At 37.0% G+C, this 142,345-nt stretch overlaps 11 protein-coding genes, 1 long non-coding RNA gene and 1 pseudogene across 26 annotated transcripts; 7 read left to right on the top strand and 6 right to left on the bottom strand.

The window, feature by feature from the left end:
• Positions 1-742: 742 nt before the first annotated feature.
• Positions 743-11,900, top strand: LOC104599196 (phosphoserine phosphatase, chloroplastic). 7 transcript variants are annotated; one of them, XM_010261635.3, is made up of 11 exons: positions 2,301-3,086; positions 3,208-4,015; positions 4,127-4,332; positions 7,202-7,414; positions 7,765-7,995; positions 8,250-8,382; positions 8,482-8,589; positions 9,196-9,289; positions 10,078-10,227; positions 10,312-10,365; positions 11,514-11,900. In XM_010261635.3, the coding sequence occupies exons 5-11, from the start codon at positions 7,773-7,775 to the stop codon at positions 11,637-11,639; spliced, it is 888 nt and encodes a 295-aa protein (XP_010259937.1). In that variant the 5' UTR covers positions 2,301-3,086; positions 3,208-4,015; positions 4,127-4,332; positions 7,202-7,414; positions 7,765-7,772; the 3' UTR covers positions 11,640-11,900. The 7 variants fall into 7 exon arrangements, 2 of the variants coding, with proteins under 2 accessions (XP_010259968.1, XP_010259937.1); XR_016084010.1 differs by lacking the exons at positions 7,202-7,414; positions 7,765-7,995; positions 8,250-8,382; ... (3 more) ...; positions 10,312-10,365; positions 11,514-11,900 and adding exons at positions 5,078-5,265; positions 5,348-5,587; positions 5,677-5,882; positions 5,989-6,316 and having other exon boundaries at positions 744-3,366; positions 3,733-4,015; XR_002022823.2 differs by lacking the exons at positions 7,202-7,414; positions 7,765-7,995; positions 8,250-8,382; ... (3 more) ...; positions 10,312-10,365; positions 11,514-11,900 and adding exons at positions 4,951-5,265; positions 5,348-5,587; positions 5,677-5,882; positions 5,989-6,316 and having other exon boundaries at positions 745-3,366; positions 3,733-4,015.
• A 4,272-nt stretch (positions 11,901-16,172) lies between these two features.
• On the top strand, positions 16,173-23,264 carry LOC104599225 (uncharacterized). Its single transcript, XM_010261675.3, has 3 exons — positions 16,173-17,744; positions 18,877-19,295; positions 22,226-23,264. Exons 1-3 carry the CDS (start codon positions 16,808-16,810, stop codon positions 23,024-23,026), a joined length of 2,157 nt encoding a protein of 718 aa, XP_010259977.1. The 5' UTR covers positions 16,173-16,807; the 3' UTR covers positions 23,027-23,264.
• Positions 23,265-26,536: 3,272 nt separating this feature from the next.
• On the bottom strand, positions 26,537-30,863 carry GR-RBP5 (glycine-rich RNA-binding protein 5). Its single transcript, XM_010261688.2, has 5 exons — positions 30,727-30,863; positions 29,317-29,461; positions 29,163-29,231; positions 28,182-28,288; positions 26,537-27,449 (listed from the first exon to the last, which is right to left on the bottom strand). Exons 2-5 carry the CDS (start codon positions 29,450-29,452, stop codon positions 26,916-26,918), a joined length of 846 nt encoding a protein of 281 aa, XP_010259990.1. The 5' UTR covers positions 29,453-29,461; positions 30,727-30,863; the 3' UTR covers positions 26,537-26,915.
• A 6,337-nt stretch (positions 30,864-37,200) lies between these two features.
• PS2 (Presenilin-2) lies at positions 37,201-50,132 on the top strand. 3 transcript variants are annotated; one of them, XM_088901024.1, is made up of 2 exons: positions 37,201-38,526; positions 39,428-40,684. In XM_088901024.1, the coding sequence occupies exons 1-2, from the start codon at positions 37,287-37,289 to the stop codon at positions 39,568-39,570; spliced, it is 1,383 nt and encodes a 460-aa protein (XP_088757150.1). In that variant the 5' UTR covers positions 37,201-37,286; the 3' UTR covers positions 39,571-40,684. The 3 variants fall into 3 exon arrangements, with proteins under 3 accessions (XP_088757150.1, XP_088757151.1, XP_010260002.1); XM_088901025.1 differs by lacking the exon at positions 39,428-40,684 and adding an exon at positions 49,919-50,132 and having other exon boundaries at positions 37,202-38,526; XM_010261700.3 differs by lacking the exon at positions 39,428-40,684 and having other exon boundaries at positions 37,203-38,684.
• A 103-nt stretch (positions 50,133-50,235) lies between these two features.
• MGT3 (magnesium transporter 3) lies at positions 50,236-59,769 on the bottom strand. Of its 2 annotated transcripts, XM_088901026.1 has the most exons (8): positions 59,421-59,677; positions 59,237-59,330; positions 57,871-58,521; positions 56,435-56,505; positions 51,300-51,428; positions 50,862-51,206; positions 50,600-50,647; positions 50,236-50,526 (listed from the first exon to the last, which is right to left on the bottom strand). In XM_088901026.1, exons 3-8 carry the CDS (start codon positions 58,310-58,312, stop codon positions 50,296-50,298), a joined length of 1,266 nt encoding a protein of 421 aa, XP_088757152.1. In that variant the 5' UTR covers positions 58,313-58,521; positions 59,237-59,330; positions 59,421-59,677; the 3' UTR covers positions 50,236-50,295. The 2 variants fall into 2 exon arrangements, with proteins under 2 accessions (XP_088757152.1, XP_010260014.1); XM_010261712.3 differs by having other exon boundaries at positions 59,237-59,769.
• Positions 59,770-69,462: 9,693 nt separating this feature from the next.
• Positions 69,463-72,862, bottom strand: LOC104599261 (exocyst complex component EXO70E2-like). Of its 2 annotated transcripts, none has more exons than XM_088900803.1 (2): positions 72,723-72,862; positions 69,463-71,644 (listed from the first exon to the last, which is right to left on the bottom strand). In XM_088900803.1, the coding sequence occupies exon 2, from the start codon at positions 71,559-71,561 to the stop codon at positions 69,696-69,698; it is 1,866 nt and encodes a 621-aa protein (XP_088756929.1). In that variant the 5' UTR covers positions 71,562-71,644; positions 72,723-72,862; the 3' UTR covers positions 69,463-69,695. The 2 variants fall into 2 exon arrangements, with proteins under 2 accessions (XP_088756929.1, XP_010260034.1); XM_010261732.3 differs by having other exon boundaries at positions 69,463-71,684.
• A 5,675-nt stretch (positions 72,863-78,537) lies between these two features.
• LOC104599271 (serine carboxypeptidase-like 25) lies at positions 78,538-84,079 on the bottom strand. 2 transcript variants are annotated; one of them, XM_010261742.3, is made up of 8 exons: positions 83,730-84,079; positions 82,524-82,727; positions 81,972-82,147; positions 80,345-80,626; positions 79,993-80,123; positions 79,421-79,516; positions 79,222-79,327; positions 78,538-78,890 (listed from the first exon to the last, which is right to left on the bottom strand). In XM_010261742.3, exons 1-8 carry the CDS (start codon positions 83,977-83,979, stop codon positions 78,747-78,749), a joined length of 1,389 nt encoding a protein of 462 aa, XP_010260044.1. In that variant the 5' UTR covers positions 83,980-84,079; the 3' UTR covers positions 78,538-78,746. The 2 variants fall into 2 exon arrangements, with proteins under 2 accessions (XP_010260044.1, XP_010260054.1); XM_010261752.3 differs by having other exon boundaries at positions 78,753-79,073.
• An 8,673-nt stretch (positions 84,080-92,752) lies between these two features.
• On the top strand, positions 92,753-93,444 carry LOC148800989 (uncharacterized). Its single transcript, XR_016083808.1, has 3 exons — positions 92,753-92,904; positions 93,000-93,103; positions 93,281-93,444. It is a non-coding gene; the product is annotated as an uncharacterized LOC148800989 (long non-coding RNA).
• A 3,264-nt stretch (positions 93,445-96,708) lies between these two features.
• On the top strand, positions 96,709-99,581 carry LOC104599293 (uncharacterized). Of its 2 annotated transcripts, none has more exons than XM_010261777.3 (4): positions 96,709-97,030; positions 97,158-97,236; positions 97,988-98,841; positions 99,283-99,581. In XM_010261777.3, exons 3-4 carry the CDS (start codon positions 98,051-98,053, stop codon positions 99,431-99,433), a joined length of 942 nt encoding a protein of 313 aa, XP_010260079.2. In that variant the 5' UTR covers positions 96,709-97,030; positions 97,158-97,236; positions 97,988-98,050; the 3' UTR covers positions 99,434-99,581. The 2 variants fall into 2 exon arrangements, with proteins under 2 accessions (XP_010260079.2, XP_010260066.1); XM_010261764.3 differs by having other exon boundaries at positions 96,723-97,030; positions 97,158-97,231.
• Positions 99,582-103,272: 3,691 nt separating this feature from the next.
• LOC104599301 (replication protein A 70 kDa DNA-binding subunit B-like) lies at positions 103,273-108,410 on the top strand (annotated as a pseudogene). Its single transcript, XR_016083529.1, has 12 exons — positions 103,273-103,995; positions 104,653-104,799; positions 104,897-105,052; positions 105,199-105,376; positions 105,479-105,749; positions 105,841-105,943; positions 106,024-106,148; positions 106,233-106,311; positions 106,390-106,540; positions 106,839-107,032; positions 107,117-107,237; positions 107,742-108,410. The product of XR_016083529.1 is annotated as a replication protein A 70 kDa DNA-binding subunit B-like (transcript).
• A 3,243-nt stretch (positions 108,411-111,653) lies between these two features.
• On the top strand, positions 111,654-115,717 carry LOC104603136 (LRR receptor-like serine/threonine-protein kinase RPK2). The gene has a single exon (XM_088899968.1). The coding sequence runs from the start codon at positions 111,936-111,938 to the stop codon at positions 115,365-115,367; it is 3,432 nt and encodes a 1,143-aa protein (XP_088756094.1). The 5' UTR covers positions 111,654-111,935; the 3' UTR covers positions 115,368-115,717.
• Positions 115,718-121,491: 5,774 nt separating this feature from the next.
• Positions 121,492-130,373, bottom strand: LOC104599310 (glycerophosphodiester phosphodiesterase GDPD6-like). The gene is made up of 8 exons (XM_010261797.3): positions 130,001-130,373; positions 129,060-129,244; positions 128,394-128,577; positions 127,997-128,071; positions 125,920-126,029; positions 125,518-125,736; positions 123,807-123,962; positions 121,492-121,935 (listed from the first exon to the last, which is right to left on the bottom strand). The coding sequence occupies exons 1-8, from the start codon at positions 130,083-130,085 to the stop codon at positions 121,699-121,701; spliced, it is 1,251 nt and encodes a 416-aa protein (XP_010260099.1). The 5' UTR covers positions 130,086-130,373; the 3' UTR covers positions 121,492-121,698.
• A 5,940-nt stretch (positions 130,374-136,313) lies between these two features.
• LOC104599319 (ninja-family protein AFP3-like) lies at positions 136,314-139,943 on the bottom strand. Of its 2 annotated transcripts, XM_088899969.1 has the most exons (3): positions 138,633-139,908; positions 137,155-137,299; positions 136,314-137,030 (listed from the first exon to the last, which is right to left on the bottom strand). In XM_088899969.1, the coding sequence occupies exons 1-3, from the start codon at positions 139,465-139,467 to the stop codon at positions 137,012-137,014; spliced, it is 999 nt and encodes a 332-aa protein (XP_088756095.1). In that variant the 5' UTR covers positions 139,468-139,908; the 3' UTR covers positions 136,314-137,011. The 2 variants fall into 2 exon arrangements, with proteins under 2 accessions (XP_088756095.1, XP_010260112.1); XM_010261810.3 differs by lacking the exon at positions 137,155-137,299 and having other exon boundaries at positions 138,633-139,943.
• Positions 139,944-142,345: the final 2,402 nt, after the last annotated feature.

Below are 142,345 nucleotides of genomic sequence, written 5' to 3' on the forward strand. Positions count from 1 at the left end.
TTTATTTAAATTTAATTTTATGTATCAAATTCGTATAAATAATATATATATATATTAAAACAAAGTGGTCAAGAAATTCTCTTTTTTTTTTTATTTCATGTCATTTTTTGAAACAACCAATGAGATGCACTTTTCCAATAATCAAAATAATATTTTCTCCTAAAATTTCTCCTAAATTATCTGTAATTCATATTTATCCTCTCCCCTGTTTTTTATTTATATTTATCCAAAGAAAGTTTAACTCAATTTAGCATATTATTTCAGTATTTAAATAACTAAATATTTAAAAAAACAAAATATTTAACAATACCAGATTTTAAATAGTTAAAATAAAGAAATTATGTAATAAAAAAATTTAAAAAGTATAAAAATAATTATAGCATAATATTGAAATTAATAATAATTTAATATTTTTACATAAAATTATAAATAATTAATTTCACTTATATCAAGTAATAATTCAAGAAAATAACTTTCAAAAAAATTAATATTTATTAATAATAATTTTAAACTCTTAATCTATATTTATTATATAATTATATATACTAAAATTAATATTTATTGTTTTTTGTGATAAGTGTACTTTCAATGATTATGTATAATTTTTTTGTTTTGTTATTTAACATAAAATTTTTAATAATTATTGGAGATTAAATTACTATTATTGAAATTTCTAAAGTTAATTTATTATACTTGTTGTATTTTTGTTATAAGTTGTTATTGATTAATATTTATTAGAGATTAAACTATTATTTAAGAGTATATTATTTATTGACTAAGTTAATATATTTTTAGTACTTATTGTATTTTTGTAATTGTTGTAATTATTGTTTCAATAATTATTTATTTTTGCTATAAATTTTCAATAATTATTAGAGATTAAACTATTGTTATTTATTAGAGATGAGACTATTAATTTAGATGAAATTATGAGTATTCATGAGTTGGTTTGGTTCGGTCGTAGGCTATTTGGCCAACTAAATTGACCTTGTCAGGTTAGTGATTTGGTCAGTTGAAACCGACTAACCTTTTGTGAAAACCAACCCATTTAAGTTGTATTGATTTGGGTTGATTTTTTGGTTTGGTTAGTTGGTTCAAAAGATTTAAACTTAAAAAATTAAATTAAATTTTAAAATCTATAGTGTATTTATTAAAAATAAATTTAAAAATTAAATTTATGATATAAAACATTTTAGACTAAGAAATATGAGAAATTTTCCACTTTTTTATATTAAAAATTATATTTAAAATATAAAATATTAATATATATCCATGGTTAGGTCATTTGATTTTGGTCAATTTATAAATGGCCAAAGTGAAATTGATCCTATTTGGTTGAATTGGAAAATTTTTGAACCAAAGCCAACCTAAAATACTAAAAATCCAATAAACTCGGGTTGAGTTAATCGGGTTGGTTGGTTTCATGAATAATCCTAATTGAAATTAATTATTGTTATTTTTGTATTATAAAAATTTTATTAAAAGTAGTATATAAAATATGAATAATTATTAATTATTTACAAAGTTGAAAATATAAAACAATTGATCACTCTTATATGTTTCTATTAGGGTCATTTAGTAGAATGCACCTTCGGGGATGACAATTTTCCCCATCCTCGACGGAGACCCGACTTTCCCGACCTAATGGGGTTGAGGATATGGATTGTTTTGGCGGGGACCCGACTTCCCCGACCCCGATTATATCTATCTATCTATCTATATATTAAATGTTATTTATATTAAATATACTATTATATTTTTATATTATATATATATATATATATATATATATATATATCAAAACATTATTTATAATTAAAAATTTTTATTTACTTTGAATAAATTTAATTAAAAAAATACCATTATTTGAAAACATTTTGGGGATTTGGGTCCCCATCGAGGATCGGGGATGGGGTTAATTTCAGAATCACACACCTTATAGTTTTACATATTTACTTAAACCACCTTATCGTTTTTATTTTACTAAAACATCCCATATATTTTACAAAATTGAGCGTTTGTTTTGCTATTAGACTCGTGATTTTTTATTCTAAAAATATAACACATTTTTTTTGTATAAAAAACAAAATTGACCAAATATAACTATTAGATTGGTTGCCCGTGTCTTATTAAGGACAAAAATGGTATTTTTATTTTTATTTCTTTTGATTAAATTTATTTAAATGAACATTATGGTCAACACTGTCATTTTCCACTATCATCTAATGGAATATTGATCAAATAAGTTGCAAATTATAAGTGGTGTTTTAGTAAGATGCTAACTATAGGGTATATTTTAGTAAATACATGAAATTATGAGGGATATTTTAGTAAATGACCCTTTCTATTCAGACTGTCACCTAAAAAACGGAAGAAACTTGTTAATTGACCTAAGGCGGCGGTCTGAATAGATCTAAGTCAGCGGTCCAAACTGCCACCTAAAAATGGAAGAAACACGTTAACTGACCTAAGGCGGCGGTTTGAACAGATCTAAGTCGACGGTTTAGATTGCCACTGAAAAAACAGAAGAAACGTGTTAACGTACCTAAGGCGGATGTCTAAACAGATCTAAGCCAGCGGTCTAGACTGCCACCTTTATTAACTTTGAGTCGAACGGTTCTGATATACCGCCGCTTTAGGGAACGATCGAACTGCATTAGATCGGCCTTCAAGGGTGGCGGTCTTTTATGTCTAAGCCGGCGGTCTTGAGCTAAGCCGATAGAGGTTTAGGGGCGGATTGAAGACCGCCACTTTAGATAAAAGCCGGTGGTCATTAGGCGTATTGGGTTTGTTACAATGGATAGTAACTACGCACAAATCTCTCTAAATAGTTGGGATTAGGCTCCATTGGAATGAGACACTTGTCCATGATTGTTGAGACATTTTCTCAACCAATCAAGGTTTTCTCTCCCCTATCTGATAAATCTCTCTCAATGTTTTTAATCTTTAATCTGTTATCTATTTTCTTACATGCACAGACAAAGCTTTCCTAGGTTTTTCTTTCTCTTCTTCGATGGCCGCTCCACCTGCTAGGGCCCGAACCGATTACAATTACTTGATAAAGCTTCTCCTGATCGGCGACAGCGGTAAGAGATTTGCTCTTTACGTTCGTCCCTTCCCAATTCGACATGCCAGATTGATGCCCAGATGCAGCAGAGAACTGCTCGCATATCTACTTTATTCTCAAATTGCAATATTTTTGAGCAGGTTGTAGCTTATTTAATGGTTACATCAGTAGTTGCAGTGGTGGGGATACTTTACTTGGCTTACAATGGCGACAGAGATGTGAGTTGGAGTGAAGTCTGTACCTTTTATGGAAAGTTTTGTAGTAGAGCAAAAGTGGCTTTGGTTCTCCATGCTTATCAGGTCCTCCTGTGCTTCCTTGGCTTAACTCTGATTTCAGCATACATTGGTCCTCTTGTGCTTCCTTGGCTTAACTCTGATTTCAGCTTACAGAGTTTTCAGCCAGTATCGTCCTCCTTGTGTTACTTCCAAAGAAGCAGAACAACAGAATGATTAAAATGGCCATGCTGATGCATGTCACTGCTTGGGATTACTTCCTAAAATTAACTAACAAATGTTCTCTCATTTTGCATCTTAGTCTGCAAATTCTAAACCTGTTGTCTGTTTGAGTTTGTTTGTTGTGGCTTTCTTTTTTCTGTTTCTTCATGCCTGGACAAGTAAGTCGGAAACTCCATTTCCTTCTTCTCTCATGATTCAAGTAATTTGCAGCAATACTGCATAGCCACAATATCTCGGATGGTCGGTGTGTGGAATGCTGATATCATACAACATTTTACAGAAACAGCATCAGGGTCAACTACAATCAGGAGTTTTGATCAGGAATCGAGATTCATGGAAACAAATCTCGAGCTAATTAATGCTTATCAGCAACCCAATCTCTATCATATTGGTGCAATGTCGTGGCCATGCTTCCGCTTGGATATATTGTCATTAGTGATGTTTGCTTTCGCTTTGGTTCTTTTGATCACCTTACCAGGAGTAACTAATCCAAGTAAGTTCATTACATTTTTTTTCTTCAAAAAAATATTCCTTAAGTTTTCATTACTTACCAGTGGCTACTGCTTAGAGTTTCCTCTCCCCCCTCCATTTCTTCTTCTTCCAGGGTTAGCAGTGATGTATGGACGTACTTTGAACATGCTACAAGAAGATGTCATATTTACCCTAAGCAACCTTGAGAATAAAATTGTATATGTAGAGAGAATACTTCAATACGCATGCATTCCCCATGAACCTCCTCCCATAATAGAAGCAAATAGACCTGATCCTAACTGGCCATCCTGTGGAGAAGTTGAGATTCAGAATTTACAGGTGAGGTCAAGTCTCAATAATGGCATTTTATTTTGAATGAATGAAAAATACATAGTCCAATAGTAACTCAGTAAATCTGTGTAATTATCCATTACCAGAAAAAAGAAACAATAATTAACATACACATGGACCTAGAAATAAGAATGCGATGCATGTCCAGGAGTCTGACTTGGGAAGAAAAAACGGACTTGTAGACTTGCCTATAGAAAAGTATAAAATCTTTAAGTAGTTCATATCTTTTTGTATTTCAATGTTACATATGTATAGAAAATGGGTTTAAATTTTATATTTGTGTTTTAATAATGTTTCATAAGAAAATTGGCATCCATTTTGTACATTAGCTATTTATTTATATCAAATAAGGGAGGACAGAAAGGAAAATGTTACACAGAAATGTCCTCCAACAACCCATGGAGTGTTAGAATCATACATAACTCTGACATGGATGCTTCATCAATTTAGGAGAGTCCAGGCGACATTAACATTAATCCATGTTCCAAACTTTCAATGTTTGTAATAGATGTCTATATGTTTGTAGAACACAACTTTCATTTTCTTCCAGCAAAATAGAAATGCTGTAGTTTCTCAATATTTTTTAACAACCCCAAGTGGATTCAGGTTCGCTATGCCCCACACTTGGCCCATGTTTTGTGTGGTATTACATGCACCTTCAATGGTGGAGCAAAGATTGGGATTGTTGGGAGAACAGCTGTGGTCAAATTCTAATCGATGGTATTGACATTAGAACTATAGGGCTGCAGGATCCGAGGTCCAGATTAAGTATCATTCCACAAGACCCCACTATGTTCAAGACCCTGCGAAGCAACCTTGATCCACTTGTTGAGTACACAGATCAACAAATATGGGAGGCTCTAGACAAGTGTCAACTGGGAGAAGAAATTAGGAAGAAAGAGGAAAAGCTTGATTCAGAAGGTTCGAATTTGCACATGTGCTCATTAGAGAAGCATAGCATATTCCTGGGTTAACTTTTGTGGTTAATGGGATTTTTTTACAGTAGTTGAGAATGGTGAAAATTGGAGCCTTGGTCAGCGGCAGCTGGTCTGCTTAGGACGGGCTTTACTAAAAAAGAGTAAAATTCTTGTGCATGACAAAGCAACAACTTCATTAGATACAGCAACTGATAGCCTGATCCAGAGAACAATAAGAGATCAATTTTCAGGGTTAACAATCATCAGTGTAGCTCATCGAATAGATTCTGTCCTTGATAGTGACATGATCTTGCTACTTGATCAAGGTTGGTTGGCATGGATAAATTGGTATTTTTCTGCTGGGTAGTTACTCTTCAAAAACTTGTTTCCCATTTTTTTTTTCTATTTTTGTCAGGTCTTATTGTGGAGTATGACCACCCAAGAAAATTGTTAGAAAACAAATCTTCAGCATTCACAAAACTTGTAGCAGAGTATACCTTAAGGTCAATCTAGGAAGGAATATTATGAAATAGGCTTATCTCAAACAAGATAGGTAATTGGGTTGATAAGGAAGACCTGTTAGAGTTGATAGTCTGCAGGAGAGGTCATCTCTTTATGTCTGTGAGTAATGTGCAACATTTTAACCATTTATGATAAAGTCTTTTAATTTAGTAAATCATAACCAGAAATGGGTGGTATCTAACTTTTGATGCTCTTCCATTGGCAGGTCCCTCTGAATGGCATATCTTAAGGCATGGCCAGTGTCAAATGTTACAATCATGGATCATTAAACACTAGTCATTACTTGCTACTTGGAACTGGTGTCATCCAAGTCAATGGTCTCATGTAACCAATCTGATTTGTAGGGAACAAGTGCAAATTTACAAGGATTTTAGGGTCAAATGTGATGCTAGCAAGTTAGGAGTGTTTTTAGTAAGTAGACGTTATATGATAGTTAGTTTGGGAGTTTAATCAATGTAAAATGGTTGTGTATTTGCAGATGATTAACTATTTAGCAGTTTTAATGACAAGCACATAGAGAACATTCACAGTTCACACTCTGATAAATGATAATTTTATCATTCACAGTCCTTGTGTTCCTTTCGAAGAAGCAAAACAACAGAATGATTAAAATGATCATGTTGATGGGCATGTCACTGCTTGGGATTACTTCCTGTTTTTATGTAAGTGTTCTGAGAGAGAATTATAGAGAGGTGGTTACAGCTTTGATGTTCTCTGTTATAAATTAAATAGAATTTATGAATATATATGGAGAACTTGAAGTTGTAGTTCCTTCATGGTGACGGACTGAACACGCTTGCCTGGTAGCTATTCCTTCTGGTGCCCATGGTGGAATATGTTTGCAGACTGATTTGTACAATAATTGGTAGGATGATGGAGATGAATCTCTGATTACTGGAAAATGGCACACAACTACAGCTTCTATTGTTCTTTTTTTTCTCCCACTTAGCGCCCCTCGCTAGTAAGAAAGAAAGAAAAAGAGACGTGTTTGTATTTTGGTTGTCTATGTCGCCTAGTGATAAATTGAATGAAATTATTAAAATACAATATATAAGCGTATGTACTTACGTCATTACACCAAATCAGTAAGCCGGTTGAACCTTCCTTGGTCGAGCCTTTTCAAAATTTTAATAAATGTTCAACCCAAACCCACCCAAATTGAACCCTCCCCGGAAGGCTAAACCACTGAAACTCTTGAAGTTCAACTGAAGGTGGGAAGGCCGAACTCATCTTAGGTATGTCTAATTCTGATAGAATTAAAATGGCCTATTCTGATTTCAACCCTTTTGTTGGGTATTACCGGAATATGACTTGGTGATTTCCCTCTATATATATATATATATATATATATTTTTTTTTTTTTTCTTTTGAGCGAATGATACCAAACGCACCCTAAGTATGTTATTTGAATCACTCAGGTTCGGGTTCGACCACCCCGAGTTATGGTACGAAGCTGCCACTGCGATCGTCCTTGTTTGTGTCGGTTCAGGACAAATTTTATTTCTTCATTTGCAGACATCTCTCACCAAACCCAACCCGGATTTTTCTCGACTGAGACTGGAGGAGAGCGGAGATCTAATCAGAAAAGCGAAGAGACCCCAAAGAGGAGGGAAACAAACTTTATTTTCAAGGTAATGTTTTTGGAATGATTGTTTTCAGAGATGTTTCATTTTCTGGTTTGTTTGGCTCGGATCCGATCCATACTCGTTTACTTGATCGGGGTTGGAATCCTGCTTGTGAAGTTCTTTGATTTTAATCTTGTAAAGTTGTACTGAGCTTTTATTTTTTCAACTGTTCTTTTTAAATTTCTAAGTAGTTTCTTAAAATCTTTTAACTCTTATTGGTTGCAGACGAAAGTGTGCTTATAATTCTAAGAATTACTCGTTTGTAGTCCTGCAAGAGAATTTCTAATGTTAATTTTCGGGTTTTTTTTTTTTTTTGCTAATTTGGTTCATTTATATATTTGAGGGACAAAAAGCAGGTAACTTGATGGAAGGATTGATAAGTTCACGCATCACTCCCATTCGCCCTCGTTTTAGTCGCCAACAATCTCCTCTTTGTTCTGTGAACTCTCTGCGTATATCTCAAAGTGTGTATAAGAACCCTATTGGGATGGCCAACCAATCCACAAAGTTCACCTTGATTGCCGCTTCAATTCAGCAGCCCTTAGAGTCCTCTTCTGCTCGCTTCAGCAACACCGTCCCTTCTAAAGGTCGTATTGGAAAACTTTTCAAGTGATTCATTCTTTATTGGTTGGGTGTATTTCCGTGTTTGTGAACTCGGATTTGGAGCTGTAAAAGGGTCTATTGATTGTTGGATTCAAATCAGCTAATCAATGACAACTTCATTAAGGTGGAGTTTGGTGTTGATACTGAGAGACCCAATGAATTGAGTAGATGTATTTAGAATGTCGTTCTAAATAATGATCCTTGATTCTCTATCGTTGTGGATTCTGGTTTCTTGCAGAGGTTCTTGAGATATGGAAAAGTGCTGATGCAGTATGCTTTGATGTGGATAGTACTGTCTGCCTGGATGAGGGTATTGATGAGCTCGCGGAATTTTGTGGAGCTGGAAAGGCTGTTGCAGAGTGGACTGCCAGGTTTCATGTCCTCCTTGCTGTTCCATCTAAAAAAAAAATTTGGATGGATTGGTAATGAAAAATGTTTACAGTTGTTTCCTTTTTGTTCGGACTTTCCAGGGCAATGAGTGGCTCTGTTCCCTTTGAGGATGCTCTTGCTGCTAGACTCTCTCTGTTTAACCCTTCTCTGTCTCAAGTCCAGGATTTCCTTGAGAAGAAGCCATCCAGGTATGCGAGCTCCTTACTTTGTCTTGCTTTCAATATCATGGGTATTTATTGCCTTATTTTATATTATCCTATCCTAGAAGATGTGGTTTTGTGATTTTAGGTTCTTCTTCTTCTTCATTTGTTGATGGAGAGGATTTCTGTTTATCCTTGTATGATTTTTCTTTTCGTTAATGTTGTCCATATCGTTAGTAGTAGTAAGGGACTACAACCTGTCGGCTTCTTTCATGTGTTTGCTTGAGATGGGCAACCCCTAATAATTTTTCTTGTAGACATTCAGCCCTTTCTCCTCCATCTGTCTAGCCAATCCTAATTCTTGATTTGTGGCTTAGTGGAGCTCTGATTTGATGCTTGTTAAATTTCCTTATTCCAAAAAATTTGTTTTTCTTTTTATTTAATATTGTGTTTTTGTTTGCATTGAAGTGATAAATTATATAATATCTAGGGGATTACAACCAATGTTTTGCTCTATAGACATATATGTCTTTGTCTTTCTTTTTTACATTGCTTTTCTGTCTGCTTTCTTTGGTGACTTGTCTGGTTTTTATTCCTTCCATATCATGTTATTTTAGTCAATGTAATTTGGCATTGGTTTATTGTAATTTGTAGGATTTCTCCAGGAATAGACAAGTTGATTAAGTATCTGAAGGCTCATAACGCTGATGTGTACCTGATCTCTGGAGGGTTTCGCCAAATGATCCAAGTATGCTCTTGCACTTTAAAATGAGGCTCATATTTTTATCATATCAGTATCAATGTTAAAGCATGGTGGTTGCTAAGTATGTGTAAAAGAGTGTATTATCCTCTTCAAGATGTGGGAAGAGGAGTGAAACTCTACTGGCTTATCTCTTTTGTGGCACGTGGTCATAGAATAAGTTCCCTATTTTAAAGTGATTATTGTAAGATAGACTCTGGGAAAACCACCATGGAATCAATTAAAAAGGGCCATTGCCCAATGTTGATCCTGGCTATCCAAGCTTGGGAGGGATGGACTTGATACAGACCTAACCTCTGGTAATTTTTGCACAAAGTGTGCATTTTCTTAATTGAGTTAATTCTCATGTTTAAAGTTGAGGAATCTCATTATTATCTTGGAGAGGTTCATCAAATAGTAGCTTGGATATGGCTGCATAGTTTTTCTTTTTAATGTATCTTTAATTGCTAAACCTATCACTTTTGTCTTGCGAGTCTCACAAATTTTAGATGCTTTAATTTCTATAGCTTATTTTGATGATTAATTTTATTTTATTTTCTTTCTACTGATTAAAAAACAATTTGATTTTGTTTTTGGCTAATGCTTTTATAACCGCTGTATCTTTTTATGACTTACCTTGAGAGCTAGTCCTGGTTTCCAATATTTTGTGTTCATTGAAACCTGCACACAAGTTCCATACCCCTTTATTTGGTCTGAAAACATTACTTACATTTCGATGTGTGGGAAACACATTTTCTTGTAATAATTAATAACTAGAACATTTTTTTTCTTTGAAGCCTGTTGCATCAATTCTTGGGATTCCATGTGAAAACATTTTCGCCAATCAGCTTCTCTTTGGAAGTTCTGGTGAGTTCCTTGGGTTCGACAGGAATGAGTTTACTTCAAGGAGTGGTGGAAAGGCCACTGCAGTTCAACATGTAAGAAAGGTCAGTCTTGGATATCTGCAGAGACATTTTCAGTTTAGTTCTCTTAGCAGCTTTTGTATTTTACTGATTATGTTGAGCTTTTAGGCCCATGGATACAAGTGCTTAGTCATGATTGGGGATGGTGCAACTGATCTTGAGGTAAGGATATATCTACCAACACCATCGTCTTCACAACTGCTTGGGAGTTGGGATGGTTACATGATTCCTATTATACCAATGAAATTTATCTAGTGCTCTTCCTATCAAAACGGTCTGTTGCCATGCATGGTGTGATTTGATGACATGTTGCACACATTTGATCATACTAATCCATGAATGTTTGATTCCTAACTTGATGGAACCATTACTGAAAATCAGTCTGGTTGATCTACAATTCTGAGATTGACTCTTTCATGAACTTATACCTGGTTTCATGATGATATAGGAAAAGTATTGAGCCATGGTGAAAAATAGCTAGGAAGCACTAACCAACACTGTTTGTCTGTTTCCAGGTGGGCCTTTTGGCACAATGTGCTTGACATTGGCCTAAATCATGTTATACATATTCCCTGAAATATTTGCAGATCAGAAATAGTAATTTGCTAAATGCTAATCATGTTAACATATTCAACAAGTCTACCCTTAGATCAAACAAAAAATTACTGCATTGTGAACAATAGAAGTCAAACCAAGCTGCGAATTAGATAATCATTGTTTGGAATAACCTTGATATCGATTTGGAAAGTTTTCATGGTGGACCCGACACCCATATTTTTCCTTTCTTAGCCTGTTCCAAAACAAGGTTCTTACCCCATAATGAATAATGCTCGTCTTATAATCACCTATGAAGTGAAAGAGTCTTTAACTTGTTTAGTTACGTAGCTAGAGATGGTCATTGGAATCACAGAATCATGTTGGTCAAGAGAAAAGAACATAATGGAATCATGGTCCTGTAGACCAGTAGATGTATATTTGTATGGGAAATGTTCTCCTTAGTCGACCTAAATATATTAATTCTACAGGCTATGTTGAAAACATGTTTTTTATTCTCATTTATCTAGAATCTAATATGTCCGGTTTTAGATGCTAAGAAGTGCAAAAATAATAATAACCATCAAAAAATGCAAAAGTTATAATGATTAAATATGCGATTCATGGACTAATTGGAACTATTTTGTTGAATCATTAGCCAAAATTCTTTTGAAGTTATAATTGCATTGTATAGTTTTATTTTACATCTTTTCATTTGACTGAAAGAAACTTTTGGATCCAATGTGATGTACCTCTTTCTACATTGCGATACACAGGCTCGTAAACCAGGAGGTGCCGATCTGTTTATCTGCTATGCAGGCGTTCAACTTAGAGAAGCTGTTGCTGCAAAAGCCGATTGGCTAGTTTTTAATTTCCAAGATCTGATAAATTCCTTGGAATAGAATGATGCCCTCTTAGTAGTGTTTCTTGATTCCCTTGTTTTTGTTTATTAATTCCATTGGGTTGCATGGTTCATCAACCCTTCCCAGTTTAGCCCATCATCCTAGCTAGGATGAAAATATGGTACTTGTGATTCTTTTTTCTTCATGAACCAAAAAGAAAGGAAGGAGAAGCAAAAAGGGGAAATCCCAATTTGAGAAATGATTGTGTTGGCTATGTGTAGTAAAATGAATCCTCATTGAAAATTTCGTTTTCTTCTTTCAGTTTTCATGCTTGTTTCTCTATACTTGATTATGTTATTGGAAATTCTTCCATCTCAATGCCAATCAAAGAAAAAAGATGCTTAAGAAGAAGAATGCCATTTCATCCCAAATTCCCCCAGCCACTCCTATTTTCATCCTTTTATCTCCCTTGGACGAATTAAACACAATGAAAATTTAAGAAGACATGGCATGAGAGCCGCAATAGGTTTGTTTCAAGAAAACAGAGGGCAGAGTATCGGGCCCATCATCCTCCAAAGTCGAAAGCTTTATACCCAGCCCAGTGGCCCTCTCAATTCAGTGAATATGGCCATGGGGTTTCACCTGACACTGACAATACTGGCTGGAAAAAATAATTAAAAGATTTGTTGCTAATCAATGTATATTGTCTGTCAAAGCAGGGGTTAACCTGACCATCTATCTGTTCACTTTCTGAGGTCATATTATTATTAGCTTATATCACCTCTCTTACTGACATTGGATCCATAAAGCTCTCGGCATTTGACAACTCAAACCTGTTGTTCGAGTAAAGGAATCGCTGGGACATGAAAGTCTATGACGCCTTCAGAATCACACCAGATTACTGGGGGTCCGGGGCATATTGTCTTGCAGTGTAGAGTGTAGACAGTGGCCCAACCAAGGCTTCTTGAGAGAGAGAGACCCAGGGGAGCCATGGCCCTGAAATCCCCACTTATATTACACTCTTCCCTCTCTCCCCACCCCAATGGGTCTGTCATGTCAGAGGCCTCTCCTTTCTCCCCTACCATTTGTCTATTTTGCATTTTTTTTTTTGAATTTTTATTTTTAAAATTGAACAAAATAATTCAAGTAGCCAATTAGTCTTTATCGCTTTTATTTCTCCTCGTTAATTCACCATTAACTCTCTCCTTTTTCTTTAACTCCTTTGATTATCTCTCCTCATTGGTCATTCCATTAACTCTCTCTCCTCCAATAAATTACTCCACTAATTCTTTGCTTAAATTTGACGACTCTTTTTCTTTTTTCTTTTTTAGTTTTTATTATTATTTTATTCTCTCTCCTCTCATTAATATAATAAACCAAAAGCAAATTGCTTAGAGGTGATCATTTCGGTCCCGCCTTGGCTTGGGCCCATATCAGGCCTCTAAATGTCAGGGCCAAGCATGGGCCTAATACTTCAAGGATAGCATGGGCCTAGCCCAACCCATAAACAAATAACAAATAATTAGTTATCATAAATAGTTAAATTACCTAAAAGTAATGGGATAGAGAATATCATTTATTTCTATTGGTGTGTTCCACTATTAGCATATTGTATTCCAAAGAGAGAATTTTATTCTCATCCAAATTCAATTTATTTATTACATAGTCAAATTCTATTTAGTGGTTGATTGTTTGAAAATTATAATTTGAAACCTAATAACTGAAGTTACTAAAAATATTAAATTTTAACAAGTTTTTATCTAGCAACTATTAAAAACTAAAAAATTAATGTTTCATAAATTAAAAGTTAAAATACATTTGAATTATATTTGAACATAACTAATATTTATGGGATAATTAAAATAAAGTATAAAAAATATTAAAAGTAATAAAACAACCCATTTGCATCCATATAAAATTAATTAAAATAATAAAACCTATAATGGCCCGATTAGAAATGTCATACAACTCCTACTTACGGATGATTATTTTGTTACTCGGCTCAACACGGTTAGACCTACAAATTTCTGAGCTCCAATAATTGTTCTCTTCTAAGGTAGGTCTAACTTAGATTTGCACCAAGACCACACATAATGTGGGCAGTAGGGTTGTAAATGGATTAAATTAAAATCGGATCCAGTTGCATCCGCATTTGCATCCAATTATTATGTTGGATTTCAAATCGAATTAAGATTTAATCCATGATCATCTTATTATGTTTAAAATGACCAAAAACTAAAAAAAGGTTTTAAAAACTAATTATTTAAAGTATATATGTATAATAAATTATATAAATATAATTTATTAAATTTATCAATTATAAATTTTATATAATTATACATATATACATAAAACAATAATCATTTATTGAACTCAAATTTTAATCAAATTAGATGGGGTTAAGTCTGCATCCACATCCGATTATTAATTGGATGCAAGTTCTAACTTCCAAATCTGGGATAATCATATTTGGAGTGGAATCGGGTATGACACTTTCAGAGTCCATTGATAGCCCTAGCGAGTAGGGTCCAAGCTAAGAAATCCCTATGGCCTATGCTAAACTTGGAAGTTGCATATATGTTAAATATTATTATATAATATTTAGATAGCAAAAAATTATATTAATATATTGATAGAAATTTTTATAATATATTAACATTAAATAAAATTTTAATTTATATAAAAATCATAGTTTTATAATTTACATGGGCAAACATGTCCTTGTCCCTAGCTCAAACAAATATTGTTATGCTTGGGGTATGGGCCGGGCTGGGTCAGACAACCTTAAAAACTATTAATACACTATCAAAATCTAGCTAAGATCTTATTATTATTATTATTATTTGCTCATTGGGCTACACAATGGGGGTAGCCCATCCCCCATAGTTCCTTTGGCTTCAATATTAATACTTTTTATATAAAAAATAGTTAAATGCCCAAAAATAATGTATGCAAGGGTTATACTTGGTCTAGTTCAGTCCAATTATTCACATTGCTCTTTGCACTTGGGTGGGATGAATCAGGTTGAGGATCAACCCAAGCCCAACCGAAGTCTTAAACCTCAAGCTCTGGATTAGATTAATTTAATTATGATAATTTTTTTTTTCTTTTTGTAAAATTATGATTACAATTTAAATATCGACTAATATTTACAAAAAAAAATTGTAACATTTAATCATTAATAAAGTAATAAATAAAATAGAGCACTATCAAATAATATGGAAAATAATTAATAGTAATTTATTACTTATTAAAAATTGTTAATATAATAAACCACATTAATAAACTACTAAATTATTTTTTAATAAAATACTAAAATTAAAATTAATTATTTAAACAACATTACATTCTCTTCTTGTAATAATTATCAATTCATGTTATTTCACTTTTATTGTAATAATTATCAATTTCTATTCTCTCACTTTCCTTGACAAGTCACTGCTAGTGATCCATAAAACACACTAAGCGCTGTTGGCCCATTGAAGTTACTAAATGCTCTTCTTGCTCAAATCCAACATGCAACTTTGACCATTGAGCCAGGTGGATCTTTACATGCATATGCACATGGTTACCTGCTAAATCTTATCAATGAAATTAAATGATTTAAAGAAAACCAACTATTCTACTCTCTGGATGCTTTGAAAAACAAATCAAACAGAAAGTTCTCTCTCACACGCCACGTTGAGAAATTGACCATGTCATTCTCAGACATCATGTGTTTTATTATGTACAAAATCTCTCTTCTCTCTCTCAAATTTGAAAATAAGCTTTTTATGAATATCATTTTCAAATTTCAATGGCCTAAATCCAACTACTACCGAGTACTGGCTTACAAATAAAAAAAAAACAACTACCACGTAACTAATCCCTCAACAAATGAATCCAGCTTGCTCAATGAAATGGAGCACCTCAGTGGGCCATGATCAAATATATCAGGGTACTAGATGATTAATTGTTGCAGAGCTAACCCTTGCAATTTGCAAGAATCAGATGGAAACAAAGAAATCTCATGCATCAAAATGATCGGAAATGGGTCCTTGTCCAGTGAGGTAGGCAGTGACTACTACCAGGTTTGATAGGGTTTATATTGATCAAATTAATTTATTAATTATACTTGAAGAAATTGAAGAATGACATAACAACCACCATTTGTTCTAAACTTCTTATAAACCCATGATTTCAATTTGGAATGTTCATGTGGGACCCTTTATGGTTAACACGTGGTAAATTGGTGGCGAAGAAGCCCCAAAGACCAGGTACTGAGCACTGTTTTTTCTCTTGTTGCTTTCAAGGGCATAAAAATCAAATGGGACCAAAACAGAAGCAGGGCCGTAAAGCCCCTATCAGATTGTCGTTGTAATTCCTCGTTCAGGAACATAGGAATGTAGGCATGTAGCCCCCAGAAGACCCTTTTTCAGAAATTAAAAAAAAAGAAAGAAAGAAAGAAAGAAAAATCCAGACCCTTTGAAATCCAGCAAGTAGACAACAAAGCCCAACAATACAGATCAGCAAGATATGAAAGAAAATGTGGAATGGAACTTTTTTTCTTTTTCTTCTGTAAAAATTTATAACCTCATTTTAGCTTTTCAATGTAGATAACAGAACAATGGGTGATGTTCCTCTGAGGTTCTCAATCTACAATCTATTGTCTTCTAGTGTCTTGGCGGTTTGGTCTCCCTCACAGCTTGGAACCAGACATGTTAAGGCGGGAGAAGTGTGCTGTTGTTATTTTTTCTTTTCTTAGCTTAGCTTTTAATCTAAGCTTCTCTCTTGAAGATTTTTTTTTAGGGAAATGGGTTTTGCAGCCTGGAACTTTTGAATGCATTTTCCTATTGGTTCTGTGAAATTTTTTTACCTTTTATGGGTTTTCCTGGTTTTTCTGGGCCTTAGTCTCTAATCTGGTTTCTTTTCCTGAATGTGTTGCCTTAATTTTTAGTTAGCATCTTATTCTCTTTACTCTTTTGAAGGGATTCTGATTATTTTCCATACTGTCATCTTTACTGTAACTACATAGAAATTTATAGACTGTTCTGCTCCCGGAGTTTTGAGTTCCGGAAAACTTTATTTTTTTTTCTTTAAATTTTGAGTTCAGGCATTGTTTGTTCTTGTGGTTTTATGGGCTCTTTTCTTTCTGGATTATTTATATTGCAAATTGGAGCACAGCGGAAGTTCAACGAACTTGAGTGGTGATTTTTTTTTTTTTTTTTTTTTAATTTGGGAGGGTGAAAATGGATTTATGGGTTGTTGCAGCAGCTGCTGGTGCTGGATATCTAGCCAAGTATTGGCAGAGCCTGACGAAGGACAGAGAAGGGCTATCCCAATTGCTTGCAGGAGACTCCCTGCATGAGAAATTTCAATCCCAGCCATTGCTGCAACAGCTGCGTGACCGGACCAATAACTTATACAGATTGGACCAGAGACAATCAAGTGAAGACATTTCTAATGGTAAGGAAGAGTTTTCATCGAATTCGGATTGGAGGTTTCCAGAAACATCCCGGTTAGGCGGTGCTTCGGCAACAGAAATGGCGTCAACCGGTGGATTCTATGAGGCAGCCAATTTCGGGGGGTATGATGGCTACAATTTGCTTTCTTTATCAAGTTTACCTCTGGGGATCTCTAACATGCATCATCAGAAGAATGAGGATGGATTCAAGGGAAAGAGTGAGATTGGTGATAAATCCGACAGTTTTTTATCTTCTGAACTTTCTACAGCAGATGTGAATTTCGGTTCTAGATACAGTAGAAGTAGAAGACTTAGAAGCAAATGGTCTTTTGGGTATTCTATTAAACCTCTAAGTTCTTTAGAAAGCTGCCTTATAGCTCAGTTGTACAAGGAGCACATTGAAAGGGAAGAATGTACCTTTAGACGTCCATCACGACGTAAATCAACCGTCAGGCCACTTGTTGTGACTGATGGAAGCCGAATAATTAGCAGAGCAAGTGGTGAGTATTACAGCATGCGACCTGAAAGTGAAGCAAATAAGGTGCATGAGAAGGGTGGAGTGTACTCCGAAAAAGAGAAGAATGTATTAGGGGTGCCTTCACTTCCAGAAATTGGTTCGGTGGAGCTTCCAAAGAAAGATAAACAGAAAAGGGGAAAGGATTGGATTGGAAGATATGGCAGTTCCAATTTGAAGATCTCTCCAAGGAGCTTCCATTCAGATGGTAATACTTTTTTCTTGTGTTCTTCATATACTTTCCTGGTGTACTATTTTTTTCTTCTTTTCTTTTCTTTTTTTTTTTCAGAACCGACTTGTGATCTGGTTTTAAAATTTGCAATTATGCAATCTGCTGATCTTGCAATTATAATTATATAATGGGTGCCTGTTCTCAGATGTATATTTCAAGAATTAACCTTTAAATTTCAGAACTAAATTTTGTCTGACTGTCAACTTGAAAGCCCTGAACTTTTTGTTCTTCTGATTCCAGCATCTTTTACTTTGCAAATTGCAAGAGTTTACATTTCTGAGAAAAATGAAACCAGCTTTTGGATAAAGGACATTCTTTTCTCATCAATAAGATTTCTAGGTTATTTCTATAGGTTGTCAATTTACACTCTTGTTCTTTATTTATTTATTTATTTTGACCACACAAAGGGACCTATCCTACATTTGGAGATCTAAAGGGGCATTTTTTTGTTTCAAATAAAAAAACATACATGTATTTAAGAAATTTGGTTTTGTTTTTATCATCCTTTGTGCTTGGGGTGGTAGTTCTCTGAATCTGAGATCTATAAGATCCCACATCAATGTATTTGAGATGAATATGTTTTTAGTCCATTTAACAAATGTCAACAATGCTTGGTGTTAGTTGGTTGTGCCTCTGGTGTTGGGCAAATTTTATAGCTTTTTGTTTGAGAAGTTACCAAAAAAAAAACAAGAGAAAATTGCTGATTACTGTCAACAATAATTACAGCTCAAGAGAAAATATGTAGCTGCTTTCAATCTATATTGCATATAGAATGAGTTAAATGAAGAATAGAAAAAAGAAAGAAAAGGAAAAGAAATCCATATTGCAGCTATTAATGTTTAAGTTTATCCTTCTGGCAAGACAAATTTTGTTACTTGTTACATTGACTCAAATTAGTAATATCTATATAATTAAATAATCTAAAATTTTCAATTACCCTCTATATACTTATCGGGTGAGGTCTTCCTTGATTGGAAGTTCTGAGTTTCCATGTTCTACTTCCTATATATTAACTATGCTGCTTCTTCTTTTTATTCTATCTTTATCATGTTTTAGTATTTGCTATCACTCTACTTATCAAAAAAATATTTGCTATCATTCTCAACAGGGTCACCCAATGGAATGCTTCCCTTTTGTATTGGAATCACTATTGGTGTGATGTCTACTATCATTGCAAATAAAAGGGAAGTGGACAAATTAAAGGACTTGTTGAAACAGACTGAAAACTTGGTTCAAGATCTACAGGAAGAGCTTGAGATGAAGGACTTGCTAACTGTGAAGGAGCTAACTAGTGATGGTTATGAATCTCAGGAAACTAAGGACATTTGTTTTCATTACCAGGCTCCAGCTTCACCTCCGGAACACAAGCTAGATGAATATGTTGGATGTGATACTATAGAATCACATCATCAGAAATTTGATGAGAATTTGGACTCAATGAGCAAAATTGAAGCAGAGCTTGAAGCTGAACTAGAGAGACTTGAACTTAACATGAACGCATCTAGTTTACAGAGAAGTTTTGAGGAGGTATGCTTTGATTTTGAGCCTAGACACTCTTCTTCATAATAGCCTTTATAGTCACTGCTTAATACCCAGACGCCATGATGGCTATGCTTTTCTATTATTACCTTTCTCCATAACGTATAACTTGGATACATTTTAGGTTTTAATCCCTGTGTGGGGAGGGGGGGGGATTAACATTTGTTTTTGCTTTTGAATTCCCAAAATGAACCATGCTGCCAAGTGCTCTTTTTCTTTTGATGAATATGCTGTCAAATGCTTTTTATCCAATAGGTAACGGAGTTAAGAGGATTAATTGACTCAGGACTTATCTGTGTAGCAGTCCAACGAATACATCTCACCGTGGGTTGAAAAACTCATAAGATTCAATATTTCTGGATCAATTCTATAGTGGAAAGCTTAATGTCAAATTAGGATGTCAATTCCCTATCTTACTCCGCAATGATAAACTTTCTGCTCATAAATATTGGATAAAGATGGGAAGCAGATGTTCCATCTAGAATGAAGTAAAATTCGTACAATCATCCAGTTATGACTTGAAAGGATGGAAAAGCAGTCAGAAGCATGTAGGTATTACAATAAATCCCCGTAAAAATCTGAAAGCGTATCCCAGGATTGTTGAACTCCAATATAACCTAATCCTCAACCCTAGCTTCAGAAAAACTATTAGCCAATGAATTTTCCCATTTTCAGGCAGGTTTAAATGAGATGTTCAGTGTAGAGCCAAAGGAATCAGGTTATTATGATGACTTTAGTTTTTGAAATTTATGGATTGGGAGAGAGCAGAATTTTTGAAATTTCCAGAATTCTGACACTTCATTCTGGTTGGTGGGGGGCTGTCCAAGGTTAAGGGACAGACTGAAAGAGGTTGAGAGAAAAAAAAAAAAAAAAGAAGACATAGGGTAAATAAAAAGTAAAACCTTTATGGAGTCAATATCTTTTTCCTGAAGTGTTATCTGGAATGTCAAGATGTCGTTGAATTTCCAGAAAATGTGTTAGTTCCTGAGAAAAAAAAATAAAAACATTTCCAGAAGCTGCTTTTTTTTTTGGGGGTGGGTGGGGGTAGGGGGGTGAAACAGCAGCTGAAACTTAAGGCCAAATTGAAACCTTTCCTGATCAAGTTTCCTCTCTTTTGGATTGTCATGGAGCCTTTAATTCTTCTTCTAAGATTACCTTTTGTGTAAAGGGATCATGAGAGACTTCAATGGAATCAATACATATATTTTGTTTACTGAATTGAAAGTTGTGGATGGCTCCATGATTCATTTTCAGGAAGATCATCAGAGACTGAGACGCCTCAACAGAACTTAGCAAGCTTTTGATAGACTACTGTATTTCTACTTAAGTAGGGAGACCTTTGACTTTTACTCATTGCAAGGTGAACTGGTGGACAGTGGTTTGGAATCCCTTATTTGAAACACCACTGTTGAGTAGGGATATCAAGTGTTGTCTCTCTCTTTCTAATGCTTAAGGCCTTAATGTTGCCTTGAGCCCATCAAATAGAACTTTTCATGGGTCAGGCTTGAGCCTGAAGCCTGACCTGTGAACTGGTCCATCAAATATGGCTGCATTTGGAAGACTGGTACCTTCCCAAGATTGAGGCCTTTATGTGGTTGGTTTTCCTTGATAAGGTGATGCAGGCATGGAGCAAAAAAAAAAAAAAAAAAAAAAAAACTATGGAAGAAGGAATCAAGTTTCTTCATAATTTTGCACCAGCGGCAATCTTGTAATTTTGGGTGATTTGATGCTGGTATTTTTTTATTTTTCAGAGTTACTTTGTAGTTTGTTAGTATCCAAGACATCGGTTTAATCATCTTAAAAGATTAAAATAGTTCATTTTGTTATAGAGATTTTATAATTTGGAAAACTTGAAGCATCTATTTCGAGTTTTGACTTAAAGTTGTCTTTCAAAAGAAGAATCAATCTAGATGATAAAACTTGGAATTTCTAACCTTTTGTTACTTGATCAAGCTTTTCTAACTCCTAAAAACCCTAAATTGTTCTGAAAAAAAAAAAAAAAAACTGGAACTAATTCCAACAGAATATTTAGTTACTTGCTAAACATGAGTTCTTTGGGCTAGATCATGGTCTTGCTCTAAAACCTATTTGGATGCAAGTATTTTGACAATACCAACTGTTGGAATTGTAAAAAGCATTCACGAAGAAATATTCAACTGAGGCAATGAAGGCTCCTATATATGCATTGTAGCAACTTGTACTTACAAATGAGAGTGAGGGATGTAGGCATCAGTTTCCTGAATCACTATTATTATGCTATGCTTTTTTTATTTCTTTTTCTTTTCTGTTGTTTCCATTTTCAGTGACAATTGAGAGCATGTACTTAATGCAAACAAAATTCCTCATCAATCTGGGTTATTCCATCAATTTAGAGAATGTATCCATAAATCACAACATCAATATTTCAAACCATATAACTCAAAGAAATCATTAATGGAGAATATATTCTACAAAAATGTATTTGATGTATTCTTGTTGATGGGGAAGTAGTTAGGCTGTGGCCACATATGTGCTACAATGGCAATTACAATGGGAAGCAAGGATACGAAGCAGAGCGAATCTGGTAAGATTGCTTCAGTTCATATTGTTCTCTGCAAATCAGGAACATGAAGTTGGAACTACTAGTAATCGTGGATTTGGGTTGAGCTGGAATTAAAGGATCAATCGACAATTCTCCTGAAATCTGGCATTTTTGAAATTCAGAAATTAATTTGGCATTTGGATTCATCTAAGTGGCAAGATGGAACTCATAGATTGTGACTAATCAATCAGGATCACTAGGGAAATAATTCCAAATGTTGCCTTTCTTCTCACTCCATTATTATTCTGTATTATATAAATTTGAAACTGGTTCCTGCGTCCATCTTTAATAAGATGCATGTTTAGCAGGTATAATAGTTTTGATTATCTGATTGCAGCTTGATCCAGACTTTGTTGGAGGAATTATTCACGGAGAACTGAAAGCAGAATTGGTCAATGGAGGAGCTAGGGACCAAGTTGACTCGGACAGAGATGTGAGTGGCACCTCCACTCAAACCCAGACCGCAAACTATGCTGTCTCACCTCGAGAGCTGAGCTTGCGTCTTCATGAAGTCATTCAAGAAAGGCTGGAGGAACGTATCATGGAGCTTGGGACAGCACTACAACAAAGCCAAAAGCGGGTCCATGTTATGGAATCAGAACAGATTAACTGGAGGAGGGAATTCAACAGTGAAATAGGATCTTCATCTGCCCTAGAAAGCCCAGCCATGGTAGAGGAACATGCTAATATTGCCCGACCATTGGTTCTAAACCTATCTGGTGAAGCACTTGATGCATACAATGAAGCATATGAAGAGTTAATGAGAATAGACGAGCCAGAAGAGAGCATATCGTCCTTAGAGCATAAAAGTAACAAGGTTGAGCAAGAGGGATTATATCCATTTGGTCAGAGTCCTTATTGGTGCCCTAATGGATGTGGAGAATATGAGTCCATCTCTGACTATAAGGTCATCGAAGAAAGCCAGTCATGGAGTTCTGTTCGTCATAAGGTCAGGACATGGGAAGAGCTGATCTCAAGGAGTCAAGGATCAAATGAGGCTTGTGAGAGTGAAAATGAAGAAGATGATGAAATGGAAAAGCTTTTGATAAAGCAGATAGTAGAAAAAGCTAGGCAAGGTTCTTCTGTAGTTCTAAATGCTCAAAAAATGCTATTCTCAATGGATGAAAACCATCAATAGAATGGAAAAGAAGTTTTGTATTGTATAGAGCAAAAGAAAAAAGGAAATCTTATGACTTATCTCCTTTGCACTGCAGTTAGCACCTTTTCCTCCCCATTTTTTACCCCTGAATCAATTTTTGTTTACCAATCCAGGGCATCCATATATGTTCAATCCCCCTCCCCTAAAATTGCCCAGGAAAAAAAGAGCTTACCATGGTGATGGAAAGTTTCAATTTTAAATTAAATTTGCTGAAAAAGGGAGTTGATTTGGCCAAATCCCAGTGGGTGCTGAATTAGGTTGAGAAATCCATATGAATGTGCTGCATATGATATTCTGATAATGTTCAATACCTATTGATGGTTGATCGCAATAGGAAACTATGGTACAACTGATTCATACAAATTGGATATAGGCTTGAATTATTCTATTAGAATGCTTTATTACTAGTCCAGAGTACACATTTTATTTTATTATATTTTATTTCTGTTTTAAGTGCCTGAAGAAACTATACTTCTGTATGTTTGAAAAGTTAGATCATGAAGGTAGAATTTGCAGTTTTGAACACATATAGAATTTCTAGGTTCATTGACTTATTTAAATAGAGCTTAATATAACGTCATTAAGTTAATATCACAAATCATGGTAACATTTTGGGGTCTTTGAAAATAAGCAATTGAATCAGATTTTAGGAATAGCCCAAACCGTAAGGTTGAGCATTCCCATCACTCTGCTTACAAAAATTTACCTTAATCCAAGAGAGAGAAATAGGCCATGGTATATCTAATTTACCTGCTTCATCTTGTATATATATTGAGAAATAAAAACATGACAAATATTCATACTAGTTGAATCTTCCCTCTATCATCATATATGCTACTCTAGAAACAAAAAGTGAAGAACCGTATGGTGATTCCCTTGCTCTCATCCTTGCCTCAAGAGTTGCTCCATACTGTTAAGAGAAAGGCTGATGATAGCCTGTCAACCTGCCATACCACGTGTACTAGTGTCTTCTAAATGATAATTTCTTGACTAATAACTATGATCTTCTGGTTCACCAAAGCAGAATGCGCACTAATCTCTAACAATATGGCTAGGTTGCCTCTTTTTTTTTTCTATTTTCAGTCAAAGCGGTATGACCCAAACCCAGTACTATGTTGGCAGGCAGTTGTCAAGATCAACACCAACGAGATGAAGTATGAAACAATGAAGGACAGAGACTCAAAGAGGTAATACTTATCTTCTCATGTGTTTGAGAGAAATTTCTTAAGATCATCTTTTCTTCTGTTCATTCACTTCAAAAGCATTTAAACATTTTCTTCATCTGGGATCCAACGGGGTTTACTGGCAGATAAAACGAAGCTATTATCTCCTATCTTTTCATGCCCCACCACAATAAGAAGGAAGAGAGGATGAAGGTGAACGAAAAGGGTGAAATACAAGAATTTCAATGAAATGAAGTTGGAATGTTGAAAAATAGTCGATATTGCCACGAAGGATGGAAGAGTGGGCATTAAGAATTTAAATGTCTAGACTCCATGAGATGCTGGGAGTTGTTCATTTCATATTCCAATTCATAAGAAATCGGATTTGGTGCTCACAAAATTGTGCTCACACCGTTCTCACATCTCTTTTCAGCCATGGAGAATATCTCTCCATGAATAAAAACATACAAGTATAGAGATATTCCTAATGCACGGTTGAAAAGGGTTGTGAGAAAGGTGTGAACACAATTTTGTGGACTGAATCCACTCTTCTTTCATAAAACCCTAGTATTCAAACTTTGACATAATAATGGAAAAAAATGTTTTGATAAATGCTTCTTGAAAGGGATGTGAGAACGGTGCTCACATCCCTTTTTAGCCATTCATTGAGAACATCTCCCCATGAATAAAAACATGCAAGTATAGAGATATTCCCAATGCACGGCTGAAATGGACTGAGAGAACAGTGTGAATACAATTTTGTGGACTAAATCCACTCTTCTTTCATAAAACCCTAGTATTCAAACTTTGAAATAATAACAGAAAAAAAGAATTGATAAATGCTTCTTGAAAACTAATACGCCAATCACCAGGTGGCCTTCATTCCATAACAGCAGTCAAATGTCATCATGGATTATTCAAAACCTATTGTAAAAGGGAACCCAATAGCCAAGACCCTAGCCTTTTACCAGTGTTCTTTTATTTCCTAGGTAAATGTGTATAATGACCGATTTATTCAAAACAGTGATATCATTGAAGGGCAATACCATCTCATAATCTCGTCAAATATTAACGAAAGTATTACTTCTAAGGGTGTCAATGGACCAGTTTTGGATTAGACCCCATCCAGTCCAAAATCAATTTGGATGGATTGAGCGGACCAATAAGATATATTGGATTGGACCAAACTGGTCCAAAATATTTATTAGATGGATTGGACCTGGTCCATTCGTAACAAATTTATATTGGATTGGGTTGGGCTAAGCCAATATCTGGTCCATTGATATAAGATAAGAATATATGTGTCAAACTGTCAATAGACCAACTTTGGGTTGAAACCAATCTAAATCAAAATGAATTTGAACAGATTGGACGGTCCAGACATTGAATTAGATCGATCCAAATTGGTCCAAAATTTCATTGGACTGGACTGGACCTGATCCATTAATAATGGGCATGCATTGGACTGGATCGGATTGGACCAAATCCAATCCAATTGACACCCCTAATTACTTCCCCATGGAAATGGTTTATCCAATTCTAAGGAAAGTATTATTTCCCCATGGAAATGAGTCATTCAGTAATCTTTATTTTTTGCAGGGCCCACCGACACCAGAAAATGAATATTGGTTTGTTTTCTGGGGTGGAGTGCAGTCTATTTATCCCTATTTATTACTTTCTATAGAACCTTTACCTAACAACTTACCTGCCCCTCCTTCCTGAAAACATAAAGAACTAGGCCATTATGAAAATGGGTCCCCAAGTTGTGTTGAGACCATAAGAGATGGAAGCAGACCCCCTACAGAGGGTCTTAGAACTTTGGCATTTTAGAGGGCAAATCTTTAACTACCTGCTGCCATGAATTACTCGTTTGAAGCACCTCAAAAAACAGGTTCAGACAGGCGTCAACATACGATAGCATTATACCATATGTCAACAGACTTGAGCAAGATGCATTTTATTCACATTAATATTTTTGAAAACTTTCAACCGTTGTGAACGTATTCCACCGGATCCCGACTCGGAAAGAATTCACATCTTGTATTGGGGATGTTCCCAATTCTCGCTGAGACCTGAGATGATGTTCCTAATTCACGCTGAGATGTGCACTCACTAGGAAAATCTACCCCAATCACAATGGTAGAGAGATCCTCAGAGGTTGATTCCAGAAAAGGCAATCTCTTATCAGACTACCGGGCGCAAAGTCCCCTCTAGCTGGAGGTCTCCGTCCTTGACAAACTCACGGGGAAAATATACGGATTTGCCTCGTCTTTCCATTGGTCCAACCCATTCCAACGTGGAGAGGGAAACTGGGATAAAACTCTGATTAAGAACAATGATGAACCAACAATAAATTGCAAATCCCATTGTGAGAGTACAATTGTACAAACTGACCTGGGACCCTTCAAAGAACCAGGTACAAAAAAGGGCATCAATTAAAACGTGAATCAAAATTCTTCTTCCCTCTGCTCTGAATGCTCTCTGATGGGGTAAAACCCTACATCTAGGACAATAACAAGTTAATTATTTAACAGCTTCAGATTGTAAACAGTTGTGTTCATATACCAAGAAAAAAAAAAGTAAACCGGATGAAAGAAAAAACAGGTCAAACTATGACAAATATCCAACCAGGGACCAATTCTCTCTGAAGCAGTAGCGCCATAGGCCATAGGCCATTGGCTTGTCTCTTAAAAGGATGTATGATATCAGGCCTCCTTCTTGTTGGCATAGTCGGCAGGCTCATCATCATCGTCCCTAAAATTTTCATCATCCTGGCCATATCCAGCACCCATGCCGCCTTGGGTTTGGGTACCATTATATTGATCACCACCATCGTACGATGTACCAGCACTGCCACCATATCCTCCGCCACTTGCAAAGCTGTTCTCACCCCCCGCACCACTACCAACATAATCACCGCCTCCGCTACCACCAGCAACACCGTAATTGCCACTGCTGCTAACACCACCACTTCCACCATACCCGCCACTACTGCCTCCACTTGAGAAATTGTCACCACCATACCCACCACCGCCATAGCCACCACTGCCACCACCTCCATAGCCACCACCACCATAGCCACCTCCACCGTAGCCACCGCCACCACTGCCACCACCTCCATAGCCACCACCACCATAGCCACCACCGCCATAGCCACCTCCACCATAGCCGCCACCACTGCGGAATCCTCCAGACCTATCAGTTGCATAATTTACTTTGACCCTTCGACCATGAAGATCCTGGCAGAAAGGGCAATCATCAATCATAAAATTTCCATTCCTAGCACTGATTAATCAACTCCAAGCATTCCTTCAAAAGGAAAAGTATTGTAATATCAACACATGGCAACCTCATAACTGATTGACTGATTGTGCACAACAAAGACCTTCACAATCTGATCTAGAAAATGCATTGTTGGGTATAATTAATTTTATCTTTCCCCCAAAGGGCCCAAACCAAGGAAAAAAGCAGCGCATTTTTTATCATCAAAGCAGTACAAATTATGTAACAAGGGCACCCTAATAACACTGTCAAATACACCTAGCATGAACCTGAATCAGCATTTCAACTTGGAAAAGAAATCCTATAATTTACATGTATTAGGAATGGTTACGTTGAATATGGGATAAGAAAACAAATAACAATTTAATAGAGTGATGATCCAGCAGGAACAGTACAGAGTTAACAGTAAAAGCCCTACCATTTTTCATCACTACTTGGCTCAGAAATTTGGAAAGTAACAAATTTGTTAAATGCCTCAATGTTTTAAACAATAAACAAACATCTTAGGGCCTGCATATCATAGTCAACATAACCACTACTATTGGATAATTTAAAATATATCACCAACACAAAATATACAGGCACACCAGAATTGCTCAATTATTTATTTCCATACCATGTCTAATCATGAGGTACATGATCAATGTGCCAGTACAAGACAAGATGATAAAACCACTCAATAGTAGTACCTGTCCATCCAAAGCCTGAATAGCACTGGAAGCCTCCTCGCTAGATGTGTAAGTAACAAATCCAAAGCCTCTGGATCTACCAGTCTCACGATCCACAATCACTCTTGCTGCAAAGAATATTATGCTTATCAAGAACATAACAAATATGATGAAATCATTTTATTCATAAATAAAACTATAAAAGGAAGACAACCTTGAACAACATTTACATGCTCAATCAAAAAGCAACCATTCATTCCCCTCTGCCATGAGCATATTTAGACATGTAGGCAAATCAAATTCAGCTCATGATTTATTCATATTTCAATAATTGTATCACGCTTAATTAGACTCTAATATCTTCTATGTAATTTCATTCTGTTACTTAGATATGCATTTGTCAGTTTCAAACAGAATTGATGCATGTATTTATTAGAAAGAGTTTCATGCTGCCAAAATATATGCAAGCTTAACACATTGCAAGCCAAAGAGGGGGAAGGTTCAGCATATGTTCACCATACAAGTTTCAAGGGGGATAAGCACAACAATAGAGGTCCTGAAACTGACTCATATCATCAAAAGATATGCCAGAATGAAGTTGGCATTTCAATAGCAACATCTTTACTCTTTCAATTTTCAAATTAAGGACCCTCTTTACCTTAAAAGTTAGTTCATATGGGTAGTGTCATACATAATGCTTAAATATAAACGTAATTCAAATTCATGCAACCATGTCATGCAGAGACATGATTTTACCTCTGATAACGGTAGACAGGAATGTTTAGCATACATTACATATAGGCTACATATTTCAGGCTTTACAGCCTCTGGCAACCCTATTGGCCCATGGTACAACAGGTTTCTACTCTGTTTTACCCAAGGGGACCAGCCCTTCCAGTCCTCCTAGGATAACAGTCAATTTAATACTGGTTCTAGTAGAGCTTTGTCAGTCCAGGCAACAGGACTGAAAAGAAGGGAGCAAAAAGTTAAAACATCATGTACCTTCAATGACCTCCCCATATGCAGCAAAAGCTTCCCTGAGACTCTGGTCATCTGTGCTGTATGAGATACCTGCACCATCAAATTTTAGAGCATCATAACACAGTAACCATGGAAATAAGCTATGAGTACATCCAGGGAGTATGAAAGAACGAACCTCCAACAAAAAGTTTTGAAGATGACATGCATCTTATGGCTTGGAATATAGATGGATTAGATGCTGACAATTCTGAATTAACTTGTTTTCCTATTGTCTGTTTAAGTAGACTTCCAACTTTACTAAGGAAAGCCATTGTTGGAACCTATAAGAAAAACACAAGCAAAGAACATTTGCTAGATTTCTTTTATAGACAGATGGAAATGGCATTGACACAAAGAAGTGAAAGAACTTGTACAACCTAGCAATAATCATTACAAAGTCAATTATTGGAAATAAAATACAAAGAGAAGAATCAAGCAGTGTTCCATGGAATATGGACAAGCGACTTGAAATAAGACATGTATCAAGGAGTCTGAATCAAAAAGATGATATAAAATGGAGCCAGGCACATGTATAGGAAAAGTATATATTATTAATTAAAATAGTCTATAGGTTTTGAATTCTAATGCTGTCAACGGTCAACCCATGGAAAATGTTCTAAAATCTTATCTTGGTAATGTTCTAAATAAAGAATGGCAATCATCATGTATGTTATCTGTTTGAGAAATCGTAATTTTAACATGGAAATATTCCTCAAAAATCGCAATGCTGGAATCTGATAGATATCCAACATTGACACTTCATCCATCTAGATAGTTCATGCAGGACCAACACAAGATTCTACATATTCAACCGTTCACTCATGAAACTCCCCAAAAGCAACTATCTTAAATGGCATCTATATCACCATAACAATACTAAATTCTGAGATACAGCACAATATGTAAACATAGCAAGTGCCTGGACCCCAGAGTAAAGCAGTTCAAGTTTACACAAAATAATAACTCTAAACCCTAAAGAATCAAGGACTAACTATGTCCAGAAAATAATAGTAAAACAGGCGGTTAAGAAAGGGGGGAAATTAAAGAACGAAAGAAAGATAATAGCAACACTTCCAAGTTGCCGGATGTAATCAAATGCACACTGGAAGCAGCTTGAAAAGAAAATTGCAGAACAACAGTGCTCAACAAGCTTTACACATACACATCCACTAACAATCTTGATCGACAAGTAGTTTCTCTCCACAGTTAGATAAATAGAACAAACTACGGGTTGAAAGTAACGAATAAGCTTATCTAACCTACACTAATATCATGGTAAACACCACCCTGACAGCCATATTTAAAAAATAAAAATAGAAAATCATAAACATAATAACTCGGAGAAACTGCAGCTGAATGAAACCCTAGATTAGTAATAAGCATACATATAGAGTAGTGATGATTAATAGATGCGGAATCTACACAGAAAAATTAAAAGAAGTTACTGAAACTTCAATCCGTGGAAAATTGGAAAAGAACAAAAAATAATCTCAACAAACATAGGACTTCTAAGGAGCTCGAAGTGAAAGTGAGAAGGAGAGCTCACCTTCGAGAGGTTCGTCGAGTTCTGATGTCTCCCCTCTCTGGCTACTGCTGCTACTTCTTCCCTAAAACCCTTGGGTTTGATCGAGGAGAGTTTACGAAATGTCAGGATGGGTTTATTTATTGGAATTTAAATAAATCTGGTCCGTTCGAATTATATTATAGTAAAACCAGACCGTTCGATGGAACCCGTAACATCGATGTGATCATTATTTAGAGGAGTCCTCGGTATCGCTCCTGTGATTTTTGTTTTTTCAGGGGCCGGCCAATTTTTTTCATTTTACTATTTTTAGTTTTCACACACTCCCCGTTGCCAGTGACATCACAATTCACATATATATTGGTCATAACGCAAAAAAAAGACATACATACATGATACATCCCCTGGGTTGTGTTTGGTTTATTATAAAAAATAAGATCGAAATGGAAAATTATAAATTCCTCAATTATTTGAGTTTCACTCAGGGCCCGTTTGGCAAGTCCTTTTGAGAAGATCTTTTCATAGTTCTGACAGCCAATAGATGCACTGAGCTTTTGACATAAGATTTGAGTAGCCTGAAGATCATTTGGCAGACGTGCATCGTTTCGAGTCTTTTCGTGCGAGATTAAAACGTGAAAGACACAGGGAAGTTTCATTTGGAGTTTCCCGACATCAGCCCAAAATGGGTTTCGTGCGTCTTTTCGGCGTTGCATCTTTTGGCGGCTAAACCTTCCGCATGCCAAATGGGAATAGACCGACTTTCGATCTTCCCGACTTGTAAACAGCCGAAAGGCCATGCCAAACGGTGCCTCAAATTTCTTTTTATCTCTTTGTCGGGTAAGGTAAGATAGACAAACAAGGCCTTGATGGGTGTGAATGGATAAAGTTGGGGTTGGAATCAAAATCAGTTTGAATAGATTGAAAGGACCAATAAAACATATCGAATTGGACCATACTAGACTTAATGGTTGAAAGTATTTATTGGATTGGATTGAACCTGGTCCATATGTATTAGAATCTTATTCGATTTGGGTTTGATTAAACCAACATCCAATCCATGCATAAGATAAGAGCTCAATGGACCAAGTTTGAGTTGAACCCAATTTAAAAACTAGGGATAAGTAGATTGTACTCCACCTCAGAATTTTGAATTCTATTACAGGCCTATAACAATTCAAAATTTCAAGCACCTCCATCCTAAACACCAATTCTCACCCATAGCATAACACCTACCCCAATTGTACGGTGGAGCTAAGAATTATGGGGGTGGACTGAATAATAAGAAACCCCTTTAAATTAAAACCAATATAAACAATTTGAACGACCTAGACATTAAATTGGATTAGACAGGTCAAAATACTCATTGGATAGCATCAAATTTGACCGATATCTAGGCGATTGACAACCTTATCGGTGGTGTGAGGTTGGTAATTTCTCCAACTAGAATTTATAATGAGTATATTTATATGTGATTTTGCTTTAAAATTTAAGACCACTGCATTGAGGAGTTGGGATTTTTTTTCAATAAAACATATTCCAACACTCTATTAACATAATCTGACATCACACACCTCACCATTAGGCTGGGACCCACCATAAAAATTGGACCTGCCATGTATGAGATGTGTGGTGTTTGATCATGTTGGTAGGGGTTGAAATGCATTTTATTGGCAAAAGATCCGGACTTCACATTGAGGCATTGAGCATTTAATGAATTTGGTTTTGCTTGAAAAGGGGGTAAAGGAGGTAGAGATGATTTGACACTGTGGTTGTGTTTATTTTAGGTGTAAATTCAATTTTACAGGGATTCAGTAATGGATCGAAGTTGGAAACGGTTGTTTTTGAGTATTTACACCAAACATGTTTGTTTGTGAAGGTGTAAATTTTGGTTGGAAAATTTTGTTTGTTTTTGAAATACACATGGTGTAAATTTCCAACCATACACCAATCATTTTCTAAATGCATTTAGCAACAGTCCTATATGATGCACAACAATCTTGATCCAACGGTTCCCACTATAGTATATCGTGTCCAAATATAGTCGTCTGAATAGGTTTTAGCCTATAGCCTTGTAGTCTGTAGTCTGTAGTCTGTAGCTTGTAGCAGATGCATCGTTGCTCACCATTTGTCATTTGACGTAGCCTATAGCCTGTAGACTTTGGCTATTTCCTCCACGAAAAAAATATCAAAGAAAATGGCTGCCAAGGCGGAGGCGTCTAAGAGGCCAATCGGGCAGCAACCAGCAAGCAGGAGGCGTGGCTCACCCACGGTGCATTTTACCCTTTCTCTCTGAAAATCATGGCTGCCAAGGGATTTGTTTTAGTGGTTTCGTCACTTACTTCACCTTGTATTGCTAAACAGAAGCCCAAAGCTTCCGCCGTCAATGTGGCCAAGGTCGCCACCACCCAAGTGAGAGAGATATTTGAGAGCGGTGTCGTCGACGAGAGAAAAACCACGAGCATATACATTAGAGTGAAAGGAGTTTTCCTTCAATGGTAGAAACACAGGTAAGTTTTTATATCCATAATTTTAATGTATTTTTTTACATGTAAAAGTATTTCAAAATAGAGTTTTACACCGATTTACAATGTATATATACACTATCCAAACATTTAAAAAATCGAACCGATATATAAAATTTACCCCGGTTCGATTTTACACCTCAAACAAAGATGGCCTATATTTTCTTTGAACTTCAATTAATACTGATTCCACTTACCATTACATGATCTAGAGTTATATGCATCCTTTTTTATGAATTAATTCAATTAAATTAAGCATATGTAATTTGATATGAGCACTCATGTGTGTTCTGCTTTCCATCACTTGGAATGTGACGATATAAACAAAGTGTCAAATGTTTAAAGGCATGAACCCATGTTTTTTTATTCCCCTAAAACTTCATATCAAGCTTCTATAAACAAATAAGGTTTGATTTTTATATCTATTAAAAAAATGTTTGGCTTTAGTAGGATGAAGAAGAGAAAGCATTGGCATATAGGGTTCTTCGTTGTCAATGGTTTGTATTCCTTCTTCAAATATATAACAAATTTTATTAAACATGGTTTTAGTTTGCGTTTTACAAGGGACAAGGATGGCATTCTTATTTTTGTTTTTTGTAGAAATTAAATTTGTTTGAAGGGATATCAAGGTCAAAACTGTTTCCCATTCCAAATAGATACTTATCACACTTTGTCAATATAAAAACATTCAAATCAACCATTTAAGCACTCAAATAGTATTCATAAGTCCCACTTACACAAAATATTAAAATAGGCTCCACTCATACATTCATTGACACATTTACTAAACACACTGTTTGGTCATATATCATAATCATCTATTCATAAGAAGCAACTTCTCAACATATTAAAGTAGGCCCCACTTATGTACTCTAACACATTTACTTACACAATACCTGGTCAACAGTCTTGTATCTAGGGGTGGATTCGAGCCAAGCCGAATACTTGGCTATTCGAGCTTGGCTCGCTGAAATTGTGTTAGGCTCAAGCTTGAGCTTGACTCAATTCAAAGCTTGCAAGTTCCAGTTCAGTTTAAATCGAGCTTGATTGCAAACCAATTTTTTTTTCTAAAAATTAAAAATTATACATATAAAATTATTCTTTTATTTTACATACAAAAAATAATAATTATAAAAATTATTTACTATTGTATATAAAATATTATTATATATATAATAAAAATGATTTATTATATATTTATATGTATATGTATGTATGTATATATATAATAAAAGATTATTTATTTATTATATTAGGCTCGACTAGACTTGCAAGCCTCACGAGCCAAGTTTCACTGGGCTCGAGCTCGGCTCGATTAACAAACAAGCTTATATATCAGGCTCGAGCTCGACTCAAATAGCTTGTAAGAAACTCGACTCGTGGCCACCCCTACTTATATCTCATGATCATTTATTCCTAAGAACCAACCTTTTAGTATATCTGCACATATTGTACCTAGGTCTAAATAGAGAAGCTACAACATATATCAAAATAGAAGCTTTTTTTTCCTGCAAATCTAAGGAGTGGTTCATAATGCCACACCACAGATTGGAACAACATGTTTCCTAGGTTGGATCGGAATCCCACCCGAGTGTTACTTCCAAACTCATTTTCCATGACTTGTTCCCATAACATTGGTTCATTCCTATTGCCTTCAATACTGAAACAACTTCTCTATCTCCTAAAGCAATCCATTCTCACAAAAACTTGCCAATATTGTTTTGCATTTGCACTTGCCTTCTAACATGTTAAGCACTTCCAAAACTTCCTCAACCAGAAATTATCATTCACCATTGTAAGAAAACCTGACTTTTGTGTTGTAAGCATTGGATCCTTTGTGCATTATTATCATTCTTCACCAATTCATCAAGCCTTACTACTGTATAGTTAGAACCCAACCCAACTACTACAAGTGAAGCACTGTCTATTGTTTATCAGAAAATGGAGAGAGGCCACAACCCATTCAACTATCAAATCCTAACAAGAAAACCACAAAAAGAAGAAACCTATTGCAAGTTTGTGATGGACATGTTGAATTGTCTCCAGAACAAGTACTCAAGGTTGGATTGTACCTAAGATACTAGATGATGAGTGCTTAGGCTGCGTTTGTAAACGATGCAAATGGAGTGTAAATTTCAGTTTAGGGTAAATTTGTACTATGGTTTACTTTTGCCTGTGTTTGGCAATATTACATTTATGCATTGACAAATGACAAACCAATGCATACTGCATTTATAATAAAATGTAAAAATACATCAATAAAAAAGAAGTAAATTTGCATTCAAGTCTGTTTGGTAAGAAGGTAAATTTGTTAGTACAAAACTAACCCAACTTTGCAATCTATATGAACCGTTTTACACTACATATTTGCACCATTTTCAGTGCAGCCTTAATTGCTGTAACAGGTTCACCGGTTTGCTATGAAAAAAAAAAAAAAGTAGAGCAAGAAGAAGAAGAAAAAGACTGTAAAGAGGAAGAGAGAAATGCGCCCATATTGAGGGTTTCAATGCTCCAAGCCTCCAACAATGTGAGAGTTTGAGAAAAAAGGCCCATATTGAAAATTTTCTCACTGTGCAAGTTTTGGAACACGAACAACTTGATGTGAGAGGCCCAATAAGACACACAGCTTTGTTTCAAGCTTCCCCATTTTGGGTGTTTTTGAGCTTTCTCAGGCTTTTTTGGGCACTCAACATATGGTCTTAGGGCTTTCACATGCCAAATGGGAAAAGCTCAAAGCTTGGGTTTTTAGGCTTTTATAAATAAAAAAATTCACAAAAAAAAGACTTGCCAAACATTACTTTAAGTTGAATTTAAATGGGTATTGTGGGGACTTTCAGGGGGGAGGGGGTTGCCCTGGCTTGCATTGGAATGATTAGGAAATGACAAAAAACATAAACAACCTATAGACCCCCGATTTGCCTTAGGCAGCTACATCAATAACTCTTTCTTCTTATACCATTAACCTTCAAGCAGTCCCCAATGGGGGTAGCCCATGTTGTTGATTTCAAGAGTGTTTGATACTATTATGACAATTGTCATGCATTGAATTTTGGTAAATAACTTCCTTTTTTTTTTACATATTTTAAATTATTAATTGGTGCCACAAGGTATGGATTTACATAAACCCCAAAAAAAAATGGTGAAAATTGTTTTCACCAAAAGTTGCTCCAAAGAATGACATTCAATATTGATTGAAATAGTTTGAAAATGCTAGAAAGTAGTCATCAGTTCAATGATATATCATTATTTTTTCAAATAAATTTTGAAATGTTATTTGGTTAAATTGTTCATCAAATCAAACATTTTTTTAGGATTGTGTTAGAATCGATTACACCGTTAATCATTTTTTAGGTTAAGTTTGGAAAAAGTTTTGCAATCTATATATTTGTATTTGTATTCATCCAAACTGAATCTTAGGTAAAAAAAAGTAATGATTATCAAAGTAAAGTTATATTTTTTGACACTTTTATACTCTAAAAAGAGAGTATTACTATACCTATTTTTGGATACAAATTTGTACTCATTTGATAATTAATATTTTGACCAAAATTGAGGTATTGGAGCAGTTAATGGTGGGCCCACACCTTTACATCAATTTCAAACAAACAGAATGAATGCAAAAACTGTTTAAAATGTGAATTATATTTACATTCATAAACCGAAAAATAGGTAAATATATAGTGTACATATTGGCGTTTGCATCGCAAACAAACGCATCCTTTGAGTGTTAAAAAACGTTAAAAATGTTTATCAAAATAATTTATTTTTTCAAATTTCAAAAAAAGAAATCGTACAAAAAACTGCTTCGAAAAATGGGAACTCGAAAGTTGACAGGTTGTATTGTATCGTATTCGTATTAGCTGTGTCGTGCAGGGGACGGTTGACAGGTTACTTGTATTGTATCGTATTCGTATTAGCTGTGTCGTGCAGGGGACGGCGAGAAATTATTAGATCAAACTAAATCAACCCTTCATATATTCTCAGCTCTCTAACTCAGAAAAACAGAGCCCCAACTGACAATCATTCATCACGCACGACGGCCGCACCTCCATCAACCAAAACATGGACCGAAATCCAAAGCCCACCAGCATCCTTGAATCTCTGGGCGAAGAAATTATCAGAATCGTCGCTCCAGTTTCCATTTGCATGTTGTTAGTAGTCCTTCTGGTCACTGTCCTCGATGCCAACTCTTCTTCTGATTCGTCCTCCTTGACAACAATAGCCACCATAGCCTACAACGAGGACACCTCGGATTCGATATGGGATAAACTCAAAGGTGCCCTCTTGAATTCTCTGGTATTTGTAGCCGTTGTCACCGTGGTTACATTCGTTTTGGTCCTACTTTTCTACCTTAGATGCACAAGGTTTCTCAAACTGTACATGGGTTTCTCTGCTTTTGTTGTTTTGGGCTTTATGGGAGGTGAAATTGCACTCTTCTTGATCAGGGATTTCAGTTTCCCTATCGATTGTATCACGTTTCTGCTGGTTTTGTTCAATTTCACTGTTGTTGGGGTGATGGCTGTGTTCATGTCCAAGATGGCAATTTTGGTCACACAAGGGTACTTGGTGGTTATTGCGATATTGGTTGCTTACTGGTTTACACTTTTGCCTGAATGGACCACTTGGGTACTATTGGTTGCCATGGCTCTGTACGATCTTGCTGCGGTTCTGTTGCCTGGTGGGCCTCTGAGGCTCTTGGTCGAGCTTGCAATGTCGAGAGACGAGGACATCCCTGCTTTGGTCTATGAGGCCAGGCCTGTCACTAATCATGACTCAAGCCCGAGGCCGGTCATGGTAGAGAGGAGGGTGTGGAAAGAAAGGATGAGTCTTGCTTCTGGTATGGGTGTGAGTTCAACTTCCGGGTCCAATTCTGATTTCAACACAAATTCGGTTTTTGATTCAAATTCAATGTCTGCGACCCTTTCATCTGCTACCAATGGCCAAAACGAGACGAGGTTGGTTATTACCGGAGACCACCTACTCTCAGAAGGAGCTTCTCAGCTATCGGCACCTTTGATTAGTCGGCCGTTACAAAGAACCAATTCTACAAGAGTTGGGCAGGAAGAGGTTTCAACCGAAAATTTTCACCTTGAAGGAATTGGGTTAGGTTCATCTGGTGCTATCAAACTGGGGCTGGGCGATTTTATCTTTTACAGTGTTTTAGTTGGTAGAGCAGCAATGTATGATTTCATGACAGTTTATGCTTGTTATCTGGCTATCATAGCTGGTCTAGGTATCACTCTAATGCTTCTAGCGTTTCATCAGAAAGCCTTGCCAGCTCTTCCTGTATCAGTATTATTAGGTGTGCTGTTTTATTTCTTGACACGGTTCTTGTTAGAAGTTTTTGTTGTACAATGTTCACTCCATCTCTTGATGTTCTAGAATGGAAACATATTTTCATTTTCTGTATGGAAATTCTTTTGCTTGCTAAATGATGTTCACAGACAGATATTTGTACCGTATTTACTTTTGGTTCATCATTTTCTTATTTATTTCATCTATTGCATCCCATGTTTGTCCTTGATCTTGTTATCCATTTGACTTGCCATGAAAACTAAAAGGGTTTTCTTAGCTTCTTTCTTCTGTCTCTGGAAACATTTTATTGAGTCCGTGATTGCAATGCCTAAGTCACAACCATGTAATTTTCCATAAGATTCTTTACCGAATAAAGTGTCATACAACTGAGACCATTGAAGAATGAAAATGCGGAAAGTGGAGCTAAAAATAAGACATAACCAAATGATTTAGAGGTAGTTGTGATAGAGTGAAAGAGAACTATCTGCTGAGGAGAATGAAATGGGAGTAAAGGAGGTTGTTAGATCTCTCTTAGTAGCACCTGAACTTGAAGAGTCGAGAAACTGTATCGATAAAAAAAGGAGTCAAGAAACTGCTTCTGCAGGCTTCAATTTTGATAGCTTGTCTGCCAATGTTTGGGAAGCACAAGTCTTACAGGTCTCTGGCTTGACTTCCTCAAACCTAAGATCTCCAGAAGCCTGCTTGTTGAAACAGTACTCTTCTATTCACAACTATATCCTTTCATTGTTATTGAATTTCATAATGGCTTTGAACTTATTGCTTCTCTTTTATGTCTTCTATGCCCATGAAATATTTTCAAGAGCATCTCTCTTTGGAATAACTTCCATTTTCAGCAAGAACCGTCAAAGGGGGATTCTGAGATGGAGTTGGTGTGCTCCCTGGTTCAGGTACTTCAAAAGGTCTTCTTAGAACCGTCAAAGGGGGATTCCTGAATTTGGACCCTTTCCTCTTCTGGCTCTTTCAGTTGTGCCTCCTTTTTCAATGCCCTGGCCCAATCTTGTCTTACTCCTGCTATTCCCTTCCCTTCTAAAGAAGTGTGGGGAAGACCGTTCCCACCTAGGGTCGGAGCACTCTGTTGGGAAATAGCTTTGGAAAGAATTAATACTTGTGGTCATCTTCAAAAAAAGAAGCCTTTTTGGTGCTTGTCCCCACACTGGTGTACCCTTTGTAAAGCCAATGGTGAGTCTTGCTCTCATTTACTTATATCCTGCCTTTTTATTTCATCTATTTGGGTGTGGTTTCTCTCTTTATTTGGTTGCAGGTGGACTCCCCCACGAAGCCTCTTTACCTATTCAGTTGGTAGCTGGATCAAAAAGAGGGGAAAAATGTTGTGGAGGTGCACCAGGGCAGCAGTTTGTTGGACGATTTTGGAGGAAAGGAGCCAAAGGATATTTGCTGAAAAAGAAAGAAGCTGGGACACAATTATAGAAGTGATTTCTGTGAGGGTAGCACAATGGGTAAAAACAATGAACCTATTTGAGGATACTCCAATAGAGACCATTGTGAACAATTGGCAGGAAATAGCAGTTTCGGCTCCTAGCAGAATCAATGCCCATCCGCTGTGGCTCCCCCCGATGGAAGGTTTTATCAAACTCAACTTTGTCCAGGGCCATCGGGGGTTAGTGGTGTTTTTAGAACAGAGGCAGGTTCAGTTATAGCCCATTTTTCAGGGCCAATTGGAGTTGGAGATTCATTGAGAGCAGAAATTCTGGCCCTCTTGGAGGGGGTAAAAAGGGCTAAGGAGTTGAATATAAATAGGTTGATTATCGAAGGAGACTCGCAAGTGGTAACTGGCTGGATAGAGAAGGCAAATGATGAGTTATGGGCATATATTAATGAACGAAGGCATTTCAAGTGGCTAACCCAAGGAATGGATGTGCGTGTTCGGTGGGTTAAAAGATGTGTTAATTCATATGCAGATGCTTTGGCCAACCAGGGGGTGGGAAGAAGTCATTTGTTTTGGGCTACACTGTAAATTTCCTTTTGGGGGTGTGGTGAGAGGGTTTACCTCCCCCCACCATTGTATTTAAAATTTCTTTCTTAATTAATGAAAGTTTTCTGTTACTGATAAAAAAATTACAAACTGATTAGGTGTTAAGGCAACACCTAGAATCAGTTCAAACAACAGCGAAAATAAAAACAAATGATTGAGGCTTATTTTGTAGCATGAAATAAAATTCAATGATTGAGGCAATCATATTAACTAATGATTGAGGCTTATATTGTAGCATGAAATAAAATTCTATAGGTTAGCCAATAAAAGAAAAATATATGATCAGATTTCCCTCCTTTTACATCAGTAATGGGCAAAGCTTATAGTTGACAAGAAAGGAGTGGGAGTTCGTTATGTACTTTGCCGGTGGAAACACAGAGCAGTACCCATTGGCCAGTTAAAGGAAATTTAACCTGGCTCAGGTTGGAGATGATCTCAATTTCCTCATTTTGCTTGCTACTTAGTTTTATAATGTTAAAACAGACTTAGATGCCTTGATTTGGTACGTTTAGAAAGCTTAGTTGGTTATCTATCCAACTGGCCCAGAATCATTGTCTTGGACATGATTGAGAAAGTTACAGTTAATACAAGCACGAATGAGTTTTTTTCACAGAAATTCCTATTTTTGGTTTGTTGAATTGTTATCAGTTCTTTGTTATACATTGTTTTTAGTCCTTTAATAATAATTGATTATTGAAGTATTTTATATAGTATTGATAGAAATTATAGTTTCTCTCAAAGCTTATGCATCTTGTGTGGTATATGACTCCAGGGTCAATCTTGATTTTCTTCTATTTTTGTTGGATTGGATAGAACAGTCTAGGGCTGACAAATTCTCATCTAAATTATTCCAAGCTCAATCTTGATGATAGAGTCCTCTATGTATCCCTTTACTTTGTTTTATATTCTATTAGCCTTCTACTATTTTTTCTCTTTTAGTACTGGACTAGACTCAACTTATCTTTCTTTTTTCTTTTTCCTTAGAAATGATAACTTTTTCATTAAAGAAAAAGACTGAGTTGTACGTGAGAGGATACAGGAAAACAGGACTATGTAGCAAAAAAATGGTAGAGCCCTTTCAACAATTGGGTAAACTATTTGTACTATACAATAGATTCCTCCCCAATCCAGGTTTCACTAGGGAATGGCCTTTTGGTTCAAATCTCTTGGAATCCATCTGTAGTAGCAGCCTAGGTAAGCACAAATCTCACTAATCTCAAGAAGGAAATGGGCCAACCTCCAAGGCCCAGATCTTGGCTTATTAACCCAACCAATCATGTTCCTTTTATCACCCTCTACCAGCAAGGGAACAGCTTGGATTTCTTTGGCAAATCTAAGTCTAGCAAGGGGGGCCTTGACTTCTGCTTCAGAGGTATCCATCACCTCAACTTAAGTTATCTTTTCTGGTTGTTCTTATAATTTCCTTAGTTCTCCACTTTCTAGCAGTTAAACTCTAGTTCGTTATTCTTCTATTTCTAAATCTTAGAATAATTTGTTTCTTTTACTCTTATTGCTTGTGGATGGTAGTAGGCAGCATTATGATGCAGCAGCACCTTTTTCACCTAAAGACAAGAAGGTTCACTTGTTAAGAATCTCTCTCTCTCTCTCTCTCACACACACACACACATTTTAAATTGACATAGTAAGAAAAAAGGTACTGAAAAATGAAATAGGATGGGGTTTCCAAAGCATGAGAGTGCAAATGTCTCCTCTTCTCCTTTAATTTTTTAATTTTTTAATTTTTATAGAACCTTCCTCATGAAATGGCCTTCAAACCAGCAACCTTTTTTTTGAACTGTAAGATAAGGTAATTTCATTAATATCCAGAAGCAAAATTCAAGAATACCCCTGTACAAAGAGAATGAAGAATCTGTACTAGGGGAAGACCAAGTATATCCAATTACATCAAACCCCGAAAACCAAAAAACTATAAATTCCTTGCAGAGAGAAAATCTTGATAAAAAAAAAGAATTTGTGTGTCTATTTTTGAATAGAGAGTGATTTTCCAACCAAGAGAACACCATTCAGCCCAAAATCTGTCTCCCTTCAAAATCTGAACCTTGAGAGGTTCATACACTGGATTCAGCCCCAACAAGAATGCAAACATCCACTGCTATGAAACTAACTTCGTTTACGCTTTTGCATCCTCATCATCATCATTTTCCACTCAATTGTCTGGTAGTGATCTAACTCCTTCCACATTAAAGTGAGGGCTGAATAATAAGCAGATAAGCAATGGTCCTCCCTGTTTACAGGTAGAGGATTCAGCCTATAATTGATAAATCTTTTCATAGTGTATGTGATCTGAATAGGTTGATTTAGCCTGTTCCCATATTTCATTTGCTGTATCAGCCCACAGTTCTTCCTCACTTCTGGTTCTATAGCCACAAGGAGCTAGGACATCACCATACTGTTCTCTTGATCCCACCTGTCATGTTCAGCAGTCCTTGTCTTAGATAGATTCCTTGACCTTCCCATTGATATAACCAGCTCTTCCCCTGGCTGTAACATACAGATTTATTCCCTTAGACCATTCCAGACAATTAAATCCATTCAACGGGGTAATAGGTATAGGGAAATTCATGCTGTCAGCCCCAACAATAGATGTTCCCTGAGGATGTAATTCCAGATGATGCAGAATGGGGTAATAGGTATAGGGAAATTCATGCTGCCAGCCCCAACAATAGATGTTCCCTGAGGATGTAATTCCAGATGATGCAGAATGGGGTAATAGGTATAGGGAAATTCATGCTGTCAGCCCCAACAATAGATGTTCCCTAAGGATGTAATTCTAGATGATGCAGAATCGTCAGTTGCCATTCACTCAAGCACCCATGACCTAACCACCAAAAATACTATCTGAACTCAATAGATAGAACCCAGCACCTCAGTCCAGCACACACGAAGAAAGAAATAAGGGACCAAGCTCTAGTCAAACAATAGGAACTGCTGAAACCCTTCTCACACACTGGTTACACAACCAAAAAACAATTTTTACTCATCACCAACACTGCACAGTCTGCTCACAGAATATACCTGTTGTGCACAGGATCACACAATCCACTCCAGCCACAAGAGAAAGGCACATAACCCCAAAAAAGACTGTTTACAGCATTCGGCTACTATCAATTACTTCCCTTGGCATTACAGCCAAGAACAAAGGGGAAGAGAGATGTATGATTGCTGGTTTGTTCAGTCTGAAGGAAAAGACTCGTTCCACAGTTCAGAAAGAAGATTTGAAGAGAGAAGTTGATCTGAGATCTTCTATCACCCAAGAAGGTGCTCCGATACCATATTCTGCACCAAAGAATTAGTAAGGAGAAGAAAGGAGAAAAGAGGAGAGGAGAACCGGAGAGAAAGAAGGTAGGTTTAGAGGCAAAAATCTGGGCTGGTGTTGCCCCTTGTATTATTTATACTCAAGTGACATAAAGAAATAGGAAATTACAAGAGTGCCCTTGTGGCACATGCTATCATAAAAAACATATGAGAACTCAGCAAGTCCAAAAAAATTCCAATTTACATGGTCATAAGCTTTCTCCATATCCATTTTACACAACAAACCAGCTTGACCACTTCTTTTCCTTGACTCTATTACTTCATTAGCAATAAGGACTCCATCACAATCAGTCCTCTCCCGATGAATGCTCCTTGGGACTTAGCAATCAGATTAGGTATCGCTTTTGCCATTTTATTAGCCAATAATTTAGAAATTTTACATCTTTTTCTAGGAGGAAACCATGAGCAAGTGGAAATCAGACCTTGAGTGGCCAATCTTAATAATCCTATTCAGCTAATCTGATTGGAAAAATGCCTGTTTGCAATGTGTACAGTATAGTTAATCTCAATTTTACCATGGTGATTGGTAGTCATGACAATGACGGTCGTAGTGATGGAGATGGGGAGAAAAGGATGTTGTCATGGTTTGATTCGATTGAGAGGCATGAGCTTGAGGGAATCATTTGGCATTGAGAGAATGTGCAAGTGGGGCTTCATTATAAAAAGGTTTTCTTAGCAGGAGTTGAAGAAGATGTAGGTGTTGGTATCTGTGTTTTCCAAGGTAAAACGGTGCAGGAATATTAGCTGATCATGGAAAATTGGAAATATAAATAATGAATATGAAACGAGGGTTATGCTATGGATGGTTAATGGAGCTGTGGTTGATTGAAGCACTGGTTGGAGGGGGATGGTAGCTTAGTTTGAATGTGGTCAAAGCTGCTTCTAGCAGACAAGATGTGCTATTGAAGAACATAAATGGGGGTAAATGGAAAATAATAATGGATGCACAGAATTTTCAGGACAAGTTTGTAGTTTTTATCTACAGAGGAGGTAATGAGGAAGGGAGAGGAGAGCAGAGGCCCATCATATTTCAAGGTGGGAAGTGCAGGCTTTGGCAGGAAAGATGGGAAGAGAGTTACAAAAATAGGATCTCAAAACAGCCAAAGGAGAACTTGAAATAGCCAGAGATGAATCTCTCTGAACGCACCCAGCTTTGGTACCTGCTATGCTAGGTAATTTATCCAGCTCCAGTAAGACCTTGAAATATCCAGAGATGGATAGATCACTCTTTTGTGTAGGGTAGCTGTGATTCTGTGCAAAACTCAACAAAGCCCTATTTCTTATGCCTTATTTTTTTTTTTAATTTTCTTTTAGAAGATACAAAAAAAGAAAGAGTGGCATGCCTCTTAACTCTGGGACTAAACCAGTAAAAAGTTGATGCTGTTGACAGTAGATTAGGTTTTCCTACTGAAAATAAAAAAGAAAAGGCCAATAAAAGATACAGATAAGTAGAAATGGATGAAAATATAGAGCCAGATAACTTGAAATGAATTCAAACAGATATAGAAATGCTAGTATATGAGTTTATACAACTCTTAATTTTCTTTGCCCAACAAACAAGGTGAGACGCTGTTGGTGTGAAAATTTTAATAAATTCTCATGCAACATAATTCACTCAATCAAGTGATTGAGTTTTTATTATTTTGGGTAAGGCCCATTCAGGGAATCATATGGAATCCCCTTAATTACATCTCCACAAGAAAGTAGGATATTTAAAAAGAACGCATAGAACAAAAGAAAAGAACAATAGGATATTTAAAAAGAACTTTTCGTTTGCTTTTCTTTTACATCAAGTGTACAAGAATGAGAAGAAAGAAAAAGAAAATACAATTGAGAAACTATACAGCAATACATTTCTCTTTTCTTTTTAATACAAAGAAAATTTCCTTCTCACTCCTTTCTTCATAATAAGTTGTAGTCAATCAGATGAAATTCTGATTGTAGACAGTCTTAATCCTTGGAATTTTGCATACAAAAAGGGAACCATAGTCAATCAAATTGAATATTTGATTGTAGACGATTTTCATCCCTCTACTCTTCATTTTCATTTGAAGGGAACCATAATCAGCCTTTGAGATTTAGACTGTAGATGGTTTACTCCCTAACTTTGTCTTGAAAGAGGGACCATAATCAACCAAGTAGAAGCACCTGGTTGTAGATGGTTTATTCCCCCCTACTCTTCATTTTCATTTGAAGGGAGCCATAATCAGTCTTCGAGATTTAGACTGTAGATGGTTTAATCCCTAATATTGTCTTGAAAGAGGGACCATGATCAACCAAGTAGGGGCACCTGGTTATAGATGGTTTATTTCCCTCTATTTTCTTTCTCAAAATTGAAAATAAAAGAGAGAGGAAGAAGAATACACAGCAGAAGACATAAATAGGAAGTATTCACAGAGATGACTTTCTTTTTTCTACCTGTATTATAGAGGCTTTTCCTTCCTTTCCCTCCTTTGAGCACTTCTCTTTTCTTCTCTCCTTATCTTTGCTTTTCTTAAGAATCTCTTGTGAAAATTTTCTTCGAAGAGTCTCTCCGTGTGTATGTGTTTCTATCTTTCCCTTAAGGAGCTTAAATAGGGAGTGGGGTAGTTATGTAACTACCTCCTCCTCCTAGGTGGACACCTGTCCCTCCCACTTAAAGAGAGGGAACTCCCCACTTGAAGAGAGAACTCCTCACTTAAAGAGGGGGAACTCCCATACGGGATACTTTTCTATAGTTTTAATGATTTGGCTAGCAGATTAGCCAACCCACTTATTTAAGTTCTAATTTATTTAAATATTATTTGGATTAAAAAAATGCCTTCAACAAACACATCAAAAGAAATGCCCAACTGTCTTTTAGTATCTTTTCATGGTTCTGACCAAGGTTCAAAATATCGATACACCCCATGACCCTAATTTGCTGGAACGGGTGTGTTGATACTTTGACCCTGCATTTTTTTTTAGTTTTTGTTTTTTTTTTCCCAAAATTTGAGAGGGAGGCCATTTTTTATATTATTTAATTATTAAAGCAAAGGTTTTCTTAAAATGCCTTAAAATAGGTGTTTTGGTCCTTACAAAGGTACGATACGATACACTTGATATGTAGCATATTGTATTGAAATTTTGAACCTTGGTTCGATCATGTCTGAAGGGTGAAAAATGTAATAGTTTCATAAACTTGTTATTTACCATCATTTCTTTCGGATCGTATGTACAAATGTTCTCTATTTAATAAATAAATAACAGCCATGGATTTTTAAGTATAGTGTTGAAGATACTAATATAATGTTCTCTATTTAATAAATAGCAGATTAGCCAACCCACTTAGCTTTAGTTGTTGGTTGGGATGGACTATAGCAGTAATTGTCAACTGTGGTAAGTAAAACTCAGGGACCTGCATTGGATCATAATTCATACATCCTTTGATTCGTTGTTACTTCATGCTGAGTTGCTGACATGAATCTTAGCAACATTTACCAATGATATTTGCAGTCCATACTCAACATCATTACCTCTTTGTTCTGTTTGGAGAGACTAATCCCTTTTCCCTGCTTGTTCCCTTTTTCATTTCTTATAAAAGCATCCTTTGTTGCTTTACTAAATTGATTAAAAAAAGAATTTCCTGGACATGAAAAGATTGATAATTGAAATGGTCAAACTATTATCATATTTTATCTGGAACCTCACCTGGAAATAAAGTGTCCTGGGACTGGAATCTATACCGCCATTTTAACCGACCATAACTCCATTGACAGTTTCCATGAAAAATGTACATTATTGAAGAATGCAAAGGAACCTATGAAGCTGGTAGTGCTCTGTTCTCTGATATGATTATTAAGTAATACCTATGAGGATGAGTCAAATGCTTGTATTGGGAAGCAGAAAACGAATCATGAAATTGTAAATTTAAATTCTACCTGTGAAAATACGATTCCTTCTGAGTGGATTTATTTCATTATCAAATAATTATGTACCTTATTTCTTTGTTTTTTCCCTTCTATTCTCTATGCATCTCCCAATTTATTTAATCTGTTTCATTTGTGTGGCTCATTCTCAAGCAATTCCTAATGTTATCCATTACATTCAATATTTTCAATCTTGCTCAGGCTTTAGTACAAATACTGAAAATAAATATCCCTCCCCATTAACTTCCATGTATTTGAAAAGTTACTTGTATCATTTAGTGAAAAAATGAAACTTCATCATATTGGATTGAATATCTTCAACACTTTTCAAGTATTACTAGAACTTTTATACATTCTTGATCTTGAATTCAACTACCACATGCTAGATTTCCAATTTTGGCGAAGATATTAGAGAGGTGTGGGGTCCTGCATTTGGAAACCAAATGAAAAAAATAGAGAAATAATAGTTGAAGTTTTGAACTCTTAACCCCATCTCGTTATGTCACACTTAACCTCATTTTGTTTGTTGATAACATTATATCAATGGAAGAAATTAATGGACTAAATGTAAAATTAGATTTGTGGTTGAATACCTTCAAAATAAGAGGTTTTAAAATGAGTAGGACCCGAGAAGAATATCTGCAATGTAGATTTAGTAATAAAAAATGCAAATCAGGGCACACTCAAGGATCATAGACTAAGTATATGTTTGGTTCCGTGGGCGTTTATAGGTGGGGTGTTTATTGCTTTAAACGTTATTTGAAAATTACCATTTTAAATGTTTATTGCTTTTGTTGTTTGGTTGGATGTTTCATGAGCATTTCTGGTAACACCCTATAAAGTTACTTTCTACCTCAAATTAACACCCCATAAAGTTACTTTTCATCTTAGTTTAACATCTTATAAAGTATACTACATAAGTATTTCATTTCAACAAATGCTGGAGTGTTGAAGTTTTTCCTAATGCCTCATACACCAATCCAAGCATTTATGTTTTTCAACATTTATGTGATAAATGTTAAAATCAAACAATGGTTTCATGCAAAATAAACACCAATGCCTATGTGGCACTGATGTGGTGGTGTTTTTTCAATAAGCATCCACAGAACCAAACATAGCCTAAGTGAGGTTCAATGTGACATCTTCTATTACCTTGGTTTGATTAACTATGATAGGGGAGAGATCAAGTAAGATGTCACTTATAAAATCACAGCAAGAAAAACAATACCACCCATAGTGTTGAGCAATCAAGAGATGTATGACCAAACAGAATGGTAGAATAGAATAGAATGAACAAGGCTTAAATGATGATGATGATTAGATAAGTAACATTTTCATTTTATGCAAGGCACTTGAAGCTAAGGGTGCAAGCTGGGATGCCCAAATTGAAGAACTTCAACTACACCAGTCTTCGCTTAGGGTCCAGGCCTATTCAAAATATAGCAAATGCTTAACCCAGCCCACCCGAAGTCTCGTATTTTTCAAAGGCTTCCTAGCAGTATCATGTACTAACATACTTGTCAGGAAGGAAATCATGCAGCGGATTGGCTAGCAAACAAGGGTCATCAGAAAAGGTTTTAATTTTATTTCTTTGTTATACTTGGCAAGGAGGTCTCTCCCTCGCTTGTCTTAGTTTCCTTGTAATCTCCCAAATTATCAAAAAAAAAAAAGTGGAAGTTTAAGAAAAATATAGTTCATCTATCAAAATGTTGATTGATTTTGTTTTGTAAGAAAATTGGGACGTTGGTAATGGATGTCAAAGTGGAGTCTCATAATTTGGTTTCAAATAGGGCCTACTTCATTTCCTTCTTATATTTTTTTAATAGGGAATTCAATTTGTACTTTAAGAGGTTCCTACTGAAAGAATTTATAAAGATGATCAACCATATCACCCAAATAGAATTACATGTAAGCTCAAAGTTTTTTGTTTCTCCATTCTTGATGCCTATCCAATTTTTTTTACCATGCCTTGTACGCAAAGCATAATAACCATTTCAAGGAATGAATTCATTTTTGGTTTTATATTACTTGAGTGAGTAGTTTAATAAGGATTTTAATTCGTTGTGGAACTTAAGAGCATAATTGCTAATAAGTTCACTGAAATGTTTAAAAATTGCGTAAGAAAAGATATTTATCTCCACTGTCACTTTCATTGCGAACAGGTAGTAGCAGAAAAATGAACCTGGGAAATGTTTTTGCCTGAGTGAGCAGCTAAATAGCATTTTCTAAGAAAATCATTGATCGTGAGTTCTTACGAGCTTGGATGGCAGAAACATTAATTAACCATGCCAGTTGAATCACCATGGTGACAGGATTTCCTGAGGCAGGTAGAGGTAGCATGCCCAAGTTGAATCCAACAGTTCATATCAGAAACTGTAGGTGTTGAGTGGAATGGACACTTGACATGAGGATGACCTCATTGTATCATTGTAACACTTCATTAGTGAAATCCATCATGCAGAAATGTCAGCAAGAAAATATGAGATTGCACTGAAGAATCTTGTTATTTATTTTCATGTGGTATATTGGTTCTACACTTTCATAAAGGAAATACTCTCTTGTGCTTGAAATACAACAAGAAAGAAAAGTATATAATCCCAGTGGCAACTCCAGTTAAAATCAGGACCCAATTGAAGGCAGATGGATAATCAAAAATTGTAGGTTTAAAGTTCATTCCAAATATTCCTGTGACAACTGCAAAAATTGTAGTCACAAAGGTAGCTGCTGTGAGAAGCAACTCGAATTGTATCAGCTGGTTCTGAACATTGCCCTGTTTAACATGGGAAGTAGATTAGTTTTCTTTGATGCCATTGTAGCTCTTCTTTAAAGGGGATTGTCCTTACCAGTTTAATGTTGATGAAGTCTTCAGTGTCATCAACGTATTCTTTGAGCTATAACACAAGAAAAAGGAAAAAAATTAATTATATTTTGCTATCATCAATAGTGAAATCCTAGTATCCCTATTGATTTGTTCAAGAAATACGGTTTTGAGGCATATTTTCATGCAATAGTTACTGAAAGAGGCATATTAACAACTGTAAGAGCTATCTAACAAGGAAAAAGGTGGAGTTATATTACATTATAAAGTGGAGCACTGTCTCTTACCGATAAAAGTTTATTCAGGGTATTGTCTATAACAACGAAATATGCTTCAAGCAGCATTTCAAGCTCTACAATACTTTCTCCATTATTAGATGAACCCAATAAGCTTCCATGTTTGCTTGAGCTTAAGATACTGCTCAGAGCTCTCTCCAGTCTATGAGCCCCACTGGATGAGTCAACAGGTGAAACTGGTGCAGATTTTGACATCATCCCAGCGCCAACTAAGACGTTATTCTGGAAATATTGCTCAGATGAGGAGTAAGCCTCCATTCTCTCTTTTTTCTCTGTCAGATACATCTCAGCCATGTCCCCATCATCATCCATGAGTTGTTCAATTTCATCACGGACCTGGAAAGCCACTCTAAAAGCTAAAATATCAAAAGGCAAATTGTAGTTGAAAAACATGATACTGGGAGGTTATGTTGGATTTGGTTACTGCACCTTCTGAACTCGACGAGTCAATGCAAGGAGATGGCCTTTGAGTCTACGAACACGTTCAAGATTTAGAGTGCTAACAGATGATACCAGTTCATCTAGAACTGGATATACCTCCATTTCCAATTCTCTTACCTGTTACACAATCAAAGTGATGGAGGTACATACAATTAAGGGCTGCAGGGAAGTTCATGGTCTTTGATTTATGTAAAATCAAACGCAAGTTCCAGTTCAGTTACAATGGCTCAAGAAAAAAGACATTTCAATGCAAACATATAACTAGGAAAAAAACAAAGGTTCAGAGAGACTAAACTAGGACGACTGATTATTTCATAGGATTTGGAAAAACACAACAAGAATATGTGCATTAAAACTATGTAGTTATTATATTAAATACAATGACTAAAACTGAGCAAGCTAATAAGCAATATTTGAATCAACAAGGGAAGTCAAAATGAGTTTCACATGCATTGCACTTTTTCTTTTAATAAAAGGAATACTTATCAAAATAAATAAAAAGAATCTACTGCCATAAAATCGGGTTATTGCTTGGTTCAATGGTAAAAGCTTGGGCTGACAAGCATGAAAACGTGTGTTTGAGTCTGAGATTGGTTGCTTTGTGCAAAAATGGCAACAGTAGGTCCATGACCAGTCTTCCCAAAATGAGTGTCACATACAATGCACGTTTTTTTAATAAAAGGAATCTAATTATCAAAAAAAAGAAAAAGAATCTACTGCCATAAAAGAGGGTTATTGCTTAATGCAATGGTGAAACCGTATAACTTGGGCTGACAAGCATGAAAATGTGGATAGCGAGGGCCAAAAATGCCAACAGTTAAGTCCATGTCCAGTAGTCCACCCCCTCCCAAGAACCTGGATAGAGAGGGCTAACATTGGGTAATGGTCCTTTTAGTCTATTGCTATACAATGTCCATAATAGTGCAACATGAATCCCTAGTTTCAGAAGCAAGTATTTCTACTCACAGCTGTCGCTTAAACAAAGTTGAGCAATTTTTTTTTGATAAATGAGAATAACTTTATTAATTCAAATAACGAAAATACAATCAGCCTAGGAGGAGGCACGAGATGTTACCTCCCCCGAGGACTGAATCATATGCACATAAACATGCCCAAGCCTGAAACACAAATTACAAAGTAGCCCAAAACAGATCTCCCCTTGACACCTCTTGCTTGGCCAGAGAATCAGCCATTGCATTTGCTGATCTGCTGACCCACTAAAACTTGACAGTCATATTTCTTGTCATCCATTTAACTTTCTTTAACAGATCCCTGTAGCCCCAACAAGCTGTATCTGGGCTATTCAGCCAGCCCACTACTACCTTGGAATCAAGGTTCAAAGTATTGATACGATACAAGTTTCGGTCATATCGTATCGGTACTTAGAAACGGCCGAAACTTTTTTTTTTGTCTTTTTTTTCACATTTTGGTTTTTTGGGAAGCTTTTAGCATGCTTTTTATTATTAAAAAAAATTGGGGTCCGAAACACCTGGAAACAAGCGTTTCGGACCGTATCTTTTTCAAAAGATACGATACAATACGCCCCGTATCGGGCGTATCGTATCGATACTTTGAACCATGCTTGGAATCCCCTTCTACTAACAAATTGTTCACTCCAAATTGACTAGCCATCTATATACCTTGTACCGCTGCTAGTAACTCTGCCCTTACAGAATCACCTTCACCCACTGGTCCTGAAAATAGAGACAACATATTGCTGTCTTTGTCTCTCAGAATCCCACCAATTCCGAATGGCCCTGGGTTACCTTGGCAGCTGCCATCAAAATTCAATTTTACCACTCCATCCGGTGGGGGTTCCCATTCAACTTGTGATTTGTTCTTGGTGGAGACTGTAGAAGCCACTACTGCCTAGTTTCTCCTTAAGTCATCAAAGGAGAAATCTGCCAACAAATGTGAAGATTTTAACCATGAGATTGTCCTTGTCAATATGCATTCCTTGATTTCAGCAAGACTTCTTTCCTTTTCTTGAAATATTATAGCATTTCTCTCCTCCCATAAAATCCACAAGGTAGCAGCTTTGATACATTTCCACATTAGCTTCCCTCTTTTTTGTCAATCTCCCAAAAGCAGCCGAAGTGAACAGCAGCTTTACTTCAGAGGGCAAGTTCCACCTGCACCCAAATAGGGAAACAACCCAGTTCCAAATATTGGCAGCAAAGGAGCACAGTATCAACAAATGGTTACAGTCCTCACCCTTCACTTTACACATAAAGCACCAATTTGGGGACATCACATAAAAGGTTTCTTCTTTTGCAAGTTTTCCATAGTATTGATCTTACCATAATAGGCTTCCCAACAGAACACTGCTATTTTGGGGGGTATTGGCCTTGACCAAACCTCTTTAATAGGGAAGACCTGAAAGGAGGGGTTAGAGCAAAGGGTTTTAAAGAAAGATGCACAAGTGAAGGAGCCAACAGGGGTTAGGGCCTAGATTCTTTTATCCGGGTTAGTGGGGTCCAAACACACCGAATCTAGAAGCAACAATAGCTCTAAAACACAAAGAAATTCTTCATCCCTTAACCCTCTTCGAAACCCAAAATCCCAGTTTAAAGTCAAAGGGCAAACCGGGGGGAGAAGGAACCATGAAATGGGTTTCTTTTTAAAGAGGGAGATGGAATAGAGAGAAGGGAAACGGTCTTTTAGGAGTTGAGTGCTCACCCAAGTATCTTCCCGAAAAAGAATGGAGTTTCAATGCCAGAGATAGCCTTCCAAGGTGTTGTGAGCAAAGCCCTTCGGGATACCCCCGCATCCCAACCTGATTCAGAACAACCATTGATACTTTTCACTACTTCATGCCACAACCTCTCCCTCTCCAGGGGCCACCTCCAAAGCCACTTACCTAAAAGAGCCTCATTCTTACTCACCACATTCCCTAAGCCTAGGCCTCCTTTTTTGCTCTGACTCACCACCTCCCACCTAATCAAGTGATCTTTTTTCTCTTCTCCAGGTTCCCATAAGAAATCCCTCATTAGTGTTTCCAACCTCTTTGCCTCCCTTTTAGGAATTCTAAAGACTAACAACAAGTATAAAGGCAAGTTGGCTAAAGTTGACTCTACCTCCCACAAAAATATAGTTTTTCTTCCAAGCTACCAATCTTTTTTCGAATTTTTTCTGCCATCGGGTTCCAACATCTACTTTCCTTTGGATTTGCACCTAATAGAAGTCCTAGGTAGGATAGAGGCCACTGAGAGCAAGTGAATTATTAAAGAACACTGTTCAAATGAACTCCCACAACACAACTCTTCTCAAAATTTACCTTCAAATTTGAGACCCTCTCAAAGTGAATTATTAAATCCTTCAGATTCCTTACCTCCATCAAATCACAACCTTCACAAAAGATCATTATGTCATCTCCAAATTGGAGATGGGTTACTAAAACTCTATCTCTACCTATTCTCTACCTTCTTAGAGATCCGGCTCTATCCGCTTCTGAGAGGAGTCTACTAAAAGCATCGGCGACTAAAGTGAAAAGGAAATGTGACATGAGATCACCTTGTCTCAGATCCCTACTAGTTGGGAAAAAATCAATAACTACCCCGTTGACTATGATGGAATAATGGCAATTGGAAGAAAGGCAATCGTTTATCCATTTGCACCATTTATCCCCAAACCCATACTTCCTAAGCACGAGTGATAAGAATCCCCAATCCACTAAGTCATAGGCCTTTTCAAGATCTAGTTTATAAGCATAACCTTGACGCCCCAATCTCTTCATCTCCTCCACACATTCATTTGCTATTAGAATTTGATCTACAATTTGTCTCCCTTGAACAAAAGCTCATTGCACTTGGCTGATAAGACAAGGAAGTACCTTTTTTATCCTCAAAGATAAGACCTTAGCCACAATCTTGTGACTAGTCACCAAATTGATAGGTCTAAAGTCCTTTGGATGCTTGGCCTCTTTCTTCATGGAAAAAACGGCTTTTCTAATTTCTTTCTCCTCAAAATTCCTTTCCAGCTAGCTTCTACTCTCTTTTGGAAGCCTCTGCCAGATCACACCGTCCAACTCCACACTAGGTCTTAGGGGTCTCCTCAAAATGGATTTGAAATGGTCAACAAAACAATTGGCTATCCTCTCTTGGGTATCAAAGACTATTCCATCCACTTCCAGTTTGGACACTAGGTTTTTCCTTCTCCTTCCATTGGCTAGGTCATGAAAAAATTTAGTGTTCTCATCTCCTTCCTTAATCCACTTACATCTAGATTTCTGTCTCCAAGAAATTTCTTCTCTTAAAATGACTTCGTCTAACTCTCTTTTCAGATTCCATCTCCGATCTCTATCTCATCTCCTTGTGCTGCTGGTTTGTTTAGAATTGAATACAAGAAAAGGAAAAAAAAAAAGAAAAAAGAAAAGAATCGGTAGGTAATTGCACTGGTTTTTCATTTCTTTCTTTAACCATGTGTATCTTCTTAAAGGAAAAAATTGTCATCCTCTGATGAGTTATAATCATAAAGGAATTATATCAGGGTCCTTAAAGAACTCAACAAAACCTTATCTCAATCATATAGGTTAAGATACATGGATCTTGTTTCTGATTTCACTTTATCAAGGTCCACATCCTCTGTCAAATCATGAATCCTCAGATCCTTTTCACTACCTCAACTCATGTCCCTTTCAGTGTTGCTTTTGCTGAGCAATTCTGCAGGATCTCCATCCACAGGCCAATCAAAATATGGCTACACTACCCATGTTTTGGAGAATCTTATAATTCATATCATAAAGCATGAAAACATGAGTAGAGCGGATGTGTCTTGATCAGATTTCTGCAGTGAAAGAGAACTTATTTATTGTCTTCTTCTAGCTTCTAGCCTTCTAAATCAATCAACTTGCATCAGATCTCTCCTTATTGGTGCAGTAAATGGTCTTCTATGCACATGCCCAAACCCTCTACTTACCCTCTTTTTTATCACCTAACTGATTGAATTCTATGCTCTGAAAAACATGTCTCTCATTTTGGATCAATGAGCTCTTTTAAGTTGATAACAAGTACCTCAGCAGTTAAGTATTTTTTAGGAAAAAATGGTACAAAATATGCCCAAAGAAAATATCTGCTACTAAACACCACAATAGGTGACTGGGGCTATGACTGTTGCATATATACCTGAGCATCAAGAGACATGCATGTTAATTCCAAAGCTAGCTCCAGTGCCCTGAATTCGAAAGGCAGATCATCTGAATCGAATCAACACAATATGTAAGCTTCTCAAACATTGTCCATTTATAATAAGAATGAGCTACAAAAACTATAATGTTCAAACTAATGAGAGCAATCACTTTCATATACCACAAAATCACAAAAGATGGAAATAACTAAGTTTTCTTAATGTCCAAATTCAAATAAAATTTCCAAAATTTAACCAAGTAAAAGGTGGTCACAAGTCATAAGGTGACATTAAAAACGAGATTAGGTCTGTATTCCTTAAAATGAGTTACAGATAATTTCTAGGATGACTACTATTTTAGAAAGTCGAAAGATCTTCAGTACTAAGTGAAATGTAAAAACTTAGTAGTAAATAAGATGTTAGTCTAGATTCTACAAAGAAGGTTACAACCAGCATAAATGCAAGCTATAGAAAACCGTGTAAGATAACTCAACCAAGGAATTCAGGAGACTGTAACCTGTATAGGAAAAATAACAGGATAGAGCTCAAGGACAAGCCCAAGACCATCAGATACTCTTGAATCTTGACCTACATTGTCTATTGGAAAGTTTCCCTGCCTTGCACAAAATAAATCTATAAGCCATTGGATGCAAGAGCTGAGTGCTTTCATGGAAATTGATTTTTCTTTGGGAAGAAAGAAAGAGCACACTCTTTGGCAGATGATTCTGGTCTAGATACTTAGGAATCAGGAAAATGTAAACCATTTACTGATATCATCTTCTAAGATTCATTATCAGAAAAAAAGGGATTTTATAAGATTAATGTCAGTCACTAGTCTTAGTATCATATATAATTCAATAATTTTGAACCAAGAGGATGAGACTAATCATTGTTGATTGTTTATTTACCGAAGAGAAGGGATAATATAGATGCAATGATAATTCATTGGTGGCTTGATGCATTTTTTACTTCATGTTGTATTGCCAGTTTCTGTTTACATCTTCATTTTCTTTTTATTAGGCAGGTCATCCAGCTATATGGGGTCTTTGGCAGGTTGGACTGGATACTGACCTAACTTTTGACATTTTTTTCCACAAAGCAGCCGATCTTAGATTTGAACATGCACTCTCAAACTTGTCATCCCGAGATTTAACCATTTCATCAAGCAATATATATTTAAAGAAATTCAAAATATGTATAGAACTTAAAACCAAAGGTAACTGTCATAGATAAATTTTTATTCTTCCCTCATACATCCATTTATTGGGGTAGTTGCCTAGTGAAACTTAAATAAGCATTAATCTGGTAGGTGATCATGCCATGCTTGCATCTATAAATGCATTTTTAAATCAGTGAAGCTTTCTCAATAATGAAAGCTCACCTAAACTATGTAAGGGAAAAGGACTGGAATTATTAGAGAACAGTGGGAAATTACCAATTTGATCTTTGCTTATCTGAAGTCGCTTGCAAAGTTCTGATTCATATTGCACAACACAACCATCTAAGGAATTCATCAGAATAACCTCATCAGCTGTGATTATACATCTAATCTGCTCGAGACTGACAACAATTGCCTTTTCCCGGCCTAATATTGTAGAAGGATATATGAACAAAGGATCCAAAAGCCGAAGATCTCTGCCAGGAAGTGAACAACGTCTCATTATCGTGGTTTTATCAAGATCCAAAATCTTTGAGTTCCCATTACGATCAATCCTTATCCATGAACGACTTCCATGACCTCTCTTCTTCAGACCTGACAAACCAAATCCCTTGGAGAAAGAATTCACAGACCCATCTGTGTTAAGTCTAGCAGCATTATGAGAAGAGACCGGTAGAGGAATATCCTTATGAAGAAATGATGCCGGTAATTCTTCCATTGGGATTATCTGTCTTCTTTTAGTATGACTGTAGAACTTCCCGGCAGATGGAAGTCCACCTAGGTACAAAATGATGTGAATTGAAATTCTGCCTTGTGTAACCTGCAGGCTTCTTCAAGTACACACATTACAAATAATTTATTTGAATTTATGGGTCTTGTTATAGTAATTTTGCGCATGCTCTTCTTGCATTAGAGAAGTCATAAGCCCTGCAAATTAAAGAACATAGCAAGAAAAAGGATTATAAAACCCTCTTAAACTAACTTGAAGGTACCTTAAACTATTTTCCCTCAATAACCTCACTATATAGTATATACCTCAACAATCTTGGCCCTAAAATCACCAAATTCAAGCTCTGTATTTATCCAAATGATTTTTACAAGGAAATACGCATGGATTACATAGCAATTGTGCATCAAGTGCATGATTTGGATGATTTCAATGATTTATGGATTAATGCCCACAAGGGATTAAAAGCTTAATAAAAATTTTGATATGAAAGTGTGAGAATTAATACCCAGAACCCCGATTTACTCTGAAATATCCTTAAAGAACCAATGGGATTTGTGGTTACGTTATCCCCAAAATGGATGTACTGTATTTATTATCCCACATTCAACACCTACGTCAACATGGATGATGGAACCCAAACTGTATACACATCAAAGGTTAAAAAAAGGCAGATGGTCCAACAGCTAAATCACTAAGCTCATCAGTTGCAGCTTCAACAGTGCATCAAACAAGAATACATATAATACCGTTGACCTTCAAGGAGCAATAACAAAAACTAGGTACATAAACTCTGAGGAAAAAGAAAAATTACAAGGAAAAGATTTGACAGAAAGAAATCAGGAAACGACCAAGAGACCATTCTGAGTAGGAATAAAAACTCCAAAGGTGCCCAAACTAGATGGGCAAATATACCTCATTAATTAACAGCTTCCGATGAGAGAAAGGTGAGATCTTGGTTGTAGGAGTTGATGAGTCTCTTCGTTAACCAGTGAAAAAAGACAACACCCTAAAGATATTAGATTCAGTCACCACCATTAGAGAATTTCTCAAGGCGTTTTTCCACCTGAAACTGAAACGTGAGAGATTTATGATATACCCTTCTTCTGCTTCTTCTTCTTCTTCCTAGCTTCCTATCATGGCGGAGTAATCAGAAACGGGAAACATAGTACGGCATTTTCATGTGACGAGATTGCCCTTTTTCCGCCACAGAAAGTCCCACAGCAAAAGTAAATAGGATAAAAAAGGATACCAATTACCATGGGCCTCTGCGAAAAGCATCCTCTTACTCGTTTGTATTTGACTGTCTGACTGATAGGATGAAAATGTCATCACCGAGTCACTGGGGTCGACAGAATTACAGCTCGGGGTTAGAGTCCAGGGTGATATAGCTCAGACGAGAACGCTCTCACGGGACATACCTGTGGGCTGTGGCTGTGAGCTGTGGGCTCTGGTGGTGGTATCCCCTTCTCGGCATTGCTAATGGGTATTGACATTTGGCAGTTTGCAGTTGGACCAAAAGGCATAGATAACTGTACATTGGTAGATAGTGCTGGGTTAACCTCCCTTTGCATGCTAGATAGGTTTAACTACCTTGTTATATGTACAAAATCAAGTTTCTCAAAAGTGGATAGGAGCTTTGTTAATTGAGATCTATGTAGATGTTCGATCCACTTTATTGATTGGCTTCTAGCTTGCAAAAACTTGATCAGCTGCAAAGAGTCATAGTGAATCTTTAACTTTGATATTCCCATCTGTTTGGCTGCTTTTAGCCTTTGGATTAGGGCTTTGATTTCTGCATCATAACTGTCTGTCGATGGCCCAACATGGCTCATTCGATGATGAAAGCTCGTCCTACAAGACCCGATTGTAAAGCCTCACCATTGAAAGGGTGTTTTCTGTATGGGAAAATCTATACTTACTACCGGAAAGACATGATACTGGAACAGCAAGAGCGTTCATCCATCAAGACTCCTCACGAATTTTCATTGTTAAGGCTGTGTTTGATTGCAATGCAAATAAACGTGCATTCATACAAAACCATGGTAGTACAAATGATTTGAGTGTAAATTCTGACCTATTTTTGTTTCAAATTTTAGCTTATTTTATTTGATTGCAGTACAAAAGAAATAAATTAAGATATGAAATAGAATAGAGTAAAATCCAATACAAAATTAAACAAGAATTTGCATTTTTTACATTTGTACTCCCATGCATTTATGCTAGTGCAAATAGATTTGCACTGCAACCAAACATAGGTTAACAATCAAGTGTTGACTCTGAATGGTTCAAACTTTTCCAATTCAATGAAAGAATGATCCTATTTTGAGTATTTTTCTACCCAAAATCCCCCTTTTAGGCCCCGTTTGGCATCACTCATTGGGAGTGATTCTATCAATTCTGGTGATTCTTAGAATGAGAATCACGTTTGGTGTAACCTAATGACTGAATCTCATTCGAAACGGGATGAAAAAACGAGATTCTAAGAAGTGAAAAAGTTCACTTATCAGAAAACACGATTCTCACTCTACCCAATTCTCGCCATGCTAATCTCTAAATAACGAACACGAGCGACAGGAAGCCACATGAGAGAGGGCACTTCAGTAAAATGTGCTACAACAAACACATAACTTCATGAAAAGGCCCCAATTTGCGTAGAGTTGTCTTCTTCCCAGTTTTGACAACCTCTGTCATCGCCGAACTTGCAACGGCCCACTTCCCTCATTCTCTCACCTATTTTCCTCATTCCTTTGGTCGGTTTCGATATTCCTACCAAACAAGACGATCATGATTCTCAGGATCGAAATTCTCAAAATCCATCATTTTTCTAAAAGATTGATGCCAAACAAGACCTTAATAATTACAACATGATTGATTTTATCACCATGAGTGGGTAGACCTATTCATGGGCCAGGCCGGGCTTTTACTCTTTATTAACAGAAAAATGTTAGGCCCGAGCCTGAGTCCGGCCCGACCAACGGGCCTACAACTTGGGCCCAAAGCCCGACCTAATAAAAAAATTCAAAATTTTCCCTATTCAAATGGACATTATCTATTTTAATTCAGATGTTTTTTTCCCCTATTTAAATGAACAATGGGCCTACAAGTGAATCAACAACCTTCTTAAATCAAAAAATTTATTCAAATGGACATCACATAGGGTTTTTACTTAGGTTTAACTATAGGTTGGGCCGGGTCGGGCTATTTTGTCAAAGCCCGAGCCCGGCTCGAATTTTATGTGGGCTGGGCTTTTTGGCCCGAGGTTAAGCCCACGGGCCAAAAAGCTTGTTGAAGCCCGTCCGAGGGCCAAGCCGTCGGGCCACCCGGCCCATGAACAGGTATATGAGTGGGTAAGCAATTTATCCATCATCTAGGAAAGTATCAATTATCTAACTAACTTATACTTTAAAATAAAAATTCACTTATAATATGGCCTATAACGACATAAGAATGCAAGGATCAATTATCCTATTGACTAACTTACTCCAACGAGATACTTACAAAACAACAACCTTTCATCATAATTAGCTTTTAAGATGTTTTAATATGACACAGTTTTACTAAGTTTGTGTTTGGAAACGATGCAAACGAAGTGTAAATCCCGGTTCAAGGTAAATTTGCACTCTGATTCATTTTTGTCTGTGTTTGATAATATTACATTTATGCATTGACAAATGACAGACCAATGCATATTTACATTAATAATAAGATATAAAAATATATCAATAAAAAAGAAGTAAATTTACATTCAAGTGGATTTTTGATAAAAAAAAAAGAACATATGCTTTATTAAAATTCATGTTTGCATCCATTACAGCTAAAAGTCTGTTTGGTAAGAAGATAAATTTGCCACTGCAAAAGTAATCCAATTTTACAATTTATATAAACCGTTTTACAATCTACATATTTGTATTCACACTTATTTACATTGTTTCCAAACACAACCTATTTTTTTTTTCGAATTTTACTAGACTGATCTTGCACTAGAATTTGATTATTCTCCCAAACCAATTCAATAAATTCAGTACTGTACACCAATCAATATTTTATAACCATCCGACCTTTACATGTGGTGTAGGCTAGTATATGAACAGCTTGGTTTAAGTTAGTTTTGAGTATTGATTTTTAAAAGTTGAAGGTAATACTTCAAAATTAGGCATCCAAGTATCCCTATCTCCAAAATATATAGGGTACCCTATTACCTAACGGTAATTTTCCCTAAAAATTACCATAATAAATGGGTTTTATGTTGGGCTGGGCTGGGCTGAAATTGGGTTGTAATGAGAGAAAGGTAATCTGGTTAGACACGCAATGCCCTTTGGGCCCACTTTTATTTAAGCTGCCACGTGCAATATTAATTGTTTGCTGACACGTCCACGACACACATTTCTTACAAAATTTTCGATAAAGTCTCTTGCTTGTTAGTTTGTCATGTCAACTCACCTATCTTCACCTCCATTTCCATTGCCCTTCAATCCCTTATAGGGATGGCAATTTTTTTCATTTCTTTGATTTCCGTGGAGATCCGTTTCGAATGAGGCAAGAATGAGGATGATTTTCCCCGTAGGGACAGGAATAAGAAAATTTTCATCCTTGTTAGCGGGGCGGAGAGAGCACTCCCCACCCCGCGGGGACCCCGATCCTCGCTTTGTGGGATCCCCACTAATATATATGTATACATACGTTATATATGTAAATATGTAAACATACATCTATATATTAGTATTTTTAAAAATATGGTTGAATATTTTCTAATTCGATTGTAAATGTTAATTATTTTATTTTTATTTTTTAAATAAAATAAGAAACAAAAACAAAATGATTAGCATTATAAAGAATCACAGGGAATGGATTCCTATGGGGATGGGGATGGGGATAAGATGGGGACGGGGATAAGGATTTTCGCGGGGACAGGGATGGAGAGAGGCTCCCCGTCCCCGCCCCGCCCTGTTGCCATTCCTAATCCCCTATCCAAACTCCATTCTTACAATGTCTTAGGCTCTTAGCTCGGGTCAGCTAATTGAGTGGCCAAATTAGGCTCAATCTCTTGTCTTGATATCATAAATTGACTGCATTTTTTGTGCTTTATGGCTTTAATGACTGATATAAGACCGAATAGAATGAAATGACGAAACAGGATTCATGCAGCTACGGGTGTCAATTGGATTGGATTTGGTCCAATCTGATCCAATCTAAAATGAGTCTACTACAAATGATCAGGTCCAATCCAATTCAATGAATATTTTGGACTGGTTCAATTTAATGTCTAGACCGTTCAATATGTTCAAATTCATTTTAATTTAGATTGCTTTCAACCCAAACCTGGTCCATTGACACCTATATTCTTATCTTAGATCAATGGATCAGATATTGGCTTAATTCAACTGAATTCAATATAAATTTATTACAGATGGACCAGGTCCAATCCAATCTAATAAATATTTTGGATTGGATTGGATTGGTTTAACACTAGTTGATTGGTCCATCCAATCCGTCCAAATTGATTTTGGACTGGACAGGGTCTGATCCAAAATCAGTCCATTGACACCCTTACATGCAGCCGACCCCATAATATGATGATGATGATGATAATTCTTGTGTGGGAGAGCTTTTATGCAACAGTTTCTTGTTTTGCAAGATGGGCCTCACTCCAAGAGCCTAGAAGTTATGTTTGGTGAAAAACTTGGAAACCCAAATATGCGATTTCATTTAGCCAAGAAGTTGACTTTCCCATGAAACTTGTTTTCGTAGTCTATTCAAAGTCATTCAGTGAAAACAATTCAATCAAAACTGAAGTCCTCTCAAACTGGCCCAGGCCCAGGCCCATTAAACTGAAAACAGTTTAATCCACTTATGTCCTCTCAGCTCTCTCACCTTTCTCTCTTGCCGATCAACTAGTGTTAACAAAGGGTACCCCGTGTAGAAGAATAACACTTCTGCATTGAGTGATTTAAATGCCCATTGAATATATGTTTGGTTTTGTGATATTTATTGAAAAAACGCTACCACATCAGCATTGCATAAGCATTGGTGTTTAGTATATGAAATCACTACTCGATTTTATTATTTATCAAATAAATACTAAAAAATCGAGATGCTTTAATTTATATGCGTAGGGCATATGGGAAAACGTCAAATTCATATTTCTCCCCAATGCCTGAATATTTCTTAAAATAAAATACTGATGTGATACAGTTTAATTCATGGGCCATATTTAACACTTAAGGTTCCTTTTAGTCCGGATAGGGCCCATTAAAGGACCCATTTGTTCCATGGCCTTTAATTGAATGCCTTACCCAGTCCACGAGCTTGTAGTTGTAACCAGTAACCACTGTCCAAAGATACTGGGGTTGGTGATTTAATTAAATCCCTGACTTCATTTTGAGAAACATAACTCAAAGAAACCATTAAAACTGAAATTTCTGGGTTTCACAATAAGGACCCATAAACCCGCTCTAGTCATTTCTCTCATACTCGGTCCTATTTTGTTCCTGAGAAATAAAAAAGAAAAAAAAGTATGAAAGAAATCTGACCACTTTTATAAAGTTAAATCTTAAAACTTTATCGTCAGTTTTAGTAGTCAAGTCAGCTACTCAGCGGGGATGTTGCGTCCCAATCAAGCTATTCATAAGTAGAGGATTCTCCTCGTCTCGTCTTAAGTGTCCCAGTCAACATTAGCTCTAGGCGTGTCAACGCTATTTAAAAATCTGATTTTGAATTTGATATTTGATATAATTGAATCAAATTCAGATAATTCAAATATTTAATTGGTCAAATTCTTGAATAGTTAATTGGATTTGAATTCGGATATAACCTGATTCAATTTGATAAATATCTAAATTTGGTCAATTATTTAATTCTTATATATAATATATAAAATATTTTATATAATTTATATATAATAATTAAGTTATATAAATAATTTATATATTTATATATCTTATATCAATAAAATATTTGTTTTATATATTTATTAATTATATAAAATAATTAATTAATCGAATCAAATATTCGAATATTTAATCGGATTTGAATTCGGATATTCATTTTCAATATTTGTCGAATATCGAATCGAATTTTCTAATTGGATTCGAATTCGGATATTGCCTGATCTGATTCGAATTCGATCCATTTACACCCCTAATTAGCCCTATACCTCACCATGCATTGCGTGAACGTCATTGAACTGTCAATTTTACACTTGGCAAGTTTTGAAACATTTAAGCTATGCTTGATTTGACAATAAATAAGATACAAACAGAAAGTTGAGCAAAATTTCTTAATATATTTTATAAAATTCCTTAGGAAGGTTGAGCTTGTTGTTTGTTAGGGTTAGGGTTGAATTTTGCCAATCCAATTTTACTTCGGGTTGGGTTAGGGTTGACCACCTCTACAAGACTACAGTACAACCCAACCCAAACCCAACTCTCCACACATGTATTAAACTCCCATTACATACAATCATATCAAATTGTTTTAACTCTTAAGCCCTAATCTTCTTAATGATAAGTTGCCGAGTTTTCATTCTATAAGTTTTAAGTTTTATTATTACTAGTTTCATGATTTTAGATTCTAAATAAAAGATCTATTATAATTCATACTAGACTCTAACCGTAATACTGATAAAAATATGATTAGTATATGGTCATAAAAGTTCAACGTAGGTCTCTTAGCCGCAGATCAATGAAATTTTGAGAAGATTGTAGAAAGGTCAGGTTGAAGTTAAATGTAGGTTGGGTTGGATTAGGGTTGAGGAATTTTAGGTTAGGTTAGGGTTAGGGTTAGGATTGACTAGGTTAATTTGAAAGTTGGGTTGAGTTAAGGTTAGGGTAGGGAGTTTAGAACGAGTTCACATCTGCCCCCCACAGAATATGCCCTAAAAACGTCCCACATGCACACTTCAACATGCATTGAGAACAATTTCTATACTTATCATTAGAAGATGTTTCAAATACACAATTGGGATATACTGTGAGACATTTTTGGAGCGCATTCTGTGGAGGTAGATTTGAACTCGTTTAGAACCTCAGGTCGAGGTGTAGTAAGGTTAACTTCAACCTGACCCCAACTTGACCTGACTTGCACCCTAGTTGGGATAAATATTCAAATCAGAGATGCCCAACTTGCACTCCTATGTCCTGCCTAGAATGAAACCTACATCAATATAATTGTCTTGGAAGCCACTTTTTTATTTTCAGTGAGAAACTGAATTAGTTTTCATTTGTGGTCATGTGAGATGAGTGTGAAACAACATGATATACATACATACATAAGCACGCTTCCCTCCCATATTTTATATTGTGAGCCTTAACCTATGTCTGCCTACTACATTCTTTTTCTTTTCTTCTAAGCACATGTTGTTTTCTAATTCAAATTTAATCATAAAAAAAAAGTGGATAGTATGCACCCTAATCTACTTTCCAAGCCAAATAAAAATACCGAGGTAGGGTATACCCAAATCGGATGTGTGCTCTGTATATATATCCAATTTGATTAAAATATCAATAAATCTATATAAAATTTATACTGTATTTTAAAATGCAGTTGTCCATATCAAACTCCTCACGTTTCTTTATAATTCTTTTAGAAATTTGTGTTTTTTATGAATTAAAAAAAAATATAAACTTAAATATGGGGTTGTTTAAGCGCACCCACAACCAATTCAATTAAGAAACTAAATGTAACATATGCATCTTTTTAACACCAACACCAAGATGTGCATCACATGGGTCTCTTCTAGTGAGATCTAAAATAAAATATTAAATCTAATAAAATTCTAAAAAGTGTTATAAGTGGTGTGGTAAGGCTAAGTGTGGTGGTCTCTTTGAAGGACGAATGAAGGCTAGGAGTAAGGATAAGCTACAAATTTCTATCGACACAGTCGTGTGTTAATTATGGTTCATGCCTCCTTTTATAAGGAGTGATCTCGAGGCCCTGAAGGGAAGGAGTCAAAAGGATTTGACTCCTATTTGGAAAGGAGATCTTTGATTTGGTGTCACTTGTCAGGGGGACACTACTAAGGGTTCATCACATGTCTCATGAGATCTCTCCAGGATGAAGTTTCCTTTCGTTTGAGGGTTTTCATAGTACACGTGTGCTACTTCCTTTTGTAGGTTTCCTATATTGACATGGCGTGGGTGGCATCAAGACATGTCTGATATGTCCTATTTAATCCTATTGGATGTCTTATTATGAACGACTTTGGTTGATAGTATTTTTCGTTCATTACCGGTTCGTGGTGGCTTCGAACTCATTGCAGGTTCATGATGGTTTTGAGATCATTGCAGGTTCATGGTGACTTTGAACTTATCACAGGTCCTCAGTGGTTTGTGTGTCGCCATGGGTGTTTCTGTGGCTTTGGTTTGATATCTTCATTGCCATCGCAGTCATAGTGAACAACATATACTTACAAATGTCAATAAAAAAACATTTTATATATATATATATATATATATATATATAGTTGGATCAGATTAATCAATATTTGAATTTAATTAAATAAACCATCATACTTTCAGATCTGATTTCAAGTAAATGTATATCAAATTATCGATCCAACTAAAAAGAATTAGATTAAATAACTCTATTTTCAGGATAAGTAATTACTTATTAGCCTAGTAAAACATAAGGTCCAGTTGGTTTGCAATTGAAATAGGAATCGAAATCAGAATAATCTATTCTTATAGTCTGTTTGGTTCAGGCAAGAATTGAAATTAGCTGAAACGGAATTTTATTCTTAAAAGCGGGGGAGGAAATAACCAATTTCCTCAAATGGAGAAATGTCATTCCACCAATAATAGAAATGAGATTCTGATTCCACCCAACCAAATAATTAGAATTCACACCTCTATTACCACAAACCAAATGAGCCCATAATTTATAGGCGGTTGGTTTCACTTGACTTGTCACTCTCTGTAGGCCTACAATGAAATAGAACCCCCACCCGGACTCACATACATTTATGGATGATGCATGAATCATTTTGTGTATTGACCTATTCATCTGTCTGATTGAGGCAGGCAATGACAGCAACCGACTATGTTCTTTTTGCATCTGTTACATTTACATCGCTAAGCTGACGCACTGAGCCAAATTTAACCCCCTTCAAATTTGTTGTAGAATTAAGAAAGGAGAAAAGGTTAATTAAGGACTTACAAGAGGAAGCTTGATAATGGCTGAATTGCTTATTTGCTTAACGATTTGTCTTTTAATGGAAAAATTAGAAACGTTTAGGTATGGTGTGAAATAGTCACTAACAAACAACCAAGCAAAACAATAAAAATGGCCCACCACAATTGCTCATTCACTAAGAGACACAGAGTTCAACCATTTCAGTCAGCTGCTAACTGGTCCTAGCCCACCATAATAATAACAATTAAATAATGAGTGACCAGAAAGGGGACTCTCTCTCTCTCTCTCTCTTAGATGTATCTATAATTCTATATCAGGGTTAATAATTATACGAGGTTCGTTAGGAGCATTGTTTGGGCCTGTTCAATGGTCCAATTTCAGAAATATTACCACTTGATGGATGGACTGTTCAGTCATTGACCCATTGTTTAGTGTAAACGGGAACGTAAGAACTTTCATCAAAACCCAGGTTGAAGTCTGGTAAATACCAACCAATTCTGTCTCTTGGTTTGATTTTGCTTGGTCAACTTGGGGAAGAGAAGAATTGGACATATAGCTTAAGCTCTTGTTCCCTTAATGGGTCCTTTTTATTCTATTTATCTTCTTGACTCCTGGTTAAGCTCAAAACCATGGTTTTCAAAACCAGACTGGACCGAACGATCGGACTGAAAAAACCAGGAGGTGACCGGTTCCGTTTTTCCAGAAAACCGGATTTTTCACAAAAACCGCTGATTTTGGTCAGCAAACCACTGACCCAGGTGGTTAACCGTTTGAATGGTTCTGACTTAAAAATTTTTATTTTTTTGTCAGAACAGGACCGCTCGACACGGGAACTGGACCCCTGACCGGTTCATTCTCCGGGTCGGTTTTAAAAACCTTGCTCAAAACTAAGAATTTCATCAATCATGTTTTGAAGGTAAGAATTAGAGAATCTATAAGAGAAGGCACAACTTGAACATTTGCTACGTAAAGGCACAGAGTTATCTCATCCAATGGACAAAAAAGCAGGCTTAAATAAATAATGCCTATATCCCCAATTTATACATTGCAAAAAGAAAAGTACAAAGGAATTTTACAACGACCATATTTTTCACGAGAGTCTATGAACTTGTATGATGATGAAAAATATATATAAAAAAACAACAAACTCATGTCCAGGTTATTTATTGGACATGAACACTAAGAAAAATCTAATCATACAGGTACAAGAAAAGGAAATGCAAAAAATCAACATTAACAGGTTTTACTTCCTGCGTGGGTTGTGCAATGATCTTGGTGAACCCTCAAAGAGATCCAAGAGGTAATTCTGCAGATCATCTGCACTGTACTTGATATACTTGTCACTTTGTCGCCCACCATCCAGATGACTGGCATGTCTTCCCATGAATGTTCTGTATGCCTGGATCACTTTCAGTGATAACGAGATCCGTAAATCATCTCGAAGCTGGGGATCTGGGATCACCCACCCCGTCTGGTTCTTGTAAACCTCCTCGAATGCGAGATTGAAGTTCCTAAACCTCTCTTTGAGAAGTGTTTTCGAGACAGAGCTTGAACCTGGATTACAGATCCCCTCATCTTTGAGTAAAGAGAGTACAGAACTCCATGCAGCTCTCTCATAGTTCATTGCATGCTGCCGGAATTTCCAATTGTGCTGTCTGACCCAGTTGTCCCCAAAAAAGGTCCCAAGTTCAGAGTCCTTAACCTTTTGAACCATGTAACAGATGTTGTTCATTAAGAAGAAGTGTTGCAAAGATACATCCTTATACAACTTGGATTTACCATCAAGATTGGTTTCCAGAATTGAAGTGACAGATTGAAGATGGTGAGCCATTGGAGAGGCACTGTAAGAAGAGCTTTCAGCCTCTTTCTCCTCTTCTATAACTGGAATTGCACTGTGCAACGATGATGCTAGATCCAACCCATCATTGTCATCAAGGACCAAATTAAGAGTATCACTGTAATCAGTCAAGGTCTTGATATAATTCATGACATACCTGGTCATAGGATGGATCCCTCCTCCAGCAAATGGATTCGTGGATGTGTTTGATCCAACAGCATTTTCAAATTCCATAAAAGTTCCCCTAATAGAATCACCCAATCTCTTTAGGACCTCACGGCATTCAAATTCAACACAAGAACCAGTGCAATCCGAGAACAAAGCATCTACATCTGGGAGAAGTTCTGCCAACACTTCATACATGTCAAGTAGCCGAAACAACTTTTCTGGCTGGCGAGATCCAATTGCTATAGCTTCACCAAAATTCAAGAGCTGCATAATTGAAGCCTTTGATGCCTCCACAAAACAAGTTGGACTAACTGATCCAAACTCACCAAAGATCTGGTCACAGAGCCGTCTCTCACTGGCAAGATACACTCGGAAGAATATCTTCAAAGCACGGATCCACTTCTTGATATCACAATTCAAACCACTCCATTCCATCTTCAACACGTCCTCGATGCTCAGTTTCTCCACTTCAAGAATGAATAAGCACTCATCCAAGGCCTCTTTGCGAATGCTAATATAAGCCTGGCAACATTCTTGATCAAAATTTGACATGAACATTGCATTTGCAATGCACTTGAGGTCAGGAATTACATCTGGATGGACCAAATCTATGATGAATTCTTCTGCACCTTTGCTACAACTATCTCTTCGAAGGGAATCCTCACCTGGGTCGTCCTCAACTGAGATGGTTGATTCCTCATCCACAATATCTTCCTCACAAGAGCGGAAGGACATATGTTCAGGTTCAAAGGGTTGCCTGTTGTAAACAAGAATATGGACAAATTCATCCTCGAGCCTCACCATTGCCATCTGAAGGACACTGTGGGCCTGACATAAGATCTTGTTAACTTCTGCATCCTCATTTGAAGGCATGCTTCCTAAGCTTTCTGCTAAACTTCTTACTTCATCAACGGCCTTTAGATACTCAGACGCTTCCTCTGGGCTCGTTTCCCATATCATAGATTGATCAGATTCCCATCTTGTGATCTTCTCCTGAAAAGAATTGAGGCGTTCTTCAATCTCTCTTATTTCCCCCTTCTTGCTTGAAGTAAGCACAGTCATGCTGGACAACTGGGTGTCAAGATCTGTCAGGATTTTTCTCATGCCATCTGTCAAGTTCTTGCTTGTTCCTAATGCCCTTACTATGTGTTGCGCTGCAGCTATCACATGCTCTTCTCCTTCTATGGCTGGGATCAAAGATTTGCATTCTGCCATATCATAAACTGACTACAGCAGCAAGAGACACAAAACTCAAACTAGAAACCAAATTTCCCAAAAAACAGAAAAGAAAAGAAAGAGGAACAAGACCTACAAGTTTGGCCAAAACCTGAAACACTTCTATGACCAAAGCACTTGCTGGTATGGCAGAGACAGTACAAAGAATTCCCTATTCCATAAACTAGAATGAAAATGGAAATACAATAGGAAAAATGAAGGTGGCCTGGAAAAGAGATTGCAAATTGACACGGATTAGTAACAGGAAGGATGTAAAAGATTGTCAATCCATACTACTCAAACTGGGAACAGCAGCAGAAAGCTTTTAAGATCCTCCCCCCAATCTCAAATCCCTGAAAATTGTAACAACAGATTAGAGAAAGGGGCTGAGAGAGACATGGGGATTTTGGAACCAAGAAGCCAGTAGCAATACCAGCCTTCTCTAAGCTACTATTATAAGCTCACGAAAGGATCAGAGAATTTGAAAGAAATATATACTCAATTGGTTTTCGATGCATGAAAGGACCAATTTTTCTAGGCTTTTTGTATATACCCGAATAAGTTTGTGATCGATTTGATAAAAAATTAACTGGATGAGATTCCATCATCCATGAATCACAAATTACAGAAAAAAAAATGACGGTTGCCTTCTATATACACCCAATTAGACAGTCTGCACCATGCCAAACATACTGAACCTAAGAAACGAACTATCAGATGAAGAAATTTAACTTGCGAACCTACTCAAACACAGACCTCTAGCTCAATTCCGAACTAGAAAATAACTGACACAAAGTAGAGACCAGGAGACAGAAGGGTTTAGGTGTACTTGGCGTTTATCGATCAGATTCTGTGAAAAATACAAGATCTCGATGACACAAACGAGTCCCTAGATTTCCGCAATCAAGACCATGTTTTACGGAATGGGAAAAAAACTGTACTAGGGTTTCTGGACGTTGATGGTCGGGTTCAGCAAACAGACATCAAAGAGTAAAAAAGGAAGAAGCTAAAATCTTAAGAATATAGGATTAGAGAGAGATTGAGCTGAACCTGAGGCTGCTTCTACTTCCTTCCGGGAAATTATGCGAAGCTTTTCTAAGCAACTTCCATGGCCGATCCCCTCCAACTACTTTTGGATATTTCTGCGTCCGCTTCTTTCTCATCTCCATCATGAATTTTGACTTACTGGTCTTGACGGACACTTTCGGTTTCCGAAACGTTCCCCATTTTGTGACACAAATAACGAAATTGCCATTTTCCTTATTCGCCCCTTCTTTTTAATAGAAATCGCCTTTTCATGAGATTCTTTCGTCGTGTGTATATTTACTAAAATATCCTTATTACATATACAGATTTTCAGAAAAAAGTCACTCTTTATCGTACGACGTGACGTACATTGCATCCTTTGGGCTGGGCTCCGGAAATGGGTTTCTCTCCGGTCTCCAGCCCAACGTCAGACTGTCAGAGTACAGCTGTACATGAGAGAAGTTTAGTAGGTGGAAATATGGAATCTTCTGTTCTAGGAACAGATGCTGCTGTTCTACAGGGCATCCATCACACGATGGGCCATGGCCCATGACCTGCCAAAAACATCCATTATCCATTTCTGATGATACAGAACTACAGAAGTAATCAAGTAAAGCCCCCTCATGTGAAGAGTCTCTCTCTCTCTCGAAAAATGCGATTAATCGAATTGATCGATTCAGTTTGGTGTTTGGTTTTTGATGGATTTATGTATATTTTAATATGTCACATATTTTTTATATATTATATATAAATATATATTATTATATTTATAAATATATGCATATATTATATTTATAATAATCTATTTATAAATATTATATATATATATATGTTTATAATTTTTTATAAAAAAACATGTATATGTTAATATATATGATGAAAATAATTGAAAAATATTTATTTTTTATATAAACTGTTATGTATTTTTTCTTTTAATAATTTATTAAAATTTTTATAAATTAAATGGGATAAGATCATATTCGGATATCCGACATGGTTTGGATTTAAATTGTCATTTGTGTGATCCCATAAGATCTCGAATTGGATTTAGGTTTTGTATCATTAGATTGGATAAATTTACGCTAATTCAAATCCCATTCAATCCATTTGCATCCCTAGTGAACGATTTTTTTTGGCCTTGCCAAAAATTCAACCATCTATAACCCTGGTTTGGAAAACTTATAAACCACGAAATCTTTAAATTCCAACACTGGATGGACACATCTGTCAAAGAGAGATGCCGTTTCAATTTCAGCAAATATTGTTGACCTTTGAAACCCAACAGTTTGATGTGTGTTGATTGTGAAATGATCTTGAAATCTGAGGGGATTCTCTCCCACCCACCCTTGCCAATGTTTGTATGAAAATGTTGATTTTGATTTTTCTAGGGTTTGGATCAGAAGGAAAGAACACCAAAGTGAATTCTTGCCAATGTTGAAATCCTTTGTTTGATTGAATACCGGAGATATACAGCCCACTCTATTATCAAGGTAAAAGCATCAATCTGTCTCATGACCCTATGAGGAAATAGAATTAATATGGAAAGCACTAAAGAATTTAATATCAGGAAATGTTGGTCAAGATTCCTCCAGCCCAGTATAGGGTGTTGAGTCAGTGGATGACTGTAATGGTCAATTCAGAAATCTTTTTTGGGAGGGGTCTTGTGACAAGTGTCCTAACCCAAATATTCACCATGGTCCACCATATATTGGACACTTTTCCTTGGAAGTGCTGATTTCCAAAGTATACCTGATGGGGTGCTTAGAAAAGAGACATTTTCTCGATGTGGGAACAACTGACCTATGTGGAAGGGACGTGTGGCAATTGGAAAACATGTGGACACCTTTTCTGCTATTTATAAGTCATACTAAAGCAAATGGGTTGATAAATTTGGGTTTTGATATTAGGTTATATATTTTTGGTTTAAAAGAAAAGATGTTGTATATGCTTTCCTACCTTTGCCTTTTCTTTCAAATCAATGCTTTTGAATCGGCATTGACTTGGATGGTTGGACCGTTTGGCCCAAAATTCATTCATGCAACTGGTTTCGTTTTACTCTTAATCCGTTTTTTAGTCAAAAAATATTGACTTGGTTAATGACATGTTAATCCGAACAATTGAACTATTGATCCATTTGACCTAGACAATGATTTTTAGTCATTTTTTATTTTAATTATTTTTTATATTTGGAATGGGCCATCCATTCAAACGGGATGGTCCAATTGGTGGCCAAAGCTATTCTAATTTCAGGTGGGTTTTTAAAACATTGTTTCAAACTAAATACATCCTTAAAGTTTGGCCCTTAACCCAATCAACGCATCTAATTTGTACCCCTGCCTTATCGGATAGTAAAAAGGGTTCAAAGAAATTAAAGAGAGAGAGAGAGAGAGGATTGGTAGTTTTTTTTTCGTGGATTTTTACTTGGGTGCCATGGTTAAATCTTGGGTTGACAAGCATGAAAACACAGGTTCAAGTCTGAGACCAATTACTTTATGCAAAAGGAAAGTCAAAGATTAGATCACATCCAATCTAATCCTTCCAACGCCCCATATAGCTGGGACCAATATTGGATAATGGCCTTCTTTTGACCATCTAATAGAATGCTTTAAGACTAGACTTGGCAAAAAGTTGACCCAACCCGCGAACCCAACCCAAAAAAATAGGATTAGGGTCTCATATCTAGTTACCTGAATGTGAAAATGACCCGACCCAAAAAAATTGGATTGGGTTGGGTTGGGTCATGGGTCAACCCGCTGACCTGATTGTCAAGTCTAATTGGGATTATTTATGCATTGTTAGAAGTTTTCACTCTTTAAATTTTTTTATTTAGTCTTTACTTTTTATTGTTCTCTTTAAATTATTAAATATTTGAGTTTTTTATTTTATATTTGGAATTTTAAAGTTAATTCTTTTAATTTTGACATTTTTCATGTAATTTTTCTTTATTTTTTGGGATGACCCGAATTGACCAATGGGTCAATCCTAACCCAAACATTTAGGGTTAGGGTTTAGCATTTGACAACCCAACATGAAACTAAAACCGACCCGAAATCAGCCCAAAGTACCTTGACCCAACCTGAACCTTACCCACCCAACCCAATTGCCAGGTCTATTTAAGATCCATTTCACCACATTATGTTTTCTTTTTCTTCTTGATGAAATTGGTATGTTATATAGCCACACACCAGTAGTCAAGAAAATTTTGGCTGTCCAAATTGACGGGTTGGGCTATCAATAAGGCTATCTTCAAATGATATATATCCGTGCGGATCATGGTTTTAAAAAACAACCCAGAAATTAATCATGATTCGATCGCCCAAGTCAATAAATCGTTTGTCAATTCAACGATCTTTTACCAAAGATTAAGTTTGAAATAAAACAAAACCGATTGCCTAAATGATTACCGGGCCAAACAGTCCAAACGTCCAGATCAACAGTAATTCAAAAACCATGATACGGTTGGGTGGTTAGGTGAACTCTTTGCTGTCGAACGTGGACAGCAAAAGTCTTCTCTTTGGTATGATAAAGCAGTTAGTCAATTTATTCGCCACTAACAACATAAAGTAGAGAGAAAATCAAAACCACCAACATTTCACTTTATATTCCATTCCCTCATATTGAATAGAATGGTGGAACAAGATTCATAAATGGTTGGGACAAGGTTTAAATGACGATGATTGATGATGTTGTCGATGATGAAGATGATTTCTTCATATTGACCATCCAAGTTAAATATATGTCTATGCTTGGTAAAAGTGCAAAAAGCATATGTATGGATGACTTGATGTAAATGCAAATGTAGTCAAACAGTAAGAATGTAAATTTCGTTAGGTTTTGTATCGATAAATTTTGTATTATGTTTAGTTGTGATGGGTATAAATACAAATTTTAATACTCAAATCTACCTATATTACATTTGAAGTTTACTTTTATCTTTTTTACTCCCATTTTATTTTAAATGTAAAAATGTTTAAAAAACAAGCTGGAGTACAAATTTGTCTCGATTTAAGGTTTGTATCAATGTTTTCGGATGGTCAGACCATTCAGCTAGGGGATCATCCAATCAACTGGTTTCGTTTTGCTTCAAACCTGATCTTTGGTAAAAAACCATTAAATTGATCAATAACCCATTAACCCAGGTGATCGAATCTCTAACTTATTTAATCCGTTCAACGGTTTTGGCCATTTTTATTTTAATTATTTTTATCAAAACAGGCCATCGTTCAAATTGAACAATCAAACTATTAACAAAAAAACCAATGGTTAAAATGATTCCGATTCTGGATCGTTTTTCAAAACATTGTTTGCACCTCTTAACAAAACGCTTGACCCTTGTGACTTGTGGATTACGATAAAGCAGTTAGTCAATTTATATGTCATAACAAGAGACAAGTAATACTACGGGCATTTCACCTTCCTGTACCCTCCTCACCTTGACTAATTAAAAAGTCATATATAATTCCCACAAGGCTTAGGCTTAGGCTTAGGTGGTGATGATGACAATGATTTCTCTACATTGGCCATCCAAATTAAATATAAGTTACATACGAAACCATCTTGACTTTAATTTACTCTCTCTCTCTCTCATCAATTGATCACTATAGTAAGATAGGATATGAGTATATGACCCACAATTTTGACCTGGAGCAACTTGGGCGACCTTGTTTGGCTTAAAAAAAGTTAAAATTAAACCTAAGGCATTTAAACATGGTTGTGGTGTGGTGTGGTGTAGTGATAAGGTTCTTATTTGTCAGTTGCCATGTGAGCGTTGAGTTCAGTTCTTGATAATAAAATGTTTTTATACATTAACTTTCAAAAGCGCATTAAATATGAAAGAGGATACAATGAGCCCAAGATATTCTGTGATCAAGTAGTTACTTCACTTGGGTCCAGTTTATTACCATTTACAAAGCAAAAATGAACATTAAAATACAAAGAGCCATCAGAATTGGTAAGCTGAAATGTCTCCCATTCATCATGAGTAATACCACAAATACCTCAAACAATTTAGGTATTTTATTTCTAGAAATAAGTAATGGGTTTTCATTATTTTTACAATCTAAAAGCTGAGGAAACCACAAACCTGGTTTTAAGTTGTCTGTTTTAATTTTCAGGAGTGGGCCTTAATGTTACATAAGAAAAACAGGAGACATGATGATCCAAGAAGGAAAAGAATTAATGTAGAAATCATTAAAAAATTTAGAATCTGAAATGTTCAGTCAGTGGATGCATGAAATGGTCAATTCAGATTGTCCATTAGATAGGCAATTCTTTGGAGGGGCCACTCATGAGTTAAACTGTTAATTGTTCCAACCCAGATTCTCACTCTGGTGGATCATCTGGTCTGAGATTTATTGCATGAGGAAGGGATGACATGGTAATTAATTGGCAAACCTGTGGAGCCTTTTGGTGCCATCATCTGTGGTCTGTGGATCATTTTTAACTCACTTCTGTCACAATCTCAATTCTCCCTGTCCCCAAAAGGAAAAAAAAAAAAGGAAGAAAGTAAACAGAGCTTTTCCTGTTCCACCTTGGAGTATCACAAATTCAATTTGATGGTTGATTATGAGAAGCCAATATGATCTTCTGTGGATTCCCAGTTTCTCACCATCCAAATCCAACAGAATGCTGTAAGATCTAGCATTAGGGTTTTCTTCTTGATGAAAAATGACCCTTGTCAGTTATAAAGCAGTTGGATTCCCAGTTTCTCACCATCCAAGTCCAACAGAATGCTGTAAGGTCCAGCATTAGGGTTTTCTTCTTGATGAAAAATTACCCTTGTGAGTTATAAAGCAGTTGGTCAATTAAGATGCCATAACAAAAACAGAAAAAACAGAAGTAGAGAGAAAATCAAGACCATTTTCTTATTTCCTCACATTGGCCATCCAAATCAAATATAAGTTACAGAGGAAACCATCTTGATTTCATTTTGTTTCCTTTATCACAATCTCTCTCTCTCTCTCCAAACTTGCTTTTCCTTGTAAATTATAAATGGTATTTTTTTTTGTCTAGACTAATGAAAATAAAGAAGAATATATAATTGTGTTTTCATGATCTTGGTAGATTCTTCCCCCTTAAAAATGATTTGAAGAGTTGAAGAGCTGCTCTAGGCTTAAAAAGTGGTACTTCATGACCTGCCCCTCTTACTGTTGCAAATGTTAGCCCTTCATAAACTTCTGTCCATCCTCCCACCTTCAAAATTCACAACCAAAACATCAATTTCTCATTACTGAATTAGGGCATTACCCTCAGTTCTGACCTCTCTGATCTTAACTTGGAGTGCAACTTGGGCAGGCTTGTGTTGAGCATTTGTTACATTTTGAAGGAACCTTGCTGAAGGGCCCTTTCTTCAAATTAGGCACCCAATTTGCACCCCTTAACAATCAATAAGGAGATCGTGTTTCATGGGCAGAAAGCAAAAATGGAGGAGCATAAGTTAGATGATTTTAGATTGGATTGCTGATAGCAGGGATGAAGAGTGAAGTAGTGAACAAAAGTATGAGTAGAGTTACTGAATACTGACCTGTTTCTTTACATACCATGGATACCATGGAATTTCGATAGATAAATTGAGGTGTGCAAGCGAAAACCTGGTGGCTGTAACCGGAACGACTGAATCGACATCGCCACTGCAATAAACAGTTTAAGAAGAAACAGTTATTGGGGGACTGAATTGAGTAGAAAGATTGAGAAGCTAGTACTAGCATGCATAAGGCACAAACCTGAACACCCAGATCCTCAAACCAGCAGCAATAGTTTCTTTGTAAATGGGAAGAATTGATGCTTCTGTGTCATTCCAATTCTGGTTCAAAGTTTCACTGTAATGAAAGTATTAAACAGCACCAACTTTGTTAGTTATAGCTCAAATAGTTTTTATTCTCTGACATGTCTCCTCACAGGAAAGCCTGTTGGGCTTGCTGAAATTTAAGTAAGACCACTTGACTAAACAAGCACTTATACCATGTGAAGGTACTGTTCAACCTAAAAGCTTAAGCTGTTAAATAATAGGTTTTTGTTCTCTAACAGGTATATACCACCCTCAATTGAAATAGAAAAAACATAGTTGATTAGTTGTGAACTGGTTACAATAAGTTACAGGATTTGTGCTTCTAAATCCCAAAAGCACAAAGCCCCAATTTTAGGATTTGTGCTTAGGGGGCTTTAAAAGTGTTTTTGCTTTTCAGTTTATTGTGTTTTTAGAAGCAACTTAACTTTTTGACTCATGTTTGGTTCTGAAAGCAGTGGAAGCAGATTTAAAATAAAAAAGGGAAAAGAAATTAAACTGTCTAATCACCTGCAAGCAGTCCATTTATAAGGGATTTGGGTTGTGTTGGCATGGAGGGCTTTCTGCACATCTGGTCTGTTGTAGTAAACCTCAGCATATTTTTCTGTACATGGGTCATAACCAGAAAACTGCCAGAAAACCTACAAAAACCAAAAACAAAACAAGAGTGCATCATAATCTTTTCCAATGTTAGCACAAAGTGGGACTAGGCTCAGTCTTGTGAGATCCAGATCAGACCGGATGGTTGAACCGGTGGCTTGGCGAGCTTACCGGTTTTACTACCGATCCATGTCTGACAAAACCGGCCGAGCTTCGAATATTTAATATTATTGCAATTATAAATGTATTTTAAAAATATTACCGGGTATGGCCGATGTGGCAAACGCAGCATCCTACGTGTAAAACCAGTGCCATCTGAATTGTTGCAAGGTGGAGCATATATGTTGTACTGATCAATGTTGCCAAATTCTTGATCCATGGCATATGCATATAGTGATTCACATTCTTTTGATTCCTTTTGGCCATGGAAGTCACAGGTACTCAGGAGCTGCCTGTAAGTTCTATCAGAAATCATGGTGTGGCTCCACCAGTAGGTTACTGTTCCCAGGTTGTCATAGTAGTTGTCTGTCACTGCATTCCCAACCTGGAAACAATTTCATTCTAATAAAAATTGATGTGTGAACACTGAATTAGAATCTAGACAGCAAACCAAAGAGGTTTATTAGCTGGTTGGTTATTCATAAAGTTGGCCGAACCACTAATAACTATTAATGTTTTATTCTTCGAACCAGTGTTTTAAAAAATGACCCGAAATTGTTTTTGGTCCAGATTTGGGTCAATGACTTTCATATGGATCAAATGGGTCAACCCATGATGTCATAAAACAGGTAATAAAATGATCAATAAACAATTATAAAAATAAAAAAAATTACAGAAAATTGCAAAACAAAAAGGTTGGGTATGTCCCTAATGTTATATATTAATCATATTAAATAAATTTAAGTGTGAAAAATATTACAAGAAAACATGAAAATCCAGAAAGACCTGTGCCCCTGAAAGGTGATACATCTCTTGGTCTGTTGAGCTGTTAAAATATCTACTTTAAGACTTGTCAAACAGCCCCGAAGAAAATGGCTAGAAATACAAAAAATAAAAAATGAGGGTAAATTTCTAAAACCTCCTTTGAAGTTTCTGACCACTATTGAAATCTTGTCTAAAATTTGGTAATTGCAATCACCTCTACTAAGTCTTTTGACATAGTTGCAAGTAAACCCCTTTATTAAAATCCTCTAATAAGAGACATGAAAATGTCCAAAACACCCATGCAGTTACTAAATGGAGGCTGATTTCTACAGAAAAACAATACAAACTATACGAACAACAAAAGACAGATTTAAAGTTACAGGTTTACCTTTTGATAGATCGATATGAAGGGCAAATTTGGAAAACAAATCAATTTCGAAGCTACCACCCGTTGTGTGTAGCTCTTTTTTGACCTTTGGTTTCTATAAAAAAAAATCAATTTCGAAAAATAAATTGGAGAGACTTGGGGTAGTGATTGATATGAAGAAAAACTTAGGAAAATAAACATTTTGATCAAAAGTAACTGCATAGGTATTTTATACATTTTCGCTCTTCTTCATAGAGGATTCTAATAGAGGGGTCTAATTGCAATTATGTCAAAAAAAATAAGAGGAAATGATTGGAACTATCAGCCTTCAAGGAGCTTTCAGCAAAGCCAAAAACTTCAGAGGATGTTTCAGTAATTTACCATAAAAATAAATATTAGTACCTAACAACTGACTCCATTGACTAGTCCAAATTATTAACTGTTCAACCAACCTGGTCATTGACCAAATCAATGGTTCAAGGGTGAAATTTTGAAATATACCTGAAAAATGACCGGATTATACTGGTCCAACCAGACGGTTCAAGTACAGGCTGGAAAAGTTGTTTGATATTGATATGTACGAGAGAGAGAGACCCACCATTATTCCTTTGAGATCAATTGGGTGCATAGCCTTCGTGTTGTATCTGATAATTTCTCTGGCCAATTGTGGGACGTAGTGCCCGGCGTAGCTCTCTCCAGTCAAGTAGACTTCCCGGTTCTTGTAACGTGGGAACCGATCCAACCATCGGATCAAGAACTCTAGTGAATCCTTAGCTGAATCACATCCATTCATTAGATCATATGAAATACATTGAATAAAAACTCAAGTGTTCACCATTAACACCGACGTCATATGGGTTGTATAGCCCATATAGGCCCAGATTTTGAAAAGGCCCAAAAAATCCCCGACCCATTTATAATTGGGACACGTGAAATCGTGAATGCGTGGTGCAGATTGTAGAACCAGACCAATATTGTTGCATTTTAATTCGGGTCTACCCGATCCATTTACAGCCTATCCACAAGCCATGAAAAATGTCCCACCAACCGGTACAGTCCAAACTTTAGCTAGGGTTTTGGATCTTTATACGGATTTCTTTCTTTTAAATCGTAGTAAACGGAAATTAATGGAGGGGTTCAGGGATCATACCAGTGCGCTGATCACCGGTGTCGAGGAGGTCCGACGATCTGTTGGTGTAAGAGAACCCGACGCCGGCCGGCGTTTCAAGGAACAGAAGGTTTGCTAAAATGTTCCATGAGAACTTGTTAATGTATAAACCCGACCCGCTTCTGTTTAACCTGAATGGACCTATCTCTTCTGAAGCACCATAAGCCACCGATGAACAGCCAGGACCTGAGGAAAACGACCCAGAGAAGATTAGTCAAACTAATTACAAATACGAAAAGTGGGTTTTTATTTGACCCGGCACTCCTATCTGCATCGGGTTTTCTTTGCTGTGCCTAATTTCGACCCAGTTTGATCTCGGATCATGTAGGAGATGCAGGCCTACCTGAACCTGGTCCTGGTTTTCCGGACCGTGTTAGTTTTTCAAGTTTGAAACATGACCCCAATTACAGTACTCCAATTTGACCAGTTGGAGCTTCAGCTGCAATGAAGGAATGGTAGGAAACAACGAGTTTATGCAACTCTTGGATGCCTCGCTGTGAAAAGACAGATTGGTCCTACCTTACTCCTTACAGTACCTTGTCTGTGGAGTTAGCGAGGTATTCTCAGCGTTGCACAAACTCGTTGCTCACTGCTATTTCCTGGTTTTCTTAAACTCAGAGTGCTGGCCGGGGATGCTCTGATAAAGAAAGAAAAAAAGGGCGGGTAATTAACAGATCTGGTAATGACTGTAACTCATAATAAATTTAGGGCTGCTTTCTCTCATTGAATTCTTGTACTGTCTCTATGTTAATTTCCTGAGACTCTGATCAGAGAGAGAGAGAGAGAGAGAGAGAGAGGGAGGGAGATCAGAGCCATGGGGTTAATAAAGTCAAGTTTCTGCTTACCTACCCACCCAACAAGCTAAGAGAGTTCAATGATGAAAATTAACATCTGAAATAATAAAATAAAAATGAATAAAAAGTGATTTAATGACAAAAAACGAAAAAGGGTTGAAAGAATTCTGTTGTTTTTTCTTCTCCATCATTTGTTATAATGTCGGCAACGTGAAAGAATCCATGCGTGTTCATGGAGTTATAATGTGGAAGAAGATCAGATAACATCCAGTGTTCTTTAATTCTTTTACTGCATGTTATGAAGAAACCACTTGTTAAAACCAAGTAAGCTCTCGTTCATGCGCAGACAATGCGAGAGAGATCAGAGAGAGAGAGAGAGAGAGAGAGGACAGACCTCCGTTAAGCCAAACAACCAAAGGTTTAGAGACTGGGTCCTGAACTGCTTCAGTGAGCCAATAAAATAGGGCCCTCCCGGCGACTTGATCGACGGTGACATAGCCGGAGAACTGCTGAAAGGAGACATTTGGCTGACCCGGAAGTGCTGTTATCCGATCAGCTTCTTCTTCTTCATGACTGCTTGAATAACCCACGGACAGAAGAAGAAAAGCAAAAACCATGGAAGCAAAAATCTCTCCTTTGTTCATGACTACGGCTATGAAGTCCAACGAGTACTACTGGTACAAGAAACAAGCTTACGAAGGGTGGAAAGTAGAACTAGCCGTGTGCGTATGGATACTAGTAGGATGTGTTGTTTTCAATGACATAAATAGAGAGAGAAAGAGAGAGAGAGAAATTGTTTTCTTCAATATTATATTTGTTCTTAAGTAATAGTAGATAAAAATTTCGTCTTATTGTTTTTGAAAGCCCAAGAAGCAATCCCTAAAAGAAGAAAATAACAATTCTTCCTTGGTTCTACGTACTCAATGTTATCAGCTCGGAGATGGTCAGACCGTTTGATATATACAGGAATGCCATCCAAAATGATTAAAGGTCCCTTCGGTTCCTAGTTAAAATCGGAATGTTCTATTCCCATAGTCTAGTTCAGATAATAATAAATTGGAATGGAATTTCATTCAAATAAGGGAGTGTCATTCTAATAAAAATTAATGAGAATGGGATTCGAATGATCTATCCAATCAAACAGTTGAAATCAGAATAACCCATTTTGATTCCAATTCCAAACCCTTATTCTTATGAATCAAACGGGGCCTAATTAATTTTTGGAATGACAGGTTATAAAAGAATATTGATTGCTATGATCAAAGATACGTGTAGTATCAGGTTATTAATCTTTCACATTTTCATATATATTGAAACTTTAATTGAACGGTTGAACCATTCAAACCATTGAATGACCCAATAGCCAAAATGGGTTCTACTCTATAATCAGTCCAAGTCTGACCTCAATTCATTGTTGTGTGGCTGTTCTCTTCTCTTCTGTATTTTGGATAAGCTTTAGTGTGAAACAAGTACATGATATATTACTCTTAATTCCAATTTAATGGAGTATGGTTTCATTCTCTTTACATGCACGAGGGGCGACAGGGGGAGAAAGGGGAGTTGTCATGGCCCCATTCTGGGCATGGGTGATGATGGCCATGATGAGAGTCTGTTTTTCTGAAATTGCTTTGTACCTCCCTAATATTATTATTTTATTCAAAATTTTTAGTATTCTATTTCATCAAATTTAGTAAAGTACAGATTTTCATCACCTACCTTTGCTATCCAATCCACAGCTTGCTTTTGCCTCCCTGAAAATATGTATACATTGAATTTGCAAATCTGCTTCTCTGTATATCTCTCATGGCTGTCCTGAATTGGTTTACTATTCAGGCTGTAACTGTGAATGTTTAGAGCTGTCAGTGATCAATGGGTTGAGTCTATACAATAAATTATATCAGTTCTGGTTTTGTGGTCTGTGTTCTGATTAATAATTGGTTCCTTACGACTGGTTCTTACTGTTCCAAATTGATTATATAGTTAATAATATATAGAGGTCTTCTGGTTATTTTTTTTTGTATTTTCTATTATATTTTGCTTTATGTATGAAAGGATGAATTTTATAGACACTATATAAGATAATTTTGGTTAAAAATACTTATATATTATAAAAATGAAGTTCTAAGTTGTTATTATCATACGTGATTATATATGTCAAATATAATCGGGTCAGTCCTGATTATCCCGATAAATAATTGGTCCGGTTTGGGGTTTATCTTATAGAACCCATTACAATTTGGTATGAAACATTTGCCGGTGCTTTTAATTTGTCAACTTTCATTGACCCGGCCGGTCGGACCACTGACATGGTCACAATAATGATTCGGATCAAACCCTAACCTGCTATTTCACAAAACCAAATATATATATATATATATTGAATTGGTCAATGATTTATCTACTCGGTGAAGTTGACCTGCCTGACCCACTCAACATGCTGCTGGGTTCTTGAATTATTTTATCTTTAAATATTTTATGTTGATGACATCATGAATTGATCTATTGACCCGGATGAGCCTGGGTCTGGCCCAGAACCAGGCTCATGTGCAACCTTTACAGCCTATAATGCTTACTCTGTGGTACCATTGGATAAATGTGTTCTGTACAATAGAATTTGCAATAAAAAATACATAGAAATATATCATTTAAATGGTAAATTTTGCACATACACCCTACACCCTAATAGTGTAAATATGAGGGGTTTAGGATTTTGGGCATTTTTAGGGATAGGCATGCCTAAAACCGACCCCCTGACCAATTTTGAGAAAAAAGAAGTTAAAAGAAATAAAAAGGTATTTTGTGGTATTGAAAAACCCGATATGCCTGTTCATCCATTTCGGTTATATAGAAACTTTGAACCAATGTTCAAAATATCGATATGCCTGATATGTTGGTAGGGGGCTATCGGGCAATATTGATAGTGTGTTTTATGTTTTTTTTTTTTTTTTTTTTTTCAAAACCGATTTAGGGGGCCGGTTTAGAGCTCCTCCATCCCCTGAACTGGTCAAAACCCCGATATACCTTATAAAACCACCGGCATGATATGTATCGATACTTTGAACCTTACTATGAGCCTTGAATAAAATTCCTTGTATAATTGCAAAAAAAAAAAAATCCTCATTAAAGGTACAAATAGTGTCCCTAAGAATAGGATAACACATTATAATGTAATATTTATATTCTTGTGTGGGTACAAGCTTTCTCATTGATTATGGGACTAAAAAGTAAACTAGCCTTTCTTGTCAGTGAATTTTGTAAAGTAAATCTCAAAATATGGAAGTTAGGTAGAGTTTGGATGGTTGATTTCTCATGATTTCAAACTTTTGGGGACATTTCAATGACAGGTGATCTAGGTTTGTATTGGACAGCTGGGCTATATGTTCTTGAACCACAAAAAATATTTCAATTTTGCTTCCCTCAATTATGGGCTTCACCTTGACCGAGTTGAGGACTTGTTCATCTTACATTCTTTTCCTTTTTCTATTCAACAATCCTCTAAATCTATTAGCTGTGTTTGATTTGATAGAAAAGCACAAATGGAACTTAAGCCCCTGTTTGGGAGTGCTTATTTTAGGCCAAGACTACAGCAATAAGCACTTAAGGAAAATAGGCCTGAATAATCACTTTTTTTTTTTTTTCAGGTAATAAGCTCATTTGGATTGAGTTCAAACTTTGGTTCTTTTTTAAGTGATCTTTTTCTGGCCCGTCTTAGCCTGCCATGTAATTTTCAATATACCCATACTAACCCTGTTTCAAAAGAAGCACTTTTTTCACCAAATACTCATAAACACTTATTAGTAAAATAAACATTTATCCTGTAAGCACTTATTCTTCCAATAAACACTCCCAAATAATAGCCTAATTTTCATGTTCTTGGGGTTTTTTTGATGGGATCAACATGTACTTCCAGGTAACTTTAGCAACAAACAATAATAAGGAGAAATTTAAGCAGTTCTTGTACTATTAATAAGGTTGGTAGCACCTAGTCCATCTGAGGCATAGTTGGTGGGAACTCTTATCAGCCTAAACTGTACTAATTGTAGACCCACATAAGAGATCTACCAGACAAAAGGACCAGCTGGACTGAATGCCTCTAATTTCCAAATAAATGGACATTTCATGGAGTGTTCTTGTTTCCTGAACACTCAAAACTGGTTCATTCAGTCAAATAGTTTGTTAAATTAACCAATGAAAACAATAGGAGCATACAAAATTGAATGCATAAACTATGGTAAAAAATTGGGGCTACCTACTAGGAATTATTATAATTATAAACATGAAATACTAACCCTTTAAAGGCTTTATCAAGTAGGATCAATTTTCATTTGATCTTCTCAACATGGTTCAAAGTATTGATACACTTGATAAAGCGTGTAAACAGCGTAACACATGCCCTTGATGAGGTCGGCTTCAAAGTATTTCATATATCTGAAGATTGATACATATTATTCGATATGCACCGATACATTCGTTATAAACAATAATCTCGCTTCTCGGTATTCCATTTTCCACCAAAAGAAAGAGAGGAAGGAATATTAGCCAATTTAGAATCAAAGGTTAGAACTACCCAGATGAATAAATCATGTCAGGCTTTCATTTTATTTCCCTGAAGTCCCTAAAATATATTCTTATAAATATATATGGCAGTGATGATGACCATGGTGATGGTAGTGATGATATGATAATCATGTTAAAAGATATTCCCATCAAATTTAACAATATAGACATCATATCAGTTGATGGAGCAGAAAAAGTAATTAGGGTATTTATAGCATATACTTGTAGACTGAGAGAGTAGAGAGTAGCTGAGTGGGTGTGGTGGGATTGTGGGAATGGAATTTATGGAGTTTTTTTTTTAAGTAGTTAATACAAGTTATTGAGGAAGAAGAAGCTGGAGACAGAGTAGTAGGGGGGTAGGGCGTGAGTCGTTTTCAGTGAATGAAAAGCTGGATATGTCATTTAATGAGTTGGGATGGTCGTTTTGATTCAAGTGAGGGACCCTCCTCTCCTCAGTACCCCCACCTGCAGGTCCTCCACCCCAAATTTCTCTTTCTCCTATTTATTTCTCTTCTCTTGTTCCTTACTCAAAAAGTTCGTATCTCTGAAACTGAAAGCCTGAAACCATCAGAGCCACAGCTTGTTTGATGGGTACTGGGCTTTGTTTATGTTCACATTCATTCCCATTGCTCCCCCTTTCTTTCTTCCTTTCTTTGAATTTGAACCTTCTCCCACCGACACCCCACCTCATATCAAAAACCAACAAAGTAATTAATCTTAGGCTGCATTTGGTATTCCTTAAAATGAGGATTCATCTTCTTTTTGTAGTTAAAAACTTGGTATTTACAGGAGCATTTGAACAAAAAAAGGAAATAAGTCCTTAAAATAAGGAATGCCAAATACAACTTCAGTATCCTAATCTTTATGGCTATCTAATCTAAAGCACAATATCAGGACAAGCGAGCTTAGACCCACCATCCTTGTCCACAGGATAATACTAGCTAAGATAAGAATGGGGTTCCAGTATTGTTTCCAACATATATTAAATTGAGGGACCATTACTGAATATGATGGTAAAACCTCAGGCTCACAAGTGTGAGAGAACATGGGTTTGAGTCTTAGAGCGGCTACTTTGTGCAAAAAATAGCTAATCTATATCTCTACCCCTCCAAGACCCAAGATAGATAAGACCAACAATGGGTATTGCGACCGTAGTTACAACACTCCATTGCAACCCCCAATGGAATATTGACAAACCAGCAATTGAAATAAAAAAAAAAAAAATACATGGCTTGGTGAATTAATTTCAAATACTAGTGTGCCCATACTTCTTTGGGGGTTTCAAGGGAGTGTTGTGACCACAATTGCAGTAGATTTGAAACTTTTCCTTATACTAGTAAGTGAGCATGTGCTTTGCACGTGGAAATCTTTGATGGTCATGATAATAGTAAATAACATGTTTTCAAAATTTTCTGTTTTTCTATTTCTATGTTTATAAAAATTATTCTTATTTGTCACACTTATTTTTATTTAGTATAATGAATGTATGACATTAGAGATGTGCTCAAATGTTTTCTACCAATTTTTTGTATTTTTTATACTTTTATATGTTTTTATCATTTTAATTTTTTATTATAATATTATTTAATTATGACATCTAGGGCTCACACATTTGATCCAAAAGGTTAAATTGTTATCTTACCACAAAATAAGAAAACAACTCCATTTTTGGGTTGGTTTTAAGTTTGTATTTTATTTATATCATGATTAATAAAAACAATTATTCTTTATTACAATTATTTTTTAATACAATTAATTAATATAGGATTCAATGAAAGAATATGAATTAATACTCTAAATATAAGACTTAATGAGAGGGAATTGAATGAAGATAAATGTAGTAGTTCAAACTACATTTTGTGTCCTCACATTTAGAGAGGAATTAACTCAAAAATAGGGGTATTCTAGTCAAATAAAAGTTTTATATCATAATTCACACTTTTAATAATAGTACTAGTAAGTGTGCATGTGTTTTGCATGTAGCAATTCTAAATGATGATAACGATAGGAATAATGTATCCAAAATGTTTTATAAAATTCATGTATTTTTTATTTTTTATATTTTTGTTTTTCACTATTAATTGGATGCAAATTGCAAAAGTTGAATCCGATTACATAAGCACCTCATATTGGGCTGCAAAGTTTTGGATATCATTGTTAGTAATACTACCTACTTGGCTAAACTCTTATTTTTGCAATGTTTTATCTTCTTATTATATATTTTTTTTGTTCATTTATCAGAAAAATGTAAGATTTAAATAGAGAGAATTGAATTACGTGAAAATGGGTATTTTAGTCAAAAGAATATGGAGTTCCACAATCTTATTCATATTTTTAATAGTAGTGTAAATATGAAGTTATAGATTTTTGTTCAATTTTTTCTATATTTTTTTTTTATTTCTATATGTGTAAAAATAATATTGTACATACACTTATTTTTTATTTATATGATATTCATATTTTTAATAGTAGTGTAAATATGGAATTATAGATGTGTTCAAATTTTCTATAATATTTTTTATTTCTATGTGTACAAATAATACTATACATACACTTATTTTTTGCTTAACATATAAATATATAATATATGATATTATACATGTGCCCAAGTGTTATTTTTTGTAAAATTTATGTATTTTTATTTTTTATATTTTATTAATTTTTATTATTTAATTATGACACTAAAGGTTGATAGATTTGACCCAAAAGTCAAACTATTGATCTATGCTAAATAGGAAAATAATTTAATTTTTTGTCGTTTTTTATTATGTATTTCATTTTCATCATCAATAAAAATAATTCTTTTTTATTACACTTCTTTTTTTAATTGGATAAAAAGTACCATAAATGTGTATTTTTTTACATTTTTGTAAATTTTTATATTTATTTTTATTTAAAAATTCTATTATCTAACTATGACTTCATGGGTTGGCTAATTTGATTTGGATAGTCAAATTGCTTAGTCATCACTTGGATAAAGACTGATTTTGTTTTTGATTAAGTTTTAAAATATATGGATTTATATTATTAAAAGTATTAGCCATAAAGCTAATTAGTAGCATTTATTAGTGAAAAATAACTTAAATATAGGATTTAATGAGAGAGAATGTGAGTTAATACCTTAAATACAAGAATTAATAAGAGAGGATTAAATGAGGTGAAAAACATTAATTGAAAGTATGTTTTCAATCTTCATAATTAGACATGGACTAAATAACAAATGTGTGCATTTTAGTCAAGAAAAGTTTCACACATTCATTCGTACTTTTAATAATAGTATAGATAGATATATCTTAAATTGGTCCATGTTTGAGGCAATGAAAGCTAGGTTTAAGTACACTAATTAGTAATTAGTAATGCTTGTAGCTGAAGGCTTATTACACGAAGAACAAACTAATAAAGAAGAAGAAGAAAAAGATAAGGATCTAAACTATAATATGTGTGTGAGGAATGGTGTTTCATCCGTCCATGAATGTAATTCAAGCCTCAATTCCATTTGTCCACATGTCTGCCAAGTGAAGAAAGATCTTATTTTGCTTTCATTCCAAGCAAACCTGGCACCCTTTCAAACCTTTCTTCTTTTCCGGCCTCCTCATAAGCTTTCAAGATCATTTTATTGAAGAAATTATGATCAAATTAAAGGGCAACTCTTAGGGCAACCAAGACCATTAGAGCATATTAATTTCTCATGGAGGATGGTGAGTTTAGTGTGGGATTATGGTGGTCCAATTAGAGAAGCTGACTCTATCATGGCTGAAGTGATACCTTTCCTTTTTGTCTTTGGAATTGCCCTACCGAGAAGTCAGATCTCTCTCTCTCTCTCTCTCTCTCTCTCTCTCTCTTTGTGACCAAAAAAGAACTTTTGCTTCCAGTTTCTAGTTTGATGGTCTGACCATCCAGCCCAATCCAATATGTTTGATGAAATTCTCTTCATCCTTACTTTTCGGGGAAAATCATTTTACTTTGAAAGGAATTTCAACAGAACCCTCAAATAGTTAGGGGACCCTCCTGGTTATTAATAGCACTGGGATCTCTTGAAAGCAAAAACCATGTAAACACTTTGACAGCATGGCATTTGGTCTCACATCCAGAACTTCTCCTCTTCCTCACGGCTGAGCTCACTAATAGGAATGGCAGGATCCCTGCTGAGGATAAAGAATGGCCCCCCATCCTTGATGCTCGATAGAGACAGGTTCCTTGTCAGGGACCCAAATTCCCAAATGTTTTAAATTAAAATTATTTTAAAAAATCAATTTGCTTAAAAAAATGAATTCTTAATTAAAAATATTTTAAATATATTTTGATATAAATTATATTATATGTATTTAATATATATAATCAGGATTGAGTCAGGTCGGAGAATTCACTCTCCAGAGTCTAGTCTCCATCCTTATCCCATCCTTAATTGGGTATCACTATCAGTCCCCATCCCCAACAAAGCAATCTCCATCCTCGACTTAAAGCCAGGTACCTGATGGGGATGGAGAAAATTACCATTCCTACCCAATACAAATGCCGGTTAGAATCTTGGGTCTGGGCAACAAGGCAACAACAACATGTTAGTTCAAGGCATTATAGCTTGGGCTATGTGACTTCTTAGGTCAGGCCAGGCCAGACCATGATTTTGCTCTAGCCCTATGTCTTGAATGTATTTGGTTTTGGTGATGCTTAGGGTAGTTTGGTCATTTGAGAATGTAGAAGTAGAAGTAGAACCACAAATTACAAAATCATAAATCCCAACGACGTGTATTTGCTTTCACTAGTTCAAATTGAAAGGTGCTTTTGTCTTCTTATCTCCACGTGTCCTATCCGTACAAAAATGAATTCGACCGTTGGAATCCCCTCCATCCCATACAACAGCCAACCCAACTTGAGAATAGTTCTTCTTTAGAGAGAACGCCTCCTCAGACTCAAACTCTGCAGCGAGGTCTGGAATCCCATGGTTCCGGCAATGAAATACCCATCACCCTTGATGCTCTCAAAGTCCCCAAGTCATTCAAGTACTTTGAAAGGTGACGGATTTTTCCACAGAAGCTTCAACAAACACATTAATGGGTTTCTTTTTCTTCCTGCTTATTCTATAACTCTGTGATTACTTACAATGCAGGTATATGAGCCCGACTGATCGACTGATGTCTCCCATCTCCAGAGGCCTTATGGCAAGAAATAAAGGCAGGACCCCTCTTGCCACCGGCTAAAAACCCACCAAAGGTATACAACTTCTTAGAACTCAATTAAATTCTTGCAAACATATAAGAAAATCAAGTTGCCCAACCCATAAATTATAGAGATGTAATCCCCAAAGCTGTCCTCCCCAGGAGGTGGCTCTATTTGAATCCAGTTAAACAACCGAATAGATTACTCACTTTACTTTCTTTGTTGTTGCAGCTACTTGATGATCAGTGTCTTCAGGAAGTGGGTCTTTCACCAGTCTGAGTATTTAACACCATTATGGATAAGAAAATCATGGATTTTTAATTCTTGTTTTCCATGTTTTACAGTTAATGGATAATCTTTCATTTAAAGAAATTTGTATTCAATCTTCAGATAATGCATCTACAAAGTATTTAAATTCTTTAATTTCCATCCCTTCATTTGGAATTGCTTAGAATCAATATTTTCGTGATTTAGATGTTGAGAATTTGTTTCTCGTTCTCACCAACTTGGTACCATTGGGATTGGACTAAACCAATTTCTCCATTGATCTCCGTCCACAAACAAACTTAATTTACAATGTGAGAGAGACAACATCATTGGTTTTGAATCTTGTTAGGTATGTGGTTCCTAGTTCTAACCTGTATTTATTTCAACCTGAGCTTTAGATCCTCCTCAAAGACAAACTCAGTGTAAATATCATTTCACAGTTCTGATAATGTCTCTGATCAATTGGGATAACATTCACAAGCTAAGCATTCAAGCTCTGAAATTTCTCCGGGTGTCGGGCTCTGTATAGGGATGTCAGTGGGTCGGGTTGGGTGGTAAGCTCGCATTGACCCGAGCCTATTGGGTTAAAGTCGGGCCGGCCTACATTGGGTCGGTGGACATGCCCGTTGACATTAGGGCTGCAAATGGATCGGATTTGGTAAAGGGTATACCCAATCTGATTCGATAAGAAATCTGACCGATTTGAATTTGGCAAGAATCCCTAGAATTTTCAAGAGTATGCTTTGAATTCGAATATCTTATCCGATATCTGATTTGATTAGAATTGTAATAAAAACGATAGGATTAATATAATATATATAAATAATATATAAAATATAATATTTCATAACTAACGATTAGATGGGGTCGTGACAGATCTGATTGGGTATATTTTAATTCGATCCTTAACTATAAACTGGATTCAGTCAGTGCAAAGTCCATTCGAACAATCATTATAGCTTTGCATTGGGAATATCTCCCCATGAAATAAAGAATAGAAGTACGGAGATATCCTGATGCAAGGCTGTAAAGACTGTTCGAACAAGCCTTGCGCTGACTGAAGCCGGTCTCCATTAACTAAACCGATCAAGTTTTTTTTCCCTGATCCAATCAGATTTATTATGATCAAAAGAGCTATCCGAATCTATTTCTTACCAGATTGAATTCGGAATCTAATCGGATCTGATCAGAACCTATTTGCAATCCTAGTGGACATCCCTACCTCTCTCTCCCATTGCTTCATCTCTCGTCAAACCATCATATAAAAAATTCAGATTAGCTGAACACTTTAGTTGCTTTTTATTTTTTTAGCACTATGTTCCTCTTTTAGCATTCTTCCAATCCACTTTGAAATTGTTATGTTATTGTTAAACATCTCCAAATTCCAAGAAGAGCATTTCACAAGTATTCCGTTTTACGAGTGGGCCTTGATTAACAAGTGTTTCATTTTATCTATTTTTTTTGAAAATACACAAAAAATGGGATGCAGGTTGATTGGGCATTTAAAGTGAATTTACTTAATTTATGATATATTTATAATGACAACTATGTGACATCTCAGAGAAATTAATTAGCTTTTTTCAAATTTTAATGTGCCATGTCACCAGTGTGATTTCAAAAACCCCTCTTTTACCGAATTCCAAAGTTAATCATTACAAAAAACTTTTTTTTTTTTAAATAGAATTGCCAAATGGGATTTTTTTGCCAATTCCATTTAATTGCTGATGTGACACATATGACACATCAACAAAAATGAAATGCTTTGGTGCCAAACACCCACTTTGATCCTGTTTTTGTCGGATTCATATATCTCCATATTGGATTTTCGGTTTACAAATTAAGATCACCCATATTTGATATTTATAAATATGATATATATATATATATATATATATATATATATATTGCATTTTTGTAATTTTTATATTATTTATTCTTATAAGAAACATGTATATATATGATGAAAATAGTTGAAACAATACTTCTTTTTATTTAACTATTATATTTTCTTTTTCCTATTAATAATTTATTATTTAAATTAAATTGAATTGGATCATATTCAGATATCTGACATCCTTATCGAATTCAAATTCAAATTCAATGTTTTTGAAATCCAATCGAATCTTCATATTGGATCTACATTTATAGTACCAGATCATATTCCGATATACCCTTATTTGAATCTAATCCTATTAATTTGCATCCCTACTACCTAGCTAGTATGGAGCTCAATTCACCTCTCTAAAGTCTAAACAAATCTATACTATCTATAAAATAGTGAATGCCCCCTTCTTTCTGGAATTTTCATTGGATGTTTTCCATTCCTCTTGTGTAAGCATACAATAGACATAAAGAGGGCATATATGTCATTTACTTTCACTTTAGAAACTACCCACTTATAACCGTTTAGAAACTGCCCATAAATTATAAATAGTTGTCTTAGAGATACTACCACCGCAAATGCACATACACGTGCTATAAAGTTTGTCAAACTAGGGTTTTGTTTGATAAAGTTTAGAAGCAAAATAAGTGATTTATCAAAAAAAAAAAGCAAAATGAGCAAAAAAGAGATTTTATTTTTTTATATCCATTTTTGTAAATTCATATATTTGTCCATATAAATCTTGAAAGGGCATTCTAATAAAATAACTTCCTTCGTCGATGCATTAAATGAAAAGAGGAAAAGTAAAGAGTATTTGTTGCAAATGAAAATTTGAGGAAGAAAATGACAGAATTAAGACTAATTCACATCTATGCCCCACGGAGCGTGCCTCACCGCACATCACAATTAGGGGTGAGCATTCGGTTAAAAATTGAGTCGAATAAATCAAATTTATAAAATATAAAACTGAAACCGAAACTGAATTATTAATATTATATTAATACATATTATATATTATATATTAATATATTTATATATATTATATTATATGTATATATTAATATATTTTAATATTTTATATAATATATATTATATACATTATAAAATGTTATATTACATATATAATAAATTTCGGTTAATTCGATGTTTTTGATTAACCGAATTTCCAATCCTGAAAACTAAAACCGAAACCAAATATTTTTAAAATCAAATTAACCGAACCGTAAAAAACTAAACCAAACAAACCGAACAATGCTCACCCCTAATCGCAACCGTATATTAGTTCGGGAGATGTTACCAATGCACGTTCAGATGTGAAACTAATTAATTTAAAAATCGACGACCGTTAGATGTGATAGAGGGCGGGGCCCATTGTTTAGATGGCTGCCACGTTATGCGTTTCGCGCGCGCAAGCGGGAAACAAACACACGAAGCCAACTCCGAGAGCGTGTGAGTTCTCCGTTCAAACTTCAAACTTGCTACATGAATAGAGAATAGAGAGGAGGTGTGTATTGTGCGTGAGATAGGAATCAGAGAGAGAGTGGCCGGTGGATGGCGCGAGCGACAACAAGATTTGGTTATTTGGGAGCCGAAGTCGCCGAAAACGTCGCACTGCCTCCCGTCCGGAGCCATCATGCAAATCCTAATTCCCCTCCCCCTATCTCCAACTCGCCTCTTTTCCAACTCCTGATTTCCTCCTCTCCTTCTGCCGGACAAGGCAGCGGCAACAGAGGGAGGGTGTCAAGGAGAGGAGAGGAGAGCGAAACAGCAACACAGAAAGAGACCCCCTCTCTCTCCTTTCAGCTCCACCTGTTATCCACCCCTTATTCCAGGTAATTTTAAGCAGAAGGAAATTATTCGATTACTGTAATGTCTTCTTTTATCCTCTGTTCCAAATAATCATGCCAAATAAGCTTATGGGTTTGTTTTGTTTCTTTTCTTCCTTTTGGATTTATGTAGGCTTAATACGGAACAAAGTTGGGGATTATTCACTCTCTGGAAATGGTTCAAGAAGCTAGATGATTCAATTTCAAGTGAGGTTGTTTATTTATATTTATTTGTATTTCTTTTGTGTGGTATGCCACATTGCTTTGGTGATTGAAAACCAAGGTGATTCAAGAAACATCATTTTGATTATTCAAGAACCCCTCTCACAAATCCCAATACATAGGTTGTATTTCGTACCATTGCTGTTTCTACCTGAAATATTTTGAATTTATCAATACAAATTGGTGAGAGATATGTATTGTTCACATCACATGTGAGAATTATTTCGGCTAGAATGAATTAGACTTCAACCCCCCTGGAGCAAGAAACACCAATTTGATGTTTCTAGCATTTTTAAGGTATGTCTATTTCAACCATAAATAGCCTCAAATAATAATTGTCCAATTTATATTTACCAACCCAACATGTTTCAGGTAGAAACAATGATACTAAACACAACCATAACCATTGCAGCAATGTTTTCTTTTTCCCTAAAAATGGCTAGCCAGACTTGATTCAATGGTGTTTCCATTTTTTTTCCTGGTGTGGCAAACTGATGAAGCAGAACACCTGTGAAATGCATTGATGCCGAACACATATTAGATTTGTATAATTTTTTCCTCTCTCCTCTCTCTTGCCAATATTATCTTTATTCCAGTAAGTAGTATTACCACTCTCATGGTGCATTATTCTATCCTTTCTATGGTAAAAAATAAAAAGCTTACATGTCTATTTGCCTCCCTTCTTGCATCATATTATAGGTAGGAATGACATGTTATTTATTTATTTTTGACAAAATACAGCGATGAGTTGTTGACATTGTTATAAGACACCTCAAGCCTGCATCTGATTCCATAACTTCAACCATGGAATCTGGACATGGGAATACCGAGGATACTGTTCGTGAAGTTAGAATTCAACGTTCATCATCATTGTCGTCATCATCATCAGACTCGTCATTGGATGAACAATTTGAAGTGGACAGAAACTTAATTGGCGAATCCAACCCAGTCAATGATGAGGTTGCTCAGTTTGCTTTTAAAGATGCTGAGAGGAATGCCTCTAGTATTTCGTCTCCCAAATTTGGAGAGTCTGAGAAAGGGATGCCAGGATTCACATATCGACCGCAATTGTCCAGTACTACTCTTGATTTGGGCTTAGACAATGGTTTATCAAAACAATCCCCTCCAGTCCAAACGATGGACCGGTATGATGTGCCCGATCCATATAGGATCCCAGCTTCTGTGTTTGAAAGAAGTAAGTCCACAACACCATTGGAATGGAGTGTGGCTTCCAATGAGTCATTATTCAGCATCCATGTTGGTAATAATAGCTTCTCCAGAGACCATGTTTATCTGTTTGGTAGATCTGGAGAGCTGACTTTATCTGGTGAATTGACAAAGTCCGGAGAGTTGAAGATGCTCCAAAGTAGCTCGCCCCCTGCTAATATACCATCACTCTCTCCTCACAAAGATACAGATCTGGGGGATAGCCTAGGTGTAGCTGAAGCAGCCGCTGAAACCATGAAGGAGGTTTTAAGGACAACTGCAGAAGACAAAGAAAAGAATCCTCCTGTTGATGTTGTCCGCCAGTCATCTAGCACATCTCGTCGTTCTGATGCTAGTGCGACCAGCATTCAATCTTTTGCTTTTCCGATGTAAGTTATATCATCTTCTGCCACATTAAGTGATAGAAATATATTTCCAACATTTGTCTATACCAAGATATTAAAATATTTATTCTTATACAGGCATGTAGTTCTGTGTGTATTGTGCACATAAAACTGCATCTTGGGTACATAATATTTGTGTCCAGTATGGAATGTTGTCTTATGCTTGTATGTATGAGAAATCTTTGCAAACAAGTTAAATAAATTTACATGTGGATCATAATGTATGTTTTATTATATAAAAAGTGGCCATGCCACTAATGTTGTGTGCCAGGATGCCATCAATATGCCCTTCAATTGTTGCAGAAAGAAAATCTGTGCATGTCCATTCTGCTACCATCCATGGCCATAATGGTCTTGTATAATTACATAGAGGCGTCATGGTTGTGTCCTACTGCATGCAACTAAACTAGTCCTGGGCCTTTGCAGATTGACAGGGGAAGGTGGAGGTAGAAGTGGCTCAGTGAAGGCGGATCCTGAACAAAATCAACAACCACAGTCACAGACCCCAGGAGCAACCCCGGATGCAGCTCAAAATAAGTGGTTCCCTTGTTTCTCCTGTTGCCCATTTTGTTGTTGATCAGAGAGTGGGATCTTCCAGATTTTCTCATTTTATCCTATGACAAACATACGAAAGGATATAAGTATATTGTCTAACTTGCCCTTTAGGTGTTTGTAAATGGGGTCTTTATATGAAAGTTAAATACTTGGTTTTGATTCTTTTGAATCTTCTTCTTTTTTCTTCTTCAGTCGCATTATAATAAAACTCGGAACCATGTTAATTATAAAATTTGCATGGGTATACAATAAGACTTCTATATTAGATACGTTGAGTGAGGTATGGGTACATAGAGCTGACAATAATAATTGAGTAAGTGCTGCAACCATGACTGTAACAACCTTCTGTTCAATGGTATCAAGCTGCAGCCTTTACATCATTTATGATCAATTTTAGCTGAACTGTAGTGAACGCAATAGTTGTTCACCAGGTTGTGGAATTAATAATAACACTCCACACCAAATACTAAAATAATAATAATAATAATAATAATAATAATAATAATAATAATAATAATAATAATGTAATATTTTTACAAAATAATAAAATAATACTATAATATTAAAATGTTTTATTATTAATTGAAAAATATTATTTTCTTATTAAGATATTAATTTATTAATATTGAAATAATAAACAATATTTTATATTATGATTTCTTATTACTTTGTTATAAAATTCTAATAAGGTATAGTAAGATTGTGTTACTAATAATAAATAATGAATAAAATGCATGACGGGCATTTTGGGGACAAAATTTAAGAGTGTTGTGAGGTATTTGAATTTAATTATAAGAGGTGTTCAATTAATAGTGTGAAGTGTGAAAAAAATATTGCTTTTAAGATATAAGAATTGCAAAACAAACAAGGCCTTAATTAGACCTGTTCATGGGCTGGGTTGCCCAACGACCCAACCTGATTTGATTTGTTCTTGGTCAAGTTTTGACATTATTTCAGGCTTGCAAGTTCCGACTTGGGCCCAAAACATTAGGCTTGACTTTTTTACTAGTAGGGCTCAGGCTTAGAAAAATCCGGCCAAGCTAGAGCCCGAGCCTAATAATATTTTATTTAATAAAAAATATATTATATATTTCTTTATTCCTTTGTTCTTTTTTTTTCAAGCAATAGTGAGAAGTTTCAACATTTTTGGGTTATAAGGTCATTTATTATAAATAAATCAGTTTTTTTATTGAGTAAGAAAATAATATATATATATATATATATTTTTTTCCCAATTTTTAGGCTGTGCTTTAAGGTTTGGGCTTTATAAGAAGGTCGGGCTCTAAAACCAATGGTCGGACTTGGGACTGAATGTATTCTATTAATAAAGAGATAAAGCCTGGCCCAAATCAGCCCCGACTCGGCCCTTGAAACAGGTCTAGCCATAATCATACTGGGATTGGGGAAAAATTTGGCTGTCTCTTGTCGACAAGAATTCCTATCAACTTTCTACCTTGTTGTGACACGTTTTTATGACACTAACGTTAACATACAAAATGAATAAAAACCTTAAAAAACAAATTTAATTTCTTTAACAAAATTACAAAAGAATTCCATTTGCCCACGTGTCTTCTCTCCCTCTCCTCTTCTTTGTCTCTCTCATGGTCTCACTCTCCCCAACCGCTTCATTGGCCCCAAGATCCTCTCTCTCTCTCTCTCACCTAATCCATCCGAGAGAACCAGTCATAGCCATTTGCCGTCGGTAGAGCCAGTTGCAGTCACAGACACTGATAATCCGCAAAAATCTCCTTCAAAGAATGGTTGTCTGATGCAGACAAGGTTAATTGTATTTGACAAAGGCATGCACCTGTTCTGATTCATGGGATTATCGTCAAGAGTAGCACCGAATTGATCTTGCTGGGTTCCACCACGGAAATGACTCTAATGAAATCGTTGAATGGGTTGGGAAGTTAGTGAATCCTTTATCGGATGAAGAAATACTTTCTCATAGGACGACCAGAGGGTGGCCTTCGTCTTCTTATTTCGCTTTGAAATGGAAACCAGTGGCAACCACGGAATGGTGAGAAAATGGTATTGGCAACTGCAAAAAATTCCGACTAATGCTGGTGGCTGCTCTGCTGAGAGAAGGGGGATGAGAGGGAGAATGGGGCAAACGAAAAGGAGAGGAAAGAGAGGGTGATCTTGGGAATCTTGGGGGGAGAGAGAGATAGGAAATGGCAATGGAGAGAAGAGAGAGAGAGAGAGGACGCCGATAGAACTGGTGAGACCGTGAGAGAGACAAAGGAGAGGAGAGGGAGAGAAGAGACATGGGCAAGTGGAGTTCTTTTGTAATTTTGTTAAATAAATTAAATTTAAAATAAAAATAATGGAGAAGTGATTGGCCCAATTCACATTTCTGATTTGTACTGCAGAGCTATAAACATTCAAAATGGTAATAACATATACTTTATGCATCAACTTCTCCCGATGAATTGACATTAATTCCGAGCTGTCATCTACCCCAATAGTATTTTGTGTCTAAATTCTGATCCTGAACTAAACCGCCTTTCTCCCTAAAAATAAATATTTTTTTAAGGTTTTTATCATTTTCTAAGTTAACATTAGTATAGAGTGTCATAAACACGTGCCACAACAAGGTAGAAAGTTGACAGGAATTCCTATGGAGACAACCAAAATTTTCCCCCATTGTGCATCTTTTAATTTATAGATTGCATTTGAGTTTTCACCTAAAGCTTGTTTGTTATGCAAGTTCATTTGCACTAACACAAAATGCATAAGAGTGCAAATGAGAAGAATGCAAATTCTGATTCATTTCAACATCTTTGTTTTGTTTACATCTCGTCTTCAATGTAAATGAAAAAAAAAAAACAAAGTGAAATCTGAAACAAAAATAAATAAAAAATTGCTGTCATATAGGGGTGTCAATTTGGTCCGATCCGATCCAGTCTAACGTGAATTCATTATAAATGGATCAAGTCCAATCCAATGAATATTTTGGACCAGCCCAATTTAATGTCTAGACCGTCAAATATGTTCAAATTAGTTTTGATTTAGATTGGTTTCAACCCAAAATCGGTCTATTGACACCTATATTCTTATCTTATACAAATAGACCAGATATTAGTTCAATCTAATCTAATCCAATCCAATATAAATTTATTACAGACAAACCAGATCTAATTCAATCTAATAAATATTTTAGGTGGGTTTGATCCAATCCAATGTCTTGTTGGTTTGTCTAATCTGTCCAAATTGATTGGGTCAATCCAAAATCACCCATACTCTCGTATAACAGTTGAAGTGTTCATTGACAACATCTCATAAAAGGCAACAATGAGGTCGCCCCATTCATATTAATGATTTTTTTTTTTTTTTGGTGGAATTTGGATTTATTCCTCACGAAACGCACCTCACCCAACCTCATGTTGTAGTGGTGCATTGGGAAGATCTCCCCATAACGAGAATTTACAAATAGGCAAATTTTTTAAAGTACTCCTATAGTTTTGTTTTAAAGTGTGCTCCATAGTAATACCCTTTTTGCTCACATGCCAGACCGAACCCTGTACAATGAATGTAATGGTTTTTAAAATCGATCTGAAGATCGAACTGGTTAGAGTCTAGTTACTGGGTCGAATGGTCCGATCATTTTAACCGAAGCATGATCCGTTCTAATAAAGATAAAAAAATAAAAATAAAAATAAAAAAGGTCAAAACCGTTCAAACGGTTAATGGCCCGATTCAATGGTTTACTGACCAAAATCAACGCTTTTTTTTTTTTTTGAGAAAAATCCGGTTTTTGGGGGAACGGACCGGTTTTTCCGGTCTGATCCGGTTTTGAAAACCATGGTGAATGCTATTTGCAGGGTGTACGGGATTTCCTCTTTACCAGATAATAAGACAGTTAGCTATGCCTATCTCCTGGTTACCACCCCTTAGATCCCAATAACATTGCTAAGGGATGCTACTCGAAGAGAAAGCTAGACCATTGAATAGAGAAGCCATCATTGACGAATTTCACGGTGGAAGTGATCAATGATGCAGATTTTCCTAATGCTAGTTTTGCAGATTTGGCCAAAGCAACACCAGATGATGAAGGCTGCCGAATGCCAAAAGAGTTTGTTGTCGATGGATTCATTTTCTTGAATTTTTTTATTGATTGAGTTTTATTTTGAAAATTTGAAAATTAGTGAAGGACAAATTCATAACTAACCAGTCTTCCCAGTAAAAACCTTTCAACCATCCTTTGGCATTGGCGGGAAACCCTGATCCTGAAGTGCGAAGTGAAAGAGCTTTGGAAACTCCATAGTCCGATGTGAGACGATAAGTCAGAACTGGCGGGTGAGAATTCGGATCGATTTGCCGCCTTGTGCATTTCTGTGGTCAGATACAAAAGGGTCATCCATCCCTTCCGACTCCCGTCAATTCTCTCTCTCTCTCTCTAGTCTCTCCTCTTAGAAAATCTTTTGAAGGGAAAACTACTGGGATGAGCATCGGAATGGGGAAATGCATCACTCCAGATGCCATTTCCAGCATACTAGCGAACCTTTCTCCCCATTCGTCTTCTGATGTTCTGGAAATCACTGTTCAAGTAGTCGATCTGAAGCAAGTCGGCAACAGATTCACGTGAGTTTTCTCCATCACTGTCTTTTCTTTTATTGGTTTCATTCAATGCAACTGCGGCATATTGTGTCTGTGTCGATTTCATTTTTTTTTTTTTAATTCCTTTGTTGAACTTCATGTTAACCAACTGAGGTTTCTGCCTTTCTGGTTGAAGAATATATGCACCATTATTTCTGGTTTTACATTTGGGTATCTTAGGTTCCTCATATACAGTGTACGCTACTTAGTGGATATTTATCTTTGTTACTTTTAATCGACGCCTTCGCCCTTTCTTGCTCCCTCAATTAATTCTTGCCTCTCCATTTTATGCTCTGCCCCTGCTGTTGTTTTGGCTTTGCTTCATTCCTTTCCGGATCCATAGATTTTCCTCAATTCATGCTTGAGCATTCCCTTTCCGCCAAGCAGATCAAAGCAAGTTAGAGAATTCTCCAATTTATCGTTTCTATGTTAATCGACATTTGTGTTCTGTTTTTAGCACCTTTGATCAAGCTATCAGAAGTACGGGAAGTTTCTTACTCCTGCTACTTGTTCGGATCACTAATTTCATGTTCTCCTCTGCTTAGCTGATCAAGTGTGTTTGCCAAGGGGATATCCAACTATTTGTTCCCCTCTTTGATGCAATATTTATATGGATTTTGAGTATATGTTCCTTGCATGCAGATTTATGGCTAGTGATGGAAAGATCAAAGTTAAGACAATTCTTCCATCTAACCTATCATCCGAGATTGAGTCTGGAAGTATCCAGAATCTTGGGCTCATCCGTATGCTTGATTACACCTTCAATGTCCTTCCCTACAAATCTGAGAAGTAAGACTTGGACCAACATTTGAATTCCTTTAAAGGCTTCTTATCTGCTTTCCCATGTTTGGTTTTCATAACCAAAATTGGGTGCGAACTGTTTCAGGTATTTAATTGTGACAAAATGTGAGGTGGTTTCTCCTGCACTCGAAACTGAAATCAGGACTGAAGTGAAAGAGGAAGAAACAGGCATTATATTTAAACCAAAGCAAGAAGTAATAGCTAAATCTGCTGCACAGATTATGCATGAACAGCATGGAAAGTGAGTTTTGTTGTTTTCTTCTAAGTTGGTTATTTCTTTATCTGACTGTTCCTCATAATACTGGGTGGTGTGTTTCATTTTTTTTTTTTTTTGCTTTAATGATCTTTTCTATTGGCTTTGACCATTTTTACTGTTTTGAGTTTCAGCATGGCTCCTGCTGTACGATTGGCAATGACACGAAGGATTCATCCTCTTGTTTCTTTGAACCCTTATCAAGGAAACTGGACCATAAAGGTTTGGCTTACGAGCAAAGGCAACATGCGGTCTTATAAAAATGCTAGAGGAGAAGGTTATGTGTTCAATGTTGAGTTGACTGATGAAGATGTAAGCAGCATTTTTGTGATGCCTGCTCGTTTTTTTTTTCCTTCAAGAGGCTGAAGTTCTTGGTATCGTTAAGAAACTAGTGAAATTGTTTTCTTAACACAGGGTACACAAATCCAAGCAACAATGTTTAATGATGCCGCAAAGAAGTTCTATGATAAATTTGAATTGGGAAAGGTTTATTACATATCTAGAGGAACTCTAAAAGTTGCTAACAAGCTGTTCAAGACAGTTCAAAATGATTATGAGATGACCTTAAATGAAAATTCTGAGGTGGAGGAGGCAACTGGAGAGAGAATATTTATTCCTCAGACAAGATTCAACTTTGTTCCAATTGATCAGTTGGGTCCCTACGTTAATGGGTAGGAGCTTGTTGGTAAATCCCCTGTTGGATCTCTTATGTTTCCTTTCCTTTCAACATTTAGTCTTTCAATTCTGTTGACTAATTTCTTGTCGTAACTGTTCAGATGTTATTGGAGTTTTTCAGAATGTTTCTCCTACCTTGAGTGTAAGAAGGAAGAGCAACAATGAGAGTATCCCAAAACGTGACATAACAATTGCTGATGAATCGTAAGTGAAAGCCTGTTCTTGTTATTTGGTTTTCTTCCAGTTTGATTGTATCCTAACAATCTGGAGGCCATTAATTGCAGAAAGAAAACCGTTGTGGTGTCTCTGTGGAATGATCTTGCTACCACAGCAGGGCAGAAATTGCTAGATATGGTGGACACTGCCCCAATTGTAGCAGTAAAATGCCTTAAAGTAGGAGACTTCCAAGGTAGTCTCAATATATATTAGTAAATACACTTATTTAGTGAAAAGGGTGCGTCCTCACTTCATGTTGTGTTAATTGTTTCCGTAGGTGTATCTTTGTCATCTTTGAACAAAAGCATCGTATTGGTAAATCCAGAAATACCTGAATCAAAGAAATTAAAATCTTGGCAAGATGCTATACTTTGTTTTCCCCTTTAATTTAATACATCAGTACATCTAATGTTTGTATATCCTTCGGGTAACAGGTATGAATCTGAAGGTAAAGGGGCTGCAATGGCTTCTGTTGGCTCAGGTTTGACCACTAGTAGTACAAAGAATGGAATAAGATCCCTGTACTCTGATCGTGTCTTCCTTTCACACATTACCAGCAACCCATCCTTGGGTGAGGATAATAAGGTATTTGTTGTTATAATATATATTTTTTTATTTTTCCTATTTAAACCTTGACAAAATCTTTACTTGGTGATTAATTTTATAGAATTTGGGTGAATATTTAAAGTTCACATAGAAAAATAAAATAAATCAGGATGTTCTGATCTGGTATTTCTTTGAAGCTTTAGTTAATTCCACTTTCACTGAGGCTTATGTGAAAGACAATACTTGTTAAATTAATGTTATGTTCAATCAAGGGAGTCTCAACTCAACCTGATTGGATCTGAATTGGGTTGGTTAAGTTGAGATAACTTTCTCACAGGTGATGCAACCTGAATTACTTTGTTTTGGGCTGGCTGCATTTTTCAGCATAAAAGCATATATGAGTTTCATCAAGCCCGATCAGACAATGTGGTATCAAGCTTGTAAGACATGCAACAAGAAAGTGACTGATGCTATTGGATCTGGATATTGGTGTGAAGGATGCCAAAAGAATGATGAGGACTGCAGTTTGAGGTTAGAAATTTCAAACGTCACCTTTACCACAAAGTGGAAAACTTCTAATGCTGCTATTCTAATTCTTTGTTTCTTCTTTGGCAGATGTATAGTGGTAATGAAGGTTTCTGATCCAAGTGGGGAAGCTTGGCTTTCCGTCTTCAATGAACAAGCAGAACAAATAATTGGATGTTCTGCAGATGAGCTTGATCAGATGAAATCACAGGTAAACTAACTACTAAAGTAGTTATCATTAAACATGCACCGGCATATTGGAAAATATTTCTTGAGCAAGTGCTAGCAATTGAAAACTGATTCCATGGTGTAATTATCTCTTGAGCCACTTTGTTTATTTATGGGAAATACTAATGCCATGTGGTGTGGCTCCAAATCCAATGTGTATCCCATTGTCCTAGTGGAATCATATTGAGTGGACCCCATTATGCAGGCCTTGTCTTTATCCTGTGATGCTTATGTTATGGCCATGCGTGTAAAACTAACTGCTCCCTTTGGTAACGTCTCATTGCACAGACCCTAGTGCAGTGGGTTCCATTTCAATTTTAACTATTGAATGTTTGGAGTTGTCTCTGGCAACTTTGGTTAGTGCTAGGTTTCTCATAGTAACCTCAATGAATACCAGTCACAACTCCCATGCTCTGGTTATTAATCTAATCTTATTTACCAAGGTACATCCTTATTTTATCTTTTCCTTTTTTTGGTTTAATGTCAGATGGGAGAGAGCAACACATACCACTTAAAACTGAAACAAGCTACATGGGTTCCCCATCTATTTCGAGTTAGTGTCTCGCAGAATGAGTACATGAATGAGAAAAGGCAAAGGATTACTGTCAGATCTCAGGCTCCGCTTGATTTTGCTGCTGAATCCAGGTTCTGTTAGAGGAGTCTTCCAAGATGCAAACCTCGTGATTTTTCTAACTTGGATTCCTCCCATGTCTGGAAGTGGATGCTCGTCTTCTTGGGTCAAAAATTTGAAATCTGGCTTTTGACTTGCAATCGATGTAATATATGCTCTTCAGTTCAGCCTCGAGACAGGGCTGTATTCAGAAAGACATTATGTATATGCTTTTATTATTTTTTACTAATGACTTTGACTTAGTTGCACCCTTCAGTCAAGAAATTATACTTTACAGGAGATGCTTTAAAATAGCGAGAGTCTCGAGACAGGGCTGTAGAAACCTACCAAATGTTGAGTCCACTTATCACCATTTTTTTTCATTAGTATTATAAAAAAAATGCTCCCGTCTTTGTACAGAATGATGCTTCAAGTCATCAAGTGAGGAGAGCAACACAGTGAACTTCTCTGTATTTTGGAACAAAATTCTTGTTGAGTTCATTTTAGAAGATGAATTATAGAATGAAACCAAGATAAGTTGTTTAGAAGTGGTTCTGAACACCCCAGAAATCATTTTGTGTGAATGAAATGTAAATCTAACGTATTGTTCTGGATTCAATTCAACTGTGCCCAGAATCACATTTGTTCATAAGATGTGTGCAGAGGCTTTTTTTTGTTTTTTTTTTTTTTTTCTGGAATCCTAGCATGGCATTTCATTAAAATAACATGCTCGGTTACTAGGCCATATTTGGCTAAACGATGGGCTGAAGAATTTGCAGACCTTGGAATATAGTAAACTGAGCACGGGAAGAGCTTCTGTAAATAAGCTCTGCAATCGGCTAATAAATTATTGTAAATGCTAAGGAGAAGAGTCAGTCTCCAATAGAGCTCTGATAACCATTGACCAATGTCCAGTAATGCATCTCCCTCGGTAGCAACACCTTTTCCAGTTCTCCAACAGGCTAGTTTCTATTTGTACGTCACCCTTTTCACTCATTTAATTAAACACCTTTTCCAACTTGATGGGGTATAGCAGACCAAGTCCCAGCAATCGGATTAAATTGTTTCCCTAGGTGAGCTATTAATGCTTTATTGCAATACAATTATTGGGCTTCTCCACGAGACTTCAAATCGTATTTGCGGATTCAAATTTGATTTGTTCATAAGTGGGTCAGACAAGGATCCCCTCCAATCTGATCTGATAATATTCTTATATCTAGATAAAACTAAAACTAATATGTATCTATCAATTTAGTTTCAATGTTGTATGTAGTGTGTCATAGCTTATAGAGGCAATTTTCAAGTCATTTTATTCATAATATTCAATATTAAAGTCATTTTCAATTCATTTCACTAGAAGAGACTGGTAAGATGCCCAGGTTCCAGCTAGGATTAAAAATTCCCATATTTGTTTTTTTTTTTATTTTTAAAATTCAAAAAATAAAAACCACAAAATTCTAAGAGGGTTGGGAATCAATGAGGAGAGAGAATAAGTTGATATAGTTAGGGGTGTAAACGGATCAAATTCGAATCGGATCAGGTAATATCCGAATTCGAATCCGATTAAATATTCGAATATTTGATTCAATTCGAATTTGATTAATTAATTATTTTAGATAATTAATAAATATATAAAATAAATATTTTATTGATATAAAGTATATAAATTATTTATATAACTTAATTATTATATATAAATAATATAAAATATTTTATATATTATATATAAGAATTAAATAATCGATCGAATTCAGATATTTATCGAATCAAATCAGGTCATATCCAAATTCGAATCCTATTAACTATTCGATAAGAATAGGATATCTGAATTTGACTGATTAGATATTCGAATTATCCAAATTCAATTCGATTATGTTGAATATCAAATTCGAAATCGGATTTTCAAATACCGTTGACACTCCTAAGTGTAGTTATAGGCAACTGGGTTTTACCTACGTATATAAAATATAGATCAGCAATATGTAATATTCTAATTGTTTTTAATTTAATTTATTAATGGTATTCGACATCCAAATTCGATCCGAAATTGTTTAAGATTTGAACGGTTGAATTCTGAATATTTGGTACAATGAGAAAGATACAGGGCACACAGTCCTAGACTCCTAGGGGTAGCCCTCCCCCAACAGTCTATGAAACAAATACAATTCTAGTGGTACAAATGGTCATTTATGCTACAGAAGCTATCCACTTTGGTTAGTCCAGCTAATCACCTGCTTACAGGGTGTCAATTGGTCTAAATTTGGTCCAATCCAATATAGTCCAATATGAATCAATTGTAGACAGACCAGGTTCAGTCTAATTCAATGAATACTTTGGACGGGCTAATTCAATGTTTGGACCGTTTAAATCTGTTTAAATTAATTTTAATTTAGATTGATTCCAACCCAAACCTAATCCATTGACACCCGTTATTCCTATCTTTTATCAATGGACTAAATATTGGTTCAATTCGATCCAATCCAATATAAGTAAATTCATCATGAATGGATCAGGTCCAATCCAATCCAATCCAATAAAACACTTTGGACCATTAAGTTTGAACTGGTTTTATATGTCTTATTGATCCATCCAATCCGTCCAGTACATACTTAATATGTAAATGAATTGTGAAAGATGAAGTAGTTATTTAGAAAATAAATTAAAATAAGATGAGATTTGTTATTCCCTTCAACTTCACATGGCAAGTGTCACTTCACAGAATGCTATTTTCAAACTCTGTTGACAAAATCCTTTCACAAATCACCTTCCATTAATTAAAAACAAAAACCTCCTTTGCTTGAGGTCCTTGATCTTTCTAAATTCTAACTTCGTCAATCAGCATTATTAAAAAAAAGTATTAAATAGAACATAAAATAGAATTTCATTATTCCATGAATTCATTTTTTAGGGTTTTTTTTTTTAATTTCACTTTTGATGATCTAATGGTGATGGAAATATGGGTGGACTGGGGTAGACCGGGTCGAGTTGACTGGTCAATTTCTGCTCCACCCCCCAAGAATTGAACGAGTCAGACTTTAAATCAATAATCACAACCCCAAAATGCTCAACCAGAGAGGTGAGGTGGATCTTGCTGGAATGGTGGTGGAATTCGGGCATGACCCGGGTTCACTGGTCCCAGCCCAGAAACTAAGAACTGGACTAGTAAACTGGATTCTGGTTTATCAGGTCGGGTTGAAATGGTAAAAAATCACATCACATGGGATGTTTGTTAATTGTTGTTGACTTTAGCGCCAACTCAATTAATGATCTAAGACAAGGTCTACTGAATGAACGGTTAAGATTCTCCGGTCTATGATTCTACAGTGGATCTTATTCCAAGAGTCTAACTAGACTCTACTGCTCTAGACGGCTAGACCCGGGGGGAGGTGCGAGGTGGGGTCCATGTGGGAAAGGGATCTGGTCTCTGGAGTTGTAGTCGGCTAGAGTGAAGCTTTGAGCTTTCGTCACGCTTACTCTAAGATGCTCATAACCCCGGGCGTATTTTAGCGGTCCTCCAATCCAGTGCGCCGGTAAACACTCCAGTCCCCAACTACGGAACTTCTCGGGCAGACCAACTCACGTGGACCAGCAAAAGGGAGGACACGTGTACAGAAAGGAGGGAATCTTTTATCCGGTCAGTCTAACCGGTAGCCGCCTTGCGTTGACGGGCTGATACACTAGTTGACGAGTAATGGCTCCCATTTGTTACCGGAAAGTCCGGTGGACCCCGCCACAGTAGGAAAAAGACAAAAGTAATAAAAAATAAAGAAAAACGAACGAGAGAAAAGGAAGGAGACGGAGAAGAAGAACAGGAAACAAGCAGCAGTGGACTGAAGACGAAAACGCGTTTTCTCAGAGGAATTTTAAATCCTTTTTTTTTTATTTTTTTTCTGTGCTCACAAACCACTGATTATGGTTAGGGTTTCGGAAAATTAAAATTTGTTCCTCTGCTCTGCAACTTGAATTTCTCTCTTTCTGGAGAGAGAGAGAGAGAGAGAGAGAGAGAGGGTTTTCTTTTTTGAAGGTTTTTGGGTTAGGATTTTGGGTTTTCTCTTCCGATTGTGGAGAATAATGCGTTGGTGTAAGATGAGATGGCGTCGGCTTCGTGAGACCCTTTATGTGTTCTTCCTGTTCTGGATTTTCTCGTTTGCTTATGGTGATGTCGTTGATTCGGATAAATCGGTTCTTCTTCAGTTCAAGAGCTCTGTTCCGGATCCTTCGGGGCTTCTCTCCGGGTGGGGTTCTGTTGGTGGTACTTCTGATCACTGTTCTTGGTTTGGCGTCTTCTGCGACTCCAAGTCGAGGGTTCTAGCGCTCAATATAACCGGAGGTGGTGGAGGCGGCGGCCACAGCAGTAGCAAAGGTAATTCGGAAGCTTTCTCTTGTTCCAAAGTTTCCCAGTTTCCGTTTTATGGGTTTGGAATCAGGAAGAGTTGCTCTGTTGGTCGTGGAAAATTGGGGGGAAAACTCTCGCCGGCGCTTGGGAAGCTCACTGAGCTTAGGGTTTTGTCATTGCCGTTTAATGATTTCACGGGTGTGATTCCGGATGAACTCTGGGGTTTGCAGAAGTTAGAAGTGCTTGATCTCGAGGGAAATTCGCTTTCTGGAACTTTGCCTCCCAAATTCGAAGGCCTGAGGAGGTTGCGGGTCCTTAATCTCGGTTCCAATAAGCTTGTAGGGGAGATTCCTACCTCTCTTTCCAATTCTATGGGCTTACAGATATTGAACTTAGCTGCTAACGAATTGAACGGGACAATCCCTCAGTTTCTTGGCAAATTTACCGAGCTGAAAGGGATGTACTTGTCTCTTAATCGTCTGGGTGGGTCTGTTCCCAGTGAGCTTGGAAACAACTGTAAGAATCTCGAACATCTTGATCTTTCCGCAAATCTACTGGTCGATTCCATTCCACCTAGTCTGGGGCATTGCAGTCAGCTTCGTTCCCTGCTTTTGTTTTCCAATATGTTGGAAGATGTCATTCCTCCTGAATTTGGTCGGCTTCAGAAGCTTCAAGTGTTAGATGTGTCAAGGAACAGCCTCAGTGGACCTATACCTTCGCAGCTTGGTAGTTGTGTTGAATTGGCCGTCCTCGTTCTCTCGAATCTGGATGATCCCTTGACAACAGTTGATAAGTCAAATCGGGATACTTCGCTGGGACTGTCTAATCCTTCTTATGATGATTTCAATTTTTATCAAGGTGCTATCCCTGATGAAATTGTAAACCTTCCAAAGCTCAGGATTCTTTGGGCACCAAGGGCAAACCTCGAGGGTGTGATGCCAAGCAACTGGGGTGCTTGCAACAGCTTGGAAATGGTTAACTTGGCTCAGAACCTTTTCATTGGAGAGATCCCATCTGCATTTCGACACTGCAAGAATCTGCATTATCTTAACTTAAGTTCAAACAGACTGATTGGGGAACTAGATGTAAATCTTCCAGTTCCTTGCATGACTGTGTTCGACGCAAGCGACAATCACCTCTCAGGATCCATCCCCATATTCAATCAGAGCAGTATTTGCCCTCGTATACCATCCTTGAATTCTCATCCTGACGAGCTGTATGACCCATCAGCCTCATATCTGTCATTTTTCACAAGCAGAATTCAAAATAGAAGCCCTCTAACTTCTCTTGAAGCCAGTGGCAGTTTTATTGTCTTTCATAACTTCGGTAAGAATAACTTCACTGGTTATCTCCCATCTTTGCCAATTGCCCCTGGAAGATTAGGAAGGCAAACTGTGTATGCATTTCTTGCTGGTGGAAATAAGCTTACAGGACTATTCCCTGGAAATGTTTTTGAGAAGTGTGATGGATTGAGTGTAATGATCGCTAATTTCAGCAACAACAGGATTTCTGGCCAGATTCCTGAGAAGATTGATGAAATGTGCAGATCTCTGAAGCTTTTGGATGTATCAAGAAATCAAATTTCTGGCACATTACCCCCAACTCTCGGGAACCTGTCTTCTCTTGTTAGTCTTTACTTGAGTTGGAACCAATTGCAAGGTCAGATTCCAGACCATCTTGGACAGTTGAAGGGTCTGAGATATCTTTCTTTGGCTGGTAACAACCTGACTGGTAGCATCCCTTCCAGCCTGGGGCAGTTGCAGTCCTTGGAAGTGTTGGACCTTTCTTCAAACTCATTATCAGGTGATATTCCAAAAGGTCTGGTATCCTTGAAGAACTTGACTCTTCTTCTTCTCAACAATAACAGACTTTCTGGGCAGATCCCACTTGGTTTGGCTAATGTGGCATCACTTGCTCAATTCAATGTCTCCTTCAATAATTTGTCTGGGCCTATTCCGTTGAATGATGATCTGATCAAATGCAGCAGTGTCCTTGGAAACCCTTTGCTTCAGTCTTGCCATTTATTCTCTCTATCCAGCTCATCTTCAGGTCGGCAGGGCAGAAATGATGTATCACAAAATTATGCTGCTTCTCCCTTAGGAAGTCCTGCCAAAAGGAGAAATGGATTTAATTCTATTGAGATCGCGTCAATAACTTCTGCATCAGCTATTGTTTCTGTCCTTCTAGCCCTTGTTGTTTTGTTTTTGTACACCAGAAAATGTGCCCCAAAGTCGAGGATCCGGTCAGCTGGAAGAAGGGAGGTCACGGTTTTCACAGACATTGGTGTTCCACTATCTTATGAAAATGTTGTGCGGACCACAGGTTGTTTCAATGCAAGCAACTGCATAGGGAATGGAGGTTTTGGGGCCACTTACAGGGCTGAGATCTCTCCTGGAGTTCTAGTGGCCATAAAGAGGCTCTCGGTTGGACGGTTCCAAGGTGTTCAACAGTTCCATGCAGAGATCAAGACTCTAGGAAGGATGCGCCATCAGAATCTTGTGACTTTGATAGGTTATCATGCGAGTGAGTCAGAGATGTTCCTCATATACAATTATTTACCTGGTGGTAATTTGGAAAAATTTATCCAGGAAAGGTCTAACAGGGCTGTTGATTGGAGGATACTTCACAAGATTGCTTTAGACGTAGCCTGTGCACTTGCATATCTACATGATCAGTGTGTTCCAAGGGTCCTCCACCGAGATGTTAAGCCTAGCAATATCTTGTTGGACAACGAATTCAATGCCTGTCTATCTGACTTTGGGTTGGCCAGGCTTTTGGGAACTTCTGAAACGCATGCCACTACTGGTGTAGCAGGAACATTTGGGTATGTTGCCCCTGAATATGCAATGACTTGCCGTGTTTCTGACAAGGCCGATGTATACAGCTACGGTGTGGTGCTTATGGAACTGATCTCAGATAAGAAAGTGTTGGACCCATCATTTTCTTCTTACGGGAATGGTTTCAATATTGTTGCCTGGGCACGCATGCTTCTGCCACAGGGTAGGGCCAAGGAGTTCTTCACTGCAGCGCTATGGGAGTCAGGCCCCCATGACAATTTGGTAGCAACATTGCACTTGGCTGTTAGGTGTACTGATGAATCTCTATCACACAGGCCTACGATGAAGCAAGTTGTTCAGCGGCTGAAACAACTTCAACCTCCTCCATAGGTAAGTAAACAGGCTGCCAACCTGCCGCCAGCTCATTGACATTCCTTTGACACATTTTAAAGGTGAAGAGTTGTAATTTGTGCAATTGCACTCGGTCCCAATTATGGGCATCCATCAGATTCGGTTCTGATTTGTATTTATTTTATTTGTAATATATTTCCATCACCATTTTCATAGCTCTCCTCTGAAAGGGAGATTTATAGATGAATCTGCAGAAGAATGCAGCAGCTATCTGTCCTCTTACTAGACCAATCTTCTAGATTTAGTTCAAAACATGTATGCCAGTTCGTTTTAGCAGTAAAATAAAACTGAAGAATACAAAAGTACTTGCAAGGAATTAGTTTTGGTAATTGTTTGCCCCATTCCAGTCTCAACCATGGGATTTGGTTTTCTTGCAAGTTGAAGTCCCAGGAACTTGCAGGATTGGAAGATGGATAGAACGTGTAATTAATCTATATGTTTGTCATGTGGTGGAGCGTGGAAGTGGAACTGCGGGTTGCACAAGAGCAGGCTGTGAGCATGGAATGTTCTTTGCAAGTAAACATTTGAAATTCTTTATTGATATCAGGGTGTGCAGGTTGGTATCGTCATTAATGATATCCGTCAGTTATTAACATTCTTCCCCAGAAAACGACGCGAGAAATGAAAAGCGTTGTTGTTGGTCTGTTATTAATAGCTCAACCTCTCTTTTTCTTTTCTTGTTTGGGTTACCACGTAACATAAGCTTCATCAGGTGTTGGGTTGGTTGGGACGTAATATATTCACACAGCATGAGCTTGGCGAGGGTTATTCGAGAGGGCCTGAAAGATTCCATTCTGAAAGCCAATACAGAGTTCTTGAAATAAAATGGTAAGTCTGTTTCATTAATTTAGATGATGGAATATTTATAGATTACAGGGTAACTAATTTTGCACACGTGGCTTGATGACCAGCTGTTCTCTTGAATCTTGTTCTTGAGGCAACTGTCATATATTGGAAGTTGGAGCCTCTCCAAGGCTTAACTTGGGAAGTAATGAAGTAAAGCGGCCATGGCCAACAACTTTAGTGAAGATATCCACACGTTGAATGGCGCCAGATATGTGGGAGGTGAGGATTTTGCCACGTTGGATGTGCTCACAGCTCACGAACAAAACAGATGTAGCTGATATGCATATGTGGGAGGTGGGGATTTTGTGGAACACCGGATTTCCTGCAATATGTAACGCTGCTTTATTGCCATAGAATAGATGCATAGGAGCTGGTAAAGATACTGCTGCCATGGCGCGATATTCAGCAGAGATTGTGTTGTTTCTTAGTTTTTCAAGATAGTAGAGAATCACCAAGGAGCATAAGATAATTAGTGGTAGAGCGTCTTGTTATTGGGCAACTGACCCAATCTAAATCACAATAAGCATAAGTTGGAGAGATGATTGAGCAGAAAAAAAAGAGTCCTCGAGAAATCATGCCTTCGAGTTTTAGGTACCAAACAATTCTAAGAGTAGCATCAAAATGTTCATGATGGGGCTCATGCATGAATTGACTAAGGCAATTGACCACAAAGCTGAGATCAAGGCGCATGACAGTCAAATACACCAAGCAGCCCACTAAGACTATTTGGATCAACAAAATGTCTTTGTTGTTCCATAGGTGTAGTGCATGGAGTGCAGTCCAACATGTTTGTATCACAAAGAAGATCCATAATGTATTTTTGTTGATTGAGGTATATCCCATCTTGGGTGCGTGAAACTTCAAATCCCAAAAAGAAAGATCTTTGATGCCAAACTTTTCATTGATGTAGGTTTTAAGTGAGGTTATTCTCTCTGTGTCATTGCTAATAATGATAACATCATCAATGTAGACTAAAACAACCATGTAAGAAGCATCATTTGAGATGGTAAAAAGGGAGTAATCTACGGCTGATTGTGTAAAACCAATGGAGGTGAGGGCATGTGTGAATTTTGCAAACCACACACAGAATGTTTGTTTTAAGCCATAAAGAGACTTCTGAAGTCTACAAACTCTTCTATTGCCTTCTCTAACAAAGCCTCGAGGAATGGACATGTAGACTTCCTCATTAAAATCACTATGTAGGAATGCACTATTTATGTCTAGTTGATGAAGGGCCCAACCGCGAACTGTTGCCACGACAAGAAGACAACAAACAATGGATAATTTTGCTACTGGAGCAAAGATGTCATGGTAGTCAAGACCAACTTGTGTATAGCCTTTTGCAACAAGTTGAGCTTTGGACCACTCAATGGTTCCATCAGTTTTGTACTAGATATAATATACCCATTTACTGCCAATAGCACACTTGCCAGGCGGCAAATCAACAATGGTTTAAGTATCATTCTTTTCTAATGCTTCAATTTCAGCTGCCATGGCTTGGCACCATCTAGAATCATGAGCTGCTTGATGATAAGTGGTTGGTTCAATCTCAAGGGATGTAGCATTGGATCTAGATATGGATGGTGGGAGATTACACACATAATCATTAAGCCATGCCAGTAGGATGGTAGTTCGATGAGGTCGAGTAGTAGAAAGGGTTAGGTTGGTGGAAATGGTGGAGGTGCCAATGGTGTGAGTGTGAGTGGTTTGTGAAAATGGATTCAGGTTATTGGTAATGGTGGACTCAATGGAAATAGACTCATCAGATGCAAGCTGAGAAGGGCTTGGCATAGGTTCACTAGATTCCCCCAGGATAATCAACAACTTCATTAGATGACATAATTGGCAATACTTGAGTTATATTCTGTTCATGTTCAGTTGTTTTGAATGGAAAACAGTTTTCGTAGAATATGACATCACGGAAAGTGAATATGCAGTGTTTATCAAGATCATAGGGCATGTGGATACCCTACAGAAACACATTTTGTGGCATGGGCAACAAATTTGTCTGAAGGTAGAGGATGTATTTGTGAGTAACAAAGGCAACCAAAGACTTGCATGTTGTCATATGAAGGTTGGCAGTTGAGAGAAAGAGGAAGGGATGCCTGAAACCTCAAAGCACGTGTTACCTCAAGCAAATGCCATTCTGTTACGGTAAATTCAAACCCATTGTCCAATCGGACTTGTTGTACATGACAATTATATTGGCAACGCACAATATAACAGAAAGCTATAAGCAAAAAACCTGACTCTGACTTATTTTTCTTGAGATAGACCCAAGTGCAACAGGTGTGATAATCTACAATGGTTAAAAAGTAGTGTGCACCAAAATCTTAGGGGGTCTTATACCCACCCTAAATGTCACAGTGAATCAAAGAAAATGGAGAATTACTAATTGGAAAGGGTAACTGTGTTATCTTGGCTCAGTGACAAGCATCGCAACAATGTAAAGGCACAATAATAGAAATTCTGGGAATGTGGGAGAGGCAGTGACGGATGGAGTGTCCTAGACACATATGCCAAAGAGCAAAGTATTAGCTTAGGAGACTATGTAGGAAAAAACCTGAGAGGTAAGATGCAGGTTGGAATTGGAGATGGTAGAGTCCTCCATGGAACTCACCCGTGCCAATCACTGTCTTGGAGTGAGGGTCCTAGAGGACATACAATGTAGGAAAGTGATGGGATGTGCAAAATATGGTCAAGTGTATAGTTGCCAATAGTTATAATGGCGCAATGAATTGCTGGGGATATACTTCCATTAGGTAAACAATTGGGTTTTGTTGTAGGTAGATATGTTGATGTTCAGAAAAGAGGGAAGTGGTAGAAATCATATGATAGTGGCATCACTGTCAATAATCCATTCAATGGGAGTTGTATCCATAGGGAGAATGAGGCGGCAATAGAATATTGTTGCATATTGAAACCAACAACCGGTGATGATGCATCAATTTTGGAATGAGCCTGAACAGAGGCAGCATAGGAAGTAGGCTTATCCGATCTTGGAGATGATTTGTCAGTCTTTCGACGATTCTTGTCCCAGTTAGCAGGGAAGCCATTTAACTCGTAGCATCGATCACGAGTGTGACCAGATTTCTTGCAATAGTCACACTTATAGCGTGGACGAGATCCAGAACTATTTGAAGATTCAGAAGGTTTGTTGAATCCTGCATTGAAAGCTGCTGCTTCGGGTTGTAGTGGTCGAACAGAGACAATCTGTTGATGACACTCTTCTTGCACAAGCAACAAGTACGCTTTATTGATTGTTGGCAAAGGATCTGAATTGAGGATATTTGATTGTATGATCATTTAATCCCATTAGAAACTGATGGAGCTTTTCATTCTCTCTTTTGGCCATGAAAGCCTTTTGTTGCTCCACAGGTACGCTCACCTTTCTTCCAATTCTTTCCATATTTCAGCTGCACAGCCAATGAACGCCATACTGTCTACAATTTCTTTGACAGGGCATTGAAGATCCATACAACTACCATTGAATTACATTTTATCCAGACACTTTCATTAGGTGCCGATTCGGGTGGTTTTGGCAGCGATCCATCCACAAACACAAACTTACTTTTGGCACGGAGATCATTTTTCGTTGCCTGCTGCCACATCGGAAAGTTGCCTTCGGTAAGAGGTGTTGAAACAAGCATGGCTCCTGGGCTATCGGATGCATGAAGGAAAAACAGCGAGTTGCTTCCAAAATCCGACGACATGGTGATTTTTCTTCGCAGCGTCGGATCACCACTCTTAGTACCATGAAAGCCAATACAGAGTTCTTGAAATAAATGGGAAGTCTGTTTCATTAATTTAAATAATGATCGAATATTTATAGATTACATGGTAACTAATTTTGCACACATGGCTCGATGACCAGCTGTTGTTTCTTGAATCTTGTTCTTGAGGCAACTGTCATATACATTTACACATCAAGGAATACAAAAAGATAAGTAAGCATTATGATCTGTAGAGGAACTAGACGATCATAACGTCATACCGGAATCGATCATCCCCATTCTCAGAAGTTGATACTCGATACCGCTTCTATTCGACGATAATCCAGAATTTCTGCACAAACTACCACATGTGGAGCTCGAACATTGAACAGGGAGGCCAATAGCCATACGGATAACTTAACAAGTTTAGGCATAATAGAGCAATAGAATGAAATTTTTGAACAATCCCCGCATGCAGTTACTGTTCGTCTGTGGATTTGCATGGAGTTTCTAAATTCTAATCCTTGTCTCTGCTCTGGGTTGGTAGTTGTCAATGTTTTTCATCTATTGATTCAAAAAAAAAAAAAAAAAAGGAAAGAAAAAACTTGGGCTAGGCCTAGGTCCATACATACAACTTGAGTTAAGATCAAAGGATGAATTGGCAGGGGGTGGGGGTTCAAGTTCTCGGAGCGGTTCATGTTGCTGATGATCCCTGGTAGTTGAGGTTGAGGGTATTAATGGACCGGTTTTGGATTGGACCCCGTCCAGTCCCAAATCAATTTGGATGGATTTGACGGACCAACAAGACATATTGGATTGGAGCAATCTGGTCCAAAATATTTATTAGATTGGATTGGACCTGGTCCATCCGTAACAAATTTATATTCAATTGGATTGGATTAAGCCAATATCTGGTCCATTGATATAAGATAAGAATATATATGTCAATGGACTGGGTTTGAGTTGAAAGTTGAAACCAATCTAAATCAAAATGAATTTGAACATATTGGATGGTCCAGACATTGAATCGGACCAATCCAAATTGCTCCAAAACATTCATTAGATTGGATTGGACCTGGTCCATTTATAATGGACTCACATTGGACTGGATCGGATTGGACCAAATCCAGTCCAATTGACACCCCTAGTTGAGGTCACTTGGCACCACTCCTCTCCTAGTATGGAGCCACAGGATAATCAACCCTGCAGAACAGAAGGGGTTCTCTCATTTCTCCCATCTGTGTCCCTACTAACCCTCTGCTGACCGACTAACCTGACTATTCATTCAGATACCAAAAAAAAGAAAAAACAAAACAGTGTGCAAGAGATGAGTGAAAAAGGAAAATACCATTTAGAGTAGATATTATCCATATTTCCCACGTCCAAGTTTCATTCCTTCTACACCTTGAGAGCATTAGCTCTCGTTTTTTGATAATTTCCCAGTTGTTCATACTGCTAGTTATGACAAATCCATTCAGTTGTATACAAGTTTGTTGATCTGTTGCCTTGCTAGTTTCAGTCATCTATCATATCACCAAAGATCATTGTAGAAGGAATCATGATTGAGAATGTGGTATTTAAAGGAAACAGAATATCAAAATAGTGGCTACTTTTCAAGCCACAAATAGGGAATAAAAACTGCTTTCTGAACATCAAATGACAGAAAGTACCAGAAATTGGAAAAAAAGAAAAAACACTTTTATGAAATAACCTAGCAATTTTATCATCCACATAACTTCTAAAATCTCCTTTCATACTCTTCCATGAGTTGACATCATTGATGCAATCTTATGTAGTAGTTTGGATGCTTTGCTATCATCAGAAGAGGGGGAAGTCCATTCCTGGAAATTATGAAGGCTCCCTGTGAAGTCTGTGAAAAGCCCGTCAACTCCTACGTTATTTATCCAGTAATCATACTCTGCATATGGGTCTTGATGAAAGTCAAAATGTAAGAACGTATCCTCATTCCTGTATGTGTATGGGTGCACCTGTAATGCAATCACTGTTAGGACCTAGTACAACCTCTTTCAGACACCAATTTTGGATAAGATGCAACTAGCAAAAGATGATGATACAAGTGCACAAAAACTAGGGCTGCAAACATATTGTATTTAGGGGGCATTCTTTTTTTGGATTTGGAGAGGGGGGAAGTTGGTCAATGGGATTTTAGTTCCAAATCCAAAATGTTTAAACCCAAATCATATTTTGTCCATCACACTGACTCAGATTGGATATGGATATTATATATCATTAATAAACTAAACTACAAAATGATTAACCAAAAAAAACTAAACTACAAATGAAAAATTATTATATTTTATTTTTTTGATGAATGAATATTATTATATTTTATTATTAAGATAAATTAGGAATGGCTTAGATATTATATATCATTAATAAAAAGAATTTAAAATAACTCCCATGAGACCTGGACTTGTGAGCCTTTAATGAAAAAGTGATATTTAAATCAGCTTATTAATAAAAATATGCTAATTTTATATACATATGCATATACATACTAATATTGTCGGACTCAAATCTTAATCAGATCAGATTGGGGGGATCCAGATATGATCTGATTATAAATAGATCTGATTTTTTTTTTTTTTTGAGATCCAAATCCTGTTTGATCAAATTGAATTTCAAACTTGGGGGGCGTTCTTTTTTTGGATTTTGAGAGGGGGGAAAGTTGGTCGATGGGATTTAGGTTCCCATTGACCAAGAATCCCATTTTCTTTTTTCAGATTTATGTGGGGACCAGGGAAAGTTTATTTTTCTGGGTATCACTTACCCATACCCATCTCCTAGGTGGGTAAATAACTTTCCCACTTAGGGGGAAAATTGCCAACACTTGAATGGGACAAAAATGCCCCTTTTAATAATGGATTTTTATGGCTAAATTTGTCATTGCCTTATTTACATGAGAAATAAAAGAAACATGGGTAAATGCACTTACCCGGGTAAGTGTTTCCCAGGAAAAACTTGCCAGTAACTTACCGAAAAATGAACAGGGCCTTGGATTCAGATACTCGGGTACATTGGCAGCTCTAACAAGAACTGCCTAGATACTGCATCAACCATGGACCAAAGATAACAAGGTACAATTTACAAATAACCCTATCAAATCAATTAAGCCCAATATAACATTTACCTCAAATTTGGTAGTTGGACCTTCTCAAAGCTATTATTTCAATTATTAGGATCATTAGATTATAGTAGAATTTTAGCTCTTGCCAACCTGGGAGATGGCTAACATTAGGATGGTTCAGATGAACAACATAAATTCTTCTTTTTCCTGGCATGCTATAGTGATTGTGGATCTTTGCCACTATCATTTTTTGTTTTTCCTTTCATGGTTGGGTTACAAAGAGACGAGTAGAAGACCTTTGACCTGTGGTTTATTCAAGGGCTGATCCAAAGATTTAGACTGTCTAGATTGATGAACTAATTCATCACCTGCAAAGTGTCCATATGGACAAATAAACCAATCTTGATTGTTCACAAGTAGACAAGCCCTCATTATGTTAGTTAATGGTTGCACCTTATCTGTTAGTTGAAAAATATACATTTTTGTTTGGAACATATATGAAGATAAAAATGTTAGGAAGGACTAAATATTAATATTAATTAAGTTCTATAAAAAAAGAATCTGGAAAGTGTCCATATGGACAAATAAACCAATCTTGATTGTTCACAAGTAAACAAGCCCTTATTATGTTAGTTAATGGTTGCACCTTATCTGTTAGTTGAAAAATATACATTTTTGTTTAGAACATATATGAAGATAAAAATGTTAGGAAGGACTAAATATTAATATTAATTAAGTTCTATAAAAAAAGAATCTGGGAAGCATACACACCTGTAGGTCATGAGCATGTGCTTTGACAACAAGATCAGTAGGTGTCAACAAATAATTATTTGATGTAGGGACTATTGTTTCTTTACTGGGTCCAATTCCAACCACGTACTGCTTTATGAACTCAAGGTAACCATCTGCAGTAATCTCCCAGTATGACTGCACACAACCATGGTCATTCCATACCTTTAGGAATAATCAAAGAAATGAAAATTTTACTATAAGATGGAAATTACACAAGAACCAGATGAGGAACTTTAGTCACAAAAAAACACCACCTTTAACTTGTTTTTTTTCTTCATAACTATCTTCAAAATTCTTGATGTAATTAAATTCAGAATGAACAATGCAAATACCTATATCTGTTCAAATGAATCATGCAGACTACCCCTTTTTGTTCCTTTGAACCTAATTTCTTTTCTTATGAGTTTATATTTCCCTTTTTTATTAGGAGAGTTCTTCCATTGTATGACCATATATAGACTTTGTAGAGGAAGCACAATAGAACTTTTCTTTTTATTTTCAACAGCCTTACATTAAGAATATTCTTATCATTACTGGTAAAAGGATAACCTGTGGCAAAACTATCATAGATCACTACAGAGGACTATAACCAATTAGATGAGATCTCTTGGTTCAAAATTCTCCCAATAAGATTACTTTAGTCATTCAATCTATAAAATCTCCTATGCTATAACAACTGTTTTGAAAATATGATCAGACCAACTGGTTGAACCCAACTGGGATCCTTTCCAGTCCCCAAATATGAACCACCTTGAATATAACTGGTGACTTTGTTCAAAACCATAATTGAACCATTAGCAAGTTTCCGGTTCTGCTATTTACTTTTTTTTTTATCAGTCTATTTATGGAAACATGCTGATGTCACAGTTGAACTGGTGAAATTATGACAGAGCCTTTTCCAGTTTGATGCTTGATCCAGTTTTAGGAACAGTGGCTGTAATGATTAATCTTTGAAGAGAGAAACCTTAACAATTATCTGATAAAAACTACTCCCTTAGGAGACTTTTTTTAGTAGGTAGGTGTTTCCATCCATGGATGGATCCCAACCCATTACATACACATATGCTACGTCTGACTGTTTCTTTTTTTGAAGATATATACTACATCTAACTATGATTGTTTTAATACCTGAAGTGGCTCCCAGATGGTTTGTTTGATCCCAGATTAGGCAAATAGCAGACTGGATTGAAAAGTTGAACTAGTGGACCAGTAGAACTGATGAATCAATTCAATTAGATTGCTGAAATGGGTATAAATATGAATTCTATTGTTCTTATTCTTTTGGCTGGTATTCTTAGTATTTTTTTTATTTTTATTAAGTTCAGCTAGCAGTACAATCTAGAAGCCTAGTACTCTGATCAGGTTGGAACCTATGAGACTATCACAACCTCTATTAGAAGTTTTAAAAATTATTAGCAATGCAGTTGGTAATGCCTAATCCCATATACATTGGCATTAACAATCATTTATGAACTTCCACAGATATTCCAAGTCTCTTAAGCAATCCTAAGTTAATTACAAATGCTTTCACATATTATCATGATGTATGACAATTTCAACTAAGAAAGTTATATAGCAAGTGATCAAATAAATCTATCAACTAGGTCGACTCTAGTTGTTACAGGACTGGATATATGTTGGTGGATTACTCCATTATGAACCCTTAAACAGGGAAAAAATGGAAACCAACCTGATTTGTGTCCTGTGTTGGTATTGTCACATCACCAATTAAGAAGATTTTTGGCAAGTCTGTCAAGTTTGAAATATATATGAGTGAAGAAGGAGCAAATGACTGGATAAATGCTGGTTGGTTCAGCCAATCCTTTGACATATATGAACCTTTGTATCCATACTTCTTAAGCGTATCTATGAACTTGTCTTCAAACTTTCTCCCATCTGCCCATTTAACCTGTTGCAAGTAGCAGCTTTAAGATCATGACAACCTGATGGCTAAAAATTTCACCGATAATGGCATGCCAAATATCATTCATAAATTGATATGATCATCATCATCATTATCATCGTGGGATCCAAAGCATAAGATCATGACAATCTTATTCATGACAACCTGTTTGCAAGAAGAATTACTTACTTGTTGGTTGATAAATATTGGATTTTTTATCTCTGGATAAATGCCTACAACTCTTGGCGCTTCTAGTGCAATAGAAATGAACTCTTCAAAGGTAATAATTGAGAATTTCCCTGTTAATACATTAAAACAAAAAAAAAAGCTAACTGCTACTGCACTTAACCATTGAATATAGATTACAAGGATTAAAATATAAGTATAAAGCACAACTCAGCCAAGAAACAAGGAGTGGAGGACAAGTTGGTTAAATATATATTGTGTACAAATGCTCATCATGTGCCCACGCAAGTTGCACATCTAACTGTAAGTCTCATTTCAAATTTTGTTTTGCTGCACTATCCACTAAGCTGCTGCTCTATCCAAATTACATATTTGACTTGCAATAACAATTACACACATCAGTGCCCATTGAATGCAAGATCCTGCATGCCTAAGGGCATCTTGACCAATAAATATTTTGGGACAAATGCATAACTACAGGAGTCCTGTATAAATTTACCATAGCTAATAGAGAATGGTTGTCCTTGGAACATCATTTGCTGACTCAAGACATGGTTTACCAAGTTCTCGGTGAAATCTTTCTATGGTAAACTGGCCCAAGGGGAAGAAGATCTGAAATTTCCTGTGCATGTAATATGGTGCAGACACATTCCATCAAAGGTCTCCTTTTTTATTTGAGCTGCTTACCTGAATAAGATTCCTACTAGAGACAACTTGGTTAGGAGGGGTGTGGTGATTGATTCTAAAAGATGTGTCCTGTGCAACAGTGATGATGAGACTGTTGACCACCTGCTACTGCATTGCAGCTTCACTCATAAAATATGGGTGAGGATTCTTGCTGCCCAGAAGCAATGGCTGATTTTGTCAACAACTTGAGGGTACAAGGTCTAAGCAAGAAAGGAAAAGTTCTATGGTATCTGATTCCAGGTGCTGAGTTATGGTCGATATGGCAAGAAAGAAACTCAAGGATATTTCAAAACAAAAGCTGTCAAGAAGAGGAAGTGTTGCAGAAGATTGTGGGGAAGCTGTTTTCTTGGTCTTCGATTCAGCTTAAAGTTGACAGTTCTTTTTACAGTTCTCTTTTTGACTTTGAAAGTTTGTATCTCCCAATGGTTTTGTACTTTGAGTGTTACCTTTGTACCTCAATTGTACAGCCTCTAGTTGTACTTGAAAAAAAGAAAGACATGGTTTACCAAGGGAAGACTGATTTTGATATGTGACTGCATATTCTTGTAGACACAATACAAAATTACAAATGTAATTGGTCATCAAAACCACAGGGGAAAATCTAATCGAAGAGGTGAGAGAACAAAAAAAAAAAATTAGAGGACTTGAAGCCAATCTCACATCCTTTTGTGAAATGAAGATTATAGTGGTTTCAATGGATGTGTATTTCTGTTGTTCTCCAAGGGAGGCTGATAAATTGGTAGATAAATTTTCTAAATCAGAGGTCAGAAGAAATATATAGCAAGGTGGGATTAAACTGCCTTCAGAAAGTATAACATGTTAGGTAGCCCCTGCTATTGTGAATTTTGCAATTTGCATCTTCTCTTTCCTTACTAATGCAATTCTCTTAATTATTTATCAAAAGAAAATTGAAGAAAAATAGATAGGAGATATTGATGAGGTTTAAACTTTAAAGCTTTTGTATTGAGTATTAACATGGCCACTCCTAAATCAAAAGTTTGATCCAGGTAAAAAGAGAATGTGGTATAATTTCCCCATTGATTATTGACAACCATCACATAATACTGCATTTCACAGCAGTAATCAGAAGGAGACATTTTCCTGATCATTGACAAATTTATTGGATAAGAATAAGTTCATTATGCAGTTAGAAACTTAGAATTAGTTTAAATCAAAAAAAGGTTCAAGCCACAAGCTGTTGCAGTTAGAAACTTTAACCATCTTCAGATGCATAATGAAAATAGAAATTGCATATTGGTAATACAGATCCATTTTTTGTGACATTTATGGTCAGAAATCATTAACCATTGCAATGCTTAATTAATACAAAAAAATGTATCTCCTAACATAAGCAAAGCAAAGATAATAAGTTTTTATTCGGAAAGGAAGTTACCATTGTATTGTTGATCCCGGAACTTGTAACGCTGCTTCATCCCTAAAGACTTTAGTTCTTGTAGTGTAAAATCAACTGCACATGATCAAAACATTATTCAGTTTATCCAATTAACTACACATTCAGTGGTGCTGTTAACTTCCAATCCCCTCCTGACCCCCACCCTTTCTGTTCCAAAGAATGTAATGGACAGCAGAGTAGTTAATAGTAATAATACTTTCAAAAGCAAGTAATAGCAAGTCCTTATTTGCAGTTTACACAATTAAACACATCTGACACCTACACTGTCCAACAACATCAGTAATATTAGCTTTTATCTTCAGCATTATAAAGATGGAGAAATGGTAATCCCATACATGAAGTTAAAGGTGGTTGAGAGTTGCATTTTCCTGCATACCAGTGAACCAACCAGTGACATTAACCCCTTGGACTTCATAAGTCCTTTTACGATATGCAAACTCCTTATGGTCCGCAATATCAGTTGTATCATCAAGGGTGACATCATGAAAGCATATAAGGGCACCATCTTTAGAGGCAAGGATATCTGTTTCTATGAAGTCAGCACCTTCTTCAATAGCTCTCTGAAAGAACAAACCAAAAGTTTGGATCCCACTCTCTCCAACAGGGAAAATATGAGATTTATCAAGTGAAAGAACATAGATAATAATAGGAATAGTTCTCTATCCTATTGTAACATGGACGGAAAAGCCAAATTTCCTGTAAAAAAGGAACAAACTCAAGCTTACAAAGAAGCTTGACAAAAGATAAACATGTATCTTGCCAAATTAAAAAAAAAATGCAAATACATCATAATAGCTTGTTTAATGAGCCAACCACATATGTTATACCTAGCAATATTACACTTTACTCGATTGTATACGTAATCTGTACCAGCTCAAGCTGACATTAGGATGACCATTACGTATCTTGAAACCTTTGTTTCATGATTCATTTGCATGGACTTTGAAATCAAACATGGAACAAAACCAAACATGAAAGGAGAAGGTGCACCTACTCAGTGTGTCAACTATATGAATCAAATCAGCAATATGCTTGCATGTACCATGTATGCAGCTGCAGTTTCTTCGGGAAGCTCCCCATTTGAACCTCGATGTGCAACATTATAAGGTCGAAACGTTTGTAGGGGCTGTCTATTGCCATCGGCTACCTTGCTCTTGATCGGAAATGGATAAAAAGGCCTCCCAACGTATCCCCCAATAAGAAAAAGAAATAGAAGTGGGACAAACGCTGCCAATGTCAAATGGGTCCAATTATTTTCTTCACTGTAAAATCAACTGCCAATATTAACCTATTTATCATAACATAGCCATAACAAACAATGTAAAAACATATAGAGAGGAACTTGATGTCTTCACTTCATAACCATAAAAACCGCAGCTCAAATATCAACTTAATCTGATGACTGTAATCATCATCATTTCCTTTTTATTTTTTAGGAAAAAAAAATGAAAAGTAAGAAGGAAGCAGACAATGCAACATAAGTTTATTTGGTGGTTAACAATCCAAAATTTTCACCGAGACGATCTCTTAGGTATCCAAGTATAGATTGAATGGTTCCCATTACGGAAACGTCATGCCGCGAGCGCCATGTAATTCCAATATGTAGGTAGTGGTGTCGTGTCACACAGTACTTTTGGTCTGCCAGAGACACGCGCTTCCCCTTAAATAGTCGGCATTTCTTGTAAAATAGAACTACCAGTGGAGCACCACAATGCTGTGACGTGATAACCTTAGAACAAAACGAGTGTCCGAGTATTCCACTTCTGCTACAAATTTAGCCCTACTCCTACACCGTCACCCTCATTTATGGAACGAAAAATATTCAATTCTCTAAGAAAAGAACAAACAAAAGCTTATAAAACCAGATAATGTTGGGCAATCGAATAAATTGATCAAGAGAAACATAAAAACGAATTTAAAGAAAAAGGATAACTGAATTGAACAAAATTCTAACTCCACCATCCATCATTAAGAACAACAGACCTAAAACCCATCGGTACGAAGAACAACTATCCAGACGGAAAGAGATCCTTTCAGCAAAGTAACCAAATCGAAAACATTGCACCATTTCCGATCTAAGTAATGAAAACTGCAATCTTTACATGCATAACCATCCAACCAGAGATTATTGATAATAATGCGAACAAGAAGAAGAGTGCTTCTGGTTTGGGGTTTTCTGTTCAGTTTTCGTTGTCGTTAATTGCTTCAGTGCGAAGAAGAAGAAGTCATCGACTGATTTATTTCGCCCTCCTTTGACTTCCATTACCTCCCTCCCCGCTCGACTGACTGCCGTTTCTATCGTCTGGAGCTTCCCTTCCCAGGTTCGCCTATGCTATATACGTATGCGTTTGGGGCCCGTAGGCTGTGGTCCAGTTATTTTGTCCCGCCAGTGCCCATTAAGGCCCAGATGGACTCCGTAGAGTCCAAAGTCCAACACTCAATGATTATTTTGGATCCGGATTAGGGTTAAACGGATCAAATCGAATCGAATATATATTTGATTCATTTATATTCGAAATTTTTTTACATCGGATTGGAATCAAATTTGAATTGCAATTGGATATGAATAGTATTAATAAATTAAACCGAAAATGATCAAAACATCATATATTGTGAATGAAATAAATAAAATTGACTTTGATATTGTATTTTGTGAACAAAATGAATAAACATAACATGTATGAAACTTGAATCTATTAAAATTTAGTAAAAATACAATATTTCAACCAACTTTACAAATAAATACAATATAAATTAAGTCTATATGAGAAAATATATTTAAATTGAATCAAATTTGTCTATCTGAGAAAATATATTTAAATTGAATCAAATTGGATTTTATTGAATTAGATTGGGGTGGATTCATGTTTGATCTAATTATAATTATAACAGGTTGAATTTGGACCAACCTTAATTGGGTCAAATTCGAATTTGAATTCAAACAAATGGATACCGTTTGCATCCCTAATTCAAATGATCCATTTACGACCACATCCAATCAGCTTAAGATCCAAGTCTAATTAAATTTTATGAAGGGATCATTTACTAAAACACTCCATGGATTTATTAAAACCTATTCTTAAGTTTCGTTTTACTAAATGGAAAATGACAGTTTTGACCCTAATATCTATTTTGAATAAATTTAATCAAAATAAAACACCATTTTTTTCCTCTTAATAAGATACAAATAACCATTCTATTTGGTTTAATTTTGTTTTCTGCACAAAGAAGCATTAAACAACCATGGGCCCATGCCGTTGAACATTTTTCCACTCAGTTTAGATGACCTTGTTACTATTTTCAGATGGCAAAACAAACAGTTCTTAGTGAAAAAGGTCAATTTATTTAGGCAAGTCGACAAACGCCCCTATGGCTGCATATCCAACATATAGCCTTTTGGGGTGCCAAATACTCAAAGGCATCCATGTTAGTCGTGATCACACAGCTTGAGGAAAGTGAATTAGCAATGAGATCGGATTAACTGAACGCAATGGTTGTTAAGCAGGCTGTGGAACCAATAATAACCCCCCATACCAGTAATAAATACATGAACCCCACCCCACAATCATTCAATCTCTCACTTAACATTTATGACTGTCGTGACCTCGTGGGGCGTTATCATTGGTTGCACATAAACTGCCATCACATTCAGCTAATCCGAATTAACCTGCAATAAGGGGCTTAGAGCTGAAAGAATCGTGTGGATCATATTATTTTTCTAATTGAAGCAATTTGGGCAGGTCACATGCACTGCTTCCCCACATTGGTTCACTCTATAGTCCATGCATTTGGGCAACTCGAAAGTAGCTCGAACAGGCTCACATGTACACCTTTCCCATATTTGGCTGACCATGTAGCCCACTGCACTTCGTTATCATCTTTTCTTTCTCTGTCTCCATATGGCTTAGTATGGTAGGACCATTCACTCTTGGGCTTCTGGTTTGTAGAATTTACACTGCATCAAACTTGGGCTTTTTGGGCCAAATCCATTCAAATTTCAACAAAAATCCCAACTCAAACCGGCCCATATTGCACCTCTAATGACCATCATGTATAACATACATGAAGTCTACAGATGAAATCAACCATCCTCTCTTGGGAAACAAGTCTATGTCATTGTTTTAAAAACCAATCAAAGAATCCGATCAAATGGGTCAACGGCCAACCCATGGTATCATATACACTCATTATAGAAAAATATAGATTTTTTTGATAATTTTGTAGAAATTAAAATTGATATATACATTCGTTGTATTAAACAAAAATAATTGTGATAAATTAGAGTTATTATTATTAATGATAAGAATGGATAAAATAAGAAAAGGGAAAAAATTAATATACAAGCTGTGGTCTACTGATTATAAAATGGTTCAACTAGTTGGGTCACACAAGTCAATGTTTTGGGCTGTTCTTTAATTTAGATGGGCATTACAATTGAGTCTGAATCTGCTAGTAACAAACAATGCTATGCACATCATAGGTTTGTATGATCTGCCCAAGATGCACAAGTAACAAGTAAGGGTATCAATGGACCAATTTTGGATTGGACCCCGTCTAGCCCAAAATCAATTTGGACAGATTGGACGTACCAACAAGATATATTGGATTGGATCAATCCGGTCTAAAATATTTATTAGATTGGATTGGACCTGGTCCGTCCGTATCAAATTTATATTGGATTGGGTTGGATTAAGCCAATATCTGGTTCACTGATATAAGATAAAAATATATATGTCAATGGACCGGGTTTGGGTTGAAAACAATCTAAATCAAAATGAATTTGAACAGATTGGATGGTCTAGACATTGAATTGGACCGGTCCAAAACATTCATTGGATTGGATTGGACCTGGTACTCACACTGGACTGGATCGGATTAGACCAAATCCAGTCCAATTGACACCCCTAGTAACAAGCATTTTATGCATTGTTTTTGCAAAGGATGACTATGATGTCGAAAAGACATGATATCAGAAAAACTCATAATCAATCAGCGTAACCAATCAAGTGAGTTTTCTTCAAAATTCATGGGAGGTTTTGATATTATAGATTTTACCTTTCGGAAAAAAAAAAGAAAAAATCAAGTGTTGAGGATAAATAGCACAAAACCATGAATATGGACCTGCAGCATGCATTGATAAAAAATTGAACCCTAAACCGAGACTTAACCCTAAACTCTCGTTGCCATCTGCTGCTAACACGGATATGTATAACAGGCTATCTAACCAATCACAAGTGAGTATGACAATGTTCTGTATGCATGAGGCCCACTAGTACATATGGGACCCATATGAACCCATACCCATACCACGTATGGGTTATATGTATACAAACCATTACACATTTATATTCGCAGCATATCCAGAGTCTCCAAACTCAGCCCCATATGATTGGAACCTTCAAGGATCAATCAAATGGTTTGGAGTTTGGACGGGTTGGATACCAATGGTAGCATTGTTTGGGCCTTCGTGGATTGGCACTGATGAGGGCAGATTTGGCCCTTCAGTGAAGTTGCGACACGTGGTACCTCGTGACAATTAGGCAAGCCCCCAGGCAACAACTTATCAAGTTGGTCCCCCCCCGGGCATCGGTCTGGCTGGCCTGGCGTGACCTGGCGCGATCTGGCGCGGCCTGCGTGTGACCTGCGCGCGACCTGGCGCGACCTGGCACGGCCTGCGCGTGGCCTGCGCGAACTGCGCGCGACCTGGCGCGACCTGCGCGACCTGGCCGGATGAGCCTGCCACATGCGCCGACCTGGCAATCTGGCCCAGACGCAGGCGCCGACCTGACAACAAGACCCGGACACAGGCGCCGACCTGGCAACATGACCCGGACACAGGCGCCGACCTGATGACCTGACCCTGACACAGGCGCCGACCTGGCAACCTGGCCCGGACACCGACCCGCCGACTGACACAGGCGTCGACCTAGCAACCTGGCCCGGACACCGACCCGCCGACAGACACAGGCGCCGGCCTGGCAACCTGGCCCGGACACCGACCCGTCGACTGACAGGCGCCGACCTGACAACCTCGAGGAGTTCATCACCGTACCCCGGTTCTGACGGGATATGACGTCTTACCATTTGAAGGCTTTTTACCCACCTAACCCGCGAGGGCACCACTATATAAGGACTCCGACCCCCAAAGCCAAGGAAGGAGAAAAAAAGAGTATGGTAACCCCCGCTCTCTAGCTCTCTCATTTCTCTCCAAGCCCTCTGTAATCAGAATGCTAACTTAGGCATCGGAGAGTCCCCGCCGGGAAAATACCCCCGGGTCCTCTGATTCAGTTCCCGCAGGTCCCTCAGCTCCCGCCGTCTACAAAGGAGAGAAAATCACCTCACGCAGGGGGTAGTCGGGTAGCGCTGCACCAGGGAGCTCCACCATCCTCTGAGTTGCAGACCGCCTAGGAGCAAGTCAAGTGACGAGTTCGCCATCAGGGAACACTACCAGGTAGTTCGCCACCAGGCAGTTCGCCATCATGTAGTTCGCCACCAGGTAGCACTGCCGGGCAGTTCGCCACCAGGCAGTTCGCCACCAGGCAGTTCGCCATCAGGTAGTTCGCCACCAGGTAGCACTGCCGGGCAGTTCGCCACCAGGCAGTTCGCCATCAGGCAGTTCGCCACCAGGGAGCACTGCCGGGTAGTTCGCCACCAGGTAGCACTGCCGGGCAGTTCGCCACCAGGCAGTTCGCCATCAGGCAGTTCGTCACCAGGCAGTTCGCCATCAGGCAGTTCGCCACCGTGCAGTTTGCCACCAGGCAGTTTGCCACCGGGCAGTTCGCCACCGAGCAGTTCGCCACCAGGCAGTTCTCCCCCGGGAAGTTCGCCACCAAGTAGCTCATCACCAAGGCACGTCACCACCAGGTCAAACACGAGGTACTTAGCCAAAAAATTTTACACATCCCAAAAAATGGTACGTGACCAAAAACGGTTACATCAGGCACGAATAGGATTGTAATCTCGATAAGCTTGGTAGGTTTGGTCAGATTATTGCAGAATGGCTTTGTGAGTTGTGAGTTCTCGAAACCATTTTCTTCTTCCTCATACAGTGTTAAGCCTACAAGGTGTTCGACGAAATTCTTCCTCAATACAATCATACCTCATACGTCCATGTTAAAGAAAAAGGGGGAGGAAAGAAACATTTGACCGCACACGACAACCATAGATAGCCAAAAAAAAGTGTTACTTCTCCCAATATGGACTGGCCCAGTGGGAGGCCATTTTTAAAAAAGTTGATTTTCTTGTTTTGGGGCAGACATTTAAAAAGCTTAAAAGATGACTCAATTCCCCAGAAGTGAGAAGACCCTTTGAAAAATGCCATCCACCCATTCTACTGCTTCCCTTTCTCACCCTTTTTCTTGGTGAATTGGGATTTCTTGCATTTGATTATTGATATGTCAACCCTCTACCAATATGATCTCACACATAGGTCTCATTTTTATGTTGGATCACAATCTCACGGTGAAATTTGCAGTGTTAGATCAAATTGATAGAGGATTGGGAGCTGTTTTGTTGGCAGAAGATCCTAATTAACATAGATTGAGTTGATGAATTCAAAACAAAGATTGATGAGTTAAGTGCTTGTAATTGAGACAAGGCACAGAATATATACAATTAGAAAGCCAGCTTTGGAATATCTCCCTTATTATAAAGGCATTGGAATATTATCTCCCTTATCATTATTCATGAGGAGATGTGCATTGAAATATCTCCCTTATCATTCATAAAAAGATGTTTCTAATACACGGCAGTGGCCATATCGGTACTTTTTTTTTTCTTCAGAACCAGTTAAAGGGAGCCAGTTTAAAACTCCTCCACCTCCTAAACCGGTCAAAACCCCGATACACCCCTATAAGGCTATATTGAAGAGCTCTCGAAACAAATATATATCGGCCGATACAGGCCGATACTTTGAACCTTGGTTCCATGGGTGTGGAGGTAGCAGATTAGGAGTACAAGCCAAGGCAAAACAGGATTCATGTAGCCAACCCATGTAATCCAGACTAAGACAAGGCTTAGATGATGAATTGATGATGTTGGTGAGTCACCATCCGAAAAAAGAGTTAGTTCACTTGTACACTTGTCCAACAGACAGCAACAACCAATGTGCCAAGTCAACAACAAGCACATCTGTTCTTAATTTTTTTTTTTTTTTGATAATTATGTTCTTAGTCTATCTGGTACTAACCAATACGCCACTTATTATTGGGAATAATTAGCCTATCTGGCTAGCATCCTCTCTTTGCAATTCAGTGGCACATGCTCTAGATTTTAGATGCCCACCCACCAAATCAAATCCAAGAAACTGGAGGTCACAACCACCACCAGAGAAATGTCCATATGAATTTGCTTTAAACGTTCAAGGGATCACAGAAAGGGAGGAGAAAAGGGAAAAGAAGGGAAAGAGGAAAAACAAATCAAAGCCAAGGTACATGTGAAAATCTCTTCTTTGCACTTCAAACATTCTGTTTTCCAACAAGAAGAGTCAATCATGCACTCGAACACAATAAAAAGTCCCCTTCTATCAAACCCTTTATCATTTTTTTCCCTCTCTTTCCCTTTTTGTTTTCCTTGAGGTGAGAAAGACTCCACCATCACAAAAGAGAAGAAGGGGAAGGGTTGACAACTATATGCCTTAGGGGGTGCGTCACATCACCACCACCAGCGTGCTTAACAAACTCTGCTGGAGAAAGAAAGCTGCCATGGCATACACAAACTATCCTAACCTCCTCCCCCTTCCTGTACTTGTAGAGAAACCCCTCTATTCGCCTCCCATTGTGGCCATCTCCTCTGGTGGAGACACAAGGCATATCTTCCATCATATTCCTCCCGACCTCCCTCACTCCATTCTCAACCACATTTGAGTTCTTAGATGCCTCCGTTCCAATTCCAGAAGACATGCCGGATGTTTCAGTCATTGTCTTCCCAGGGCTGGCTGTGGTTTTCTGCTCACCATGCTCCGGCAAAGATTGGATGCTGGTAGGACTTCTTGCTTCACTGCAACTGCTCAATCCTGCAATCCACCGACAAGAAGTAAGAAAATAATAACAGCTAGTTCAACCCCTGCCCCCAACCCACAAAATGTAACTTGAGCAGGAAAGCTGTATCATGAGCACTTGCCTAGTGTATATATGTACCTATATTTTTTGCTTTTATGTTCAAACTTCAAAGCGATACATTTATGGATCCGTTTTTGATGTTCAGAATCAAACAATCTGTTCCTTATTTTTGTTGTCCTCTTTATACATACATAAGATAGAAACAGTGACTGCAAACAGAAACCTGCTGGAAAAGAAGCACATCAAGCTTCGGAGTGGAGATTTTGATAAGTCTCAGAGTGGAGACCCTTGTAAACAACAGATGAAGTTTAAACAATGTACTCCCCTCACCTGGGTTATATACCACAACGCAATGATTCAGCAAAATGGGCACAACATCTATGTCTGAAGATTTAGACGTCTACAGAGTGTGTCTAGGAGTGGAGACCCTTCTAACTACAGTATTTTTGTAACAATACCTGGGTCAATGCCCAACTTCTTGTGCTCAATGAAGGATACAACACATAGCCCATACTGAAACCCGTCTTATGTGTTGTTTCAACTTTCAACATTGGACCCTTAAGATAAAATGAAGGACCCAGGCATCACCTTTACTGTATATTGCTGATATTTGCATTGGCCTCACAGTGTATTTACACATGGCACTAAAGAATAAGAAACATTCAACTTAAGTTCCTTTTGAAACCCTAGTTCAGGTGTGGAAGGAATAAATGTTCTTGGATAGATGAGGAGATTATTTTAGTGGTCTTTGTACACACACACACAAGAACACAGAATCAAGGATGACAGTAAAAAACCAGGGGAGGCCATTAGCCAAGGTTGGTCCCAGGCTCCCAGCTATCTGGGATCTTGGGAGGAGGAGTGCATTGAATACCGATCTAACTTTTGGCATTTTTTGGCACAAAGTGGCACTCTCCAACTTTTGAACCCACATTTTCACACTTTCCGACCCAAGATTTTACCACCACACTAAGCAATGGTCTCTAAAATTCAAAAAAAAAAATCTAAATGATTCTACAGATCTAAATACGAAAACGCAAAATAAAAGCAACAAAAATCCAACAATTATAGACACATGCACAGTAATAGGGATGAGAACTAGGAAAAATTACATAAATTCTGCCACACAAGGTCCTTTTAAAATAAAATAGATGAAGTCTCCTTCATGCTTGCTCCAGTTCATTTGAAGAAAAATTTCATAGAAACAGAAGACCTTAATTTGCATAACAGATAACAACGAAGCCTTCAACAACAGCATATAAATTGCAAGAAATAGAGCAAACACAATCAATTTTCTGTAATTTTTCCTTTCTTTCAAAAGACAAGAACTGAAATTCCTGAAACAATAAACTTAAAGCAAATGCTGTCTGGACAGAGAAACATATAACCAAATATCGAGTTAGGCAAGCGTTACTCTCTAAGCAGAACTTCGCCAGAAAAGAAGAAATGTTTGAGAAACACTTAACTACTACGATCCCAATCTTACAAAGAAGAAATAAATGCTTTAACGAACAAATAGATTAAGACCCAGTAAAAGTGGAAGAAAAATGCAGTACCTTGGACTTGTCCGCCCTCGAAATCAGAAATCCCAGAAGAGCTGCTCCCCTGCGATCCGAGCGACCCCTGTGAGGACGGAGGTGGGCATCCTCTTAAAGCAGCAGCGGCGCCGGCAGCCAAAACATTACCTTTACCATTCATGCTTGTATCGATTCCATGTGGATGGGAAGCGGCAGGCCTAGTGGGTAGCCCAAGAGGTGGTGCCACAGACTGAGTGAAGCCATTTGGCATCATATATTGCTGTTGTTGCTGCTTCTGCTGCTGCTGGTTTGATACAGTAGTATTGCCTGCAAAACCCTGGTAGCTAGGAACACCCTCAACCGTCTCTTTTAAATTCATGGACGTCAGAGCTTCGTCGTCTAAGGGCTTATCTTCCTCGCAATTTCCCTCAGAAAATGTTCGATCCTTACCTGTCTTGAAATTTCTTTGCTTCTCTGATCGCTTTCTCTTTGCTTCCATCCTCCTAATACACTGTAACTCTTTTCTCATAATGCGCTCTTCTTCGTTCTCCGTGTGCGGACAACATGTCCTTGTAAGAGCGGAACACCCAACAGGAGGAGGAGCTACCTCATCTTCGTCTCTCGCCAGAGTCGTTAAGCCGGTGATCGATGACGACCGGACGAGCCTCTTCTCTCTTGGGTCTACCCCAAAGCAACCACCCAAAGAAAGCTCGAGGTTTAGCTCGACCTCTTCAGTGTCTTCTCCTGCCTCAGAAAACTCCGTTGGCCCGCAATTCACAGCCGAGAATCTCTTCAACAGATCCCTCGGATATACATTCATTTGCATAGAAAGGTGCCCGATTTCCCCAGATTCAGTTCGCCTTGCTTCACCCATGCCACACGATGAAGAAATATGAAACCAAGAGTCTCAAGACTCTTCTGTCAATCTTTTTTTTTTTTTTTCTGCCAAAGCTAGGAAGCCTTTTATACGATATGAAGAAGTCAGATTAAAGAAATTTGGAAGCTACATTCGCAAGTCCTCATAAAAGAAGCGCAAAGCAGGCCACGCAGCAGAGAAACCATGGCAGGCAGAGATAATGAAAGCTCATAAAGAAATCAGATAGCCAAGGACAAATCCCAGAAAATCCCACACGTTCATGTTTCGGTTAAAAGCCTTATCCGACGGACTAGTACGAAGCTGAGAAACCGGAATTATAAATTATCCGGCGGAATCACAACAGACTAGCCGGAGAAACACAGGAAGCCATGAGAGAAGATGCCGGAAACACAAGATAATAGGAGCAGAGAACGAAAAAAAAGGTAAAAGCAAGAGACACAAAAGCAGAAAAAAGAGAGTTTAGTACTCCGAAAATCCCGAAATCACGAAAATGCCCTCACTTAAAACGAGGAAAGTCGCCCATATTCGACACGTGGCTGATGATGAAGTTTCTCATTGACACGTGGTTTTGGCGCCATATTTAGGGGAGACGCCAAACATGCGTCGCCACCGCTAACTTTAGAGGTTGGTGTCAGTAGGATAGGCTGCGGTGATAACACGTGTCAATCAGGGAATGTAAGGAAAGCGCAGAGACTGGCATCTGTCGATAAGAGTCTGGTAGTCCCGGCATTGTAAAGCCGCGACGTCTTTTTCTCTCTCCTCTTAGCTGTCTTCCAGAACTACGCGCCGGATCCGGTGCGGTCGGACTCGAAGAGATTTTCCTTCGGGTCCACCCACATTACGACACGTGGAGTTTAGTTTTGCTTTACCCAAATTCGATACCGTCGAGAGCTTCTCTAAAGTACCCTACTTCACTGGCTCTTCACTCACTCTTCTTTGCCCGTTTTTAAAGGTTTAGATTTCTTCCCGTGTTAAACAACTGTGTGACTCGGGGGAATTTTTGTTCGAGTCGAAACGCAGTGGAGCCCGACTGCCAGAGATATGCGTTGTTACGGCATCAAAATTTGACAAGTGGCGAAAACCTTGGCTAGCAGTTTCCGACTTTCCGCTCGTGTCTCTTCGACCGAGGAATCATCCCCTGCCGAGGATCGTGGCGAATCCGATTCGAATAGGACCTGCTAACGTGCGCCTTGTATGCGTCGCAAACAAAGGACTAACTTATCTGCTATAGACGTTCTATGGCATTTCTGAGTAGATCTTAGATTGTCCAATGTCCACCGATCGTAGCGACGACGATTCATGTATGATGTGATTGTCAACACCAACGGCTGAGATCAGACAATCATTGACTCTCGTCAACGAAAGGTAAAAACGAAATCCACGAGGAAATAGCTGAAAGGAAATGGGTCGTGGAAAAGAATCAACGAGGAAGGGTGAGGGAGGGGGATAGGTCATAGGTGGTCCCAAAGCCAGAGGGAACGCGTGTCCTGGCCCCCTGGTCGCGAAGGTGGGACCCAGGCGGGGCAAGTTGCACTTTTTGTATAGCAGGTACAGCTATAGGAATAGGGGAACACGTGTCGAGAAAGCTAGCGAAGCTCCACGTGTCGATGGAATGGGTGGGGTCCACAGCGAAGCAGCAGGCATCAACTTGCGAGAGCGACGTGTCGGGCACTGTCGCGGTGAAGCTGACATCACCAGCTGTCGCACGCAGGGAGAGTGTCAGATGTGAGTGAGTGAGTAAAAGAGAGATTTTGGTTCGTGTCAAAGATAATCTGCCGGGAACCACGTCAGCGACGTTGACGTGGATTTTCAAGATTCTAACTCGCTTATCGATGCCACGTGTTGTATACGATACGACAAGAGGGTCCTGGATGTGGGCCAACCGGACGTGGGATTCGAGCGTTAATATAATCACACGTGGCGGTCAAAGCCCAATCCCATCATAAAATGATTAATACCACCTAAAATATCCCACTATCAAAAGCACCCTAATTTTGCGCTCTTATTTAACACAGTAGGAATCTTATTATCACACGTGGCCTTATTGGCAACATATCGGGCCGGGTTAGGTAGCGTTTCTTCGGCTCAGCTTGCAAGTTGGGTTCGGTTCGATTCGGATTGTTTCAGTTTTTTTTTTTTTTTTTTTTTTATTTCATCTCGTTAGAAATGTTCTTATAGTAAAGATACGATGATTTTTTGGTACTATCATGGAAAAAAATTATGATAAGATATTGAAAAAGCTTTGACCAATCAAAATTCACCGTAAATTTTGCTTAAAACCCGTATGATTGGTTAGTTATGCCAGTTGATTGGTTGCAAGTCTTTATGACATTGTAGTCCAATTCACATTAGAAGATTTTTGCAACTAATTATTAATACGTACATGCATATCCAAGGCCTCAACTACCTGAAGTTAAGTTGGGTTTATTTTTTGGAATTGGGTTTGATTTAACCCGATCCAAGTTGCATGCACCCTTATCTGATTATACACCTAATTTGGTTATTTAAAATTTTTTATTACAAATAATTAATCAACAATCAAATTTCTTGTATTTGTATTTAGTATGAATTTATTTCTTTTATAAAAATGTATCTTAGGTTTGTGACCAACTAAGAGGTGTTCACTTGCAAGAAACAAAGAATCTATGTATTAACACTTGAATAGATTTGGAGTTCTTCATTAATAATAATTATACATTAAGATATTTTTCATAAAATTTAAAGTGTTAATTAATCCATTAAGAAAAGGACACATATATATTTTTGTTCTTCATTGTTTTGGCTAAGAATGAACTATGAACCCCTCACAATTGAGCAAGGTTTAGCTGAACGTTTTATTTGTTCAGCAGGTCGTAGAACCAATGATAAGGTTTCA

Source organism: Nelumbo nucifera, chromosome 3 (assembly GCF_055504915.1).
Source record: "Nelumbo nucifera cultivar China Antique chromosome 3, China Antique-T2T, whole genome shotgun sequence".
NCBI lineage: Eukaryota > Viridiplantae > Streptophyta > Magnoliopsida > Proteales > Nelumbonaceae > Nelumbo > Nelumbo nucifera.

What these genes read in the sequence shown, in the direction of transcription:
- GR-RBP5 (XM_010261688.2), bottom strand. Translation starts at nt 29,452, where the DNA reads ATGGCTTTCCTTAGTAAAGTTGGAAGTCTACTTAAACAGACAATAGGA. An exon ending in TTCAAAACTTTTTGTTGGAG is followed by an intron (nt 29,232 to 29,316) that starts GTTCGTTCTTTC and finishes TTGATGGTGCAG; the next exon opens with GTATCTCATACAGCACAGAT. An exon ending in ATATGGGGAGGTCATTGAAG is followed by an intron (nt 28,289 to 29,162) that starts GTACATGATGTT and finishes TATTCTTTGCAG; the next exon opens with CAAGAGTGATTGTGGATCGT.
- LOC104603136 (XM_088899968.1), top strand. Translation starts at nt 111,936, where the DNA reads ATGCGTTGGTGTAAGATGAGATGGCGTCGGCTTCGTGAGACCCTTTAT.
- PS2 (XM_088901024.1), top strand. Translation starts at nt 37,287, where the DNA reads ATGGACCGAAATCCAAAGCCCACCAGCATCCTTGAATCTCTGGGCGAA. An exon ending in TCCTGTATCAGTATTATTAG is followed by an intron (nt 38,527 to 39,427) that starts GTGTGCTGTTTT and finishes TCCCTGGTTCAG; the next exon opens with GTACTTCAAAAGGTCTTCTT.
- LOC104599293 (XM_010261777.3), top strand. Translation starts at nt 98,051, where the DNA reads ATGGAATCTGGACATGGGAATACCGAGGATACTGTTCGTGAAGTTAGA. An exon ending in CAATCTTTTGCTTTTCCGAT is followed by an intron (nt 98,842 to 99,282) that starts GTAAGTTATATC and finishes GGGCCTTTGCAG; the next exon opens with ATTGACAGGGGAAGGTGGAG.
- LOC104599271 (XM_010261742.3), bottom strand. Translation starts at nt 83,979, where the DNA reads ATGAACAAAGGAGAGATTTTTGCTTCCATGGTTTTTGCTTTTCTTCTT. An exon ending in CACCGGTGATCAGCGCACTG is followed by an intron (nt 82,148 to 82,523) that starts GTATGATCCCTG and finishes GATGTGATTCAG; the next exon opens with CTAAGGATTCACTAGAGTTC. An exon ending in TGCCACATCGGCCATACCCG is followed by an intron (nt 80,124 to 80,344) that starts GTAATATTTTTA and finishes TGGTTTTTGTAG; the next exon opens with GTTTTCTGGCAGTTTTCTGG.
- LOC104599196 (XM_010261635.3), top strand. Translation starts at nt 7,773, where the DNA reads ATGGAAGGATTGATAAGTTCACGCATCACTCCCATTCGCCCTCGTTTT. An exon ending in CTTGAGAAGAAGCCATCCAG is followed by an intron (nt 8,590 to 9,195) that starts GTATGCGAGCTC and finishes TGTAATTTGTAG; the next exon opens with GATTTCTCCAGGAATAGACA. An exon ending in ATGGTGCAACTGATCTTGAG is followed by an intron (nt 10,366 to 11,513) that starts GTAAGGATATAT and finishes TGCGATACACAG; the next exon opens with GCTCGTAAACCAGGAGGTGC.
- LOC104599310 (XM_010261797.3), bottom strand. Translation starts at nt 130,085, where the DNA reads ATGGTGCAATGTTTTCGATTTGGTTACTTTGCTGAAAGGATCTCTTTC. An exon ending in CAACACAGGACACAAATCAG is followed by an intron (nt 123,963 to 125,517) that starts GTTGGTTTCCAT and finishes GGTTGTGTGCAG; the next exon opens with TCATACTGGGAGATTACTGC. An exon ending in CACATGCTCATGACCTACAG is followed by an intron (nt 121,936 to 123,806) that starts GTGTGTATGCTT and finishes ATTGCATTACAG; the next exon opens with GTGCACCCATACACATACAG.
- LOC104599261 (XM_010261732.3), bottom strand. Translation starts at nt 71,672, where the DNA reads ATGGCAGAATGCAAATCTTTGATCCCAGCCATAGAAGGAGAAGAGCAT.
- LOC104599225 (XM_010261675.3), top strand. Translation starts at nt 16,808, where the DNA reads ATGGATTTATGGGTTGTTGCAGCAGCTGCTGGTGCTGGATATCTAGCC. An exon ending in AAGGAGCTTCCATTCAGATG is followed by an intron (nt 17,745 to 18,876) that starts GTAATACTTTTT and finishes CATTCTCAACAG; the next exon opens with GGTCACCCAATGGAATGCTT. An exon ending in TACAGAGAAGTTTTGAGGAG is followed by an intron (nt 19,296 to 22,225) that starts GTATGCTTTGAT and finishes ATCTGATTGCAG; the next exon opens with CTTGATCCAGACTTTGTTGG.
- LOC104599319 (XM_010261810.3), bottom strand. Translation starts at nt 139,467, where the DNA reads ATGGGTGAAGCAAGGCGAACTGAATCTGGGGAAATCGGGCACCTTTCT. An exon ending in CGAGGGCGGACAAGTCCAAG is followed by an intron (nt 137,031 to 138,632) that starts GTACTGCATTTT and finishes GGTGGATTGCAG; the next exon opens with GATTGAGCAGTTGCAGTGAA.
- MGT3 (XM_010261712.3), bottom strand. Translation starts at nt 58,312, where the DNA reads ATGGAAGAATTACCGGCATCATTTCTTCATAAGGATATTCCTCTACCG. An exon ending in CCCTGAATAAACTTTTATCG is followed by an intron (nt 50,648 to 50,861) that starts GTAAGAGACAGT and finishes CTTGTGTTATAG; the next exon opens with CTCAAAGAATACGTTGATGA. An exon ending in ACTTCATCAACATTAAACTG is followed by an intron (nt 50,527 to 50,599) that starts GTAAGGACAATC and finishes CATGTTAAACAG; the next exon opens with GGCAATGTTCAGAACCAGCT.